This window comes from Aquarana catesbeiana, linkage group LG04, assembly GCF_042186555.1.
Source record: "Aquarana catesbeiana isolate 2022-GZ linkage group LG04, ASM4218655v1, whole genome shotgun sequence".
In the NCBI taxonomy this organism is placed as follows: Eukaryota; Metazoa; Chordata; class Amphibia; order Anura; family Ranidae; genus Aquarana; species Aquarana catesbeiana.
The window spans coordinates 528909562-529053740 of NC_133327.1; the positions used below are offsets into that span (position 1 = coordinate 528909562).

The following is a 144179-nucleotide window of genomic DNA, read 5'->3' on the forward strand; positions in this document are numbered from 1 at the left end:
GTGCGGAGGGTACCTCCACCATTGCACATTCAGCTTTTGCATGTTTGGAGGATAACTCCGTTATGGCTGCCTGTGCACCCTGTAATTCTGGGGTTTCCTGCTCCATGCTAGCAATGTTAAGGGCTTTACAAAATCTATGTCCATGCCTATTCCATTTAGAACATCTGAACTCTCTCTGCCTTCCTGTACCTCTGCTTATTACGGATACACCTGCCTTTGACCCATATTCCCTATCACTGGACTCTTGACAGAAGTCTTGCAGGATATTGACAAAATTTCAGTAGGATCTAGCATTCCTCAGAGCCATTCTAGTGGAATAGCTTACATAACACTTATTGGCCATTGAGTATATGAAACTTGTATCATCCTCCAATAAGTCAGGACAGTTGAACACTTTCGTATACAATGCAAGATACTCACTGCAGAACAAAATTCGGTCATCTCCTCTCCTAAATCTCATTCGTTGTAAATCACTCATACCATTATCACGACTGTCCACAATACGCTGCAACTCTTTCCTCCGCACCTCTGCATCTGCTAAGTTATCATTAACCTGTGCAAATAACTGACCTGCCAAAGGTCCTGGTAGCCATGCTCTCAGAAGAGAACATGCATCCTCATTACTCAAATGAAATTTAAGGACTAGAGCCTCAAATTTATTGGACAGACTCACTGGTGATTCCAGGGCATTAAATTCACCCAGAATCTGGCACAAAGTAAGTCTCTCTTGGATTGTAATCAAACTGTTATTCTGCTTCGAAGCTACGGTGCAATAGCAGAATGTGTTTCATCACAGCCCTTCTCCTCACTGACTGTGCAGATATTGGCCAATTGGCATGTTCCTTTGTGCTCATTGAGCGATACTATACATTGCTCTTTAGTAAGAAGCTGGGAGTGTAAATTTGCTAACTTTCTTTCTAAAGACATAACCAACTCTTCCATCTCTGACACCTTTAGTCGCAATGATTCTAAAAGTTTGCTCTTCATATCACAGTCCATGCTGCACCTCTGAAGCTGTTCTTGTAGCTCACTGTTTCTTTCTGACAAATTGCCGGCTGTAGCCCGCAATTCATCCATCTCACTACTGGAGGCTGTTGCAATCTTTAGAAGGTTTTCACTGATTTTCTCTATGTCCTCCCCGAGACGTCTCCTCTCTGCTTCCCACTTCCCCTCCATTTGCTCAGATATAAATCTAATTCTGAGCAACACTGCAATTTCATTTGCCAACCTTTCCTTTTTAACTTTCTTTTTTAGCTGTTTACCCAATAATCTGCTATTATGTTGCTGACTTTGAGACAATAGTACATTACACTGGCTTTTAAGAGCTTCATCTGCACATGAATGATAATTGGCAGAAGCGTACTTTTTAACATATGTATACACCAGTTCCATTTCACAACCATACAATTCACACAATACACAATTCTATTTGTACTAACGTTCCAACACTGCACTGAGTAATAAACCAAACTCAATTATCATTAGCTCTTACAACTCACGAAAAAAAATGAATCGCTCTTCTAGCATTCAGTAATCTTTATTCATTACCACTTTTACCTGATATCCTTCAAAACCATTAAACTTTTGCGTAGCCATAGAAAAGACCCACCACACTTACTGTGGCATTATCGGCTGCCTTGTATCTGATCACTTCTGTCCTGTAGTTTCTATGTGGCTTTTAGGATTACCACATGCTTACTGGGGAATATCCATTGATATGCTAATTAGCCTACCCCCACTGAAGCTCGTCTGACCTGCTTACACAATGCACACAGCTACACAGATAGGCAGATACAAAACACACAGATATTAGCTGTTTACAAGCTAACTTTTTACCTGTAGTCCCACAACCAAAAAAAAAAAATGTTAAATCTATATTTCTCCCACTTTTTCCTCAAAGATGTGTGGTTCGCCCTGTCAATCTGCAGGCTACATCAGAACCAGGGATGATCACTTCCACTACTCACCAGCACCTTTTACTGGTTACAGGCCTAAAACACATTAACGATACAAACGTTTAACATATATACATATATCAGCCGAAGATCTCACCAGGTTCTACGCGTCCGTCTCCCTGATGAAATATTTCCCAGAATCTTCATGACCATCCAAGCGTGGTTTTAGAATTCGCGAGCCAGCGCCAATCTTGTCCACACTAGAGACAATTTTCAGTTCTGGGTGTATTTGAGGATTTATGCTTACAGGGACTCAAGACAAAAAATACATTAGGTTTTTGTGGATTCTGTGTAAAAATAAAATTCACACTCTCTCTCTGGGGTGCCAAATGAAGTAAACGATATAATAATTAATATCATATCTGTGTATTAATTTGTCTAGTCCCTATAATTAGCTGGTCTATTAAACTCTGAGCACGTTATTGGTAATATCACAATAATACCAGGTTAGCTATGAAACCAAACACACGGTGCTGCTAGTGAAACAATATCTTATTTTATTTCCCAAGGAATTAGGAAACTATCATAAATGTATTAAAAGGGTATTACAATGTTACATATAGCTTACAATCCGAATATAATATACTAAACAGCATATCTCTACAACGTATAACAACAATGAAATATCAAAGATACTTATCACACATGGTTTCATCTGCTGGTTCTGGATGATAAAGAGGGGCTGGGCCACATGGAATTTAGGCCCAAGCCCTCGGTCAGAGCGAGGTCCCAAGATGGCAGAGGGACACCATTACGGCAGGCTTCTCAGCAACCAAGAGAGAGAACAAAAGCCTGTGTGTCCCTTACATTCAAACATACACGCCCACTCGTAGCCACCCCTATTTGCCTTTTATCCAATATACATTGCCGAGAGGTATCCCTTCAGATGTCTGCCCATTCTCCAGGAGGCATGCTATATTGTCCCCCAGGGCCAGCGTCTCTTTTAGCCCTGTGTCAAATCTCAATAGACATCTTGGCAGCAGTGGTCTCTTTGAAGCTTGTACTCGCACATGTCACAGCAGGTGGGCTTGAGCCAAGGCATTGTTCTTCTGATCACAAAGCTTTGATGTGTTTCATTCCTACCTGGTTGTGTCAAACAGGAAGTGAAATACCAGAAGTAAGATATTAAACTATGTCGCTATCCAACAGGGACCATTCTGGACACTGGATGGCCTCATACATGTCTATAAGATCTCAAAATGCAGACATAGCTAATGCTAGAATTGATTATTTGCCCAAGGAGAAATAAACAATGCACAGGACATGGTTCTGCTACAGGGGTATGTAAGAAACTGGGGTGGGAGGTGTTAGTGCAGATAAGTTCAGGAGGGGAGCAAGTCTTAGAGGGATTTAATATATAACCAGGGGGGCCCGTCCATTAGGGGTACCCGGGCGCCGCCCCCTCTCTTTTCGCCGCCCCCCCCTACAGTATCTCACAAAAGTGAGGACACCCCTTACATTTTTGTAAATATTTTAGTACCATATATATACTTGAGCATAAGCCGAGTTTTTCAGCACATTTTTTATGCTGAAAACCCCCCCCCCCGGCTTATACTGAGTGAGTATAAATACTCGAGTGAGAAAAAAAAGTCTCACAAGTGTCATGTGCAGGCTCCCCAGTGCCTGGTAGCGTGATCTCATGCTGTGTGTCAGAGATCTGAATCGCCATGCAGCCACTGTAATGATGTCTCACCTCCTAGACCGCCTCTTGTGATAGACGGCACACTGATCCAATGCTAGGAATCATTGTGCCGTGTGTCATAGGAGGCAGGACATTGTTACAGAGGCTGCACAGTGATTCAGATCCAGCTCTGACACACAGCGTGACATCTCATTACCAGGCTCTGGCAGGCTGTACCTCATGGGCACTGGTAGGCTGTACCTGATTGGCACTGGTAGGCTGTACATGATGGGCGCATTGGCAGGCTGTACCTCATGGGCACTGGTAGCCTGTACCTGATGGGCACTGGTAGGCTGTACATGATGGACACTGGCAGCAGCATGTCATGGGCACTGATAGGCTGTACATGATGGGTACTAGCAGGCTGCATTTCATGGGCACTGGTAGAATGTATATTATGAGCCCTAACACAGGCTGCTCTATGCAAACAGCCATGTCATCACAAAAACATTTAACCTACTGATGCCTCAATTAATGTAATTTTATTGGTATCTATTTTTATTTTTGAAATTTACCAGTAGCTGCTGCATTTCCCACCCTAGGCATATACTCGAGTCAATAACTTTTCCCAGTTTTTTGTGGTAAAATTAGGTGCCTCAGCTTATATTTGGGTTGGCCTACATGGTATGTGACAACACGGAAGAAATTACACTTTGCTACAATGTAAAGTAGTGAATGTACAGCTTGTATAACAGTGTAAATTTGCTGTCCCCTCAAAATAACTCAACACACAGCCATTAATGTCTAAACCACTGGCAACAAAAGTGAGTAAACCCCTAAGTAAAAATGTTCAAATCCCCGGGGGCGTGACCGGATGTGGGAGTGAGAGGGTGTGCGAGATCTCCTCTCCCTCCGCTCTGACCAGCTAAGCCACGGGCTGAGGAGACTATCGGTGTGTGCAGCAGTACAAGCGGCAGTGTAAGCAGCGGTGTCCGGCCAACTACAGCACTACAGCACTACTGAGCAGATCGCTCCCTGGCGCAGACGCGGTGGACGGAGCTGAGGCGGGGTGTGAGAGACCCCTGTGGCGTGCCGGTGGCCGGGTAAAGGGACGCTCCGGTGGCGGCTATAGCAGCACCAGCAGTGGCGGCGTCAGTGAGTGTGGCGGTGGAGAGCCAGGAAGATGGAGCTATAGGGGTGGCGTGAGAGGCCCCCCCCTTGGGTTATCAGCAGCAACCAAATCTGGTCGAACACAGTAGCAGCAGCGGGGCAATGAACAAAGTAAGCTATCAGAATTAACATCGCAACGCTGGGAATCCGGAAAGCTGCTAAGAAGACCCCAGACATAGGTGAAAACTTTCCTACTTTTCTTTTTATATAATATGACTTTTTTTTTCCTGGTTCCTGGTTAAAGAGCTGGCCTGTGAGTTGGCCTTTGATTGATTGGTTCCTGAAGAAACCTAATTGAGTTTGTAATGTGAAACCTGGGTTAACTAGAAACCTGCTGCCTTATTACTTTTTGAGCCTATTTACCCTATTGAAGTAATATCTTACATAGAGGAAATTAGCAACCCCAGTCCGAAGTGGGAGACGGACGGGGGTACTGGCGTACGAGGTTTCACCTTTTTGTTTCTTAAAACAATAAAAGAACCAGTGGAACTGTGTGATGTAAGCTGCTTATCATAAACATCAGCTGCAAGTGAAACGGCGTTGCACAAGTACTTGTTTATTGTCCCAAGAATCACTGATCTGACGCTGGCAGAGTTATATGGAGGACTATCTTTGTGATACCTCTTTTTTCTTTTTTTTTCTATGCAAAACTAGTAGTCCGGGACTGTAACAATTTTATATCGCAATTTGCTAAAAGGAAAAGAAACTTTTTTTTTTTTTTTTTTTTTTTTTTTCTCCTTTTTTACCCCCCCCCCTCCTCCCTTTTTTTTTTTTTTTTTTTTTTTTTTTTTTTTCTCCTCCCCCCTCATGGCATAATAACATGGCTGGGAAGCGGGCAGCAGAGGAAAAATTAAACCAGCACCAGTTACAAAATCAGCCGCACCAAGCAGGAGGTCAGGTTACACGCTCGGCTAGAAACCAGACAAACCAAGCGAAAGTCGCAGCAGCAGCTGCAGTAGCGGCAGCAACAAAACTAGAGCGTTTTTCCAGGACATCCCTATCACCAGTAAAATCCCAACAGCTAACCCAAGCGAGTACCCAGGCGAGTAGGAAAAGTCACAGCCAAAGCAGCGGGCCAATATTGGCCGCAGCAAGCCCACTTGCAGTGCCCTCAATAAGTCACGGAATAGGAAAACTTCCCCCTATAAGCGGTGACACAGATCCTAAAAGGCTACCCAATACAACTGAGCCCGGGATGGAGAGTGGCCAAAGTGGAGGAGCGGAAGAGCCAACAATGAGGGACCTCATGTATGCGATTACTGCATGTAAGGAATCAATTTTTGGTTTGGGTGCTCAGCTAAAAAGCATAAGAGAAGAATTGATAGCGCTGGGTAGTAGATTGAAAGAAATGGGGGGAAGAACAACAGCCCTAGAGGAAAGATTAAGCTTGGTGGAAGATATACTATCCCCGCTCAGACAAGATATGACTGACATGAAGAAACGCATAGAAAATCAATCCGCCAAAATAGATGAACTAGAAAATAGAAATCGAAGAAACAACATAAGAGTAATAGGCATGCCGGAACGGAGCGAGGGACCTGACCCTATTGAATTTTTGGAGGGATGGATCAAGGAGATATTTGGGGCTTCATCTTTTTCTCCTTTTTTTGGCATCGAACGCGCCCATCGAATCCCCTCCAAATCTCGGCAGGGCAAGGAGTACCCAAGACCTATAATTATGAAAATGTTCAACTTTAGAGATAAGGTGTCTTTGCTTCGGAAAGCGAGAGAAATGAGAGAAATCCTGTATAGGGGAGCGCGAATTTCACTATATCAAGACTTCTCCCCAGACCTGCAAAAGCTCAGGGCGGCATACATGCCAATTAAACGTGTGCTTCAGCAAAAAAAGATGGATTATGCACTACTGTACCCCGCCCGCATGAGAATAACCACCAGGAATGGGACATTCTTCTTTGATTCTCCCCGCAAAGTGGAAGACTGGCTGGAGAATGTAGAGAGGACAACACGGAATGAAGGAGAGGAGAGATTAGAGACTGATTAGATTGCGGACTTTTTTTTTTTTTTTTTTTTTTTTTTTTTTTTCCTTTCCGTCCTTATGTGGTATTAGGGAGGGGGGAGAGAAGAGGGTAGGTTGATACAATGAGTAATACACTAAAGAATTAAGTAGGCGATGTGTTGCAGGTAGAAGTTGAGAAAGAAGTATAGGGATAGACCATAAAGTAGTAAAGGTTAGTATACACTTACTTAATTCACTGGATTGACATGACAGATTATCTTTTATCCGAACACAAAAAATTAAAAACACATGAACAGCACTAATAAGGTTGAAGGAATAGGATTATAATTTAGCACTAGTTGGATATTCACTTTTTAGAATACTTTGAGCTGCCACGATAAACGATTTTTTTTACAAGTATAATTATTTAGAACACTTGAATAACACTAACATGGTCAGGGAGGGGGGGAGGGGGTGGGATAGGGACCCCTGGGTCAAAGGGGTATCGTAAATGTGTGGCACTGGCAAGGTATGCCAGTGTAGTATGGGGAATGAGAGCAAGTGGGAGGTTCGGAACATAGCCCCTAGGGTAGGCCCAGCTGGGCGGGGAGGGAAGGAAGGAGGTGGGTGGGTGAGGGGGTGGGGGAGACAGGAGGGAAAGAGCGGGGAGGGGGGGTGGAGCGGGGTGGGGGGCGGGGGAGGATGGGGAGGGGTGGGTGGTAAAGTCACAACTCAAATAATTAATGAAAAACATCACAAACATAAAACCATATACAAATCCCTCCTACGCTCCACCAAGGATGGTAAGGGGATTAGGAGGAATGCTGACTGTTATGTATTACTTACTGAGGGGACCCAAGGGGCAGGTAAAATTCTGAGGGACAATTGTATTCCTATTCCCTGCTCACGTTGTTGTCTCTTGCTATATAGTTATTTGAATTGGTATGATCCCCTATATGAGTAAAGAAATTGGGAAAAGGAAAGACCTACTCTTGATGACATGGAATGTGAGAGGGCTGGGGGATAGCGACAAGAGAAGGGCAATGTTTAGATATTTTGATATAATGAAACCTCAGATAATCTGTTTACAGGAAACACACTTGTGTTCCAACTCTGTCCACCTGCTGCGCTCAAGAAGATACCCGACTCAGTTCCACTCCATGCACACTTCACATTCAAGAGGAGTCAGTATAGTGATCTCCTCGGGTGTCTCCTTTGAGTGCATGGAACAGAGGGTGGACAGGGAGGGAAAATTTGTCTTCCTGCTATGTAAAATTAACGGTTTAACGTGCATAATTGCATCAATATACATTCCACCACCATTCTCACCAGCTTCACTCGGGTGTCTATCACAATTCATAGCCTCATACCCGGAAGTCCCGGTACTAGCATTGGGTGACTACAATAATATCTTAGACAACTCCCAGGATAGAATGTCTCTGACATCTAGAACTATGAAACAGACAACTGGCAGGACTGCTTTTGCAGCCCTGCTTATGGAAATAGGACTCCGGGATGTATGGAGAGAGAGACACAAAGAGGACAGATGTTATTCATGTTATTCTGCAACACATGAGGTCCTCTCCCGTATCGACCTGGGTTTAGGAAATGAGGCACTCCTGCAGTTAGTGGAGGACTCGGCGTATGAGCCACGTTTATTATCTGACCACTCCCCATTCTGGGTGCGGTTAGGCACCACTGGAAAGCTGGGGCGACAATTATGGAAGGTGAACCCCTACTGGTTGTCTCTGTTTCCCCAAACAGATAATATAAGAGAGGCGCTACGGGAGTTCCTGCAATTTAATAGGGGGTCTGCTAGCGCCATGGTAATATGGGATACACTCAAGGCATTCTTGAGGGGATGTCTTATTAAAGAAATTGCGGGAATTAAAACACGCTCCAGGGAATGGGAAAACAAGGTACGGGAAGAACTGATAGAAAGGGAACAGGTTTTGATAAGAGACCCATCAAAATCTAATCAAGAATCCTGGAGAGAGGTACAAGCGATATATAGCTCGGTTTGGTTATCAGCAGCAGAGAAGAGAAGATACTTTCAACAACAGAGTTATTTTGAAGAGGGGGAAAATACTGGCCGCCTTCTAGCCCTTATAGCCAGAGAGCAAAGAGATCCCACTACTATCCTGGCTGTGAGGGCTAAATCCGGGGAGAGGCAGACCCGTAGTTCGGACATCTTGAGCAGCTTCCAGCAGTTCTACGGGGACTTGTATTCTAGCAAAACTAGATACAACCCGCTTGAGCTGATGCAGTTTTTGCAGTCCTGTCCGCTCCCGCAATTGTCGGAGGCGGACAGGGAACTGTTGAACTGCCCAATCACATTAGTGGAATTAAGAGAAGCACTGGAGGGGACAGGTCGCCATAAATCACCAGGCCCAGACGGGATTCCGGCAGAGGTATACTCCCACTATAGAGAGGACCTCTTACCATCACTATTGCAGGCTATAAGGGAGGCTGAGGAACTGGGGTATCTACCGGATAGTATGCGTGAGGCAATAATAACAGTAATTTTAAAGCCTGGGAAGGATAATCTTCTATTAGACTCATATCGTCCAATCTCGCTATTAAACGCGGATGTTAAACTGTTCGCAAGTGTCCTGGCCAATAGGCTATCTCGAGTGATTAGCAGGTTGGTCCATCGTGATCAGTCTGGCTTTATACCTACCCGATCTACATCAGATAATATAAGGAGGCTCTACATGAACCTTCAGATGCCAGTGGACAATCCGGGGAGTAGGGCCATTCTATCTCTCGACGCCTCAAAAGCGTTCGACAGTGTGGAGTGGCCCTACCTCATGGAAACACTGAAAAGATTCGGGTTGGGAAGCAGGTTTGTAGCTTGGGTAGAGATACTCTATTTTAAACCTAGAGCCAGAATACGTATTAATGGTGACCTTTCGCCTCCATTTGAATTGCATAGGGGGACGAGACAGGGTTGCCCATTGTCTCCATTACTGTTTGCCCTGGCAATAGAGCCTCTAGCTATAAAGATCCGGAATTCAATGGAGGTGGTGGGGTTCCGTAGACATCAGAGAGAAGAAAAAATATCTTTATATGCAGACGATGCACTTATATATTTGGGCGACATGACCTCATCCTTGCGGGCAGTAATGGAGATAGTGAGAGAATATGGCACCTTCTCAGGCTTTGTCATTAACTGGTCAAAATCAACGCTAATGCCCATAGACCAGCAGAGGGACCGACTACCAGTGGGAACGGAACAAATAACAATAGTTGACAGTTTTAAGTACCTGGGAGTGATGGTGTCCCCAAACCCGGCCGAGTACCTCCGGCTGAACCTGGAACCACTGCTCTCTAGGCAGAAACAAAAAAGCAACAGCTGGTGTAGGCTCCCCCTATCAGTTATAGGACGAGCAAACCTAATAAAAATGGTATGGGCACCCCAACAATTATACGTTTTCCACAACTCTCCGACATGGATACCAAAAAAATGGTTTAAGCAAATTGACACACTAATGAGGGAATTGATATGGAAAAAAAAGACACCTAGAATTAGCCTAGAAACATTGCAATACGAAAAGGATAGAGGAGGGCTTGCAATACCCAATTCTAGGCTATATTTCTTGGCATCACAATTTCAACAAATGGCAGGATGGGGTCGAAAGGGCAATGAGGACCCTACATACCAATTGGTGACCTTGACGGAACCCACACTAGAAGCGGCCTCTCACCTGGAAATGGACTTGCCAAGTATGAAGGGGGTAGACCCAATAAGTACGCTTTTTAAAAAAGTATGGGGTGAGGTTCGGAAAATCTTAAAGATAACAGGCGTGCTTTCATTTACGCCGATCTGGCACAATAGTAGATACTCTGAGATCCAGGGACTACAGGGGTTCACACAATGGCAAGAAAAGGGGATTCAGTTCTTCCCACAACTATATGAGGGAGAGGTGCTGAAGACATACGAACAATTATGTAGGGAATTCCACTTGAACCCGAGGGGCTTTTTCCAGTACCTCCAATTGCGCCATGCGATACAGGCACAACAAATAACGCACTCCCAGACAACACCAGCAGCTTCACTTTTGAATGAGATCTTTTTGGCAGATACAAGGAAAGGGTTAATATCCAAAATATATAAGGAGTTGCTGAAGTCAACCCAGGCTCATACACTGTTAAAGTGCCGAAATAAATGGGTAGAGGACATAGGAGAAATAGATGAAAAACAATGGGAAATGGCGCTCGAGGCTATTCCAGTGGTGTCACTCTCCGCAACCCAAAGACTGTCTCAATTATTCATTCTTCATAGGGCCTATAGGACATCAGTACAGCTTTATAAATGGGGTCGAGGAGACTCCCCACTGTGCCCCAAGTGTAAGGTACACAGAGGGGACTTTATTCATTTAATTTGGAGATGCCCAAAGCTGCATAGGTACTGGGATGAGGTTTCCCAACATATTTCCAGGGTGGCGCGGGTCCACATTCCCCTTAATCCGACTGTATACCTGCTCGGAGCTATAAATGGAAAGATGTACCCGGGAGGAAAGTACTTCATGTTATCTAGACTGATGTATCTCGCCAGGAAACTTATTGCAAAGTACTGGATGGCTCCAACTGTCCCTACAGTTAAGCAATGGATTGCCTACGTTAACTCGTTTCTCCCTAGAGAACGACTGGCGTACGCCCGTAGAAGCGATCGGAGTAAATTTAACAAGATATGGCACTCATGGCTGGGGGATGTGGACCTGGCCCCACATCAATTGATAGTAGAAAGGCTTCAGATGTAGTGATCGGGGGGGGTGACGTAGAGAGGAAGAACGAGACTGAGATACCCGAGGGGAAGGAAAGCGAGAGTAAGTACATAGGGGGGGGAGAAGAAGGAGGAATAGGAAGTTGGCTTGTAAAATTAATGACAACAAAATCAGATAAATAAGAACATTGGATAGGAGGGAAACCTGCGGTAGTTGTACAGGTGGTGCAAGAACCATCAAAGGTAATATGAAAGGTCTGTTGTGACGGAGGGGAGGTGGGGTGGGGAGGGGTGGAGGGGAGGGTTGGAACAAAGTGAAGGGAAATGGAGGAATGAACTAGCAATAGAGATATGATTTTGTATGGAGGAAGGGCGGGAACACGAGAATAGGATTACATAAACCACACACTTTATACCATGTTTTGCTGTACAATATAATGTGAATGACTGAAACTATGCTCCTCCTTTCTTGCCAGACATAGCCCCTGTGTGGGCCGACCTGGCTTTTGCCTTGCATTGTTATAATGTTATTGGCATATGTGCAATAAAAAGAAATGATTAAAAAAAAAAAAAAAAATGTTCAAATTGGGCCTAGTTAGCCATTTTCCTTCCCTGGTGCCATGTGACTCGTTAGTGTTACAAGGTCTCAGGTGTGAATGGGGAGCAGGAGTGTTAAATTTGGTGTTATCGCTCTCACTCTCTCATACTGATCACTGGAAGTTCAACATGGCACCTCATGGCAAAGAACTCTCTGAGGATCTAATAAAAGAATTGTTACTTTATATAAAGGCCTAGGCTATAAGACTGCGAAGACCCTAAACTGAGCTGCAGCATGGTGCCAAGACCATACAGGGGTTTAACAGGACAGGTTCCACTCAGAACAGGCCTCGCCATGGTCGACCAAAGAAGTTGAGTGCACGTGCTCAGCGTCATATCCAGAGGTTGACTTTGGGAAACAGACGTATCAGTGCTGCCAGCAGTGCTGCAGAGGTTGAAGGGGTGGGGGGGGCAGCCTGTCAGTGCTCAGACCATACGCCGCACACATACGCCGCACACTGCATCGAATTGGTCTTCATGGCTGTCATCCCAGAAGGAAGCCTCTTCTAAAGATGATGCACAAGAAAGCCCGCAAACAGTTTGCTTAAGACAAGCAGACTAAGGACATGGATTACTGGAACCATGTCCTGTGGTCTGATGTGACTAAGATAAACTTATTTGGTTCAGATTGTGTCAAGCGTGTGTGGCGGCAACCAGATGAGGAGTACAAAGACAAGTGTGTCTTGCCTACAGTCAAGCATGGTGGAGGGAGTGTCATGGTCTGGGGCTGCATGAGTGCTGCCAACACTGGGGAGCTATAGTTCATTGAGGGAACCATGAATGCCAACATGTATTGTGACATACTGAAGCAGAGCACGATCCCCTCCCTTTGGAGACTGGGCCACAGGGCAGTATTCCAACATGATAATGACCCCAAACACACCTCTAAGATGACCACTGCCTTGTAAAAGAATCTGAGGGTAAAGGTGATGGACTGACCAAACATGTCTCTAGACCTTAACCCTATTAAGCATCTGTGGGACATCCTCAAACAGATGGTGGAGGAGCTCAAAGTCTCTAATATCCACCAGCTCCATTATGTCATCATGGAGGAGTGGAAGAGGACTCCAGTGGCAACCTGTGAAGCTCTGGTGAACTCCATGCCCAAGAGGGTTAAGGCACTGCTGGAAAATAATGGTGGCCACACAAAAAATTTACACTTTGGGCCAAATTTGGACATTTTCACTTAGGGGTGTACTCACTTCTGTTGCCAGCGGTTTAGACATTAATGGCTGTGTATTGAGTTATTTTGAGGGGACAGTAAATTTACACTGTTATACAAGCTGTACACTCACTACTTTACATTGTAGCAAAGTGTAATTTCTTCAGTGTTGGCGCAGGGAAAGGTTTAAAACATGTAAAAGGGTGTACTCACTTTTATGAGATACTGTATATGCAATGGATAGATTCATGCATAGCATGAATCTATCCATGGGCACCGCGGCCGCCCCCTATTCATGCGTCCAGTCCCTTAGGCTCTAATAGGCTTCAAAATAGGGTGTGCTCAGGATGCTGAGGATGTGTAAGGAGACCACCCAGGTGTGTTGCAACAGCAAATAAATATTCGCTGTTGCAACACTGATCCTCCTCCTGGCCATTTGGGAAGCAGGTCTGATACCCGTCACCCGACTGGCTGAAAGGACAGGTGATTCTATTGGATGCCTAGGAGAAGGGGAGGCATCCCACAGCAGAAGCAAAGCAGAGAAGAGCCGCCAGGTCTCTGCCGATGTCTGGATGCCCGATCCCCGCTGCCGCTCCATGGATGCCCGATCCCCGCCACCGCTTCATGGATGCCCAATCCCGCCACCTAGATGGGGTAAGTGACGATGGAGCGACCGGGGGACAGCAGGAGGAGGGGGGTGTGGGGGGTGGTGTTGGATTTGAGTTGCCGCGGGGGGGGGGGGTTCGGTTGTTTGCCTCTCCCTCCAAACAAAGAAACCACCAGCCGCCCCTGCTGAAAGAGAACCTGTTGCATCCAAAACTTCTGTGCAGACCTGGGGGCCTCCAATGCCAACAGCCAGAAATATTGCTAATTCTTGGGCAAGATGTGTGAGGATGAACTGGTATGCAGATAACTGTAAAGAAAAAAAATTAAATATCTTAAATATTTGTGATATTATTTTTTTTACATATCAATTAGTTGTATTTAAAATTTGAGTACTTGATAATGCATACACCCTGATTTTTAGGATTTTTTGCAGTCACTTTTATAAAAAAAAAGATTTTTTTTTCCTGTTGACCCTGCCAGTAGCGCCAAAGGAAAAAGCTGCTGCACAATTTCACTGTAGGATGCATATCATTGTCACCATAGAAAAATAAGAGTTTTACTGCCAGAATCAACAGAAAATAAAATTATGTTACTTGGAGACGCAAAAAAAAAAAGATTTATTATTGGTAGTTACAAACTGGATCACATAAATTTTTTATTTTGACAATAGTTTTACTTTAATAAAATGGTTTGAAAACAAACAAAAAAATTGATGCTTTAAACCTATACTTTAATCTATAGGAGATTGCTGTAAAAGGTTACAAAGTTGTTCTATCTTATTGCATTCTATGCATTTATTTAAACATTGCAAAGATGCGATCTTTGACTTTTGACCTTTTCAGGGATAAATCACGAAAATAATTTGTTTATCTGCTAGTAATTTGACAGGTATTAATGGAACCAGTCAAGGTTGGTGGTAAAAGACAATACTTCAAATTGTTTGTTTGATGTGCCTGATTAATGAGCTCTACACAATACAATGTATAATGGCTAAATGTAACTGTACTTTTTATTGTGCTTGAAATGCAGTATGACAGTGTTTTGCACAAACTAATCCTATCATTAACTAACTATATTAAAAAAAACACAAAGGAAGAACATATGCTTTGATACTGAATTCAGCAATGATTCAACTCAGTACAAACTGAAAAAGATTTATCAATTAAAGGTATTAAATCTATTAAATAAAGGAAAAACACGAGGACAGTAAACAACTCAAAAACTTTACCTTTTAGGGGCTGTCAGTCCTGCTGCTTTCCAGTAAAAACCGACCACACTAAGCAGAACACACCATGGTCGGTTCTCTAGCTGTGCTGAGAACTCAGCTTGCTCTCCTCCAATAATCAGACCTGATCAACACATCAACCCTGCACAGCCTTTCACTCGGAAATTCAGTGTGCTGCTGTTTCTCCTCCCCCAGCTCTTATGCAGCTGAGAACAGAGGGAATGTGATCACTTATTAAAAAAAAAAGGGGAAAAGTTTTTTAGAAATTTTTTTTTTGTATCTATGTTTTGCCTTTCCCTTTTTTATTCCTTTTTTATACTGAATTGGTTGTTTTACAAGGTGATGTACAAACACTTTAACCTTTTGCCAACCCCTCTAGCCAAATGACGACTATAGTGCAGTCGCACACTTCTGGGAGGGCATCTTTTAACATCCTCCCAGAACCATGCACCCCCAGAGCATGTATTGAGCGCGCTCTGTGATCAGCTGTATCCTTAGGACACAGCTGATCACAGAAGAAGGTAAAGGGCCAATCACAGCTGGCCCTTTACCATGTGATCATTTGTGTACAATCACAGCTCATCACATGTAAACAAATACCAGTTATCAGCATTTCCTTTCCTCAGTGCTGTCACTGTCTGAGGAAAGAAAAGCTGATAACCAGCTTTCCTGTGACAGGGCATATTTACACTGATAATCAGGGCACTGATCATCAGTGCAGCTCCATCAGTGCCAATCAGTGTCCATCAGTGCCGCCTATTAGTGCCTGACAGTGCAGCCTCATCAGTGCCCATCAGTGAAGCTTTTCAGAGCCCATCATGCCGCCTCATCAGTGCCAATCAGCGCTGTCTCATCAGTGCCCATCAGGGCAGCCCTTTATCACTACCCATCAGTGCAGCCTCATTAATATAAGGGCAGCCTCATCAGTGCAGTCTATCAGGGTCCATTAGTGCAGCCTATTAATGTCCATTAGTGAAGCCTCATCACTGCACATCAGCGAAGAAGAAAATTTGCTTATTTGATAAATTTTATAACAGAAACAAATAAAAAAACATTTTCAAGATTTTTGGCCTTTTTTCACTTGTCTAGCAAAAAATTAAAAACCCAGTGGCGATTAAATACCAAAAAATGATAAACATTTCATATATATACAGTGCCTTGAAAAAGTATTCATACCCCTTGAAAATTTCCACATTTTGTCATGTTACAACCAAAAATGTAAATGTATTTTATTGGGATTTTATGTGATAGACCAGCACAAAGTGGCACATAATTGTGAAGTGGAAGGAAAATGATAAATGATTTTTGAAAAGTGTGGCATGCATTTGTATTCAGCCCCCCTGAGTCAATACTTTGTAGAACCACCTTTCACTGCAATTACAGCTGCAAGTCTGTTTGGGGATGTCTCTACCAGCTTTGCGCATTTAGAGAGTGAATTTTTGCCCATTCTTCTTTGCAAAATAGCTCAAGCTCTGTCAGATTGGATGGAGAGCATCTGTGAACAGAAATTTTCAAGTCTGGCCACAGATTCTCAATAGGATTTAGGTCTGGACTTTGAATTGGCCATTCTAACACATGAATATGCTTTGATCTAAACCATTCCATTGTAGCTCTGGCTGTAAATTTAGGGACATTGTCCTGCTGAAAGGTGAACCTCGGCTCCAGTCTCAAGTCTTTTGCAGACTCTGAAAGGTTTTCTTCTAAGATTTCCCTGTATTTGGTATCCTTCCATCTTCCATTTAACTCTGATCAGCTTCCCCATCCCTGCTGAAGAAAAGCATCATCACAACACGATGCTGCTACCACCATGTTTCACGGTGGGGATGGTGTGTTCAGGGTGATGTGCAGTGTTAGTTTTCCACCACACATAGCATTTTGCTTTTAGGCCAAAAAGTTTAATTTTGATCTCATCTAACCAGAGCACCTTCTTCCACATGTTTGCTGTGTCCCCCGCATGGCTTCTTGCAAACCGCAAACAAGACTTCTTATGGCTTGCTTTCAATAATGGCTTTCTTCTTGCCACTCTTCCATAAAGGCCAGCTTTGTGGAGTGCACGACTAATAGTTGTCCTGTGAACAGAGTCTCCCACCTGAGCGGTGGATCTCTGCAGGCTGTGAATCTCTGCAGCTCCTCCAGAGTTACCATGGACCCCTTGGCTGCTTCTCTGATTAATGATCTCCTTGCCCGGCCTGTCAGTTTAGGCGGACAGCCATGTGTTGGTAGGTTTGCGGTTGTGCCATACTCTTTCTATTTTCGGATGATGGATTGAACTGTGCTCTGTGACATGTTCAAACCTTGAGATATTTTTTTATAAAATAAACCTGCTTTAAACTTCTCCACAACTTTAGTCCTGACCTGTCTGGTGTATTTAAACTGAGATTAAATTACACACAGGTGGACTCTATTTACTAATTAGGTGACTTCTGAAGGCAATTGGTTCTACTAAATTTTAGTTAGGGGTATCAGAGTAAAGGGGGCTGAATACAAATGCATGCCACTTTGCATATATTTCGTTGTTAAAAAATTTTGAAAAGCATTTATCATTTTCCTTCCACTTCACAATTATGTGCCACTTTGTGTTGGTCTATCACATAAAATCCAATAAAATACATTACGTTTTTGGTTGCAACATGACAAAATGTGGAAAATGTAAAGGGGTATGAATACTTTTTCAAGGCACCATACAGTGTTGCATCACCGCACAATTGTCATTCAAAGTGCGACAGCACTGAAAACTGGAAATTGGCCTGGTCATGAAGGGGGTGAACGTGTCCAGTAAGCAAATGATTAATTAGAACAAGGTGTTTTAACACTGTTCACATACTGTCATGTTCCTGAACAGTCAGCAGCTACATTGACACATTTTAGGACAAAATGTTGTTTGTATTAGAGTGACTTAGATGCCCAAGTCATTTATCGATGTTGTGGAATAATTCCAATACATATTTGACCTGAGGAAGACCATTGGATGAGTAGTAAAAATGTCTTCAACATTACTAAAAAAGACCCGTTAATTGTGACCTTCTACTAATAGCTAAAACAAGACATAGATACACTGTACATATAGACCTCCTTTTTCAAAACAGAACACAGATGCAAGTATATATTAACCACTTAAGGACCAGCCTCGTTTTGGATTTTAGTTGTTTACATGTTTAAAACAGTTTTTTTTTGCTAGAAAATTACTTAGAACCCCCAAACATTATATATGGTTTTTTTCTAACACCCTAGAGAATAAAATGGCGGTCGTTGCAATACTTTTTTTTGCACCGTATTTGCGTAGCAGTCTTAAAAGCGCACTTTTTTTGGAAAAAAATCACTTTTTTGAATAAAAAAATAAGACAACAGTAAAGTTAGCCCAATTTTTTTTATATTGTGAAATATAATGTTACGCCAAGTAAATTGATATCCAACATGTCACGCTTCAAAATTGTGTACGCTCGTGGAATAGCGTCAAACTTTTACCCTCAAAAATCTCCATAGGCGACATTTAAAAAATTCTACAGGTTGCATGTTTTGCGTTGCAGAGGAGGTCTAGGGCTAGAATTATTGCTCTCGCTCTACCGGTCGTGGCGATACCTCACTTGTGTGGTTTGACTACCGTTTTCATATACGGGTGCTACTCGCGTATGTGTTCGCTTCTGCGCGTAAGCTCGTCGGGACGGGTTTTTTTTTTTTTTTTAATTATTTTTATTATTTATTTTACATTATTTTATTTATTTTTACACTGTTTAAAAAAAAAATTGTGTCACTTTTATTCCTATTACAAGGAATGTAAATATCCCTTGTAATAGAAAAAAGCATGACAAGACCTCTTAAATATGAGATCTGGGGTCAAAAAGACCTCAGATCTCATATTTACACTAAAATGCAATTAAAAAAAAAAAGTCATTAAAAAATGACATTGAAAAAAATATGCCTTTAAGAGGCGTGGGCGGAAGTGACGTTTTGACGTCGCTTCCGCCCAGCAGTGTCATGGAGTCGAGTGGGCGCCGCCTTAGCCTCACTCGTCTCCAGGGACAGCACTGAGCAGGACGCGATCGCCTCCACCGCTACCAACGGCTCCGGTAAGCGGCGGAGGGCACCGGATCGCAGCGGGAGGGGGGGCCCCTCTCCCACCACCGATAAAAGTGATTTTGCGGTGAATCCGCCGCAGGGACCACTTCTATCAGAAAGCCGACCGCTGCACAAAAAAGGGGATACCGGGGTTATGGCAGCTAGCTGCTGCCATAACAACGATATCCGCCACCAAAGTTTGGACGTACATCGGCGTGCGGCGGTCAGCAAGTGGTTAACCACTTCAGCCTCGGAATAATTTACCTCCTTCCTGACCAGAGCACTTTTTGTGATTCGGCACTGCGTCACTTTAACTGACAATTTTGCGATCATGCGATGTTGTCCCCCAAACAAAATTGACGTCCTTTTTTTCCCACAAATAGAGCTTTCTTTTGGCGGTATTTGATCGCCTCTGCGGTTTTTATTTTTTGCGCTATAAACAAAAAAAGAGCGACAATTTTGAGAAAAAAAACATTATTTTTTACTTTTTGCTATAATAAATATCCCCCAAAAATACACGAGCGTCGGCACGCCCGCTGTGCAGCAGGTGCGCACATGCCTGCTATCCGGACCTCGTGAGACCAATGCGGTTTTGGGCAGGGGAGTCAACCTGCCGCAGTAAAACTGCGGTGACTGGTCCGGAAGCAGGTAAAAATTATTTCGCAGTTTTTACATTGGTCCAACTTGGACAAGGTGGAGATCACCACCCCATCTTTCCACCTTGTAAAACCAGTGAGTGCTTTAAATTCACTGAGAAGATGCAAAGTGTTTCCTGAATGCAGGTTTTGTGCGGGACCCGAAAGCTAGCGGAGATTACTGTAGTAGTGGGATCCCACATGTATGACACTTACATACTTAAATTGATCCAAGCTGGACCAATTTAACCCCTTCCTGACCGCCGCACGCCGATGTACGATGGCAGAATAGCACGGGTGTGCAAATGGGCATACCTGTACGTCCCTCCCTCCCTGTGGGCGGGGGCGCAATCGCGCCCCCCCCCCCGTGCCTGCAGTGGTCGGGTTCGTTAGAGGAGCGATCAATCTCCAGGGCGAGACAAACGATTTATGGGCTGGCCCTGGTGATCGCTCCCAATGAATGAAAACCTTCCCCTGCCTGTGTAAGTGTAAACACAGGCAGGAGGAAGTGATGTCACCTCTCCTCGTGGGGTCTTTTGGATTCCAGTGAGAGAGAGGAGACATCTAACCGTAAGTTACACCAACAGCACACTAACACCAGCACACATAGGTACACTTTCCACCCCCTGATCACTCCCAGATCGCCCCCCAGTTAACCCTTTCACTCCCTGTCACTGTGTCATCAATTGTAGTTTTCAGATTTTTCGCTGATCACTGCATTGGTGTAATTTGTAACTTCAATAAGTGTTAGGGCAGTTAGTATTAGCCCCTGTTAGGTCTAGGTTACCCCCTAAACCCCCCAAATAAAGGTTTAACCCCTTGATCGCCCCCAGTTAACCCTTTCACCCCCCTGTCGCCAGTGTCACTAATCGATCGCTGCATTTGTGTCATTGGTGACGCTAGTTAGCCAGTTAGGTGATTAGTTTCACCATCAGGTTTTTATAGCCTCAGGTACCCCCATATATTACCCAATAAAGGTTTTAAACCCCTAATTGCCCCCTAGTTAACCCTTTCACCCCCTGTCACCAGTGATCATCAGGTTTTTATAGCCTCAGGTACCTCCATATATGCTACCTAATAAAGGTTTTAACCCCCTGGTTAACTCTTTCACCCCCTGTCACCAGTGTCACTAATCGATCGCTGTATTTGTGTCACTGGTGATGCTAGTTAGTCAGTTAGGTGATCAATTTCACCATCAGGTTTTTATAGCCTCAGGTACCCCCATATATTACCCAATAAAGGTTTTAAACCCCTAATTGCCCCCTAGTTAACCCTTTCACCCCCTGTCACCAGTGATCACCGTATTAGTGTTACGGGTGATGCTGGTTAGGGATGAGCTTTATGTTCGGGTCGAACATGAGTTCGACTCGAACATTGGCTGTTCGAGCGTTTGTTGAAATACGAACATTATGGGGCATTCGTGCCAAATTCGAGCTGTGCATCACGCCCCATAATGCACTGGCACGAATGCCCCACAATGTTCGTATTTCGATGAACGCTCGAACAGCCAATGCAATGCAATGCTGTCTGATGATTGGCCAAGCATTCACTATGACCCGCATGCTTTGTCCAATCACAGCGCCGTCAGCAAAGAGAGGCATAATTGGCCAAAGGCAGGGTGCCTTTGGCCAATTATGGCTCAGGGGGTTAAGTCCACGCCCATACTATATAAGGCTGCCTGCACGTCGGCCCTGTGTAGTGTGTTGCTGGCATTGACCGAGAGAGTGTCATTTCATTTAGATTGAGCAGGCAGGCAATTCAGTTAGCTGCAGTGTATTTAATATATAATATATATATATATATATATATATATATATATATATATATATATATATATATATATATATCTTTGATTCAGTTCAGGTGATTCAGTGATCTGCAGTGCATTATACATTTGCAATAAAAGTATGTGAACCCTTTTGGAATGATATGGATTTCTGCACAAATTGGTCATAAAATGTGATCTGATCTTCATCTAAATCACAACAATAGACAATCACAGTCTGCTTAAAATAATAACACACAAAGAATTAAATGTTACCATGTTTTTATTGAACACACCATGTAAACATTCACAGTGCAGGTGGAAAAAGTATGTGAACCCCTAGACTAATGAGATCTCCAAGAGCTAATTGGAGTGAGGTGTCAGCCAAATGGATCGGATCACATTTTATGACCAATTTGTGCAGAAATCCATATCATTCCAAAAGGGTTCACATACTTTTTATTGCAAATATATATATATATATATATATATATATATATATATATATATATATATATATATATAGACAGTCTCATATATATATATATATATATATATATATATATATATATATTTATATATATATCCACTGTATTCCAGTCTAGCCAAGCCTATATCTGACTGCAGGCCATTCCTGGTGTACGGTTTCAAATTTCAAATACACTTTCAGGCAGGCGATTCAGTGATCTGCAGTGCATAAAATAAATATACAGTCTCCTACATATATATATCCACTGCATTCCAATCTAGCCAAGCCTATATCTGACTGCAGGTCATTCCTGGTGTACGTTTTCAAATACACTTTCAGGCAGGCAGGTGATTCAGTGATCTGCAGTGCATTACATATATATTATATATGTATACAGTCTCCTACATATATATCCACTGCATTCTAGTCTAGCCAAGCCTATATCTGACTGCAGGCCATTTCTGGTGTACGTTTTCAAATACACTTTCAGGCAGGCAGGCAGATGATTTAGTGATCTGCAGTGCATAAAATATATATAACATCTCCTACATATATATATATCCACTGCATTCCAGTCTAGCCAAGCCTATATCTGACTGCAGTCCATTCCTGGTGTACGTTTTCAAATACACTTTCAGGCAGGCAGGCAGGTGATTTAATGATCTGCAGTGCATAAAATATATATACAGTCTCCTACATATATATCCACTGCCTTTTGGTCTAGCCAAGCCTATATCTGACTGCAGGCCATTCCTGGTGTACGTTTTCAAATACACTTTCAGGCAGGCAGGCAGGTGATTCAGTGATCTGCAGTGCATTAAATATATATGCAGTATCCTACATATATATATCCACTGCATTCCAGTCTAGCCAAGCCTATATCTGACTGCAGGCCATTCCTGGTGTACGTTTTCAAATACACTTTCAGGGAGACAGGCAGGCAGGTGATTCAGTGATATGCGGTGCATTAAATATATATGCAGTCTCCTACATATATATATCCACTGTATTCCAGTCTAGCCAAGCCTATATATGACTGTAGGTCATTCCTGGTGTACTTTTTCTAGTAAACTTCAGGCGGTGTTTTGCTAATAAAATTTTACAGCATGTCTGGAAGGCCACCAAGGAGGGGCAGACACTCACAGGCCATTAAAAGAGAGCAAGCAGGCTCTGTGTCTACAGCCAACAGTGCTGGACGTGGACATGGTGCATCCTCAGCACGTGGCCATGGGGCATGCTTGACCTTTTTTTCGGCAGCTGGCCGTGTTGATCCACAACACGCAGAAGAGTTGGTAGAGAGGATAACTAAGCCGTCCTCATCCTCCTCATCCTCTGTTACCCAGGCTCAGAGTAGTTTGCCTGCCAGGGCAGCTGCCAAAGCGGCCTATTCCATCGGCTCAATGTCATCAGTCACTCCTTCCTTAGCCCCACCATCATGCACGGAGGAGTCCCCCGAACTGTTCGACCACACTGTCGGGTACATCCTGCAGGCGGATGCCCAGAGTTTTGAAGGCTCTGATGATGAACCCAGGTTGAGGAAGGCAGTAACGTGAGCCCCGAGTGAGGGGGTGCCCAAGAAGGACAAGAAACTGGCAGTCATGTTCCCCCAGCTGCAGCATACTGCCAGGTTTGCTCCAGTGACGAGGAGGGAGGGGATGATGAGGTAATTGACTCTACGTGGGTGCCTGATAGAACAGAGGAGGAGGAGGCACATCTCCAACAAGGCAGGATGCCCTCCAGGGGCCAGCTTAAGGGCAGCCACCCAACTGCATCACACCGCAGAGCTCCGCATGTGCAGGGCGCTGCTAACTCCCCGTGTATTTTGAAAAGTTCTTTAGTGGGGGTCTTTTTTGATACGTGTGCAGCAGATCACACCGTTGCTGTTTGCAACATATTTCTGAAGCGTATCAAGCGTGGCCAAAACAGCAGCCGCTTGGGCACCACATGCTTAACCAGACATATGTCGACCTCCCATGCAGTCTGTTGGCAACAGTACTTAAAAGACCCACACTAAAGAACTAGGCGGACCTCTCCTTGCTCCTCATCAGCTAGGGTCTCCAAACCCGCTATACCTTCAGTTCTCTCAGTAACCTGCACTGAGAGGAGTGAAGGTGTAGAATTAGGTGTGGCTGGGTCCCAGTTGAGGCGCTCCTCCGTTTGGTAGGGACTCGTTGGTGTGTTCATATCCTTTTCACAAGTGGAGTTGTGTGACACTTTGCCTGTTTGAATTAGCCATCTGGTAAGCAGCCCGTGCATGCGATGTGCTGTTTGTCAATGGTCTCTTTTTCTTTTCACGTTTTTATTGTTTTTGGGTGATTTACTATAGCTCTTATTGCCTGATTTCTAATTGAGATTGGGTGTTGCACCTATTCCCTAATTCACGTTTTTTGCATGATTGCATGACACTCATTCACCACCCATGGTTGCTGTGACAACCTCGGATGACATATGATATTTATGATTAATTTTTGAGTGTTGCACTTTTCTTCACGTATTGGTTTTTTAATATCAGTATTACGCTATGTTTGTGCTATATTTCTTTTAAATTTAAATTTGGACGGACTGGACATATGAGACGGATGCGATCTTCTTGACTTGGCTGGATCATCATTTAAAGGCCCTGGCTGGGTTTAAGCCATCCGCCAATATTTGGCTTACATCTGGTAAGCGCAGTAGTTTGACGTTTTCACTTCCACTGTTGCTGTTTATTCACCACACTGGATAAATCATATGTTTTTTGTATCTAACAATTCCACCTACCTTATTTTATGTGGACATTCATTTGGGACTGCATGGACTGTATTAAGACTTTTTATTCATTATTTAGCGTGGTTTTTGTTTATTAGTTTGTATTTGGTGTGACCGCACTTATAACCGCAGCTTCTTTTTCTTTTCCTTTGCCAAGCGCAGTTTTTTCTTTTTGATTTAGAATTAGGTGTGCCAAGTACTTGCGGGCAATCTGCTATCGCTACACCAACATCCAATTGTAGCAGGCAAATTTCCCTACCCCAGTTGCTAAACCGTCGAAAGACATTCGGTCCCAGCTATCCACATGCTCAGCAGCTGAATGCTAGCTTGGCTAAATTGCTAGCACTCCAACTGCTGCCTTTTCAGCTGGTAGACACTGCCCCCTTTCGTGAAATTGTGGAATGTGCGGTACCTCAGTGGCAGGTTCCCAAATGCAATTTCTTTTCACGAAAGGCCATTCCAGCTCTCTACCAGCATGTGGAAGGCAATGTCTTGGCCTCGTTGGACAGGGCTGTCAGCGGTAAGGTGCATATTACCACTGACTCATGGTCCAGCAGGCATGGACAGGGATGTTACCTTTCTTTCACGGCGCACTGGGTAACTCTGCTGGCAGCTGGGAAGGATGCAGGACAGGGTGCAGTATTGTTGGAGCTTGTTCCACCACCACACCTCCAAAATGCTAGTAGTGGTGATTCTGCCACACCTCTCTCCTCCACCCCCTCCTCCTCTTCTTCCTCTATGGCCTCTTCCTCTGCAGATTTCTCCTCGGAACCAGCGGTGCTCCATAAGTGTTCAAGGGGCTACGCAAGCAACACAGTTGGTCTGCTTAGAGGACAGGAGCCACACTGGGGCAGAGATTCTGTCAGCTCTGCAGGGGCAGACTCAGAGGTGGTCAACGCCACACCAGCTTCAGCTGGTAGTGGTGGCTTGCGACAATGGCACCAACCTCCTCTCCGCCCTCCGACAGGGACTCTTGACCCATGTTCCCTGTTTGGCTCATGTCCTTAATTTGAGGGACATGAGCCTCATTTTTTGACATGCCCACCAGGTGGAACTCAACATTGGCAATGCTGCAGCGGCTGCACATGCAGCAGAGGGCCATCAATGAGTACCTGTGTGAGTATGGCACTAGGACAGGGTCAAGGGAGCTTGACTTTTTTTCTCCACGCCAGTGGCTATTGATCAAGGATGCATGCACTGTCCTGTCACCATTTGAGGAGGCCACAAGGATGGTGAGCAGTAACAGTGCATGCATCAGTGATACTGTCCCTTTTGTCTTCCTGTTGGAGCACACGCATCGTGGAATAATGGACAGGGCACTTGAGGCAGAACAGAGAGAGGAAGAGGAGGACTTCCTTACCTCTCAAGGCCCCCTTTATCCAGACAGTATTCCTGTGGGCCTGCCGATCACACAGGAAGAGGAGGAGGATGAGGAATGTGTCATCATGGAGGTGGAGCCTGGCACTCAGCATCAGCAGCAGTCTTCAAGGGATCATTTTCAGTCCCAATAAACCCATGGACCTGTATGTGTCTGGGAGGAGGTGGCTGTGGATCATGTCATCCTTAGTGACCCAGAGGACTCTGGATCGAATACCTCAGCAAACCTTCGCTGCATGGCCTCCCTGATCCTGCAAAGCCTGCGAAAGGACCCTCAGATTCGTGGTATCAGGGAGAGGGATCATTACTGGCTGGCAACCCTTCTTGATCCACGTTACAAGGGTAAGGTTGTGGAATTTATCCAGCTTTCGCAGGGGGAGCAGAGGATGAAACATCTCCGGGAGGCCTTGCAGAATGGTTTGTGCAATGCGTTTCCAGAGCCTAGGAGGTTACAATTTCCTGGCCCTCCTGGACAATGTGTTGCTGAGGCTTCAGTCAGTCACAGAAGGAGCGGTGGAAAAGGTGGCCGTCTGACCGATGCGTTCAGACAATTCTTTAGTCCGCGGCCCCAAGGTCTGATCGGTTCCAGCAACCATCGTCAGCATCTGATTTACATGGTGTAGGAATACCTAGGGGCAAGATCAGACTTGGAGACCTTTCCAACCGAAAATCCACTGGGTTACTGGGTCTTAAGGATGGATCACTGGCCAGAGCTTGCACAATATGCAATTGAGCTACTGGCCTGTCCTGCATCCAGTGTTCTTTCTGAACGCACATTCGAGGTGGCAAGCATGAGTAGTATCCCACTGCCACCAAGAAGACAAAGACAGGCCCATCGAGCCCATAGTGCCCTTCCTGCTGCATTCCCCAATCCTAATTGGGAACCCACCACTTGTGCAGCACCCGTACTTCCCCCATTCACTGGCCAACCCGGAAACAGTTGATTTTAGATCTATTGTGGACCAAAGCAATTTGTATGCTGGTCAATTCATCACCGCTAATCCCCAGCTGACCCTTGCCAGAGAATGGAAACCAGTTACGGTTTCCAAATTTAAGACATTTCTGGGCCTATCCCTCCTCAACTAAAAAGAATGAGTTGCAGTCATATTGGTCCACTGACCCAATTCACCATACGCCCATGTTCTTTGCTTCCATGGCCAGCGCACGATACGAGCAGATCTTGCAGTTCATGCACTTCAATGAAAATGAACTCTGTCATCCTCGGGGTGACCCTGGATACGATCGGCTCTACAAAATTCGGCCCCTCGTAAACAGCTTCAGCCAATGTTTTGCAGCCTTATTTACTCCCCATCAAGTTGTCTACGTTGATGAGTCCCTAATTAAGTTTTCTGGCCCCTTGTCTTTCAAACAGTATCTTCCCAGCAAGCGTGCCAGATATGGGGTCAAGATGTATAAGCTCTGTGACAGGGCCACAGGCTATGCATATAGTTTTAAGGTTTACGAGGGAAGTGATAATCATGTAGAGCCAGAGAACTGCCCAGATTACATAGGGAGCACTGGTAAGACTGTGTGGGACTTGGTGTCACCCTTTTTCGGAAAGGGGTACCACTTATATGTGGACAATTATTACACGAGCGTGCCACTTTTTAGTCACTTGTTTGATCAACAAATTGGAGCATGTGGCACCGTGCGATCTAATCACCAGGGCTTTCCCCAGTGGCTCTGTAGAATCTCACTGGGGGAGAGAGCCTGCTTGAAGTGTAATAACTTGCTCGCTGTGAAGTGGAGGGATAATAAGAATGTTTTGGTTCTGTCCTCCCTTCACGCAGACACGATGGTCCAAATTCCTACGGCTACTGGTGTTGTGGAGAAACCCCTCTGTGTCCACGAATATTATTTTTTTTTTTTTAATTCTTTATTTAATATTATATAAAAAAATACAAAGGTTACAAACTTCGATTTTACATATCCTTGTTGACCTTTACGTTTTCCCAAAACAACCCACCGCCCCCCCCCTCCTCCCCAAACCCCCCCCACCTACATTTGCACTCCATCAGAGAAAAAATACATATAAAATTAACTCATAATAACTTTGGCGAAACTCTTGGATTTTTTAAAGGCTTCCCAATCTTCCCAATTGGCCCATTTAGCTCCACTAACCTCTCCTTCCCCAAACGAAGAGTCTGCTAATTCAGTCTTCTCTAGGATATGTTTCATTTACCCTTGCAATCCAATCCCGAATCCTAGGTCCCTCTGTTTCCTGCTATTTTTTTGGTATTAAGCTTTTCTCTGAATTCAAAAGCACAGGGGTTATGGAAAATTTGTACCTTCTGTTCAAGCCCTCTGACCCATGAAACAGGCAGACCCATGGGTCATCCGGAATCGTTTTACCCGTAATCTCAATGAGCTGGGTCACTTCCTGCCAGAATCTTTTAATAATTGGGCAATTCCACCAGAGATGAGCCATCGTTCCCAGGGCCATACATCCTCTCCAACAATTTGAGGATTTGTCAGGTTGGAATTTGCTGATTTTATCTGGTGTCGCATTCCACCTAGCCAGGCACTTGTAACTTGTCTCAATCATTTTCGTATCTATTGCCGAGCTATGTGTTGCCCCTAATATGATCCCCACCATGCTTTTACTACAGACTGATCCCAATTCGTTTTCCCATTTTTTGATGAATGGCGGTACTTCCAGCTCTCCTCCACTCGTCAATATTTTATATAGCGCTGATATATTCTTCCTTGGCATTTCCCTTAAAAAAAGCTTCTCTATTGGTCTGTAGTCTCTTATAAGCCCAGGAAGGCTTCCGACAAAATGAGAGAGCTGGCCATACCGCCACCCATTTACCTTCATTAAATCCCTATGTGCAGATAATTCCTGAAATGTGACAATTTTACCTTTCTTAGTGATATCTTTTAATTGTGCTTCCCTATTTATAATCCAGTTTCCACCCATTGCCTCCATCCCAGGGGGAAAGAACTCGTTATCTTTTAAATAAATAAAAGGTGAATTATACTCCCATTTGTTATTAGAATAAATCTGGTCCCAAATTTTGAGTGTGTGACGTGTTATGTCGTGTGAGTCTGGACCTAGATTCCAATATTGGGGAGGATTCCAAATCAAGTGATTTAAATGTGCATTACTTAAACCCATTTCCAAATTAACCAATCTTTTATTAGACCCCCTTTTGCCCACTCTATCGTCCGTGATATAACTATTGCATTATAGTATTTTTTAAAGTCTGGGATAGCTAACCCCCATGTGCTTTTTCTCTACTCAAAACCGAGTACACTATCCGTGGTTTCTTATTGTTACATATAAATCTACTTATTAATCCCGTTAGTGTTCTAAAGTATTTTTGAGCCAATGGGATTGGGAGCATCTGCATCTTATAAAAAACCTTTGGGGCCAGCACCATTTTGACTGTATTTATTCGACCGATCCAAGAGATTGGGCGATACGGCATTATTTTTATTTCTCGTTTAATTTCATCCAATAATGGTATGAAATTCAACAAATACATCTTCCTAAGAGAATTTGCTAATTTAACCCCTAAATATTTGATGTTTTCCCTCCAGGGGAAATGAAACACCTCCCTAAGTCTAGCTACTTCCTGTCTGTCAGGTGGACCTCAACAACAAGTTGTTGGTGCCGTACCTAATTGCCCGTAAGGCCAGACGCTGGTACAAAAAAGCGTCTATTTATTTATTTCAATTGGCTTTGCTGAATGCTTTTGTGCTATACAAAGCTTCAGTACGAACTGGATCCTTCCTTAAATCCCAGTAAGAGATCATCAGAGCCCTTCTGTTTCCAGACGGTGCTTTGGCCCAACTTCCAAACGCAAATGCAGTAAGTAGACATGTGCGATTCCTTTTGTACGAATTGAAAATTCGTACGAATTTACAAAAATTTGTTCATGCGAAAGCATCCGAAATACGAATTTCTATACTTCCGAATTGTATGCGAAATACAAAATTTCGTTGATGAATTTCGGATCCAAATTTCGTTACAACGGAAACGTGACTGGTATTTTGTTGACTAATCAGAGGTTTTCTTCTGCTGCTGAGTGAGGGTTGGGAAAATTACCTTTTTTAATATGGGAGTGGGAGACTGGAACTGGTAGTCGATGGGAGATTCAGAATAAGAATGTTCGTTAATATCGTTTTATTATTGTCATAATGATTACGGTTATTTGTTATAATAAAGTTAAAAACCCAGGAAGTCAGCACAGCACAGGAATGGTGGGGGCCCCTCATAATGAGCACAGCAGGGGTACAGCCCCAGGAGGAAGTCAGCACAGAACAGGGATGGTGGGAGCCCCTCATAATGAGCACAGCACAGGGATGGTGGGAGCCCCTCATAATGAGCACAGCAGGGGTAGAGACCCAGGAGGAAGTCAGCACAGCACAGGGATGGTGGGAGCCCCTCATAATGAGCACAGCACAGGGATGGTGGGAGCCCCTTATAATGAGCACAGCAGGGGTACAGCCCCAGGAGGAAGTCAGCACAGCACAGGGATGATGGGAGCCCCTCATAATGAGCACAGCACAGGGATGGTGGGAGCCCCTCATAATGAGCACAGCAGTGGTACAGCCCCAGGAGGAAGTCAGCACAGCACAGGGATGGTGGGAGCCCCTCATAATGAGCATAATGAGTTGACGACTGCCATATTGAGAAAGGTATTTTTTGCTTTTTAAATTCATCATAACGAACGTTCGTAATTGTTACGAAAAGTTAACGAAAATTCGTATTTCGTACGAATACAAATTGAATTTCGGACACGAATTACGAAATACGAATTACCGGCTAACACAAAACGGAACAAAACTAAACGAAATGAATTTATTGACAGCGCACATGTCTAGCAGTAAGCCAGCTGCATGAGAGGCATTTTCCATATGTCCTCCCTGGTACCCCTACCCAACGAGTCCCCCAAAGAAAATTTCATGTCTGTAGAAAGCATGGATATAGGTGTGACACCCGCTATTTTTGTCCCTCCTGTCCTGACCATCCTGATCTTTGCATTGGTGAATGTTTCGAACGCTACCACACACTAGTGGAGTTTTAGCGTAGGGTACAGCACTGCACAGACTAGGACACACTTACACAGGGTCTCCAAAGATGCCATCGCATTTTGGGAGACCCGAACCTGGAACCGTTACATTTACAACCACTACAACCGTTACAGTTACTAAAAAAAAGTGTAAAAAATAAATAAATAAATAAAAGGTTTAAAAAAATATATATATATATATAAAATAAAAAAAACAAAATAGTTGTCGTTTTATTGCTCTCTCTCTATTCTCTCGCTATTTTTCTGCTCTTTTTTACTGTATTCTACAATGCAATGTATTATTGTTATGCCCCATACACACTATCAGATTTTCTGCTGATTTTTGTCTTCAGATTTACCAAAACCATGTAGTGCAAGGGCCTGCCTGATTGCATACAAATTGAAACTCCTAAGGTTTGACCTCGTAATATATGGTTTTGGTAAATCTGAAGGAAAAAATCGGCAGAAAATCTGATAGTGTGTATGGGGCTTTACTATGTTTTATCATGTTTGCTTTTCAGGTATGTAATTCTTTTATACTTTACTGTTTACTGTGTTTTATTGTTAACCATTTTTTTGTTTTCAGGTACGCCATTCAGCTGCAGCATGGGTTTATTTATCTTGACAGCAACAGCGTTTGCTCCCACGATATGTAAAGCCGTGACTCCAGCGCTGTCAGAGGTGATTTCACCACCACAGTTAAAAAAAAAGAGCATATATGCTGAAGTATGGGGGCAGGGGTGGAGGAGCGATTTGCTCCTAACATTAGGGGCGGATGCCCCCATGCTTCAGCATATATTTTTTAGGCACAGATTGCATTAAAAAATGTTTTATTTTTACTATGTTTTATTGTTTTTGCTTTGCAGATGTGGTAAGGCTTACTGTTATACTGTAATGTTACTTTGTTTTATTCTGAACCATCATTTGCTTAGCAGGTACGCCATTCAGCTGCAGCATTGATTTATTTATCTTGACAGCAACAGCGTTTGAGGTGCTGTAGGAGGTGATTTCACCACCACAGTTAAAAGAAAATGGTACATATATGCCCATCATTAGAAGTGGGTGGATGAAGGGCGGTATTGTAATGGTGGGCATACCCATCGATCAGTCTCTTTTTTTCGTTCAGCCCACAGGCTGCATGAAAAAAAAGAACATTACAATGTATGCCCAACAAGGACCAGCAATGTACTGGTATGTTGCTGGACTTTGAGTGGTTATACCAGAATGATGCCTGCAGGTTTAGGTATCATCTTGGTATCATTCTTTTCATCCAGTGGTTGGCTTTCATGTAAAAGCAATCCTAGCAGGTAATTCGCCTCTAGACTGCTTTTATAAGCAGTGGGAGGGAATGTCCTCCCCTCCCTCCATCTTCCATGGTTTTCTTGGGCTCTCCTGTCCCAACAGGGAAACCAAGAATGCAGCCGGGGGTTCCGCCAGCTGACCATAGAGCTGATCAGGGACCAGAACGACTCCAATCATCTCTATGGCCTAAGAAACCGGAAACTACGAGCATTTCATGACTTAGGTTTCACCGGATATAAACAGTGCCATTGGGAAATTGGCAAAGCATTTTATCACACCGAGGAGAGAGCTAGGGTCTAATAAACCCCAATATTTACATTACAAAAATGATAAAAAAAATGAAAGGAACAGTTTAAAAATATAATAAAAAAGCAAATTAAATAATTAAAAAAAAAAAAAGCACCCCTGTCCCCTCGTGCTCTCTCGCAAAGGCGAACACAATTCTTGGTCTGGTGTTATATATAAACAGCAGTTGCACCATGCATGTGAGGAATCAACGCGAAGGTCAGATCGAGGGCAGTAATTTTAGCAGTAGACCTCCTCTGTAAATCTAAAATGGTAACCCATAAAGGCTTTTAAAAATGTATGCAGTTTGTCGTCTCTGCACGTTTGTGCGCAATTTGTGTTTGGTATCTATGTTCTTGGCATAAGATCATCTTTTTTATTTTATCAAACATTTGGGCAATATAGTGTGTTTTATTGCATTAAAATTAAAAAAAGTGTGTTTTTTCCCAAAAAATTGCGTTTGAAAAATCGCTGCGCAAATATTGTGTGAAAAAAAAATTGCAACACCCACCATTTTAATCTGTAGGGCCTTTGCTTTGAAAATATATAATATTTGGGGGTTCAAAGTAATTTTCTTGCAAAAAATAAGATTTTTTCGTGTAAACAAAAAGTGTCAGAAAGGGCTTTGTCTTCAAGTGGTTAGAAGAGTCGGTGATGTGTGACATAAGCTTCTAAATGTTGTGCATAAAATTCCAGGACAGTTAAACCCCCCCAAATGACCCCTTTTTGTAAAGTAGACACCCCAAGCTATTTGCTGATAGACATATTGAGTCCATGGATTATTTTATATTTTGCCACAAGTTTCAGGAAAATTACACTTTTTAAAATTTTTTTTTTGCACAAAGTTGACACTAAATGATATATTGTTCAAACATTGCATAGTTATATGTGGAAATACACCCTAAAATAAATTCTTCTACTTCTCCTGAGTACGGGGATACCTCATGTGTGAGACTTTTTGGGAGCCTAGCTGTGTACAGGACCCCCAAACACAATCACCGCCTTCAGGATTTCTAAGGGTGTATAATTTACAAAATGGGGTCATTTGGGGGTGTTTTGTGCTATCTGGTCATTTCATGGCCTCCGAAACTGTTATAGGCAGTGAGGAGTGAAATCACCATTTTACGCCCTTAGAAAGCCTGAAGGCGGTGATTGGTTTTCGAGGTCCTGTACGCAGTTAGACTGCCACAAGTTCCACACATGTGGTATCCCCATACTAAGGAGAAGCAGAATAATGTATTTTGGGGTGTAATTCCACATATAACCATTCCATGTTTGAACAATATATCATTTAGTGACAATGTTGTGTAAAAAAAAAAAATTGTAAATTTCCCGAAACTTTTGGCAAAATATAAAATATTCCATGGACTCAACATCAGAAAATAGCTTGGGGTGTCTACTTTCCAAAATGGGGTAATTTGGGGGAGGGGGTTGTGCTATCTTGGCATTTTATGGCCTTCAAAACTGTGATAGGTAGTGAGGAGTGAAATCAAAAATTGACACCCTTAGAAATCCTGAAGGCGGTGATTGGTTTTCGGGGTCCCGTACACAGCTAGGCTCCCAAAAAGTCTCACACATGAGGTATTTCTGTACTCAGGAGAAGCAGCAGAATGTATTGGGGTGTAATTCCACATATAACTATGGCATGTGTGAGGTGTGAGCAATATATCATTTAGTGACAACTTTGTGTAATTTTTTTTTTTTTTTTTTGTCATTTTTCATTCACTTGTGACAAAAAAAATAAAATATTCAATGGGCTCAACATGCCTCTCAGCAATTTCCTTGGGGTGTCTACTTTCCAAAATGGGGTCATTTGGGGGGGGGGGGTTGTACTGCCCTGCCATTTTAGCACCTCAAGAAATGAGATAGGTAGTCATAAACTAAAAGCTGCGTAAACTCCAGAAAATGTACCCTAGTTTGGAGACGCTATAACTTTTGCGCAAAAACCAATAAATATACGCTTATTGACTTTTTTTTTTTTACCAAAGACATGTGGCTGAATACATTTTGGCCTCAATGTATGGCTAAAAGTTTTATTTAATTTTTTTTTATAACAAAAAGTAGAAAATATCATTTTTTTCAAAATTTTCGGTCTTTTTCCATTTATATCGCAAAAAATAAAAATTGCAGAGGCAATCAAATACCATCAAAAGAAAGCTCTATTTGTAAGGAAAAAAAGGACGCAAATTTCCTTTGGGTACAGCATTGCAATTACCAGCTAAAGCGACACAGTGCCAAATTGTAAAAAGTTCTCTGGTCAGGAAGGGAGTAAATTCTTCCGGGGCTGAAGTGGTTAAAATTGCCATACCTAAACTTCATATTTAAAGCCCAACTCTTGGAAATTGGAAAATGATCACTTGCTTGGGGCTGTGCTTCGGCAGTGGGCTGTCTCTACATGTCAAACAAATAAAGTGGCCATTTTTTATGTCTCTAAACGTCATTACGTCCAATGCAGTACTGTGGATCCTGAGATGGTCTTGGTGACATGAGAACCTTAGACTGCTGGGGCACAGGGAATAAGACACTGTGAGGACTTGTCTAGCAACAGGTATTATTGGAGGATTTGGAAACGAGATTTTCTTTAACAAGCCCCTAGACCTAAACAAACAATTAACCCGTGAAGTGTGGGCTTGGCCCCAACACAAGGAATCATTTTTAAGTTTCCCCAGAGTTGAGCTTTAAGAAAAAAAATGTAAGGTTAAAAACTTGGAAAAGACCATAGACCTGTGATACCATGTTTGCAGCTACTAAAGAGCCATTGGCATAAATCACCACCAGTCTATCCACAGAAACCATGGAGGGTTTTAAAAAATCTTTCCTAAAACTATAATTTCCCATATTCTTTTACAAAATAACAGAATGTTCAGTCATGTGTGACGATATGTCAGAGTGTTCAGTCACGTGAGATGTAATATGTCATTGAAAATACAAACTAGCAATATCTTCTTACATTTTGCACATCATACAATCTTTAAGTTGAAATCTGCAAAGACTTTATTAATTTTGATGAGCAGAAGACAATAAGGACTCATTAATTTGTAATTAACACAGCTAATGAGGGCAAAATAAACATTTATCGTCTACACTTGGGCTTCTAATTGCTAACTAGCAACGGTGGATTGATCTCCTAATAAGCTGACATTATGATGATTATATTCTATCCCAATGTAATAAATGTATATAGGACCATAGAAACTATGGTTCTTTGCTGGTCACATTTTGCAAGCAACATATGCTTTTATAATAACTATGCAAGCACATCCCTCCCTCTTACGTACATGCCATAATTTACCCTACCACAAGCATATAAATTAGATTAAGATGTGAACAGAAAGCCTCTAACATAAAATAATTAGTCCACGTAAGAAAAAAAAAAACAAATTGACATTAAACATGGTGTTTTATGACAGATCTTATATTTGTACTGCATTATGAGTCATGGATTACCACAACAATCCTTAAGGGTTTTTGCTAATATGTTCCCAAGAGATGAGGGAATGGTAAGCAATACTGTGTGGTGTTATTGCACCCTCAAGTGGTAAGTAATAAGAATGTTACCTGATCTAATTCTGTTTTCATTTAGGGATCCACAATAGCCCACACAATTTTTTAGATTCCATTTTTATTTTATTTATTTGGTAAAGTGGTTCAAGGAGCAAAGCCCAGTACTAATCAGAACAGATTTTGATCTGCTCTCATAGCAACAAAGTGGTTGCACTGACGATCAAGCCCTAATGTGTACTGTTAACTGTTTTCTTCACAGATCTCTTTATGACAATAATTTGACATTTGCCTTTGTAGATAAATTGAATCGCAAGCCTCAAATCACATTTATATATGAAATATTTAATTTAAAAAAATCAAATGAATTCAACCCAATGTATTCCCATGCCTACTGATTTACGGTAAGTATTGTATTGTTACGGTAAGAAAAGAATAGCCCTAATAGCTGTGACGTATGCAATCCACACACAGACTTGAGGAGGAATTTTCTGGAGATGCTGGAATATATTACTCATGTACAGTCACAAGTGTCCCCATATAACATTTCTTCAAGGAGATTATATTTTTAGTGTGGTTATATGTTAAGAAAACATGGATAGATTCAAAATTCGGTATTGATTTTTGAAGAAATAACTTTACTGTTAATAAAAAATGCCTTATTATCTAATTAAAACAGAGTTTTCACAAATTTTTCGGGGTGAAAATAATAGCAAGAAATATGGAATATAAAAGTCACAAATGGGTTTATGCAAGACACTCCATTTTTATTCTTATATTACTTTTTACATTATTCATTATAAGCTCCAAAGGGTGTATAGCAGAATCAAATAATGGAGTCCTGTAGATGTTAACATTCCTCTTAAAGCAGAGCCCCAGCCAAAATAATAAAGCAACCTTTGAGGCAATGCTCGCCTTCATCTTGAAGCAGTGGGGGTGCGTCCATAAGGTAGCACGGGCGCCGCCCCCTCTCTCCAGCCACCCCCTCTATGACCAATAGATAGATTCATGAATAGCATGAATCTACCCATGGCCGCTGCTGCCACCCCCTTTTCAAGCGCCCGGCCCCTTTTCGTGCGCCTGAATTCCAGCAGCGGGGAGGGTTTGAAGCATCTGATTAGAGCCATAGGCTCTAATAGGCATCAAAAAAGGTGTGTTAGAACCCAGGTGTGTTAGAACCCAGGTGTGTTAGAACAGCAAATTAATATTCGCTTTCCTAACACTGAACCGCCTCCCCACCAATCAGGTGCTCGGGTCTGTTACCTGTCACCTGATTGGCTGAAACGACAGGCACTGTGATTGGATGCCTATCAGGAGGAGAGGATGGGAGGAAACGCATGGAGGACACTGCTCACCGCCGTCACCCAATGCCCCACTGAGACAGGGTAAGTGCTGGGCAGGCGGCGAGTGGGTGGGGGGGTCACAGTGGTGGCATTCGATGGCACAGTGGCAGCATTTGATGGCAGAGTGGCAGCATTTAATGGGCACAGTGGCAGCATTTGATGGGTACAGTGGCAGCATTAAATGGCACAGTGGCAGCATTTGATGGGTACATTGGCAGCATTTGATGGCACAGTGGCAGAATTTTATGGGCACAGTGGCAGAGTTTGATGGCACAGTGGCAGTGTTTGATGGCACAGTGGCAGCGTTTGATGGGCACAGTGGCTGCGTTTGATGGCACAGTGGTGGCATTTGATGGGCACAGTGGCTGAAATTGATGGGCACAGTGGCTGTGTTTGATGGCACAGTGGCTGCGTTTGATGGGCACAGTGAGTCTGCAATTGCTGGGGTTTTTTTTCAGAATTTTTCAGTTTGTTTGCTCCCCCCAAAAATTTTGAGCATCAGCCGCCACTGTTTTGAAGCTGTCTCCTACATTACCTCTTTTCCACCTTTAGATGTCCTCAATTTTCTGTGATGAGAATGAGTCAACCCATTTCTTTTAAACCCAGACATCCACGGACCCATTCACAGCTCCTTGTCAGCACAAGATCCCCGCTGACGAAGTCCCACCCTGGACGCAACGATTACGGGGGGAGGAGCTTTGAGATGATGTCACCCGCAGCTGTCTCATGTGGAGTTGTTTGATCATATGCCTTTTATATGCACTGGGATCAGCGCCATCTCTTGTGAGTGAATTTTCTATGTTCTTTTAAATAAACTATTGGATACAGAGAACACTATTCTGTCGCCTTCTTTATTGCATATGTAAACCAGAGCCCTGCCTGTGTTTCCAGTTAAATCAAGCCATACCCTGAGGTCTGCCATCAAAGCAGACGTAATACGAACAAAGTGAGACTGAGAAGTAAAACCCACTATCGCCCTATAAAGACGTTTAGTAAAAACTCTACCCATGGGCATAACTCTGGAAGCAAAAGCAAGCAAACCCAACAACGATTGCAAGAATTTTAAGCAAACCTTCTTCCGAGACAGAACAAAAACTAACAATGCTTGAATGCGCAAGACTTTGTCAATGGGAAGCCGAAATTCCATGGCAACCGTATCAATTTGAATGCCCAAAAACTCTAAACACGACATTGGATAAACCGATTTTTCTTCAGCCAAAGGAACACCAAATTCCCTGCAAAGAATACGAAACTCAGAGAACAAAAATAAACAATCATGAGTCCCAGCTCTACCCACAAACAAAAAATCGTCAAGATAATGCAAAATCGAATCCAAGCCAGTTCTTTGACGAAGCACCCAGTCGAGAAAAGAAGAAAACAATTCAAAATAATGACATGACAAAGAACACCCCATAGGGAGACAGCGATCAAAATAAAATTTGTCGGCAAATCGAAAACCTAAAGCATTAAACGCAGAAGGATGTATCGGTAGAAGCCGAAACGCAGATTTGACATCCGCCTTTGCCAACAATGCTGAACCACCAACTCCTCTAATGATATTCAATGCATCGTCAAAAGATGCATAATGAACGGAGCAAAAACTAGGATCTATGTCATCATTCAATGAAAGCCCATACGGATACGACAAGTGGTGTATAAGCCTAAAAGAATTCAATTCCTTCTTTGGAACAATTCCCAAAGGAGACACCCGAAAATTATCAAAAGGAGCAGTCTGAAAAGGTCCAGCAATCCCGTCTTCAGCCAGTTCTTTCAACAATTTCGAACGAACAACATCCAAATGCATATTAATAGACTACAAATTCTCAAAAACAACACAACCATGGCCCTTAAACGCAGGCAACATAAACCCAAATAAAAAACTATCATGTAAGATTTTAGCTTTCCGACGATCTGGGTAACGAAGAAGCCATGGCAACATATCTTTGAGTTTCACTGGTGTGGTTGCTTTTAAGAAATGGCTCCTTAGCAGACGTCACAGTAGCAGAAGACTTCTTAAAACAGCGCGACGCGGGATGAGTACCAGCACAAAAATTACATTCATGTTTGTACTTGCATGTATTGGGCCATTTACATTGCCCATCATTAAAGTGGAAACAAATACCACGACGATAAGTATTTGTAGCAGACAACTGAGCTTTAGAAAATTGCCGTTGTGGAATCAAAAGGTTCAGCCATAGGCCCACATCTTTAACTCCCCATCTCATTGATCGATGCACAGATAACTTCTGTCGAAAAGACTCGTCATATGCGAACCATGACAGCCCTGTAAAATTTTTATAAGCCTCAAGAATTATCTCAACATGCAGAAATAAACCGCAACATAAGTCTGGTCGTTTTTCCCCCAAAACACCAGCATAAATACAAAAGGCTTGCAACCAATTGTTAAATGATCGAGGTGGGGATTTAGGTTTAACATCATCAAATTTATCACCTTCCTTCTTATCGAACTTAAAATCGCTATGCCAAGGGAGCAGAGTCAAAATTTCAATATAATCGCCACGCCAAATCTTCTCCTTAACAGCATTACTCAAATGGAAACCCAAAGGGGACAATTCGCACATCATCACCTCACGTAAGCAAGTATCAGGAATAACTGAAGAACAAGTCACGACAGGAGGCTCAACACAAACAGTCGCAGTAGACTGTAACGGCACCCCTAAATCACCCTCCGAAGAAGAATTGATCCAGACTTGCGCTACATCTGAGTTTAACGCAGAAGTATTATCAATTACATTAGCTTTATCACCAAGTTTATCAATTAAAGCGGGGGTCCACCTATCTATCGTTTTTTTTTTTTTGGAGTTCATTCACAAACTTTTCTTCTCATGATTATCTACTCACATGTTCTGTGTAATAAGTCCGCCTGAGTCCGATTTCGTTGTAAAGAATAACTTATAAAATTCACTGAAGGCGGTTTCCATCTTCATTGTGGGCATTTGAAGCCTACAAGCATGTATTTCCTGGATGCGGTGAATGCTGTGCTCCCAGCATTCACCGAGATGTTGTGATGACGCTGTTGCACAATGCATGCTGGGAAGCCTGAGACTAGCTCCCAGGGGACTGGGAGAGGCTAGAAACACGCCTACTCCCATGGGAGGAAAACCAGGAAGTGCTAAGAAGATTAGAAAAAAAAAGGTAATTACGGCGATTTAAATTTTTTTACACAGCATGTCAGCATCTAGGCAAGGAAGAGAATGCATAGAGATAATGTTCAAAATTTGGGTGGAACCCCGCTTTAAATCTTTGAAGGATGAAAAAATAGCTTTCAATTGAGAAAAATTTTCAGACTCACCACTCGGGGGGATAGCAGCAGGGATGGATGCATTATGAACTTCTGATAACGCAGGACGCAATGCCATCACATCCGAATCCTCAGCAACCTTACCTAGATCAGAAAAAACATTATCAACAGAACAATGTAACTGAACATTTCGTTTTTTAGGTTGAAAACCAGAACGAGAAGAAAATAAATTTCCAGATTGTTTTTTAGCAAATAAATCAGCATTTGAAACCTGATTTAATGAAGCATTACCTTTTTTCTTCTTTTCCCTGTCCCCAGGCACTTGATGGACCGGGGATTCGAACCGATGAGGCCTCTTTAAATTCCTATGTAACCTCCTTCCAGGCCTAACCGCGTCATCGCCTTGTCCATCAGCCAGAGCAGGCGGAGCCATGACGCAGTCAGCAGTCAGGCCCAAAGTGACGAGGTCGGAAGGTGGACCTGAAAAAGAGAAACACGCCTGTTTCACTGACCCGGAATCACAAGTGGAGGGGGAGAACACAGAACAGCTAGGGGATCCAGTTCCAAAAGAAATACCGTCCCCGCGATCCACTATAAGAGCGACGGAAGAACCGGCATCAGCCCCCTGTGCAGCAAACGATGGCACCGACAAAGGAAGAGACAAGCAGCGGCGCATCCAGGCATCCCCATCTTCGGCAGCAGCGCAGTCCATCGTTAGACGCAGTAAGGGCTCCATAACGAAAATAAACAGCAAGTTATAATAACGGTTTCTTCTTTCCTCTGTCCGTTAATGATGCCTTTCTTATCTTTATATAGCCTACCTTGACTTGTGTATGACAACTTTTGATTGGTTGATTTAAAACTACCAATCAGTTAAGTATTAGCAAAATGTTAAACCTATCAAATTATTTATATTGCCTGCCATGATCCCATAAGTGTTGGGATGGGGACATTCTGCCCCACCTTTCACTTTTATTAAGGGCAGGGCGTTCATTTAAATGGGTGTGGTTCTACAAGAGGCATGGGATGTATGACATTATTTTGGCTTAGCCAGCAACCAGGAAGCAACTGAATAAATGTAAGAACAAAAAGTTTAAAACAATTAAATATAATATACTTTACTATCTATTTACTAAGGCTAGCAGCATAAAGCGATACATGATTCTTTTTTTTATTTTCGTGCAACCAGTGGGTTGAAAAAATGAGCCAATTCCCCCATACACACATTTGAGGTGGATGGGGGAATCCTTCCTACTGAGCTATTGCATGCTGACAGTGGGGAAACTTCTGGTAGCACTGATCATTTGGCAAAAACTGTCAGGCTGGATGTACACAAGTCGATTGATACTTCCAGCCTGCCCATACATGAATCAAAATTGGGCTGGTTCCTGCTGGACTGGCCAAATTTCGATCCATGTATGGCCTGCTTTAGGATTAAAAATAGTTCATGTTGAATGAGAGAGTTTAGGTACCTTTCAAGTGCTCATGCTCTCTCATGTTGCTGCACAACTTTTCCCACAACAGGATCTCAGCTGCAAATCTCTAATTTTTATTGCAGGGAAACACCTGCACTGTGTGACCAAATGTATTTTATTCTAGAGTTTCCTATTGGAACTGAGTGGAATAAGGAAAGCAACATCTTAGGGCTCATGCACACTTGAGCTCAAAAACAGGCATTTGAGATTTTTTTTGCCCATTAGCCTGGCTATGGAACATGGGGAACATGAGGCAGAGAAAGCGGGTATGAGGTTGGCGGAGGAGGCAGGCACAGCTGGGGAGACAGAGAAGACGGACACAGCTGGGAGGCAGAGGAGGCAGGCACAGCTGGGGAGGTGGAGGAGGCGGGTATGAGGTTGGCGGAGGAGGCAGGCATAGCTAGTGAGGCGGAGAGGACAGGCACAGCTGGGAGGCGGAGGAGGCAGGCAAAGCTGGGGACACGGAGGAGGTGGGCATAAGGTCAGTGGAGGAGGAAAGGCACAGCTGGGGAGGCGGAGAAGATGGGCACAGCTGGGAGGCAGAGGAGGCAGGCACAGCTGGGGAGGCGGAGGAGGCAGGCATGAGGTCAGTGGAAGAGGCAGGCACAGCTAGTGAGGCAGAGAAGATGGGTACAGCTGGGAGGCAGAGGAGGCAGACACAGCTGGGGAGGTGGAGGAGGGTATGAGGTCGGCAGAGGTGGCAGGCACAGCTGGGGAGATGGAGAAGATGGGCACAGCTGGGAGACGGAGGAGGCAGGCACAGCTGGGGAGGTGGGCATGACATCAGCAGAGGAGGCAGGCACAGCTGGGGAGGTGGAGCATATGCTCACAGCTGGGAGGCGAAAGAGGCAGGCACAGCTGGGAAGGCAGGCATGAGGTCAGCGGAGGAGGCAGGCACAGCTGGTGAGGCGGAGAAGACGGGCACAGCTGGGAGGCGGAGGAGGCAGGCACAGCTGGGGAGGTGGAGGAGGAGGGTGTGAGGTCGGCAGAGGAGGCAGGCACAGCTGGGGAGGTGGAGAAAACGGGCACAGCTGGGAGGTGGAGGAGGCAGGCACAGCTGGGGAGGTGGGCATGAGGTCAGCAGAGGAGGCAGGCACAGCTGGGGAGTCAGAGAAGACGCTCACAGCTGGGGAGGCAGAGGAGGCAGGCACAGCTGGGGAGGCGGAGGAGACGGGCATGAGGTCAGCAGAGGAGGCATGCACAGCTGGGGAGGCGGAGAAGACGTTCACAGCTGGGAGGCGGAGGAGGCAAGCACAGCTGGGAAGGTGGGCATGAGGTCAGCAGAGGAGGCAGGCACAGCTGGTGAGGCAGAGAAGACGCTCACAGCTGAGGAGGTGGAGGAGGCAGGCACAGCTGATGAGGCGGAGAGGATGGGCACAGCTGGGAGGCAGAGGAGGCAGGCACAGCTGGAGAGGAGAAGACGGGCACAGCTTGGAGGCGGAGGAGGCAGGCACAGCTGGGGAGGCGGGCATGAGGTCAGCAGAGGAGGCAGGCACAGCTGGGGAGGCAGAGAAGATGCTCACAGCTGGGAGGCGGAGGAGGCAGGCATAGCTGGGGAGGCAGGCATGAGGTCATCGGAGGAGGCAGGCACAGCTGGTGAGGTAGAGAAGATGAGCACAGCTGGGAGGTGGAGGAGGCAGGCACAGCTAGGGAGGCAGGCATGAGGTCAGTGGCGGAGGCAGGCACAGCTGGTGAGGTGGAGAAGATGAGCACAGCTGGGAGGCGGAGGAGGCAGGCACAGCTGGGGAGGCTGAGGAGGCAGGCATGAGGTCAGCGGAGGAGGCAGGCACAGCTGGGGAGGCGGAGGAGGCGGGCATGAGGTCAGTGGAAGAGGCAGGCACAGCTGGTGAGGCAGAGAAGATGGGCACATCTGAGAGGCGGAGGAGGCAGGCACAGCTGGGAAGGTGGAGGAGGATGAGGGTATGAGGTCGGTGGAGGAGGCAGGCACAGCTGGGGAGATGGAGAAGATGGGCACAGCTGGGAGACGGAGGAGGCAGGCACAGCTGGGGAGGTGGGCATGACATCAGCAGAGGAGGCAGGCACAGCTGGGGAGGCGGAGAAGACGCTCACAGCTGGGAGGCGGAGGAGGCAGGCACAGCTGGGAAGGCGGGCATGAGGTCAGCGGAGGAGGCAGGCACAGCTGGTGAGGCGGAGAAGACGGGCACAGCTGGGGGCGGAGGAGGCAGGCACAGCTGGGGAGGTGGAGGAGGAGGGTGTGAGGTCGGCGGAGGAGGCAGGCACAGCTGGGAAGGCGGAGAAGACGGGCACAGCTGGGAGGCGGAGGAGGCAGGCACAGCTGGGGAGGTGGGCATGAGGTCAGCAGAGGAGGCAGGCACAGCTGGGGAGGCAGAGAAGACGGGCACAGCTGGGAGGCAGAGGAGGCAGGCACAGATGGGGAGGCAGAAGAGACAGGCATGAGGTCAGCGGAGGAGGCATGCACAGCTGGGGAGGCGGAGGAGGCAGGAACAGCTGGGAAGGTGGGCATGAGGTCAGTGGAGGAGGCAGGCACAGCTGGTGAGACAGAGAAGACGGGCACAGCTGGGAGGCAGAGGAAGCAGGCACAGATGGGGAGGTGGGAATGAGGTCAGCAGAGGAGGCAGGCACAGCTGGGGAGGCAGAGAAGACGCTCACAGCTGAGGAGGCGGAGGAGGCAGGCACAGCTGGTGAGGCGGAGAGGATGGGCACAGCTGGGAGGCAGAGGAGGCAGACACAGCTGGGGAGATGGAGGAGGCGGGTATGAGGTCAGCGGAGCAGGCAGGCACAGCTTGGGAGGAAGAGAAGAAGGGCACAGCTGGGAGGCGGAGGAGGCAGGCACAGCTGGGGAGGTGGGCATGACATCAGCAGAGGAGGCAGGCACAGCTGGGGAGGTGGAGCATATGCTCACAGCTGGGAGGCGAAAGAGGCAGGCACAGCTGGGAAGGCGGGCATGAGGTCAGCGGAGGAGGCAGGCACAGCTGGTGAGGCGGAGAAGACGGGCACAGCTGGGAGGCGGAGGAGGCAGGCACAGCTGGGGAGGTGGAGGAGGAGGGTGTGAGGTCGGCAGAGGAGGCAGGCACAGCTGGGGAGGTGGAGAAAACGGGCACAGCTGGGAGGTGGAGGAGGCAGGCACAGCTGGGGAGGTGGGCATGAGGTCAGCAGAGGAGGCAGGCACAGCTGGGGAGTCAGAGAAGACGCTCACAGCTGGGGAGGCAGAGGAGGCAGGCACAGCTGGGGAGGCGGAGGAGACGGGCATGAGGTCAGCAGAGGAGGCATGCACAGCTGGGGAGGCGGAGAAGACGTTCACAGCTGGGAGGCGGAGGAGGCAAGCACAGCTGGGAAGGTGGGCATGAGGTCAGCAGAGGAGGCAGGCACAGCTGGTGAGGCAGAGAAGACGCTCACAGCTGAGGAGGTGGAGGAGGCAGGCACAGCTGATGAGGCGGAGAGGATGGGCACAGCTGGGAGGCAGAGGAGGCAGGCACAGCTGGAGAGGAGAAGACGGGCACAGCTTGGAGGCGGAGGAGGCAGGCACAGCTGGGGAGGCGGGCATGAGGTCAGCAGAGGAGGCAGGCACAGCTGGGGAGGCAGAGAAGATGCTCACAGCTGGGAGGCGGAGGAGGCAGGCATAGCTGGGGAGGCAGGCATGAGGTCATCGGAGGAGGCAGGCACAGCTGGTGAGGTAGAGAAGATGAGCACAGCTGGGAGGTGGAGGAGGCAGGCACAGCTAGGGAGGCAGGCATGAGGTCAGTGGCGGAGGCAGGCACAGCTGGTGAGGTGGAGAAGATGAGCACAGCTGGGAGGCGGAGGAGGCAGGCACAGCTGGGGAGGCTGAGGAGGCAGGCATGAGGTCAGCGGAGGAGGCAGGCACAGCTGGGGAGGCGGAGGAGGCGGGCATGAGGTCAGTGGAAGAGGCAGGCACAGCTGGTGAGGCAGAGAAGATGGGCACATCTGAGAGGCGGAGGAGGCAGGCACAGCTGGGAAGGTGGAGGAGGATGAGGGTATGAGGTCGGTGGAGGAGGCAGGCACAGCTGGGGAGATGGAGAAGATGGGCACAGCTGGGAGACGGAGGAGGCAGGCACAGCTGGGGAGGTGGGCATGACATCAGCAGAGGAGGCAGGCACAGCTGGGGAGGCGGAGAAGACGCTCACAGCTGGGAGGCGGAGGAGGCAGGCACAGCTGGGAAGGTGGGCATGAGGTCAGCGGAGGAGGCAGGCACAGCTGGTGAGGCGGAGAAGACAGGCACAGCTGGGGGCGGAGGAGGCAGGCACAGCTGGGGAGGTGGAGGAGGAGGGTGTGAGGTCGGCGGAGGAGGCAGGCACAGCTGGGAAGGCGGAGAAGACGGGCACAGCTGGGAGGCGGAGGAGGCAGGCACAGCTGGGGAGGTGGGCATGAGGTCAGCAGAGGAGGCAGGCACAGCTGGGGAGGCAGAGAAGACGGGCACAGCTGGGAGGCAGAGGAGGCAGGCACAGATGGGGAGGCAGAAGAGACAGGCATGAGGTCAGCGGAGGAGGCATGCACAGCTGGGGAGGCGGAGGAGGCAGGAACAGCTGGGAAGGTGGGCATGAGGTCAGTGGAGGAGGCAGGCACAGCTGGTGAGACAGAGAAGACGGGCACAGCTGGGAGGCAGAGGAAGCAGGCACAGATGGGGAGGTGGGAATGAGGTCAGCAGAGGAGGCAGGCACAGCTGGGGAGGCAGAGAAGACGCTCACAGCTGAGGAGGCGGAGGAGGCAGGCACAGCTGGTGAGGCGGAGAGGATGGGCACAGCTGGGAGGCAGAGGAGGCAGACACAGCTGGGGAGATGGAGGAGGCGGGTATGAGGTCAGCGGAGCAGGCAGGCACAGCTTGGGAGGAAGAGAAGAAGGGCACAGCTGGGAGGCGGAGGAGGCAGGCAAAGCTGGGGAGGCGGGCATGAGGTCAGCAAAGGAGGCAGACACAGCAGGGGAGGCAGAGAAGATGCTCACAGCTGGGAGGCGGAGGAGGCAGGCACAGCCGGGTGAGGCGGGCATGAGGTCATCAGAGGAGGCAGGCACAGCTGGTGAGGTAGAGCAGATGGGCACAGCTGGGAGGCGGAGGAGGCAGGCATGAGGTCAGCGGCGGAGGCAGGCACAGCTGGTGAGGTGGAGAAGATGGGCACAGCTGGGTGGTGGAGGAGGCAGGCACAGCTGGGGAGGCGGAGGAGGCGGGCATGAGGTCAGCGTAGGAGGCAGGCACAGCTGGGGAGGCGGAGAAGGCAGGCACAGCTGGAAGGCAGAGAAGGCGGGATTCTGAATGTAGCTGCTGAGTCCGCTCTTTGATCCTGTCAGCTGCACGGCCCTAGGCAAGACTAACAGCACCCTGGCCGCAACCAACCCGCACCCCCCCTCCATGGGAGGGGGGGAGTGTTAGTCTTGCATAGGGCATGAGATAGTTAATCACCGGTCTCCATGTTAGCCTATGTGTCCATAAACACTATAGGCCTTTACAGGAGTTCAGAGGCAGAAAAACCCCTCGACCAAAGTCACATTCAGGAGAGGAGCTTTTCTGCATAAAAAACACTCAAAAGCACCCAAACATGTATAAAAGCATGTTAACGCTAGGCGCGTTTTATGCCCATTTGTACATTAATACATTTTAATGGGCAGAATAAATTAACATTCTGGCCAAAAGAATGCTTTACCGTCAGACGTGTGAATGAGCGTTAGCACACATAAACGTGCATGAACGTGCATGCACAAACGTGGCTTTTTTGCCACATTTTTCTGCTGCTAAACTGCTGTAAGAGAACAGGCATCATAAAGAATACAGTATGCATGCGGCCTCATGCCCTTTACACACAACCGGTTTTGCCGTCGGAATAAACTCTGAAGGTTTTTCCGACAGAATTCCGTTCAAGCTGTCTTGCATACACACGGTCAGATCAAATTCCGACCGTCAAGAACGTGGTGATGTACAACATGTACGATGGGACAACATGTACGATGTCTCGTACTTGCTTCAGAACATGTCATTTTTGATACGTCGGAACAGCATACAGACGAGCGGTTTTCCTGATAGGAATTTGTTCCGTCGGAAAAAAATAGACCATGTTCTCTATCTAAGTCTGTCTGAATTTTGGATGTAAAAAGTCCGATGGGGCATACACACAGTCGGAATATACGATGAAAAGCTCCCATCTGACTTTTTCTGTCGGAAATTCCGACCGTGTGTACGGGGCATTACTCTTTTCTACAATATATGCGGTGAAGGAACTGTTGTGGAGGGTGTATTATGTATGCAGCCGTTTATTTGGAATGGAATCTAGTATAGACCAAGTATTTATAGTTTGAGCAAAAGGGGACTGTTAATACACACAGAGATAACTTGGTTGCTCATAGTAACTACCTGGGGACCTTGAGAATGCAGGAAAGTTTTGTGCGAGAGCAGTGCGGACTGAGAGGGGTAGTGGTGTTCTTTTCTATTGGATACATTTTTTTCATTTGTTTGGAATGGTTTAAAATGACAAGGGCGCCATCTTGAGAGAACAGACTGCAAGTGATATTACTAACTTAGCAACATAGAAACATTTGCAATAATATCGTTTTATATTATCCTGTAAAATATTTTTGCTTACAGGAATGAAATATATAACAGTCTATTAAGGAGGAATGCACCTGCAGAGAATATGAGAGTGCTAGCCGCACATCTTGAGTGACAAAGCTTATTTGTAATTGTTCAAAAAGACTCATGTCCAATAAGTAAAAATTATATCGTGTACTAACATAAAAAAATAGGTTTCTGTTTTTGCAAAAGGTATATATCTGAGCTGTGTATGTACTGTCTTGTCACTTGCAATGAGGCGCCAGCTGCTCAGACCTGCGAATATGTCTGTCTGAAAGAAACTCTCTAAGGGGCAGCTCACACCAGATTCCTGTGCATTCCCCTGGATTGCGATTGGATCACACTGAATCACATATAGTGTAGTACATGCACGACTTGAAATGTTTGTCGGGCTTGTCACTATTGGAAATGTGGGCCGGGCTTGTCGCAATTGGAAATGTGGGCCGAGCTTGTCACTATTGGAAATGTGGGCGAGGCCTGTAACTATTGGAAATGTTGACGGGGCTTGTTACTATTGGACATGTGGGTGAGACCTGTCACTGATAGAACTGTGAGCAGGGTTTGTCACTATTGGAAATGGTACCTGCAATATAATAAATGTTTGCTTTTGATTTTAATACTGCTTTAAGGCTTCTTTCACACTAAGGCGCTTTACAGGCGCTATAGCGCTAAAAATAGCACCTGCAAAGCGACTGTAAAGCACCTCTCCTCTCACTCCAATGTGAGAGCCTGAGTGCTTTCACACTGGAGCGGTGCACTGGCGACGCTCAAAAAAGTCCTGCAAGCAACATTTTTGAGGTGCTTTAGGAGTGGTGTGCACTGATGGGTTGCACTCATAGGCACTGATAGGTGGCACAGATAGGCGGCACTGGTGGGCAATGATAGGCGGCACGGATAGGCAGTACAGATGGGCACTGATTGGTGTTACTGATGAGTACTGCTGGGGCTGTACTGTATTAAGGGCTCTGATGATCAGTGCCCTGATTACCTGCACAGGTCTCCCCTTCGAGGAGATACCGCTGATTGGCTCTCCTCGCCACACACTCTGTCAGTGTGAGCCGAGGAGAGCCGATAAACAGCACTTCCTTGTATATATATATATATATATATATATATATATATATATATATATGACTGGCTGTGATTGGACACAGCCGATCACATGGTTTAAGAGCTGCATCATCGGCTCTTTACTGAGATCGGGGTCTCGCCTTGTCCTAGGAACACGGTGCGGCCACGATCGCCATGCTGCGCACCCCCGTGGCCATGCGAGAGCGGGGGTTCTGGGGTGCTCTCACATATGACGTAGTTCCAGAATGAGAGTGCTTCCCGCCCGCCGTCATTTTACTATACGGCGAGTGGAAAGTGGTTAGAGTGTTCTAAAGCTAAAATGTTTTTTACCTCTATTCACTCTCTGCATTAGGGTAAAAAATGTTTTACAGCTTGCTCCCCCACCTTTCTAATTACTTACCTGAGTCCTCAATCAATCCAGCGTTCTGCAAGGCTTCATTCCTTCTCTTCCCTCTACACTCCTGCTACTGTCAATCAAATGCTGTGAGGGGGTGCAGGGAGTGGTAGTTAATAGACACATACAGCCAGGCAAATGCTGTGAGGGGGTGCAGGGAGTGGTAGTCAGTAGACACATACAGCCTGGCATATGCTGTGAGGGAGAAGTGGGGGGGGCGGTGGTCAATAGACACACAGCCCAGTTTGGGATTGAGCCCGCATGTCTTCTCCCATAGTAAGCCACTTGCGATGGGGGCAAACAGAAAAGAGGAGGAGTGAAGAGCGCCAGTGGGGGACCCTAGAAAAATTGCTCTGTGCAATACCAAGTAAAACATGTTTATTATTTTAATTAAAAAATGTATTTTAGAAACGCTTTAATAAAGCAAATGGGGAGATTTTGCAAAGAACAGTTTTTTTAAGAAAAAATGGACACTGATCACATTTGGAATATGCATAATTAATATTAACTGGACTTCTCAACACATTATATTGGAGGCACCTTTTTTACATTTAAAATACAGTTTATTATTTTTTTGTGAGCATAATCACTGTATGCACATGTCATTTTCGCTTGCACATTGGAATTGATGTATTTTTATTTTTTTGTTCATTATAGCTTTATGTGTTTGCATACATAATTGGAGGTTGATTATATTCAATGTTTCTGCACATTAAAGCATGGTAGGAACGCGTGTTTTATTTATTTGGATATTTACCATATTTGATTGTGCTGCACTTTCTGCAGGTTATTATCACTATGAATGCAGGAACTCTGTGTTATTGGGTAGCGCAGAGACAACATTATCTTATGTATCTTTCTCTAAATGGTTTGTCCTTCTGAAAGCAAATCTGGTGCTGGGCACACCCCATGTCAAAATGTCTTTCTTTGATTCTCCTGTCCTATCAGCATTCGGGCCCATAACTTCACTGGAGAGTCGGTAATGTTGCTAGTGCTAATGGGAATTCTTTCATGGTTTTGTCATAAAGCCCTGGTCAACTCTACTTTAAGGTTCCACTTCACCGCAGTGTCCTTTTCCTGTGGGTCAGCTTTAAAGACAACAAAGGACCATGGCTGGTCCCAGCTCAACTTGAATAAAGCGTGTAGACATGCCACTACTGGCTGTAGTATCCTCTTATCCTTGTCCAGCCATCACAACTTTCCCACTCCTTCCGCTGGGGCTTTCTGTTCTTGCATCAAATTCTGATACACCCACTGCAGCATGGGATGTAAACACTCGGTTAGTAGAAACACAGAACACAGGGCACAAAGCAACAATGATAATAAAGAAAATGCTAGAAAAAGCAAGCAATATCCACACACATGAGGGATTTGGCAGTGGTATACAGGTAACAACTTCAAGAGAGTATCATGGGATCGAACAGCACTATGCCAGTCCAGATCTTAAGCTCACCTGTCAGAGAATGCAAAAAAAAGCCGGGGTTGGTTACAGTTGGGCAAACAGTTCGAGCTGAGCAAAAGTTCAGGCCGAACATCTCCTGTTTGTAGAACACCCAAATTTGCGGGGCATTCGCCTACCGAACGCTGCACAGTGCATTCTAGGGCCCTAATTGGATGAAGCAATGCACTTATATGCTGGTCAGGTGCAAGGCTTTGCCAATCAGGGGAAAAGAGCACAGTCAGAGCCATGACTGGACAGTCATGATGACTTTGCCCAACCATGGCTCAGTGCTCTCAATGTTCCACCCCACACTTTAAAAGGTTCCTTCCCGCAGGAACCTTTTGCAGTGTGTTGTTGAAGTAGGGAGATGGATAGAGCAGGGCTCTGTTTGCTACTAGCAAGTTAGTGTGTTATTGTGACTCTGAGTGTAGAGTGTCAGTGTAGTGTTAGAGTAGCATTACATACATTAGAGCAATGCATAACATTTAGTGTTGTATACCCCTTTTTTTTCGGTTGCTACTTTTTTTTTTCTTGTCCCGTGCCTACCCCTTTTTTTTTAAATTGGCAGCCACAGTTTTTCCTACTGCAATGCTGTTGCCCCCCCCCCCCTTTTATTTTATTTTTTTTATAGCTCTTACATTTCTGTCAGCGGCAGTCCTCAAATTTCCAAGTGTTTATTCAATTTGGGTAATAAACCCCCCCCCCTATCATGTATGGGAGGTCAGCAGATGCTCCCATGCCACTATGAGGGGGCCAGCAGCATCTGTGTCCACAGGCAAAGGTGGACGTGGTCCGTCCTAAGGCAGGGCACACTTGCCTCTGTTTAGTGATGTTGCCATAGCATGCAGAGGTGGTGATAGACTGACTTACTGAACGATCCTCATCCTCCTTATTCTCTATCACCCAAGATGAGACTAGTGCATAGACCACCGCAGCTGCCAGAGCGGCTTATTCTGCCTCCTTGTCCACAGCTACTCCTCCCAGAGCCCCAGAATCATGCATGGAGGAATCAGCTGAATTATTTAAACACAGCGTCAGTCACTTGCTTCTTGACGATGCACAGGCATTACTTGATTCTGATGTTGGTTCTGAGGTTGAGGAAGGGAGTAACATAAGCCTACAGAGAGGGGAGAAAACTGATAAACAACAAATTGGCAGTCATGTTCCCCCAGCCACAGTGTATTGCCAAGTTGGCTCCAGTGATGATGAGAATGGAAGAGATGATGATGATGAGGTCACTGACTTTATCTAAAAGAAAATTGTTAATATTGGCCTCAGTATACTATAATTTGGCTTCTTCACATAAGGCTTGCTCACTGTGGTACCAAAATGTGTTATTTCCATCCAAATTCTGCCAAAGAAACACTAGAATTTATCCCAAAAATCTTGTTCCGAGTGCACTAAATTGTGGCCTCATCATACAGACCGGCTCCCCAAGCCAAGCATTTCTTAGTCTTCTCTCCTCCAGGAGTCCTGCACCAGCTAAAAACCCAGGTGTGCCCCCCAACCTGTGACGCTTGCATCTGTAGTGATGGTACTGGTAACCAGCAGGACCCACGAAAGTCCCTGTGGCAGGTTCGCCGCTCTCCTCCACCACCAAAGGAACCTTTTCACCTGCCTCGGCACATGCCCCAGGGAGTCTAAGGACATTTGACCACGGTCCCATACCCCTAGGATGAAAAGCTGGAACAGATGTAAGTGTAGACCCGCCTATGGTACTGTAGGGATCATGGGAGTCAACAAGCCCAGTGCCGACATGGCCTGCTTTACCGAGACCGGGTGGTTGCCCTGCAACAACCTCATTGCTTTATCCACCTTCTGAATATTTTCCCGAGCGAGGAAAATCTTCCGTTGAGTAGAATCCAGCTCGTAGCCTAAAAATGTGACCCTCTGGTCAGGAACCAGGTTAGATTTTTCTAGGTTCAAGAGCCACCCCAGGCTCTCTAAGATACTCCTTGCCAGATTCCAGGACAACTGTTCTGGAGAGGTAGGAAACAGGAGCAGATCATCCAGATATGCGATTACTGAAATGCCACTGAGCCACAGAAAGGCTAAGGCCTCCGCAATGACCTTAGTAAAGATGTGGGGAGATGAGGATAGGCCAAAGGGAAGGGAACATCCCTTCTCAGGTTCTTACCATCAGCCTGAGGAATTTTTGACAGCTCTCTGCAATGGGAATGGGCAGCTAAGAGCTTCTCAGGTCTATAGATGCCATGTAGCAGTTTGGAGGGAGCAGTGTCCTTACTGAGAGCACTGAATTTATTCAGAACCTCCTGTAAGTCACCGAGACCTTTAGGGGTTTCAGGTTCAAAATAAGTCTGAATTTTCCCGAAGGTTTCCGTACTACAAAAATGTGGAAGAACCCTCTACCCATCTCTCCCAATGGAACCCACACCACTATCTCCTGCTCCCTCAGGGAGGATAGTAAATCTGACGCTTTCTCTGCACACTTTGGTAGATCGGTGACGACCAGCCTGTGTAGAGGAGATCTTGAACAACCCAACTGATAATCCCTCCTTTCCAAAATTAATTGATTGTAGGTAACTGCTCCCCACTGTGGGAGGAAAGCCCTCAATCTTCTTTCCACTGTGGTCAACCCATCATTGTGTCTTTTGGGGCTGTTCAGGGGGGTGAAAAATCTCTACCCATGCCCTTCTGATCCCAGGACTTCTTTGGTCCTTTGAGTCCCCAAATTTTTTCTGAGGGCATGACAACTTCTTTGCCTGCTCACTCGCTCTATGCCTGACAGGAAAATACTTTTTCTTGTCGGCCGTCAGATCTAATACGGTCTCCAGTCCAGGGCCAAACAACAGGTCTCCTGTGAGTGGGATGCCACAGAGCTTAACCTTGGACGCACTGTTCCCCTGCCAAGTTTTAAGCCACAAAGCCCTCCTTGCCGAGTTGGCTAGGGCTGAAGATCTGGAGGACATATGCACTGATTCAGCTAAGCATCCGCGATATATACGCCACACCCTGCAGGAGCGTGGGAAAGGAGGGCAAGATTGTTGCCTTCACGGTCCCAGCTTCTATGTGCACTCTAATCTGTGTTAACCAATACTCCAAATTATGGTCCACCACCAATACTGCCATGGTGGGCTTCAAGTTTTCTAGGGTAGAGTCCCCAGGTCTTTTTCAAGAGCGAGTCCATCCTCTTGTCCATGGGGTCTGACAGCACTCCCATATCCTCAAAGGCAAGGTCCATATGCCTGGAAACTTGAGAAAAGGCCGTGTCCTGCCTAGGGGTCTTATTCCAGACTAATGCCTCATGCTCAGTGAAAGGAAACCTACGTTTCAGAGCCCTGGAAAAGAAGGGCTTTCTTTCAGGGTCTTGCCATTTTTTCTTGACGGCATCCACCAGAACCTCATGAACTGGGAAAACCCTCTTCTTCTGTTCCTCCAGGCCATGATACATCTGGTCATGGAGTTATATCGGCTTTTTCTCCTCCAGGATTCCCAGAGTGGTGTGGATATCCCCAAAAGATCCTCCACCTCTTTCAGGGAAAGCTTGTACTAAGACGATCTAGTGGACTCAACATCCAACCCCTCTCCTCTGACTCCACCTAGGAGCCTGAAGCCGCACTATCTGGGCTTTTCCTCAGCTTCCTCTCCCAACTAGTGGAGGGTACAGCTGGCGGAGGATTAGCCTGGGGTTGCGAGAACTGCAAATCGGAAAGTGTCTTAAACGACTGCAAGGTGCAAGAAAGTTCAGAGACTGATGCTGCTAGGTCACTACAGTGTTCCGTGGATTGCTCCCTCCAAGCCCTCAATGCACTCTTTATATAAAACCTTGGACCAAAATTTCCTAATCGTGGACATTTCTTCTTAGAACTGTGCAGAAGCTTGTTTGTGGTTTTGCTCTGTAACAACAACTGGCCTCCTCCCCCTGCCAACGACCCATGCAGAGCAACACCGGAAGTGCCCTCAGGACCAACCACCACCAGGGTCCCAGTACCACCCCCTCCTCCTCTCTGACCACCAAGAGGGGACTACACCATTGGAGCCTACAGGTAAAATAAGGGACCACCACCCCAGGATTCCTCTTGCCTTAGGGTAGCTGGTGCTGGCACCGCCAGGAGCTGCCTGTGTCGCCTCTGCTTCTGGCATCTCCTGAGTATTGTGGTGGTCCTGCCTTCCTGAGCCGCCTGCTATTCCCTACAGCAGGCATATGCATTTAGCAGACCTCCAGCTGTTGCAGAACTACAAATCCCATGAGGCATAGCAAGACTGACTGCCACAAGCATGACACCCAGAGGCAGAGGCATGATGCGACTTGTAGTTTTGCACCAGCTGGAGGTCCACTAATCGCATATCCCTGCCCTACAGCATTCAGCATACGGCCGCCCCCACCAGATGTGCGGTTACCACTTGGCCCAGCATCAAGCTCCACTGCCGGCCGCACCTCCAGCAGCACCACCCTGGGTGATTAAAAGCGGGCCCACGAATCTTCACCGCCCCCTCAAGGAGGAGCTGGAGTGGCATATAATGCAAAGTCCAGGTAACTTCCCCAAGGCTCTGAACCTCCGCTGCATGACAGACTGACAGACCTCAGCCTCCCCGACTGATAAGCCCTGGTTCCCAGCAGTGTCTCCCCACTGGAGGAAACACGAGAACTGAAGGGCCAGTGGGGCAGAGTGTTTTAATTTTGAAGCTGAGGCAGCGTTTCCTGTGAAGGGAGGAGCTGAAGTGGCTGTCCTGAAACACAATTAGTAACACTGATGTGCTTTTGTGCAGCATAAAGTCACTTTCACACTAATGCACGTTTGATGGATTCCCATTAACTTACAAAGGAAAGTGCTTTTGAAAAACTGCACCAAAAGGACTTTTCAAAGCGCAGAGTACCTGCAGTATGAACAGTTCCATATGATTAAATTAGCAATAGTTTTTTTTCTGCTCTTTTGTCACCCTGGCCTTTTTTGGCACTTTGTTTACATGTAAAAGTCAGTATTTTTGCTGGGAAATTACTTAAAAACACCCTAAAAAAAAAAAGTATATATATATATATATATATATATATACACACACACACTTTTTTTTTTTAAGCAGAGGCCCTAGAGAACAAAACTGTGGTTGTTGCAATTTATCTTACAGTATTTGCACAGCGTTTTTTCAAACACAAAATTTGTTTTAAAAAAAAAATACACTTTTTGAACTTTAATGCACAGAAACACAATATCAAAGAATATGGTTTGGTAAAATGATGATGTTACACCAAGTAAATGGATACTGAACATGTCACACTTTAAAATTGCGCATGCCCACGCAACAGCGACAAACAGCATACATTTTTCTATCCATAGGCAACGTTTTAAAAGCCATTACAGGTTACTACTTTAGACTGACACAGGGGGTAATGATGCTAGAATTACTTCCCACGATCTGACATTAGTGGCGATACCTTTTACGCTGAACATTCACCATTTGTGCGCATGCGGGACAGATACGCGCACTCACCTCTGCGTGCCAGCGCGGCGGGGGCGCTTTAAATTTTGGGTTTTTTTTTTTTTTTTTTTTTTTTTTTTTTTTACACACACTTTTCAAATTATTTTTTTTATCACTTGTTTTTACAGGGAATATAAATATCTCCTGTGATCGCAATAGGCAGTGACAGGTACTCTTTATGAAGAGATCCATGGTCTGACCCAGTTCTCTCTTCTGCCCTAAAAGGGGAGTTAGGGGATTATTTTTTTTCTAAAGAATCACTTACCTAGGTGCATGCAGCATCTATCCCCAGCCAGCTTTAAGACTTAGAACCGAACGATCAAACACCGCTGATCCCTTGGTTCTCAGAGTTACCCGAGTTGGTGATTGTCAGTCCCCACTGTCTACTCTGCCCTTCAGCTGTACTTCTTTAAAAGCATTTCACCACACCAAGATTGGTGTGATCAAAAGCTTTTCCCTTAATGGCGCTGTTAACATCATTCGGGGAAACCAGAAGTGGCGTATGCTCATCATTTCTGGTTTCCTATATCATAGAGGCAAGCAGAGCCATTTCGATTGCCTATCAGCTGGCGGAATCACCAGCTGGTTGCTCAGGTCTCCCAGTTAGACAAGAGAGCCCGAGAAAGCTGTGAAAGGCTGAGGGATGTCCCCTCCCCACTGCTTGTAAGAGCAATCACTAATTAGCCACTAGGATTGCTTTTACCAGTAAGGGCTCTTTCACACGGACGATCCGTATGTCCGTTTTTCATCCTTCCGTTTTCGGATGAAAAACGGACACACATGTATCCCTATGGATTAGCGGATGTCATCGGATGAACGTCCGCTGACATCCGACCCGAAAAAGCGTAACGAAGGAAAACCCTACTTTTCCATCCATTTTCAGATCAGATGACGACGGACTCTACGGCCCGTCATCATCCGATCCCCCATAGGGGAGAGCGGCGCTCTGACAGGTCCGTCGCTGCACAGTGTGCAGCGACGGACCTGTCAACTTCCTGCTCAGCGGGGATCGGCGGAGTGATCCCCGCAGAGCAAGCAGGTGTTCACGGGGCGGATCATCACTGATCCGCCCCGTGTGAAAGAGCCCTAAGCCAACGGTCAGGTCTAAAACAATACTGGGATGATGCCTGCAGCTGCAAGCATCATCCCAGAATAACCACTTAAACTCCAGTGATGTGCCAGTTTGTCGCAGGAGCTGAAATACAACACTATAATATAACAAGCGGATAAGCGAATGCCCCCTAATCCCTATACTGGGGAAGGTTATCTAGGAGGTGAGGCAATGGTCCAGCAGTGTTTGTCAAGCCCTTCCCTACTGGTCGGTATGTCAGGGCCCAAATCCAGTGGGAACGCTTAGAATCAAGTCGCTCTGTACCCAGGTGTGTCTGAACAGTGTCCCCAGTAGGCAATACTGTTCCTTTAAGTGGGGTGTTGTAGGGTATGGGCAGCATCCTCTTACCAATTCCTGGGGTGATGACCCCTCTCCTCCCACTCTCCATCCAGGACTGTCAGCTGTAGTGACTTCCTCTCCACCATCAGCAGCCTGCTGCACATTACCAGAGCTCTGGTAATGTTGGGCTATGTAGTCCCAGAGCCATTTGGGCGCAAACTCCCTGGGGACTACATTCCCCACAAGTCAAAGCTTGGTTCTTCCCAGTACCCACAGCAGCCAGGTTTTCTCTTCCTCTTTTCTCTGGATGGCTGCCCCCCCCCCCCCCCCCACTCTGACTGCATACAACCCTGAAATAGCCAGTGCTCCTCTTCTTGCTGGCAGCAAGTGATGGAGAGAGAGAAATCACAGAGGCAGCTGTGAGTGGATGCCGACAGCCCAATCTGCACAACAGGTCCTCGCCTGCCAGTGCTGTGGGCCTGAGCTACACAAGTATTTGTCTAGGATGTGCTGATCGATATTTGTGTAGGTCATCACTTGTTGGGAGCACACAGAACACACAATGCCACTGTAGGTGGAATTGCGTGGACAGCAGAAAAGCATGCAAACCTCTTTCTAAAAACTGATTTTTCATATAACCTTTAGGGCTCATTCACACCATACATACATGAAAACTGATGGGATAACCATACAGATTTCACTTGCAGAGACATCAGTTTTCACATACGTTAGTTATGTGCCCTGTTCACAATGTTAATTTCATGTCAGTTTTTTTCCAATGCAGAAAACTGCATACACATTGCAGATTCATACGCAGAAAAAAAAAAATCTGTATGTTGGTGTGAACAGGGCACTGAGAACCATTGTTTTCTTGAGCCCTTGCAGAACGCGTGCAGAAAAACTAATGTCTCTGCACCATGGTGTGAATGAGGCCTTAGGGGCCTTGGGGGATATCATTGCTGACCACCAAAGTGATAGTTTGCTGTTATGTTAACCTGAACGCCTATTCATATCAGGAAAATTAGAAGACTAACTGCATACTTTCTCCAGGCAACTGACACAAACCATTGAAACCAGAGTCACAGCCAGGTAACTAGCATTTTAAAATAAGATTAGTTGGAACAATTTTAGGAAACTACACACAATACTGTTAAATTTGTAATAATTTATTTCATATAGTGCAAAAATAAATATTGCACACGTAAATACAAACATGACATAAAAAAGGAACACACACTTAAAACATATATACAGTATTTACAGCACCGGATTGTTTTACAAAAAATATATAAGACTTAAAAGGAGCAAACCGAGTTTTTTTTTTTTTTTCATTAACTTTTAAATGTGTTAAATTTGTAAACCGAACATTTAATAAAAATGAAAATTTATGTCTGGGACAGACGTTAGAAACCAATAAAAGTACTTGTTGGAGCGGTAGCTTAACAGATGCTACAATATTTAGCAAAATAAGCCCAATTCCATAGAGGGTGCTGCCAATTAAAGTAAATTCAGGCCCCATTTTAACACGAGTAAAATCACAGCCAAGGTCAGTGCACAAGCTCACAGGTAAAATTAAAGTGTACCTTTAAGAAAAACCTTTTTGTTTTGGATCACACGTGAAAGTGTTAGACCCTTTGTCAATTTTCTTTTAATGCTGTGTCCCCATTGGGAAGACTCAACCCTATTAGTATGGTGGCCATTGTTGCCAAGGGGATATTTTCTAATTGTGACAACTGTCCTAAGTTAGTAAGACGGAAATTTTCCACACAGAGGTTTCCACCAACTTCTTGTTACGTCTGAGACAGCAAGAGGAATTTCCCCAATGGTACACAGATGGGGGTTAACCCTTCCTCACTTTATCCAAATTTCAGAAAAGTTTGGGCTATGCATACACTAAAACTATTACGAATGCAATTTCTAAAAACTTTCAAAATAATTTTCCCTATAAAATAAACTTTATAAAAGTCTTATCAACACTAAAAATCTTATTGAAATCTGCATTGTGCAGTACAGGCGAACAGCCAACACCCTTGGCCCCACATAGAAGATTTTGCAAATTAATAAAATCCATAAAATAAAAACATGGCTTGCTTTTTTAGTGCTTGTACGGTTCAAAGCCTTCTTAAGTTCTGCTTGCTCTTTTTACTTCCAGGTAGAGGTTGTGACAAGTATTTATGATTTCGATTTACACTGCTCATGCAGTCTTTGGAAAAGTGATATTCACAGTTGCAAAGTGTGCAAAAGTCCAACTGACAGCTTTCCCGGGTGCAGATTGCTCTGTGTAGGTAGGAATCAAACTTGGCAGGAGAACCACAGTCTCTACAAACTTTAAGGCTTTTGTCATTAACAAGCGTTTTTCCAACCTGTTAAATTAAAAGAAAGCATCAATATATATCTAATGAAAACACCATTATCTATATAAAAACACAAAAAAGTCAGGTATACCATATGGGGACTGAAAAATTAACTAGCTATTTTTTGGAAAACATACAGCAAATTTCAGTGGCACCCAGGATGTGTATAGGCAGCCCTCAAAATTTCAACTCGCTTGCTCGCATTTGGCGAGTGAAATTATGAGCAGTGCGAGTATGGGAATGTATAGCCATGTATTACATACGCCCCTTTGAGAAAAGCAACCACCCATTATAATAACCAGCCCAGAGCATAGTGTTGATTGTGTTCAATGTATAACCATACATCCGCCCCTTTGAGAAAAGCATCCGCCCCTTGCTGTTTGTATAACCATGCATCCGCCCCTTTTAGAAAAGCATCCGGCCCTTGCTGTATTAAATGAATAACCAGCCCCGAGCATTGGGAGCAAGCGGCGTGTTGATAGCGCATGCGCCATCTACAGCTGATTTTTCTTTTTTAAATTAAACCATTTTAAAAAAAAAATCGGGATTCTCATTTTTCCCAGAATCATGCAGCTCTACCAGATCGGTATTAATCTATAGCAGTGGTTCTCAACCTTCTAGTGCCGTGACCCCTTGATAAAATTTCCCAAGTTGTGAGGACCCCTAACAGTAAAATTATTTTCGTAGTGTGGGTTGTCAGCACCCAAGGCAAGGCAAGTAATTTGCGCCCCTAGCCCACAGATATTTAGCGCTCCCTTAGTCCCTTCTACTTGTACAGTATTAAAACCCCTTATGGTACATTTTAGGATGTACCACTCTCTCTTTGTTCTCCCTTTTATCCCTCCCTATCCTAATTTCTTGTCCATCCCCCCCCCCCCCAATCCCTCTCTCTAGCCGTCTTTTTCTTATTCTTTTCTCTCCCTTTTTCTTTGTTCCCCTCCCTTCCATGTATTCTCTATTTTTATTCCTTCTCTTATGCCTTGGGGGAAGGGGAGAATGGGATGAGTGGCAGTGCTGGGGGGAGTTCTGATCAGCCAACTTAGGTGCTCTTGATTAAGGTCATCTGCTGATCTGAGAATTGTAGTAGGGATTTTTAATGGCAACTATAATCACAGGTATTGTTACTCACTGTGTCTCCAGCTCTGTGGTGTCTCGCAGCAGTGACACCTATGCTGAAATCAGGAGATGGTGTCTCCTCCAGCCCCTCCCACTTCACATTCCTCACTAGTCAGCAGACCTCTAGTCTCTGCCCCCCACCAAGGCCGTGAACTGAATGAGAGGCTGGGAAGAGGCAGAGTGGGCGGCCGCAGGCTCTAGGAAGAGCCCAGCTGGGCTTCCACAGGCTCCAGGGACAGCCCTGCTGGGCGGCCACGAAAAGGCTGGGAGAGTGGTGCGGGCTTCAGGAACAGTCCAGGATTTGGTGACCCTTGCAAATCATCATTCGACCCCCAGGTTGAGGACCACTGGTCTATAGGAAGGTTAGAGTCCACAAACTATGGTATGTATCTGAAAATTGATCAATCCTGATGTACTGACGGCCTATCTCCTTTCTTGAGGCCCAAAATCGGCAGGACAATACAAATAGCCCCAAATCACCCCTTTTTTGGAATGTAGACAGTCCAAGGTATTTAGTGAGAGGCATGGCAAGTTTTTTGAAGTTGTAAATTTGTCATTTTTGGGGGAAAATTAAGAAAAAAAAATTCTCACTTGCTCACTGGGCAGCACAATGGCTAAGTGGCTAGCACTTCCACCTGGCAGCACTAGGGTTGTCAGTTGGGAACCCAACTACAACACTACCTGCCTGGAGTTGGCATGTTCTCCTTGTGCCTGCGGGGGTTTCCTCCCACACTCCAAATTCTGGTAGGTTAATTACCTCCTGTCTAATTTGGCTCTAGTATGCGAGTTATGGTCCTTAGATCATAAACGCCTTGAAGGCAGGGACTGATGTGACGTACAATAGATATATGTATAAAGCGCTGTGTATATTGATGGCGCTATACAAGTACCTGTAATATATATATTTTTACTTGTACACAGAACAGCAGCAGTCTATGAAATGCTACAATAAGAAGAGAAGGGAAACCAAAACAAAGTTCATGCAAGTAGATTTATTCCCCCCACCACACAGGCTTACCTCATTAAACTCAATGTGTCGACTATGTGGGGTTGATGGTTTCTTTTTGTTACACTTTTTCTTCGAAACACAACATGCAGCACTGGCTATTTTCTGAACAGAGGCAAGTGGTAACCGGAACAGAGAAGAATCACGTGTTGCAGCATTTTCAGCATGCCTTGCTTCTTTTTCCTGTTTGACACAAAATGCATGACTGAATATCAATTCTAATGTGAAACAAGACACTCACATTTGCCATCTGTCATCACTTTGTTCACTTCGGCAGGCAGTTGCGTTATGATGTCATCCCATACAATGCAAGACCGGTAGTTCTGTATTGTACATGACAGCAAGAACCCACCAAGGGGAAAAAAAAAAAAAAAAAAACCAAACACTACTGGAGGTTATACTGCTAACCCTAGACTGAGTATTTAATCCCTGCAGTGGGGCTGACCCCCACTGCAAGGGTTTTTTTTTTTTTAATCCCAGAAATTTAGTTTAAAGCAGAACTACACCCAAAAGGGGCAGCTTCTCCCCTGCCACATTTGGCATGTCATTTTTTTTGGGCGGGGGTACCTAGTTCTCTTCCCTCCCTTTTTGGCAGTCTTCATGGACACAGGTCCCAGAAGACTGTGGACCATTCACAAAATGCAGCACTGCTCCCACATGCGCAGTCAGACACCTGTGAAGCCAAAGGCAACAAAGTCAGCCGCCCACACTTAGGATGCCAGTGCCAGGAACCTGAAGGCTAGTAAAGCACTAGCCCGAGTGAGGATAGTGCTGGATCCCTGGTGAGGAAAGTTTCCTTTTAATAAAAGTCAGCAGCTATAGTATTTGTAGCTGCTGACGCCCCCCCCCAGAGAACCTCCTCCTTAAAAAAGGAGAAGTTTAGCCAAAGCTTGTTTGGCTGTACTTCTGCGAAGCACAGAAGTGCAGTTCGTTCTGCACTCCTGTGACCCGTTTTCAGCAGACATCAAGCTAAACCTAGCTGTCGGCTGGCGTCCCAAAGTTGATTTAGGCTTGGGAAAGACAGTCAGCAGCTCTCTGCTCAGGGGATCTAAGAACTGAGCAATTGGCGGTGTTTGATCACTCAGTGCAGTCTTACAGCCGGCAGGGGACCATTGCTGTATCAACCTAGGCAAGTATGAATAGGCAAAACAAACCCATAATTCTCTTCCAAGTATAAAAGTGGAAAAACTTACACATATTTCTTTGTGGCACTTTTGATAAACGCTGTAAGCCCAGCTATCCCTCTGCACAATCTTTCTCCATGTTGAGCTCACACTGATGACACTAAAAAGGCAAGAGCAATAAGGTTAGGGACCCATGATGACACAAATGCAAAATCTATACGTGCCTTAAATGTTATATACAATCATCCTAAAATCACTAGCAGTAGTGAATGACCAAAGCAGTAGCAGTTAATCTCTCACACCAACAAAAAGGGCCCTTTCACATGGGCTGTCTGACCAGGTCCGCCTGTCAGTTTTTCAGGCGAACCTGATCGGAACCTGCAGCCTCCTCTATGGAGCGGTGGTTGTTCGCTGACACCCGCTGCCATCTGATCCTGCCTGCAAAAACCAGACGGATGGTGGTCCTATTTTTCATCTGCCTGGCGGATAGAATGGAAACAAAGGCTGTTAGTTTCCATTCGATTGCCCCAAAGAGGAGAGTGGGACTGTGTCCTTCCTGCATAGTGAGCGAGGGACCTGTCATCCGCCTGCTCAGCAGAGCAATCCCCCGCTGATCAAGCAGAAGCTGCCATGTGAAAGGGGCCCAACATTGAAGCACTGTGATCATAAGAGCCCTTTCACACTGGGGCGGCGTCGGCGGTAAAACGCCGCTATTATTAACAGCGTTTTACCGTCGGTATGCTGCCGCTAGCGGGGCGGTTTTACCCCCCCCAGCGTCCGAGAAAGGGTTAAATACCACCGCAAAGCGCCTCTGCAGAGGCGCTTTGCCGGCGGTATAGCCGCGCTGTCCCATAGATTTCGATGGGCAGGAGCGGTGAAGGAGCGGTATATACTCCGCTCCTTCACCGCTCAGAAGATGCTGCTGGCAGGACTTTTTTTGCCAGCGCATCGCTCCAGTGTGAAAGCCCTCGGGGCTTTCACACTGGAATGAAAGTAGCGGCACTTTAGGGTCGGTTTGCAGGCGCTATTATTAGCGCAATAGCGCCTGCAAACCGCCCCAGTGTGAAAGGGCCCTAAGTACATGACTCTTGTGCAGCTCAAATCACTGAGAGCCCTTTGTCACATCCATGTTAAAGCTCAGTGATAAAATTCCTAGCAAATTTATAGCGTAATTTAGCAATTAAAACAGCTGTGTTCTGTCAGCTGTAATCAGATTACATGTGAATGTATTTTGAAGTACCCCAAGAGCCTCAAAACGTAAAATTTCACCAGGCATTATGGCAGAGCGCTAAACTCTGCCAAGAACCTAGGGAATAGGGCTGCCCCTTGCTGCAAGAGTATACAATTACACGACTGACCTAACAGAATTACAGATCTTTTGGGTGGTAAAATAGTTCACATGATTGAAACGTAACCTATATTTGGCAAGCAAAATCAGAAATACTGAAGTGAAACTACCAGGTTGCACAAGTAGCAATGCTGGACAGTTTGAAACAATGCCATCCAGTCCTAGTAATAGTCTGTCAATTAGATCACTCACATTTCATGGGGGAGAATAGTTGGGGGTTAAGGAGATACTCACTTTATTAAATCCATTGCACTAAGATGCCTTAAAATATTGCTGAGGAGATGCTTGAAATCTCTTTTGAAAAGTTCACCAAGGATATCCAGTCTTCCCAAACCCATTTTTTTGCCAATTAGCTTATCAAGACCATAGGTTTCACTGGAGGCAACTTCTTCAATAGCGTCCCAATCAAACCTGGGACTTCCCTTGCTGCTTTTCTTCAAAGTAGAACAAATAGCTTCCTCAAAACGCAACACCGGCAACATGCTTGTGAAACATACTGACGCAGGTTTCTCACTCTGTGAGCCAAGTTGCTTTGGTGTCTCGAATGATGGAAGACATGATGTGCTAAACTCATCCTCTTCATCTTGGCTTTGAGAGTCATTTTGCAGTATTGAAGCGTAGCCACTGTCTTGTAAAGGACTACAATCTATATCGTTGACTTCGGCCTCTTCAAGTCTGCGTAACAGGTTCTCTTTGTTGTTGACTGGTCTGTCTTGTTTAAAGCTGTCCACCTTTGTTGGAGACAATTGGTCAATATTAGTTTCCAAGCAGTCCAGTTTTTGAGGAGATCCATATTCTTTACAAGGTACTTGGTCATGCTTGGTTGGACTAGAGTCATGCTTGGTTGGACTAGAGTCATGCTTGGATTTTGAAGGTGATAACTTTGTTGGGGATTTAAGTCCACACTTCATTTTCGTAGTTGTGTAAAACACTAGTAACAGCCTGTCAAAGTAAATTAAAACAGTTTAACATTGAGTAAATGCTACACGATATATATAGAGCCACACAATCAACATGGCTTCCTCAGATGTTTAACTACAAAGTGTAAGGACCAGTTCAAACTAGAACACACTCATTCCCATGCATTCCAAATCCAATGCATTTTATATTAGTTAGCAGACACGTTTAGGTAAGTACTCACATACAGTATACTGCACAGGAGTATAGCCAGTCACTTCCACAGGCAGCTGGAATTTATGCTATATGGCCATGTGAAAAAGCCCTAAAACATCTGAGGGTCTGTTTACACCATATAATTGTCATACGTTGCCTCAAGCACCCCCATTTAAAGAGTATCTTCACACTAAATTTGATGTTGCCTCCTTTCCACCCCTCCACTGTGCAAATAGGGAGCATTTTTTTTTTAAATATATAAAAAGGGCTCCCCCCCCAAGTCACATGCCTAGGTGAATGACGTGCGCTTTGCCTGCTGGGATATGAATGTTCAGGGGGAATAGTCCTTCATTGAGAAAGGAGGCTAGGGCCAGACTAATAGCTCGTCATCAGCATGGCTGGCTGAACCCAGAAGATCCAGCAGCTTCCCAATGACGTCACACAAGATGGCAGCACAGGACCAAGCAGGGGACAGAAGAGAATCTCAGCATGACAACTATGTATCCACTGGGCAGGTGAGTATCCTAAAGAGGATCTTCAGGTTAACACACCCCCCACCCACCCCCTTTTTAACCCTTGTTTACCTTGTAGCAGGATCTCCAGTTTGGATAGTTACCTATCCAGCGGAGTCCTGCAGAGATCCTCTTTTCAGCAGCCGCCCCTCGGATCCCACCCCGCCATGTTTGTGCGTGATGTCATCCGGAAACCCTGCAACTCTTCTGGTGGGCATCCTGATGACACACTATTGCCCCCTTAGATGTTTGATATACATATCCTAGGATGCACAACAGGCACAGCACACGCCATTCGCCTAAGCCAGGGGTCTCCAAACTTTTGAAACAAAGGGCAAGTTTAATGCTCCTCAGACTGTAGGGGACAGAACTGTGACCAGTGGGAGTAGAAATTAATGTCAGTGGGAGGAATGGCCCTTGCGTCACTGGGAAGAATGGGCCCTCCCCCCCTCGTCACTGGGAAGAATGGGCCCTCCCCCCCTCGTCACTGGGAAGAATGGGCCCTCCCCCCCTCGTCACTGGGAAGAATGGGCCCTCCCCCCCTCGTCACTGGGAAGAATGGTCCCTCCCCCCCTCGTCACTGGGAAGAATGGTCCCTCCCCCCCTCGTCACTGGGAAGAATGGTCCCTCCCCCCCTCGTCACTGGGAAGAATGGTCCCTCCCCCCCTCGTCACTGGGAAGAATGGTCCCTCCCCCCCTCGTCACTGGGAAGAATGGTCCCTCCCCCCCTCGTCACTGGGAAGAATGGTCCCTCCCCCCCTCGTCACTGGGAAGAATGGTCCCTCCCCCCCTCTTCACTGGGAAGAATGCCCCCCTCTTCACTGGGAAGAATGGCCCCCCCCACCCCCTCTTCACTGGGAAGAATGGCCCCCCCCCACCCCCTCTTCACTGGGAAGAATGGCCCCCCCCACCCCCGTCACTGGGAAGAATGGCCCCCCCCACCCCCGTCACTGGGAAGAATGGCCCCCCCCACCCCCGTCACTGGGAAGAATGCCCCCCCCCTCGTCACTGGGAAGAATGCCCCCCCCCTCGTCACTGGGAAGAATGCCCCCCCCCCTCGTCACTGGGAAGAATGCCCCCCCCCCTCGTCACTGGGAAGAATGCCCCCCCCCTCGTCACTGGGAAGAATGGCCCCCCCCTCGTCACTGGGAAGAAATGCCACTCCCCCCGTCATTGGGAGGAATGGCCCTTGGGTCACTGGGGGCAGTGGAAGGAATGTCACCGCGTCCCTGGGAGGAATGGCCCTCGCGTCCCTGGGAGGAATGGCCCTCGCGTCACTGGTGGCAGTGGGAGGAATGGCATTGCATCACTGGCGGCAGTGGGAGGAATGGCACAGCGTCATTGGGAGGAATGGCACAGCGTCATTGGGAGGAATGGCACAGCGTCATTGGGAGGAATGACTCTTGCGTCACTGGCAGGAATGGCATTGCGTCATTGGGACGAATGGCCCTTGCGTCACTGGCGGCAGTGGGAGGAATGGCCCTCGCGTCACTGGCAGGAATGGCATTGCGTCATTGGGACGAATGGCCCTTGCGTCACTGGCGGCACTGGGAGGAATGGCCCTTGCGGCACTGGGAGGAATGGCCCTTGCGGCACTGGGAGGAATGGCCCTTGCGGCACTGGGAGGAATGGCCCTTGCGGCACTGGGAGGAATGGCCCTTGCGGCACTGGGAGGAATGGCCCTTGCGGCACTGGGAGGAATGGCCCTTGCGGCACTGGGAGGAATGGCCCTTGCGGCACTGGTGGCAGTGGGAGGAATGGCATTGCATCACTGGCGGCAGTGGGAGGAATGGCACAGCGTCATTGGGAGGAATGACTCTTGCGTCACTGGCAGGAATGGCATTGCGTTATTGGGACGAATGGCCCTTGCATCACTGGCGGCAGTGGAAGGAACGGCACTGGGACGAATGGCCCCTGCGGCACTGGCACGAATGGCCCCTGCGGCACTGGCACGAATGGCACTGATGGCACCTGCGGCACTGGCACGAATGGCACCTGCGGCACTGGCGGCAGTGGGAGGAATGGCCCTGCGTCATTGGGAGGAATGGTACCACATCAATGGGGGCAGTGGGAGGAATTGCCCCTCAGTGGGAGGAATGGTGCACCGAGGGCCAGATAAAGGCAAGCAAAGGGCCACATCTTGCCTCTGAGATGCAGTATGTAGACCACTTGCCTAGGTGAATAACCTGCAGACACAGGAGACAGAAAAAAAAAAAAAAGCTGCTATCCAGGTAACAAGGGGACTATCAATTTATGAATGAAGATCCGCTCTAACTGCACAGGACCTGCAATCAGGGGGTTAAAGGAAAAAAATGGAGGGAAGAGGGGTGAAGTTCTTTAACACGAAGGGGCTGAAATGCACATGGCAGTCTTTATATTGCAGTACATCACACAGGACGCAATGCGACACACACGCTTACCTCAGGACAATGGTGTGGATGAATATCTAGCAGACATTTTGTTTATAAACTCAGAGACTTTGTATGAGGAATCCTCAGCACTATCCACAGTGACTGAACTTCTCCTGTCCATGGTCACCACAGGGTAGAATTCAGAAGAAGGACTGAAGACACCATTTGTGAGAATAGAGATGTGTGATAAAAGGAATGTACATAGAAGGGTCAGCCTGTTATCAGGACATGGCAGACTCCCATCCCCCACCAACCTCTCCCCGCCTAAATCCTTATACATCAATATTGAAGTCTAGAAATCTCCAGCCATGTGAAGTGATATCGATATGGGTGACGTGTGGAGGAGCCCGGTACACCCACAGACTGGAGGCCCCCCTCCCCCATCACAAGATGGAGGGAAGGTTTTGGCGGGTGGGGACACTTGATCCATACTGACAATACAAGGTGGATTATAGAGGATGGAGGGGGAGATGATAGATCGGGGGGGTTAGAAGTGATCAGTGATGTGATCAGAGGGGGAGAAGTCTTTGTGATCCATAGAGAACAGCGGGAGCCCGGATGTCACATTTTCCCTCCTTCCCCCCTATGAAGACATCAGAAACCATCCGAATAAAACTCATTAGGGGAGACTTGGGGGGTTCCAAACAGATCTGCACATAGAAAATACAAAATAAATCACTTACAAGACTCCAGATCGTCCCCTTTGGCTCGGATTAAATCCCAGATCGCACGCTGATTGGACGCTGCCCCTTTCATATAAAATTTATATCACTGTTTAAGCTGTGCGGCTGGAATAAAATATAAAAACAATAAGTCTCTAAGCGATTGGTTATGTTCAGCCCTAACCGCGCACTCCCCAGAAGCCCGTCTACTGTCCTCACTGTCTGCCTGTGTCATATAAAAGGCGCCAGCTGCTCAGACGATTTAAAAAACCTTTGAATTTCGTGCCTAAAACTTCCAGCCAATCGCAGCTAAGTTCCGCTTTATCGCTGGCCAATGAGGGGAAGGTTGGCGCTTAGAATCTTCGGCTGCTCACTGGTCGCTCGCGTATTCTCAGGTCCTTGAAGACTCTAAGCCACGTCCCTGCTTCAGTGTGCTAGAAGCGCCATGTTGTGTACTGGCAAAAGCTTCCCTCCTTTAAAAGCTATTCTGAGAGAAATACGATGGCAGCTGATACTGTACAGAGAAGTTGCCGGGATATTATGCTTATTGATAAAAAAAATAAAACGTGACATATGCAATCCGTTGTTGCATTAGTATTACCACAGCAGTGTTCCCGAGCCCCCTCTGCAACATGGTTTTATAACCCATTGAGACTTCCAGGAGATGTATTATTTTTTCACTTCAGTGACAACACTATTTATCTGTGAAATCTGGTGGAACCAGCGTTGCCACAAAGTGCAATAGGGTAGTTGTAAACGGACTTCAAAGTGGTTCTTCAGTCAGTCCTGCAAATATTAAGGCTGGCTTCACATATGTGCGGCTGCGGTTTGCAGTCCGGGGTCCGGAGTTCCTGTTCACCGATGCATTCCTGTTCACCGGTGCAGGTGCAAATTTTTGCCTGAATTCACACCTGAACCAGATCGAAAAACACACCACAGCATCCCCAGACACGTGTGAACCAACTCCACTGAGAGCCAGACACATTCACAAATCATGCGAATTTGAAGCAGTTTAAAACACATCCAATGCGCATATATGTGAGCCCAGCTTCTATAAAAACCATAGCTGCTGACTTTTAGGCTGGGTTCACACTATCTTTGCATGCAGCTCACAGCAGGGGTCCGGTGCGTCTCCACCGCTTCAGGTCCGATTTCAGCCCAAATTCTTGGCTGAATTTGGACCAAAAGACGCACAGGGCTCCTGCGCAAATTTGCAGCGGAGATACGTGAGACGTTCCAAATCTCCTGCTATTGCGAATAGGATGCAAAGAACCGGCGTCCAATAGTGTGAACCCAGCCTCAAGAAACAGACACTCACCTGTCCAGGTACCCAGCTCTGTCCTCACCAGTTCTCAAGTCCTCTTAAACAGCATGTGAACTGTGGGAAGCCGGCAGTGACTTTTTGCGGCTTCACAACCAGCTGCCCACTGCGCATGCACAAGCCACACTGCATTTTGTGAATGGTCCTGCAGCCTTTTGGGACCTGTGATGTGTCCCAGTAGATTGGGGGTAAGGGGGGATGGAGGAGAACTTCTGATGGGATCGTCGAAATTAGGTATCCCCCCCCCCCCCCCAAAAAAAAAAGAAAATAATATGCCAAAAGTTAAAGAGAAGGAGGGGAGGGGGGTGGAACACAAATGTGCAGCTGCTAAAGAGTGGGCTTTAATGTCCATGCGTCTCACATCTGTATTGCTGGGCAGCTTTTGGTTATGTTTTGAGAGTGTGCTCATTGCCAGCTCCCAGGCAAAGACTGACTATACAAGAAAGCTCTTGCTCCAGGCTAAAGACTGGTAGCCAATGTGACAGGCTTCCGATCATGTGACCACTGTCACAGGGGTAATACAATCACCAATCCTTCCCGCCCCCCTGGGCATTCCAAATAGTTTAAAAGTACGCCAGGGCTGGGTGGGAAGGAGTTAAAGTGATATTAAAGTAGAAGTCCACCCTAAATCCCTGCATCCACAGACATCCACGATCTAACACTAACCTATCTAGCCCTGTAAAGAAGAAATCGGTATACATACTTTTTTTTTTTTTAAGCCGACCTGACCCAATCCCACGCTGAGCTATTAGCTGCCGCTTCGCTGTGGAGGTGGGTGCAGAGGACACATCTGACAACGGAAGCCCCATAGTAAGTCTATGGGTGATGTCACTCCCCATTCATTTCACAGCCATTATTAGCTGTGTCCTCTGCAGAGCTTTCACCGCCAGGGACCGGATCAGCTTAAAAAAAAAAAGGTATGTATACTGGTTTCTTCTTTACAGGGCTAGATAGGTTAGTGTTAGATCGTGGATGTCTGTAGATGCAGGGATTTTAGTGTTGTGGTGGACTAATACTTTAAGGCTTCATTCAGACAGACATCGACACCTGTTCTGTGCGCAGGCTACATTTGTTGTTGCGCTTGCATCTGCTCTGAGCAGCCAATAGAGGTGGATGTGGATGCAGCGGCTGCACATTCCCAGCTGCATGGCAAAATTTTACATGGATCCCAACTGCTAGCAGTGTGCGTTCGGATCCATGCACCAGCTCTCAAATTTTGACATAGGGCTGTGCCTGTGGAGCTGCGGCATCTACCGTTTTTGGCTGCTTGCGTGCAGCTCGGGGCAGATGCAAGCGCAATAACAAATACGGTCAGCGCACAGAATGGGTGTCACTGCCCATCTGAATGAAGCCTAAAGCACAATGTTTTGTATAGCAATTTTTACTGCATACATTAGCCAATTGACGGGGGCAGAATGGCACTCCTGTGCGAATCGCCGTAGCTGTAAGGTAGGCGCGCCCACCGTGTGACGTAGGAGCTACCTGCGATTGCTCCTGAGGAGGAGAACGGAAATCTCTCAATGTAAACAGACAGATCTCCGTTCTGTCAAGGGTGAGGAGAGCGATCTGTTGTTCCAACTGCTTAGGAACAACAATCAGTCTTTTCCCCCAGGCAATCCCATCCCCGTTAGAATCACTCTCTAGGACACACATTTAACCTTTTGATTGCCCCCTAGTGTTAACCCCTTCTTTGCCAGTGACATTTATACAGTAATTAATGGCTATTTATAGCTCTAAATCGCTGTATAGATGTCAATGGTCCCAAAATAGTGCGAAAAGTGTCCAAACTGTCCGCCGCAATGTCGCAGTCCCAAAAAAAAAAAAGAAAAAAAAAAAATTGCAGAACGCCGCCATTGCTAGTAAAAAGATTAATAAAAATGCCATAAAACTATCCCCTATTTGTAGACGCTATAACTTTTGCGCAAACCAATCAATTTAAGCTTAGTGATTTTTTTTTTGTTACCAAAAATATGTAGAAGAATACATATTGGCCTAAACTGATGAAGAAATTAGATTTTTTAATATATTTTGTGGGGGTATTTAATATAGCAAAAAGTAAAAAAAAAAATGCTTTTTTTTCCCAAAATAGTCTGTCTTTTTTTGTGTATTGCGCAACAAATAAAAAACAGCAGAGGTGATCAAATATCACCAAAAAAAAGCTCTATTTGTGGGAAAAAGATGTCAATTTTGTTTGGGTACAGTGTCGCACGTCCGCACAATTGTCAGTTAAATCGGCGCAGTGCCGTATCGCAAAAAATGGCCTGGTCAGGAAGGAGGTAAATTCTTCCAGGGCTGAAGTGGTTAAACGAAAAGTCCACCTTTCGTAACATGTTAGACCCATATTCAGGGTTACGAACGGACCAGCCTCCCTTATTTGACAGCTAGCCCCCCTGCCAACAGTCACAATTTGAAAACAAGAAAAAAAAACCCATGGCCAAACGGGGCTCCACTCACCCATCCACATGACTCATTCACAATGTCCTGTGAATGGAAAACTACAAGGTCCAGCAGTCTTTGAGGCTGTTCGGATTGTAGTTTTCCAAGAACCATCACAGCGCTGTGGAGCACCCTGGTAGTTCATTCTCTCTTCCTGTTAGATTGTATCTGCTTGCCCATACGGGATTTAAGGGCACACAGATACACTGGCAGATCTGCAGCATGGTACCAGCAATCTGCTGATCGCTGATGCAATTCTTTACAGGCGCCATAAAAAAAAAAAAAAAATGCATTTTTTTTACCTGCACAGGTGGAAGAAAAGAAAATCACTTGATTCCCCCATCAACTCCTGCAGTGCTTGTGTTCTGCCAGCAGGTGGGCATGGGTAGCCTTCCAAGCTGGCAGAACACAATGATTACTGCTAGAGACTAAAGTTGGCAGTAAACCCATGGGAAAAAAAAAAATAAAATAAGGGACGTGCTGGTAATACCCAAGTTGATTGATCGACTTGGGCACAATCAGCCTGCCCATACACGGATAAAATGTTGACCAGTCCCTGCTGAACCGACCTGAATTTCGATCCATGTATGGCCAGCTTTAAACAAGCCTCCTGGACTTCAGCAGGTATCAGTAACCGCCAGTGTCCGATTTGGTGCAACAAATTTTCATAAAGTTGGTTTCATCTGGATGCAAAAGTGTTATTGCAAAGCCCGCCTCCTGTACACACTGAATCCTAGGACTTGGGAACTACATAAAACCGTGTACTACAAGTCGTTCTCTATCCATGAACGCAGTGTTCTATGTCAGTGAGTAAAACTGACTTGCTGTGTTTCTTATTGTATTAGGGGATATCCATTTATACATAGGCAGGAAGGGACAGCGGAGCTCAGACAGAGCATCTGTTTTTACAGTTCAAATTTAGGCCCCTTGGACAAAGGGCATTAAACTGCTGTGTGTGCAAACCTGACATTTTAGTACGCCCAGAAACACTGGTGCAGTGTCCAGGCCCATTGCCTGCAGCCTGTCAAAGTCTATAGCAGGCGGACATATGCTGGTGTAGGACCAGGCTGAATGCTGTACTGAATGGTACTCACATTTAGGGCCCTATGCATTCAGGAATAAATGCCCAGAATGCATATGGCCCTAAAAACGCAAGTACCACTAGTGTTCAGCCCTTCCCAGCAGCAGCATATTCTAGCCTGTTATAGACTTTGTCAGGCTGAAGGCAGTGGGGCTGGACTCTGCACCTGTGCCTCCTAAACGCACTAAAACGCCTGAATTGCACTAATAGCAGCTAGATGCCCTTTATGTAAAGGGGCCTTAAGAAAACCTGTATTAATTAGTTTAGAAACGCATGATGATAGTCATGCCTCCTAACGCAGGCCAGTGCAGAGCAAGATGCAAATAAACAAGGATGGCCATTTGACCTCATTTCTCTCTAGTGATTTTGATTTTAGCAATTGGGATGAAGTGTCAATTTGGCTTTAAGAGTTTGGATTATCTGAGAAATGCAAGCTACGCAGCAATATCACTTGAGTAAATATCTTTGATAAAGGGTGGGGCCTGCTGCTGCTCTTAAATGGTCTTAGGCTGGATTCACACCTATGCATTTTTAGTGCTTTTTGCATTTTGCAGATTTGCACTACAGAACGTGTTCCATAGGAAACCATGTTAAATGGGCTGTAGTGCAAATCTGCAAAAAGCACTAAAACTGCATAGGTGTGAATCAGGCCTTAGTGTTCTGGGGTTTAACCACTTGACCTCCAGAAGGTTTTACCCCTTTCATGACCAGGGCATTTATTGCTATTCTGCACTACTTTAACTGGCAACTGCATGGTCATGCAACACTGTACACAAATTACATTTTTATCATTTTTTTTTCCACACAAATAGAGATCTTTTTTGGTGGGATTTGATTACCACTGGGTTTTTAATTTTTTTATTATAAAAATAAAAAAGGCCAAAAATTTAAAAAAAAACCCAATATTTTCTACTTTCTGTTATACAACATAACAAAAAAATAGAATTTCCTCATAAATTGAGGCCAAAATGTATTCCGCTATCTGTCTTTGGTAGAAAATAAAAATCCCAAAAAAGTGTATATTAATTGGTTTGTGCAAAAGTTATAGCGTTTACAAACTATGGTATATACTGTATACTGGAATTTGCACAGCTGTAGATGCTATACTGTAATGATGGTAATCAGGAACCTATAGTGGAACTGTGATAGGGTGGCAGGCAATCTGGCGCCAACAGACACCATTTGGGAGGGTCAATGATGTCGCTAGTAACACATTAATACAGTGATAATACTGTACACCGACACTGTACTAATGACACTGGCTGGGAAGGGATTAACATCTAGGAGCAATCAAGGGATTTACCGTTTGCAACAATGTGTGATGTGTGCTGCTTTTACTTTCTGATCTGGCTGTTTTTTCTCTCCATGCTTTTCAGGGGGAAGAAACAGTCAGATTGCTGTTCCTATGCACACATTTGTAAACACAGAACTCTGTTGGCGATTGGAAAAAGTTGATCAGCTGATTTCAGCCAAATCCATTGGCTGAAATCTGCTGCCAAACTCATACTGTGTCCACATCACAGCACGGGTCAGCAGGGGGTGCGTGCATGTCACCTGCCCAACGCACAGGTACGCGATTGTGCCTGTGCCTGCCGCTCGCAGTATATTTACTGTGAGCGGTCAGCAGGTGGTTATCATCACAAAGATTGCAAGAGAAGGGTACCTCCCCAACAGAAAACACAGAACAAGATCTCTTGTCTTTCCGGCCACCAATAGTGACAAAGATAGCAGTAAACCTTACACAGTTTATAAACATTTCCCCCACTTTAGCCAAATAGTTAAAAAATAAATAAAAATAGGAGCTCACCAAATGCAATAAAAAAAAATGTTTATTACTGCATAACAAAAAAATAACATTTTAATTTAATTTGAAATAATTTCCATAAGAGATTCATAGGCCGCAAAATCACTGAGAGCCTGAATGATTTCATCTAAAAGTTCATCACCAAGCATAAATCCTTCTATATTGTGCACAGACTTGCTAATACGGTGGTCTGTAATCCGGTCCTGCGGGAAGTTGTATGTGCGAATTTTTTCTGATCGTCCTTTTGTGCCTACCTGCAGAAAGAAAAAGAAAAAAAAAAAATTTATATATATATATATATATATATATATATATATATATATATATATATATATATATATATATATATATATATATACATACACACACACACACACACACACACACACACACACACACACACACAGTGGGGATGTAAAGTATTCAGACCCCCTTAAATTTTTCACCCTTTGTTATATTGCAGCCATTTGTTAAAATCATTTAAGTTCATTTTTTTCCTCATTAATGTACACACAGCACCCCATATTGACAGAAAAACACAGAATTGTTGACATTTTTGCAGATTTATTAAAAAAGAAAAACTGAAATATCACATGGTCCTAAGTATTCAGACCTTTTGTTGTGGCACTCATATATTTAACTCAGGTGCTGTCCATTTCTTCTGATCATCCTTGAGATGGTTCTACACCTTCATTTGAGTCCAGCTGTGTTTGATTATACTGATTCGACTTGATTAGGAAAGCCACACACCTGTCTATATAAGACCTTACAGCTCACAGTGCATGTCAGAGTAAATGAGAATCATGAGGTCAAAGGAAATGTCTGAAGAGCTCAGAGACAGAATTGTGGCAAGGCACAGATCTGGCCAAGGTTACAAAAAAAATTCTGCTGCACTTAAGGTTCCTAAGAGCACAGTGGCCTCCATAATCCTTAAATGGAAGACGTTTGGGACGATCAGAACCCTTCCTAGAGCTTGCTGTCCAGCCAAAATGAGCTATCGGGGGAGAAGAGCCTTGGTGAGAGAAGTAAAGAAGAACCCAAAGATCACTGTGGCTAAGCTCCAGAGATGCAGTCGGGAGATGAGAGAAAGTTGTAGAAAGTCAACCATCACTGCAGCCCTCCACCAGCTTTATGGCAGAGTGGCTTGACGGAAGCCTCTCCTCAGTGCAAGACACGTGAAAGTCCCCATGGAGTTTGCTAAAAAAAACACCTGAAGGACTCCAAGATGGTGAGAAATAAGATTCTCTGGTCTGATGCGACGAAGATATAACTTTTTGGCCTTAATTCTAAGCGGTATGTGTGGAGAAAACTAGGCACTGCTCATTACCTGTCCAATACAGTCCCAACAGTGAAGCATGGTGGTGGCAGCATCATGCTGTGGGGGTGTTTTTCAGCTGCAGGGACAGGACAACTGGTTGCAATCGAGGGAAAGATAAATGCTGCCAAGTACAGTGATATCCAGGATGAAAACCTTCTCCAGAGTGCATAGGACCTCAGACTGGGCCGAAGGTTTACCTTCCAACAAGACAATGATCCTAAGCACACAGCTAAAATAATGAAGGAGACTTCGTGACTGTTCTTGAATGGCCCAGCCAGAGCCCTGACTTAAACCCAATTGAGCATCTCTGGAGAGACCTAAAAATGGCTGTCCACCAACATTTACCATCCGACCTGACAGAACTGGAGAGGATCTGCAAGGAGGAATGGCAGAGGATCCCCAAATCCAGGTGTGAAAAACTTGTTGCATCTTTCCCAAAAAGACTCATGGCTGTATTAGATCAAAAGGGTGCTTCTACTAAATACTGAGCAAAGGGTCTGAATACTTAGGACCATGTGATATTTCAGTTTTTCTTTTTTAATAAATCTGCAAAAATGTCAACAATTCTGTGTTTTTCTGTCAACATGGGGTGCTGTGTGTACATTAATGAGGAAAAAAATGAACTGAAAAGATTTTAGCAAATGACTGCAATATAACAAAGAGTGAAAAATTTAAGGGGGTCTGAATACTTTCCGTCCTCACTATATATATATATATAGAGCACTTTTTTCCTACTACAGTACTGTGGGGAGGTTCGGAGACTATCATGTTTTTATTTTCTATTGGTGCCCTGTTGGGCACTTCCTGTGTGGTCAGCAGGACAGAGTATGATCTGGGAATTTTTACTCCAATAGAGAAATGGCAATCAAAACAGAAATCCTATCCCTTCTAAGCTCTATGCAAAATTATAGGAGGGAAAAAAAAAAAAAAAAAAAACTATGTTGGTTGCAGTTTGGCATTAATCCCAAACCAGGCACAAGAGAGAATACCACAAGGCCCCTTTACATAAAGGGCATCTAGCTGCTATGAGTGCAATTCTGGCATTTTAGTGCATTTAGGAGGCACAGGCGCAGAGTCCAGCCCCACTGCCTTCAGCCTGACAAAGTCTATAACAGGCTAGAATATGCTGCTGCTGGAAAGGGCTGAACACTAGCGGTACTTGCGTTTTTAGGGTCGTATGCATTCTGGACATCTATTCCTGAATGCATAGGGCCCTAAATGTGAGTACCATTCAGTACAGCATTCAGCCTTGTCCTACACCAGCATATGTCTGCCTGCTATAGACTAGACAGGCTGCAGGCAATGGGCCTGGACACTGCACCAGTGTTTCTGGGCATACTAAAATGTCAGGTTTGCACACACAGCAGTTTAATGCCCTGTGTCCAAGGGGCCTAAATGTGAACTGTAAAAACAGATGCTCTGTCTGAGCTCCGCTGTCCCTTCCTGCCTATGTATAAATGGATATCCCCTAATACAATAAGAAACACAGCAAGTCAGTTTTACTCACTGACATACAACACTGCGTTCATGGATAGAGAGTGATTTGTAGTACACGGTTTTATGTAGTTCCCGAGTCCTAGGATTCAGTGTGTACAGGAGGCGGGCTTTGCAATAACACTTTTGCATCCAGAGTTGAGGCTAAACCTTCCACTGAGAACATCTGTTCTGGTGACAACTAACAGCAAAATTCCAATCACTTTATAGATATTTCCTCTCACTTCCTGTTGCATCTTCAGGGCAGGAAGATCTCCACAGAAGACAAAAAATAAACCAACAAGGGTTTTAAACCTCCCTACTTCAAAATGGAAAAAGTTTAGACAATACATACACTTTAGGAAACGTTTCAGTCCAAATCTGCTACAGCCAAATAGCTGCCCACGTTTCTAACTACTTGGTTATAAAAATCATTCATTTAAAATATCTCCAAAACCAAAAGCAGAAAATACAGTATTCTTTAAACATTTTTACACAGAATTATAGCCATGTGCTATGACATATTTGTTGCCATAGCAAGACGAGGATTAGGGCAATAATGGTTTTAAATCAGAATGGTAAAATTGTGGGATATGTGTTCATACATAACTTGAAGTCCCTGTATTACCCTTCTTTCGTTTTTCTTTTTGAAGAGGTATATTATAATGGAATGCTGACAGAAATGTAATAGTAACCATCTCATTACAGCACATCACACACGGGTCGAATGTCAGGCAGCATTGTCCGGTTCAATAGAAACCGGCCGACATTCGGCTCGTCTGCACGGCAGCTGGTCTGACAGAAGCTGACCGTTTGGGCCAATGGCTGAAAGCGCAGATCGGAGTGTTCTGGGGGGGGGGCATCCCCATGTCAGAACACAACCGCACAGCCAGGGGAGATTGCTGTACTAACACCAAGATTGTTAGTACAGCAGTTCCGACCTGAGCTGTCAGGTTTTTTTTTTTTTTTTTTTTAATTTTGTGTGATTGAGGCTTAAGGCAGCCCAAATATTACGCAAATTTCTTTTCTACCACCAGGGGCGGAAGGAAAGATAATTGCTTGAATCACCCATCAACACAGTCATTGTTAATGGGGGAATCCCTCCCGCAGTGCTATTGTGTTCTTCCGGCAGGGGAGCCTTCCCTGCTGGCAGAACATGATTAGCATTAATACTAATTGTTTGGGAAAAACTTGACAGGCTGGTTAAACACAAGTTGATTCATAGATTGACTTGTGTACAACCAGGGTGCCCATACATGATCAAAAGTTGGCCAGTTCAGCAGAATTTTGATAAATGTATGGCCAGCTTTAGGCTGTCAGTTGTGGTGCGCTATGACACAAGCCTTGTGGTACGGCAGACCAGTCTTTTGCATGAGCTCCCAATGCAACAAGATGGACGGAAAATCAGACAAGCACCTATGCTACACAGCAGAGTCAAGTCCTGCACCCCTTGATTCAACAATGAAAAAGGTGATACAAACTGAGATACAATACTGCTCTCTATTCAAGCCATACACAGCTCAAATTTCAACCGATTTAATTGACTTTTGATGAAGGAGCCAGGTGGAAAAGTTTTGACCAAATGGTGAATGCATCCAAAACAGATGCAGCTGACTGTTAAAGCGGTGTTCCACCTGGGAAAAAAAAAAATTAAAAAAAAAAAAAAAAGAAAAGTCAGCAGCTACAAATACTAATATATATATACACTAACCCGTCAAGGGAGCCCGTGAGGTCGGCACCCCAGCCGATTTTTTGATCGGCTGTCGATGCCATTCGTTGTAAGGGAAACCGGCAGTGAAGTATTTCGGCTTCACATCCAGTACCCTACTGCACTTTCTAATTGGCCTTGCAGTGTCAAAAACAGGTACTGAAAAGGGGGGGCTGGGAGGAAGCATATCAGCAGAAGTTCTACTTTTGGGTGGAACTCCACTTTAAGCTATTCTGGCTAACATAATACAATAGCTGGCAGGGTAGTTTCATGCCTGGACTTTAGATTTTATCTTCTTTCAACAGAACAGAAGGATTAAAGTGGTTGTAAATGATCACCTTGTGATGTGCATAGATTAAAAAAAAAAAAGGTATTTTATAAGTGATTACATTCCATCTGTTCTCAGCTGCACAACAGCCTGTCAGGACAAGACTGATCATTGAAGGAGAGCAGGCCGAGCTCCCAGCCCAGCTAGAGAACTGACCACGTTGTGCTCTTCTGCTTAGTGTGGTCAGGTTTTAATAGAAAAGCAGGGGGACCGACAGGAACGCCAGGGATTTCACATACAGGAAGTATTACAAAGAGAACAGGATACTTTTTCATACAAGTACATGGTACATAAGGCACGTTGGGGTAACAAACGCTTTAAGTCTTTAGTGGTCTTTACCTGAATTTTTCTTGCACTCTGTCTTTTATTTGTCTCTTCTTCTAATTTCATATTGTATAATTTTGCTCGAAGAACTTTCATTGCAGTATCTTTATTTTTGATCTGAGATCGTTCTTGCTGACATTCAGCAACTGTACCTATATGAGAAGGAAGCAAAAGTCTAACATCAATAATTACCAAATAATTTTTGTCTCCTGTACAAAAACTGTAGAAAAGGAAGGGCTGCATTAAGGCTCAAAGTGGCAGCAATGTTTTTATGTAGCAAATGAAGCCAGTATTCAATCGTTCTAGCAATGCACTTTGTGTCTTGTTTCTGAGGCAACACAACAGAAGTTGCCAACAACCACCTTAAAGCAGAGGTCCACCCAAAAATGGAACTTCTGCTTTAAGTGATGGTGACCCCCTGATATGCCACATTTGGCATGTCATTTTTTTGGTGGTGGTGGTGTGGGGGGGGGGGGGGGGGGGGGGCGTATACCCTCTTTTTAGAGGCATCCAGCTCCCACTTCCTCCTGGGGCTCTGGAAGAAAGCTGACCTCTCCCCCCTCCCTCCAATCTTCTGGGACACGTTACAGGTCCCAGAAGATTGCCCGGCCATTCACAGCGTGGCTCGCACATGCGCACTGCGTGCCCAGCTGTGAAGCCACAGCCGGGTGCCCACAGTTACAATGCCGGCGCCGCAGAGAGGAGGGGGAGAGGAGCGGGGCTTCATTCGCCTGCATTGCTGGACCGTGGGACAGGTGAGTGTCTGATTATTTAAAGTCGGCAGCTACACTTTCTGTAGCTGCTGACTTTTAAATGGGTGGAACGCCGCTTAAAGTATGAGCTATAGCAAGCACAATAAGCAATATGGTTCCTGCTCTTACTATACTACCTCAGGACATGGATCAGCCCCCACAAATAACTCAATATTTTTACATAAAGATGTCCACAGCCCCCAAACTCCCACAAATCAGCTCTGGGTGCGTTCAGAAAGCCAAACTTTGCATAGGAATTGTGAGGGTTCTGGTGGACTACAGAATTCCAGTCTTGTTAAGTGCAGGCACCATTTTTTTTAAAAAGCACATATTTTTGCTAGTGCTTGCCCTGTTTCATCATCAAGGAAATGTCCAAATATGCTGTCCTGCAAGATGACTTGGGGACAAACTGTCACAGACTTTGATTCTGTTTAAATTTCGGTTGAAAATAAGGGAATGCATAGTGGTTTTGTACATATTTTATTATAGCCATCATGAAAAGGGTTTTGTTTAAAGCGGTTGTAAAGGCCAATTTCTGGGGCGCACTTGTGAGCTTGAACCTGAGTCAGGCTGTGTGCGCCTATTGACACACGTAGTGCGGTTCAGCCCTGCCCCTTGCCCTATGCTCACAGTATTCGATTGACCACAAGCTCCTGCTACTGCCTCTGTAAGCAGAGAGGAGAGAGCGGCTGCTGATTGGCACAGTGCTGGATCAAGATCAGGCTCAGGTAAGTAAAAGAGGGGCGAGGGGGTGGTACAGTTACTGGGGAAATTGTTTACCTGAATGCAGAGAATGCATTTAGGTAAAAAATGTTAAGACTTTAGAACCATTTTGGAGCCAGCAGGTGATGCTCTAGTCTACTTTTCAAGTTTAGGTTTTCAGAAGCTGTTTACAGAACTCAATGACGGCTGGTTCAAATTCAACATCAAAACAGTGATAGATTTCAAAATACTGTATTTCACTATATAAGACTAGACTTTGGTGGGTGTAAAAAGATGTCCGCTTGCCGCCTTCTGACTGTAGGCTTAGTGTGGCCTAGTGCAGGGTGTACCAAGATGGCCGTGAATGAACGTCACTTCTGTCAACAAATCTGATGGAACACCTGTAAATCCACTGCATTTGCAAACTGTGTTTGGGTTGCTATACTGGCACCGGCAGCAGTTCATCAAGGCAGTGCATTTTGAACTTCGTTCCTGCACTGCGTTCTGATTTGAAATGGCCCTTAGAGCAGCGAGTAATCTCTTAGAAAGTTCAATTTGAGGCTTCAAACAACCAGATCTGCAACGCAAGCAGGGTCTTATGTGCCATTTAATTAGCTAATTAGTAGTGATATAAAAGTTGAAAAACCTCTGTAAACATAAAAAAAAAAATAAATAAATAAATAAATAAATACTATTATAGTTTCCTTTTAAAAAGGGTACACATCATTTAGTACCCTTGCTAATAAACGGTAAGAGAATATGGGGTTGTAAACCCTTTTGTTTTTTCACCTTAATGTATCCTATGCATTAAGGTGGTTGCCTTTACAGCCCCTTTAAGGGTGGCATACAGATACATGTGTGCTCAAAGACTGACTCATTTGTTTAACCACTTGAAGACTGGATCGTTTCACCCTCTTCCTGCCCAGGCTATTTTCAGTTTTAATTTCCATCACACACACCCACCCACAATTCCTCAGTCATGCATCACTGTACCCAGTGCTAAATTTTCATATAATTTTTTTGAGAGTCGACAGTCCAAGGCATTTAGTAAGGCATGGTGCATTTTTTTGCATTTGCAATTTGTCACAATCTTTTGGAAAATTAAGAAATTAAATAGTTTTTTTTTTCCACAGTTGTAATTTTAACCACTTCAGCCCCGGAGGATTTGGCTGCTCAAAGACCGGAGCACTTTTTACAATTTGGCACTGCGCTGATTTAACTGGTAATTGCGCGGTCATGCAATGCTGTACCCAAACGAAATTTGCGTCCTTTTTCTCCCACAAATAGAGCTTTCTTTTGATGGCATTTGATTGCCTCTGCTATTTTTATTTTTTGCGATATAAACTGAAAAAGACAGAGAATTTTGAAAAAAAAAAAAAAATAGATGATATTTTCTACTTTTTGTTATAAAAAAAATTTAATAAACTCAATTTTAGGCATACATTTAGGCCAAAATGTATTCAGCCACATGTCTTTGGTAAAAAAAAAAAAAAAAAAAATGTCAATAAGCGTATATTTATTGGTTTGCGCAAAAGTTATAGCGTCTACAAACTAGGGTACATTTTCTGGAATTTACGCAGCTTTTAGTTTATGACTGCCTCTCTCATTCCTTGAGGTGCTAAAATGGCAGGGCAGTACAAAGCCCCCCCGAAATGACCCCATTTTGGAAAGTAGACACCCCAAGGAAATTGCTGAGAGGTATGTTGAGCCCATTGAATAACCTATTTATTTGCCACAAGCGATTAAAAAAAAAAAAAAAAGACAAAAAAAAAAATTTACACAAAGTTTTCACTAAATGATATATTGCTCGCACATGGCATAGTTATATGTGGAATTACACCCCAAAATACATTCTGCTGCTTCTCCTGAATACAGGGATACCACATGTGTGAGACTTTTTGGGAGCCTAGCCGCGTACAGGACCCCGAAAACTAATCACCGCCTTCAGGATTTCTAAGGGCGTAAATTTTTTATTTCACTTCCTATCACAGTTTCGAAGACCATAAAATGCCCAGATAGCAACCCCCCCCCCCCCCAAAAGACCCCATTTTGGAAAGAAAACACCCCAAGCTATTTGCTGATAGGCATATTGAGTCCATGGAATATTTTATATTTTGCCACAAGTTTCGGGAAAATTATTATTTTTTTCTTTTTTTAACACGACATTGTCACTAAATGCTATATTGTTCAAACATGGCATGGTTATATGTTTAATTACACCCCAAAATACATTCTGCCGCTTCTCCTGTATATGGGGATACCACATGTAAAATGCATTTTGGGGTGTAATTCCACAACTTTGTGTAAAAAAAAAAAAAAAATATAGTAATTTTCCCGAAACTTGTGGAAAATATAAAATATTCCATGGACTCAACATGCCTCTCAGCAAAAAGTTTGAAGTGTCTTCTTTCCAAAATGGGGTAATTTGGGGGATTTTGTGCAATCTTGACATTTCATGGCCTACGAAACAGATAGGTAGTGAGGAAGTGAAATCACCATTTTACGCCCTTAGAAATCCTGAAGGCGGTGATTGTTTTTCGGGGTCCTGTACACAGCTAGGCTCCCAAAAAGTCTCACACATGAGGTATCCCCATACTCAGGAGCAGCAGCAGAATGTATTTTGGGGTGTAATTCCACATATAACCATGCCATGTTTGAACAATATATCATTTAGTGACAACTTTGTGCAAAAAAAAAAAAAGGGTAATTTTCCCGAAACTTGTGACAAAATATAAAATATTCCATGGACTCAACATGCCTATCAGCAAATAGCTTGGGGTGTCTACTTTACAAAAAGGGGTCATCTGGGGGGGGGGGTTTGAACTGTCCTGGCATTTTATGCACAACATTATGTCACACATCACCCACTCTTCTAACCCCTTGAAGACAAAGCCCTTTCTGACTGTTTGTTTACATGAAAAAAAATATATATATATATTTTTTGTTTGCAAAAAAATTTACTTTGAACCCCCAAACATTATATATTTTTTTTAAACGAAGGCCCTACAGATTAAAATGGTGGGTGTTGCAATTTTTTTTTTCACACAGTATTTGCGCAGCGATTTTTCAAACGCAATTTTTTTGGAAAAAACACTTTTTAATTTTAATGCACTAAAACACACTATATTGCCCAAATGTTTGATGAAATAAAGATGATCTTATGCCGAGTACATGAATATCAAACACGACATGCTTTAAAATTGCGCACAAACGTGCAGCGGCATCATACATACATTTTTAAAAGCCTTTAAAAGCCTTTACAGGTTACCATTTTAGATTTACAGAGGAGGTCTACTGCTAAAATTACTACCCTTGATCTGACCTTCGCGGTGATACCTCACATGCACATAAATCATTTTTATTGTTATCTCAGGGAATGTAAATATCCCCTATGATAGCAATAGGTAGTGACAGGTACTCTTTTTTGAAAAAAATGGGGTCTATTAGACCCTAGAACTCTCCTCTGCCCTCAAAGCATCTGACCACACCAAGATCGGTGTGATAAAATGCTTTGCCAATTTCCCAATGGCGCTGTTTATATCCGGCGAAACCTAAGTCATGAAATGCTCATAGCTTCCGGTTTCATAGGCCATAGAGATGATTGGAGCCGTTCTGGTCTCTGATCAGCTCTATGGTCGACATCTTTTTTGGGGTTTCTTTGGGTAGGGGTACCAGAAAGGACATATGGAAAATGCCTCTCATGCAGCCGGCTTACTGCATTTGCATTGTGAAGTTGAGCCACAGCACAGTCTGGAAACAGAAGGGCTCTGATGATCTCTTCCTGGAATTTATGGAAGGATCCAGTTCCTCCTGAAGCTTTGTATAGCACAAAAGCATTCAGCAAAGCCAATTGAAGTAAATAAACAGACACCTTTTGGTACCAGTGTCTGGGCTTACGGGCAATTAGGTACAGCGCCAACAACTGGTCGTTGAAGTCCACCCCTCCCATATTAAGGTTATATTCGTGGACACAGAGGGGTTTCTCCACAACACTAGTCGCCGTAGGAATTTGGACCGTCGTGTCTGCGGGAAGGGAGGACAGAATGAAAACATTCTTATTATCCCTCCACTTCACAGCGAGCAAATTATTACATCTCAAGCAGGCTCTCTCCCCCAGCCTAAGACGGGAATCTACAAGCCGCTGGGGAAAGCCTCGGCGATTAGATCGCACGGTGCCACATGCGCCAATTTGATGATCAAACAAGTGACTAAAAAGTGGCACGCTTGTGTAATAATTGTCCACATACAAATGGTACCCCTTTCCGAATAAGGGTGACACCAAGTCCCACACAAAACTTACCAGCGCTCTCTATGTAGTCAGGGCAGTTCTCCAGCTCTATGTAACTATCTCTTCCCTCGTAAACCATAAAACTATATGTATAGCCTGTGGCCCTGTCACAGCGCTTATACATCTTGACCCCGTATCTGGCACGCTTGCTGGGAAGATACTGTTTGCATGACAAGCGGCCAGAAAACTTAATCAGGGACTCATCAACGCAGACAACTTGATGGGGAGTAAACAAGGCTGCAAACCATTGGTTGAAGTGGTTTACGAGGGGCCAAATTTTGTAGAGCCGATCAAATTCAGGGTCACCCCAAGGACAACAGAGTTCATTATCATTGAAATGCACGAACCGCAAGATCTGCTTGTATCGTGCCCTGGCCATGGAGGCAGAGAACATGGGCATTTGGTGAATTGGGTCAATGGACCAATATGACAGAAACTCACTGTTTTTAGTTATGCCCATGAGGAGGGATAGGCCCAGGAAGGCAAGGGTCAGCTGGGGATTAGCGGCGATGAATTGACCAGCATATAAATTGTTTTGGTCCACAATAGATCTATAGAGATCTTCGGTGAAAAACAGCAAATAAAAATTAGTTGGCGTAAAATCAACTGTTTCCACCTGAATTCCGGGTTGGCCAGTGAATGGGGGAAGTACAGGTGCTGCAGAAGTGGTGGGTTCCCAATTAGGATTGGCGAATGCAGCAGAAAGGGCACTATGGGCTTGACAGGCCTGTCTTTGTCGTCTTCTTGGTGGCAGCGGGACACTACTCGTGCGTGCTACCTCGCCAGCTTGAACTGCACTTATGGGACTCACCACGTCACCAAGTGTTACTACAGTGCTGGATGTATGACCAGGATGTACTAGGCCGCTGGTGCTTGCCAGTTCACCAAAAGGATGAGCGGTGCTAGTACTGGCTCTCTGCTCCATACAAGAGACCTGCAGTTCTTGCACCTCAACGACAGCAGAAGAGCGAGGTCTGGTATGCCTGACCTTGGCAGGGACCACAACTCCGTCGTCAGAGCTATCTGTCAGGGTACCGCTGCTGTCTACAGGTTCGCATTCTGAGCCTGAATCTGACAGAGTGACTTCCTCTTCACTATCTGTCATGCACAGAAACATGTAGGCCTCTTCACTAGTGTACCTTCGATTTGACATTTTGTTCTCTAAATTTACTGGTACAGTAGTGAGACTCGCAGGTAAAAAAAGTTCCTGACTGTTAGCGACTGATTCAGTTGTTACCAAAAAACTGTTAGAGTTCACAGGATCAGGCCTGACTCTGCGAATGCTGCAGTTTAGTTTAGTGTTTTGTAAGTGACAGTGATCGATCGATACTGCACTTGGGTGGGCTGGGCTGGGCGGAGGGGCTAAAACGCAGGTGCTAGCAGGTATCTGGGCTGATCCCGCTAACACTGCGTTTTTGGGAATCCTAAACTGCTGGGGACGCTAGTATAGATCTGATCAGATCATATATCGATCCGTTCAGACACTATACGACTAAGGGAAGTGTATGGTGCGTGCGTGGGTGTTAGCGCTACTGGCACTAATCTGACGCTGCCTGGGGCGACGCAGACCCTATCTGACGCTAAAACCTAACTTTGATCACCTGCCAGGTGATTGGGGGTTAAACCTTTATTGGGTAAAAATACGGCGGGTGCCCTGACGCTATAAAAAATAAAACTAGCTAAACTGCGTCACCCGTGACACTTATACAGTGATCACTGGTGACGGGGTAATCAAGGGTTTAACCTTTATTGGGGGGGGGGGTTAGGGGGGTGCCTAGACCTATCTGGGCCTAAGACTAATTACCCTAACACTGATTTTTGTCACTAATGACACCAGTACAGCGATCAAAAAAAAATATCTTAACGCTGTACTGGGTGACACAGTGACAGGTGGTGAAGGGGTTAACTGGGGGATAATCAGGGGGTGAATTGTGTGCCTACATGACCTGGTGTCAGTGTAGTGTTGGTGCAACTCACTGTTAGATGCTATCTCTCCTCGGTCTGGAACGGAAAAGACTGACACGAGGAGAGATTACATCACTTCCCCTGTCAGTGTTTACAGTTACACGACAGGGGAAGGATCTCATTCGCCAGGACCGATCACCAGGTCCAGGCCAGATTTCATTGGCCTGGGCCTGGAGATTGATCGGTTCTGGTTCGAATCCGATCGCGGCGGCCATCGAGGGGGCCGCGCCCGACGTAGTATGACGGCGATTCGCCTGCCCGTGCCATTCTGCCGCAGTACAACTGCGGCGGCTGGTCAGGAACAGGTTAACAAGGTATGTCTCACACACAGCATAGGTATACTTACAATTATACCACAAAACACATTCTGCTTCACCGCTCAAGTATCAGAATACTACATGTGTAAGGCCCCTTTCACACGGGCGTCTCTGCTAAGCGGAATGCACTTGTTTAGCGGGGGATCTCTCCACTGAGCAGGTGAATGACAGGTCTGTGTCCGCTCCGCTATGCAGAGTGGACACAGTCCTGCTCTCCTCTATGGGGCAATCGGATGTAAAACGGACCGTCTGTCAGTTTCCATCCAATCCGATGGACAGATGGAAAACAGGACCACCATCTGTTTTTGACGGATAGGACCAGATCTGATGGCGGCGATGACATTTGCTGCTCCATAGAAAACAATGAGGGTTCGAGCAGGTCCGCCTGAAAAACTGACAGGGGGACCTAATCAGACAGCCCATGTGAAAGGGGCCTCAGACTTTCTCAGCCTAGAAACAAAAAGCAGCTCCTTTGTGCTTTCAAGGACCATAAATGCCATGTCTAACTTCCTGACTACCCATCTAAATTATTACATTTTGGAAAGTAAACACCCCAAGCTATTGTCTGAAAGGCATAGTTATTCTTTTTAAAATGTCTTTTTTGCCACACGGTTTTGGAAAATGTGGAAATTTTTTTTATTTATGTATTTTTTTACACAACGTTGTCAATTAACGACTTGCCGACTGCTATAGCTGAATGATGGCTACAGCGCGGACGGCTAGTTCTGGGAGGCCGTCCTGATCACGTCTGCTGCGGGGGGGCTGGCGGCACGCTCTGTCGCTGATCACAGATTGAGGTAAAGAGCCAATCAGCGACTCTTTACCACATGATCAGCTGTGTTCAATCACAGCTGATCACGGATGTAAATAGAAGCCGGTTATCTGCACTTCTTTCCTCATGCTCAGAGCATGAGGAGAAGAGAGATACTGTAACTGGCTTTTCTAATGCCCTGTACACACAATCGGACATTGATCGGACATTCCGACAACAAAATCCATCGGGTCTTTTCCGATGGATATTGGCTCAAACTTGTCTTGCATACACACGATCGCACAAACTTGTCGGAAAATCCGATCACTCTGAATGCGGTGACGTAAAACACGTACGTGACGTAAAACATGTAAAACGGGGCAGTAGCCAATAGCTTTCGTCTCTAAATCTTTTCTGAGCATGTGTGGCACTTTGTGCGTCGGATTTGTGTACACACGATCGGAATTTAAACGATCGGATTTTGTTGTCGGAAAATTTTATATCCTGCTCTCAAACTTTGTGTGTCGGAAACTCCAACGGAAAAAGTTCGATGGAGCCCACACACGATCGGAATTTCCGACAACACAATCCGATCGCACTTTTTCCCCATCGGAAAATCCGACCGTGCGTACAGGGCATAAAAGGGACATCTACACTGATAATCAGGGCAACGATTATCAGTGCAGTCCAAACAGTGCCCACCAGTGCCACCCTCATCAGCGCCCATCAAAACTGTGGTGATTAAATAAATACCACAAAAAGAAAGTATTATTTGTGTGAAAAAAAAAAAAATTTGTATGGGTACAGCGTTGCATGACTGGCAATTGTCATTCAATGTGCGATAGCTCTGAAAGATGAAAATTGGCCTGGCCAGGGTAAAAGTGCCCAGTAGGCAAGTGGTTAATAAGATATTTCTAACACACAGCACAGACATACCTAGAATTACATCCCAAAACACATTCTGCTACTCCCGAGTATGGCGATACCACATGCGTGAGACTTTCACAGACCAACTACAAATAGGCTATAAAATCCAAGGAGCACCTGTTTCTAAAAGCCAAGGAAACCTAGCCTACTGGTACATGGCTGACCCCAGGAACACCATGTTCCCTGACCAGGATGTACAGGAGGCTAAAAGGAAGAACAAATAAATGTTCCTGCGGTTCCAGGAACGCAGCTGTCCACAGGGGATGGCTGGAACTGGTTTCTCATAGGAATGTAGTCAGTAGGACGTGCAGTAGGGTCAGTTCTGGTGGCAAGTAGAGACATGGTCAGTTAAGACGTAAAGGATTGGTCCAGACAGCAGACAGAAACATTGTCAATAAACAGGCCAGGGCAGGCAGCCAGAGGCAATACTGCACTGGTGTGGCGGTGATCAGGAAAACTTTTGCAGGCCAAGCTACACTGGCTGGCTCTGGTCTCACTGTACGGATATAGTGGTGATCAGGAACACTGTTGATGGCTTAAACTGGTCTGACCAAACTGGGGACTAGTGTAGCAGCAATCATAAATAACGTTGCTGGCTTACACTGGTATGGTGACGCTGAGACTAGCGTGGCAACAATTAGGGACACCGTCGCCAGCTTACACTTGCTTGGTGACAGTGGGACTTGTGTGGTGACAATCAAACACTGCTGCTGGCATACACTGGTCTGGCGGTGATAAGGAACACTGTTGCAGGCATACACAAGTCTGGTGACACTGAGACTGGAGTGGTGATCAGGAAAACTGTTGCTGGCTGCACTGGTCTGGTGTGGTGGCAAACAAGAACACTGTTTCCAGCTACACTGGTCTGGCAACACCGACACTATTAGGGCTTGTTTACAGGTGAGGTTGGGGGACAGTAAAACCTTGGTTAAGCAGTGGTTTTACCGCCCCCTAGCCGCTGCCCCTTTTAGCTGCAGGGGCAGTAGCCGGGAGTGGACACATACCAAGGCTGCAATGCTTTCCTTCACAGCCGTGGCAGGAATTATATCCTGTTGCTTTTGGCAGGCGTAGCGCCTGCTGATCAGGACCCTTTCAAGTGAATGAGGGCTCATGTGTAGGGTTCAAGTGGTTAAAGCAGGGGGTAAGGCGGTGATACAATATCTCCTTATTGCCTGTCCAATACTTTCTGAAGAGCCAACCCAACACTGATCGTCAAAGTTCAGAGCTCGAGGTTAGAGTGAGACACACACACACACACACGTAAATGAGGCCTTCTGATGACACAGTGACAATGCTTGGCTGCACCAAGATACAGCGATATTAGAGCAACCAGCCACTGTAGACAATCACTGTCACAGCAGTACAATGTCACCATAGTGACTTTGCACTTGCTTTGATGAGAGTATGTATGGTGACAGTGGCTGCTACATTGGCATACGGTGTCAGTTAGTGCCTTTGATCACCAGACAGAGCAGTACAGCTTAAGGGGTGTGATTAATTTGTATTTTTTTTTTTTACTTGCAGAGTGTTGATCACTGTAATAAAACACTCGGTTTCCTCTCACAGATGATCGCTGTGTGAGGAAACTGTTTGAAGGCTGCAGCATGCAGCTTTTTTTTAAACGTGTGATTGCTGAGATGGATCACAGCGATTACAATGTAATCCTGTACCCTGATCTGTAAACCGCCGCTGTATCCTTCACAGGGCGCACCGCTGCATGCCCCAGAGGGCTCACACAAGGCACAGGAGTGGGAAGACGTATGGGTATATCCTCCCAAATCTAGAAAGTTCCCACTCAGCTGTTTATATGCAGTGGCTGGGTGGGAGGTGATTAAACATTAGGCATGCTACAAACAAGTTTTAGGTGTACAAAACTTTTTTCTATCAGTCAGCTGTATATTCATTAACAAGAGTAAAATAAATTTTCCTTAACAGTTTGTTACCTACCTGTCGGAATGTGAACAATTCGTACTGCACTGTCTGTAGTATTAACATGCTGTCCCCCAGCACCGCTGGCCCGTTTTGTTTCTATACGCAAGTCTTTGGGATTAATTGTTAAATTTATCTGCAGACATAGACAAGACAAAAGTAACAGATGATGACAATATATCAAAGAGGAAGGAGCAAAAACAATAACAGGTCTCCAACCTACTATAGATGCCCTGATACTTTATTAAGTAGATGCTATGGCTGCTGTTTCTTCCTTTAAGCTGTCCGTATTACTGGCATGCGTTTGCGGGTGCAGTTTGTGAGTCGGTCCTACACACTAATGTAAAAAGGGAAACTGAAATCAAGGGGAATGCACTGTAACAATTACAATGCACAATAACAATTAGTGCTCCTTTACAGTGAATTCCCCTTTAAATCACAGTGTCCTTTTACATTACAGTGCCCCTAGCAATCACAGCCCCATCACAGTGCAGTCATGCCCCCCCCCCCCTCCTTTTAGCTCTAATCACAGTGCCCCTTTTACTTTCTGTTCACTGTGCAGATCTTCAGCTCCTCCCTCCCCTTGATCTCTTAAATCAGAGTCCACAGAGCCCCCCCAACCACTAGAGTCTGCAGAAACCCCCAACTACCAGAGTCTGAAGAATTTCCACTTATGCTTTAAGGAGGGAGCTCTGCGGACTCCAATGTAAAGATGAACCCCGATTTAAGGGGGGCTTTGATGTAAAGGGAAATGCTGTGGACTCTGGTGTAAAGGGGAACTCTGATGCAAAGGGGTCTCTGCTCACCAAAGCCCCCCCCCCACATCAGAGTCCACAGAGCACCCCTTAAATTGGTTTATATGCTGGGAAGCAGGAGAGGTGGTGAGCTTACTCACCCCAGGTTGGAGGCTTATGCATAGGCTGTCAGCAACTTTCCTCTACTGGTTGGCGGCTGCTGGTTCAAACTTCCTACCAACACATCCCTGGGGAGTGTGGGTGGGGCAAACACAAGGAGAGCGGCAGGAGGAGGAGGAGCAGATGAGCTCTCTCTCCACTCCCATCCATCCGTGTGGTGAGGAGTGGGGGGGGGGGGACTGTCAGCGCTGGCTCTGAGCTGTCAGAGACAAACCCAAAGCAATGCAGCCAGCAACCTCTCTGTTCATTCCACCAGGAGGAGAGGAGACACAGGTATGGCCGCATAGCGGGAGGTGAGTGTCAACCACGGTCATCGCTCATCTCCCGCTGTGTGGCCCAGTTATCAACAGGCCACAAACCGGGCGGCCCCGGTCTACCAGGCACATGTCCAGTCTGCCCTATGGCCAGTCCGGGCCTGGTTGATTGAAGACTTCCTTACAGCAAATAAGTGAGCTCTCCTCCAACCTTCACTCTACAAAATCAGACCGAGTAGGTCTATGGTGTCTAAATGAAAGTTAGTTTAGGTAGTGTGGACGCTCCTACTAATAGCAATAAGGCCAAAGTAAAAACTAGTTTCAATTGAATTGATCCTGCTAGGCCAAAGGAAATACAAGAACTTAAACAGTGCATCTGATTGTACATTATTATAATTGGCAAGCATTGGGCATTCAGTTTCAGGTTGGACAAGACATACTTTCATGTGCTGTGCTAAAAGAGGACTTTGTAAATACATTTTACTCCTATTTTGACAACGTGGTATAATTTATCCTTATTTCCTATTCTGGTAAGAATGCTGTCAATGGGACAGAAGTGAAGGGAAATCTTGCCCATGAGACACAGACAGCAATAAAACATGACCATTGGCAAACTAAATAAATGAAAGGAGACCATGAATAAAAAAATCTATCAACTGTCAACCAGCCTTAGTTTTGATGATCACTAGCCCAACAGAAGTTACAGAACTGAAGTCTGCCTAACCTATAGCATAAGCATTGTGGAGGCTGCTGGCTGTGGCTAGCAAATGAAGAGAAGTCTGCTCCAGGAATTTTCCAGCTTTTGGTGGGCTAGGTTTAAGTAGGAGGAGTGATCTTCAACGCATACCCTGAAAACTACACAGGAGGAAAATTGTAGCTGGTTTTCAAAGCTAGACACAGTAAGTAGATGACCAAAAAGGTAATGAAAACATCCTAAAATACAAAAACTGTGCAATAGGCAAAGGTAAAACTCACCATACATTAGTACATTTTCAAACGAATGTTCTTATTAAAATTCTCAGAAAAAAAATTCACAGTACAAAAATCGACAGCATGACGAATGTCATTCAAAAGTACTCTAAAAACTTTCATTTGCTTTTAATATTTAATTTTGAGACAAATAAACTTTAACAAAAAGGGAAAAAAATAAAAAAAACCCACATCTTTTTGTAGGTAAAAATGTGCAATTAGTCTTAAAGCGGAGTTCCACACAAAAATGGAACTTCCGCTTTTCGGAACCCTCCCCCCTCCGGTGTCACATTTGGCACCTTTCAGGGGGGAGGGGGGTGCAGATACCTGTCTAAGACAGGTATTTGCACCCACTTCCGGCATAGACTCCCATGGGAGTCTACGCCTCTTCCCGTCCCCACCACGCTGTCTGCTGGGAACACACAGCTCCCAGGAGAGAGCGGGGACCATTTGAGACGCGCAGCGCGACTCGCGCATGCGCAGTAGGGAACCGGGAAGTGAAGCCGCAACGCTTCACTTCCTGATTCCCTCACCTAGGATGGCGGCGGCAGCTGCCGAGAACCGAGCGGGTTCTCGGCGTTCCCTGCCGATATCGCTGGACCCTGGGACAGGTAAGTGGCCATGTATTAAAAGTCAGCAGCTGCAGTATTTGTAGCTGCTGGCTTTTAATATTTTTTTTTTTTTTGGCGGTGTGGGTGAACCCCCGCTTTAAAGTGGTAGAAGGAAGACTGGACTGGGAGCTCTGTTCCTGGCTGTTACTTTGGCCCCGTTTCTTCATAAGGGAATGTACTTTACCTAGGGTCTCCAATTCCTTTCTCACTGAAGAAAATAGCTCCTTACACTCCTGTGTGGACTCTTCCCTTACTAAACCAGAGATGCAGAATCTGCAAATCAATTTTGGCCCATGAGTCCCTTAATGGGTTTTTGCATGAAGGGCATTTTCTTCCTGCAGTTCACTGTTTTGGCAGTGGCTTTCTGTAAGACAGAAACAACCCCATACCTCTATTAGCGAGATACCACTGCAATAGAGAGACAAGAAACAGTGCCCAAAGCATACTTCCCACCGTGCCCCAGAGTCTCCCTCCATGCTGAACTGCTAACGGAACGTGTCATCCTAGCAGACAGCTGCAGGCTCTAACCATCATACCAAACAAAACAACCACCCAGTGAAGAAAAAGAAAGAGGTGCCTCTGCACCTCTCCTACCTAGGCCTGGCCGGGAACCTGGGCACCTGCATCCGCCATTGCTGCCGACAACTCTTTCTCCTCCATCACGAGCACCGCAGCAGCCGCCTGTGTGCTCCTTAAATTAAGCTCCTCTGGCGTCCATCGCTCAGGAGTGGAAGGAAGCCCCAGCCAGATGATCCACCCCTTCTTCCTGCATTCCAGTAGCTGGAACCACATGTTGCTACGCCCTGCCGGAAGTCTCCGTCCCCCTCCATCTGGGACTCGGCGCCGACATGCCAAGACCTGGCACGTACGCTCCAACTGAGCACACCTGCGGCCCCCCCGAGTACATGGGGCAGTGGACCCTTACTCCTGTGAGCCAGCAAAGCAACGGGCACCGGAGCAACCCCCCCTCTTGTGCGGGAGGGAGCTGGGCTGGTCTGATGACAGAAAAGAAAAGAAAAAAAAAAAAAAAAAAAAAAAAAAAAGGTACTGCCAAAACCCCCTCCTTGGAGAAAGCGCAGCCTCTCTAGTTCCCCAGCAGTGCTTCCACCATGGCGGAGGAAACACTAAAACTGATGGCATGGTGGAAGCAGCTGATTTTAAAGGGGCTTTGTGACGCAGTGTTTCCTGTTAAGAGGTGGAGCTACGCTCTCTCTCCAAGGTGCTGTCCTGAAAGGTGAAGGGAGAAAATTGCCTTTAGTTATACTTTCAATATAGTTCTATTCTATGACCAAGCTAAACTCAGAATAGTTCACTTCTAGGGCTTTTAACACACATGCTATAAATATTTTAAGCATAGGTTTCTATTTCTTTTTGATGATCAAACTGTTTTTGCCAATGAACAGCTAAAACATCAACATTTTGCCACATTTCAATAGAACAATTACAGCTTCTTTAACTTATTTCAGTTTTTACTTTACCTCACTTGGTTGGGGCAATACTGCTACAGTCATAGTACTTGTGTGTATTCTTCCTTGTTTCTCAGTCTTTGGCACTCGCTGAACTCTGTGCACTCCACCTTCATATTTTAAACATCTATAGGCATCCAAACCTCCTACGCTTGCTGATGCATGTCGCACTCCACCTAATACATAATAAATAGTAATATTAGATGTTATTCCATCACAGCCCTTACAACATACACAGTTCTTCCACAAAGGAGTATGTGACTGCCTCCCGTGATGCAGTGGTTGGGTCTAGCAGTAAATTCCTAACCTCAAACACTGTCATGTGACTGAGGGGGATCAGGTCATCACTACCTGTAAGCTCCAACACCTGGCATATTGTGGCAGCTACTACAGAGAAAGGTGCAGCAGGGGAGCACTGGGAAGACGAGTATAACTGAATCTAGGGCTTTAAAACAATTCTTTCACTAGGTCTTGAATGAACAAGGTAACAGGATTATATAAAAGGTGGCTTTACACAAATGGGGGAAAATCCTTTAATCCCCCATCTCACCAAAGAGACTGAAAGTCTGAAGCAAAAATGTTAGGGTAAAAAAAACATTTTTTCAGCTTGCTGTCACCTCCCTATATACTTACCAGAGTCCTCAATTGATTCAGTGCTATCCATAGCTGGATCTATTCTCTCCCCTCTCTTCTTTACACAGGGCCACTGGCTCCTGCTGCTGTCAATCAAATGTTGTGAGAAGGAAGTGGGGCTAAGTGGCTCTGTGTCTATGGAGCACAGCTGCGTAGACACACACAGCTCAGGAGCAAGCACACACTGTGTATCCCCATAGCAGGCAGCATGCTATGGGGGCACATGAAGAGGAGTAGCCAAGATCGCCGACGGGGGACCCCAGAAGAGGAGGTCCAGAGCTACTTTGTGTAAAACCATTGCACAGTGTAGATGAGTATAACACGTTTATCATTTTAATTTTTTTAAATTACCTTTAGGAACACTTGAAGTGAGCGATGTGTATAGCTTATAAATGGAACCAGATTTCTCACCCTGCCACTCATTTTCATTCAACTGAAGTGATTAGTGGGAAAGGGACTCGCATTCCAAATTCCCTTCATAAAATTCCTTCTTCAATCTTCCTAAGTGCACTGAAAAATAGCCTAAGCTTCATTGTTTGATAAAATTACCCCCCCAAAGTCATGATCAAAATAAAAGTAAAATTTCAGAAAATTCGGTTAACAAGAAATTGCTTTTTCTTCTTGATAAATATTGTCACAGACCTAGCCGGGACAGAGGCTATTGGAGAGGACTGTATGCAAGCCTGTTGCCTTTTGATTATGGGCCCTGGATTTTCAATGGATTCATTCTGTTGGGACACATCCTGTGAGGAGATGCTGGTGTCATCAACCTGTGTTTATGTTAATTGAATGAGCTAATGACATTGTCCTCTATACAATGTAGGAGACGGGACGACTGCTATTGTGTTAATTAACTGTGTGAAGCTCGGGGACCACAAGTTTGGGTGAAAGGTCATGTCTCAGTCACCTAGGCTGTATAAAGGATTAGATAATTAGCTCATGTTAATTAGGTTACATTTGTATTGTTAGAGTAATCTTCTCCTGTGTATATAAGACTGTATTCTGGTTCTGAATAAAGGGAGTTCTTGATAGCAACAAGCAAGTGTCGCCTTGTTTGTGCTCAGAGAGGTTCGGATATCTGTATACAGACTGGGAGGAAGTGGTATATGACGGAAGCACTCAAGCGGAGTGTGGGACGTTCCGTGACATTGGTGGCAAGCAGCGGGAAAGCTTCCTGCAGTCTGGGACATCCAAACTTCCATCTGGATCCAAGGTCCAGATAGCAGGAGAGGAGAGGTACAGATACCAGCCGCCATGGATGAGGAATTCAGAAGGAGGTTGCGAGAGATGCAGATACAGCACAGAGGACTAGTATCGGAGCAGCTCCTGCTGGGATGGTGTGATTCTATTCCCTGCAAACTCTGGAAGGAAGCGCTAGCCCGTGAGCAGCGACACCAGGGAAAAGTTCTCCCCTCCATCGAGGAAAGGTACTGGTCGCAGTACGGACTGCGGGTGCGGTTTTTGGGAGAAAAACCACACAAGAAGCAGACAGCTGAATTAAGCAGGCTGGTCTGGGCAGAGATAAAGCTGGATGAGAGCTACAGAGCCCTCCGGTGGCATGTATCCCAAGCATGTCCCTGGATAGCGGATGACAGCCCAACGGAAGGCTTAAGCTATGGCGGCTTGGGACTGTTGTTTGTGAAGCTGACAGGGGACCCTAACTTTGGGAGTGATTTGGAGCGGCGGGTGGACGAAATCATGGATTTCAGAGAAGGGCTACTGAACATTTCGGAAGTGCACTGGGCACAGGAAGATTTGGAGTTTCTGGCCGTTCAGGAATGGGAGCTAGAGATCGCCTACAGACGGCTGCTAGACATTGCTCAGTGCCAGGGCTGGGCTCCCTTTGCCTGGGACTATCAGGAAATACCAGCTGACAACCCTGAAATCCTGACTGAAGAGTCGGCAATGTGGCAGAGCAATAGTATGCTTTGCCAACCTGCCCCCACATCTATGGAGGCGGAGGTCTTATGGCGGATGCAGCAAGTGCTGACTGACCTTGATGATCCTGTTCTGCATGGGATGATCTTGGATGGAGGAATGTGCCTGTCCAGCAGCATGACAGAGAATCTGCAGTGGAAAATCTGGAGATTGCCATCCCCAAAGCTGAAGTGCTGACAACAGGGCAGAGCTCTGCTAACCTCTGCCCAGCACTGATAACATCTTCTGGGTTCCATGGACAGGAGATGGTGAACCTCCATCCCCAGACATCAGTTGCAGAGACATGGGATTTGATAGACTTTTCTGCTGAGGAAGAACAACCTGATGAGCCTCCAGCAGAAGAGCTGCTATCAGGGCCAAAGTTCACCGTGTTCTGCCCAGCACCAACAGTGGCTTCAGCCTTCCTGAGAGAAGAGGTAGTCGGCCTTTCTCCCACAACACTGACAGGGACATGTGATTTTCTGCCAGCAGCATCTATGGAGTTAAAACAAACTTCTCCAGCTGAAGATCTGGTAACTGAACAGAGGGTCCAAGACCTCTGTCCCACACTTTTACCAACTCCAGAGACTGGGGTTAAAAACTTGTAAAAACTTGTTAATAGACGTTTCTGTAGAGGAGGAACCACCTGGCAAACCCCCAGCAGAAGTGCTGGCAACCGGACAGAGGGTCCAAGACCTCTGCCCCACACCTGCAGCAATTGTGGAGGCTCAGGCTGAGAAGATGGCAATCACTTCCCAGCAGCAGATACAGGGGGAGAAGGGAGAGGAGGTGTGTGTTGTCCCTCCCCAACAGTTGGCCAGGGTGGAGGAAGTGGGCTTTCCTCCCCAGCAAAGATCCGTGTACCTGGGAGACAGTACCATCGACAGGTCGTCCCAGCAGCCAGATGAGGGAATGGAAAAGGAAGCAGCCGGCTCACCTCCCCAATGGCAGCTACACAGTTTGGGAGTGGAGGAAGCCAGCCTCCTGCCCCAACAGTTAGCCGGAACAGAGGATGCGGAGTCCCCAGCAGAAGTGCTGGCAACAGGGCAGAGTGCTACCAACCTCTGCCCAGCACCGGCAACAACTACAGAGTTCCAGGGAGGCGGGGCAGTCGGCCTCCCTCTCCAACAGTTAGCCGGAACAGATGGTGTGGGGTTTCCAGCAGAAGGGCTGGCAACAGGGCTGAGGACTGCTGGACTCTGCCCTCAACTAACAGAGGATGGATTTCCTGTGAAGGTGGATGGGACTTCAGTCTCCACCTGTATACCCCAGGGATGCTGGGCAGTGGGCCCCGATCCCCAACAGCATGACAGAGTGAGCCCAGACACCCTGTCTTCTCTCCAGCGGCAGAAAGGATTCCAGGGAGAAGTGCCAGTCCAGGCCTCTCCCCAGCGGCAGATATGTTCTCTGAGAGAGGCAGAGGTTGGCTGGGTGAGTAATACTCTGTTTGGAACAATTTGTTTGGGGTACTGTGTGGGTACAGGCAGTAGAGGACTGGAACTATGGACTAACTTCGGAGTCAACCCGTCTGGAGTCTCCTCCTGTGTTAGTCTCCTGCCGAAAGGGGAGAAAAGTCACAGACCTAGCCGGGACTGAGGCTGTTGGAGAGGACTGTATGCAAGCCCGTTGCCTTTTGATTATGGGCCCTGGATTTTCAATGGATTCATTCTGTTGGGACACATCCTGTGAGGAGATGCTGGTGTCATCAACCTGTGTTTATGTTAATTGAATGAGCTAATGACATTGTCCTCTATACAATGTAGGAGACGGGACGACTGCTATTGTGTTAATTAACTGTGTGAAGCTCGGGGACCACAAGTCTGGGCGAAAGGTCATGTCTCAGTCACCTAGGCTGTATAAAGGATTAGATAATTAGCTCGTGTTAAGAAAAATAATTTTCCCCATGGGGCTTTAAAACAGCAATGCACATAATGAAAGGAAGTTCTTAATAGATGTATAAAAAGTTTTATCCAATATCATGGTTTGAAGTACAGTATAGAGAATCATCTGGTACAGTAACACACATCTTATTCCCCAGTGCAGTAACAAACACATATACATAATTAGGTTACATAATGTTACATAAATAGCAAGCCCCGACGCGTTTCGACCTGTATATGGTCTCTTCAGGGGGACAGTTGGATCTAAAAAAGAATTACATAAATTCAATTCAAATAGATATATATATTATTGTGCATCACTTGGATTAAACCAAGATAATGAGTCTTTACCGCTAAATGGTGGAATGGGTGTTCTCTAGTCCAGGATATGTGCTGAGGGCCAATGGAAACACCGGAGGGCTCGGGGGGCCACCCTCACTCTCCCAGGAGAGCCAGCCTCAAGGGGCTTACAAGGAGCCACACTTAGCGTGCCCCCCGGGAGGGGGGGGGGAGGGGAGATGAGGGGGAGGAGCCCACACCTGCAACAGAAACCCAAGAATAGCCATGTATTAGTTAGAGGAAGTTTGATAATTAACTTGGTAATGTACTGAGTGTTTCCAATTTGTCTATGTGGAGACTGGCGTTGGATAGGATTTTTACTATGTAAATATATTGAAATGTTAATTCCATTCCATGAATGTAATCAATAAGATTTAATGATCGTGTGATCCAACAATGCAGTGGTATGGTAGGTCTATTATACTGTTGTAATGGATAGGTAAATAAGAAGGATAAAATGGGTGAAAGAGAGGGAAAAAGATGTGTGTGTGAAAAAAAAAAAAAAATAAAAAAATAAACACAGCAACAACGATGGCCTAAATGGAGAGGAGTGCATTGTGTGGTGGAGAATGGTGTGAATGAGGTGGTGCATGGTGTGGTAACATGACATGGTGCTTGCTTGGTGCCTACTGTGTGAAAACAAAAATGAAAAGTGAACTAAAAAAGTGAAAAGCCAATCAAAATGTGAAAGTGTGTATGTAGGATGGTGGAGAGTGCTGTGTGGAATGAAGGTGAAATAACAAAAAGTTTACCTTATCAGTTGTATAAATCGTGTAGGCTGAAGGTAATGTTGGACTTGTTGATAGGTTCAATGTGATAAGCTTGGTGGAGATCATGCAAAAATAAGGGCTCTAGTGTAGAAAGAACCTGGCAGCAGTAGCATTCATCCTGGCCTGTAGGAGATCATGATCTAATTATCAGGCCTCCAGTCTCCCTTTATATCCAAATTCAGGCAAATGGGATAATCATGTGCAGGTGCAAACCCCCCACCCACACCGCCCCCAAGAAAAAAAAAAAAAAAAAAACCCGGAGGGATTGGCGCTGGAACCGCTGATGGAGCGGCCCCTGTGTGGCTCCCTCGGCATCCCGGAAGGCCTACAGGCCCCGACCACTGTCGTCATCTCCGCCGCAATGCGCGTGACGTCATGACGTTGTGCGTTTTTTGTCGCACTCCGTCAAACGTCCGGAGATGAACACGGGACGCCGCCGGCAGGATAGAGCTCACCTTAACTGCAGCGGTGAGCAAAAAAGGGGGCACGCAAAGGAATTTGCATGCCCCCCCCCCCCTTTTCCTGCCGGGAAGCCGCGAGGGGTCAGACTCACCCCAAGAAGGGAGAGGAGGCACCACCAACACCCGCCAGTCCAAAAAATGGCCCTCAAAACAAAAACAAAAATACTGGGGATGGTGTCAGTAGGACATGAATGACTGACTTCATGGGATCACCAACATAGCACACAGCAAATGTTGATGGTCTGGTATGTTTTTTGTTTATTTTGCATTTTTAACATTTTTTAAATTTTTTAAAATTTTTTCATGGGCTGTGTGTTGGTTCCAGGTCCCCACGTTCCTGCATCGAATGTCAGTATGAAAATAGGTAGAATATAAATAAAGTTTGTCAGCAATTGCCATATAAGGCAATTGAATATCATGCAGTGTGGGCGTCTAAGTTAGATTCCCCCTCATGCATGGGATTGTTAAAAGTTGACCGAGTGGGAACAATTGATTAACAATGTGCAGGATACGTGAAGAGAAGGAAACACACAGCCCATGTCTTATCTCTAATGTGTCAAGGTGGGGAGGGGTGTTTAACCACCCAAAATTGAAATATGAAAAAAGGAAGACACACATAAAAGAGATAAGAAAGGCTGCGCACCCCGGAAATTGGATTAAAGAAAAATAATTTTCCCCATGGGGCTTTAAAACAGCAATGCACATAATGAAAGGAAGTTCTTAATAGATGTATAAAAAGTTTTATCCAATATCATGGTTTGAAGTACAGTATAGAGAATCATCTGGTACAGTAACACACATCTTATTCCCCAGTGCAGTTTGTTACTGCACTGGGGAATAAGATGTGTGTTACTGTACCAGATGATTCTCTATACTGTACTTCAAACCATGATATTGGATAAAACTTTTTATACATCTATTAAGAACTTCCTTTCATTATGTGCATTGCTGTTTTAAAGCCCCATGGGGAAAATTATTTTTCTTTAATCCAATTTCCGGGGTGCGCAGCCTTTCTTATCTCTTTTATGTGTGTCTTCCTTTTTTCATAATTAGCTCATGTTAATTAGGTTACATTTGTTTTGTTAGAGTAATCTTCTCCTGTGTATATAAGACTGTATTCTGGTTCTGAATAAAGGGAGTTCTTGGTAGCAACAAGCAAGTGTCGCCTTGTTTGTGCTCAGAGAGGTTGGGATATCTGTATACAGACTGGAAGGAAGTGGTATATGACGGAAGCACTCAAGCGGAGTGTGGGACGTTCCGTGACAAATATGACCGGTCCCCCTTGTGCCTGTGCATACTCCTGCAACTATATCATGCTCAGAGCACACTTCGCATTGAGGAAGTCGAGTATCAGTTGCCCAAAAATATTTATACATATATTTTTTTATTCCCAATACTGACTTCAACGTAGGCTCAAAAAAGGCAGAGCCGAAGAAATTGGGGAAGAATGATGATGTGCTTTTTAAAAATAAAGGAAGAGTAAATGCTGAATCTGGTGTGTGTCCACTGCTCCATTTATCTGTTCGCATTCTTATGTTAACTCTGTTTATCTATGTGTTAAAGTGATTGTAAAGTCTAAATTTATTTTCTACACACAGAAGGTTTTTTATCTTAAAGCTCGGTTCACACTGGTGCACTGCTGTGCGGATCACATGCAATGTCTGTGCGATGCAAACTCAGCCATACAGATCGTATGGCTGAATTTGCATAGCATTCGGACCAAAATCGTGCAGGACTCTTTTTTTTGTCAACACCAGGATCGGATCGCATGGGTGTGAACACCCATGCGATCCAATTCCTGTCCAAATTCACAGTTCACACTACGATCTGATCTGGGGGTGTCATTAACTTCGTATCGACACCCGCAGTGGTTCACAGAGGGCAGTGTGAACTGGCGGCTATTTAGGTACAATGCAGAAACCCTCACTGGATTTGCAGGGTTTCCTGCATCACACCAGTGTGAACCGAGCCGAATGCATAGAATGTATTATGATAAAAAAAAAAAAACACTTCTGCCTTTACAACCACATTAAGCTGGCCATACATGGCTCAGTTGTTTTTTGTTAAGCCAGCAGGATGAGTTAAAAAGATTGACCGGATTCCCCCATCCACACATTCAAGAAGAGTCTTCTCCATTGCGCTATTGTATTCTGACAGCAGGGGGACTCCTCTGCTGTCACAATACACAGATCAGCACTGCAGTCAGCTTTCTTCAAACAGGTTTGTTCAACAGATCGACTTTTGATGAATGCCAGTGGCCACACATGGATCAGAAATCAGCTGGATCCTGCTGAACCATCTGAATTTCGATCCATCTATGGCCACCTTTAGGAGTGGAAATAAATAGGATCACAGCAGTCAGACTTTGCTTCTGTAGTGATACCTGTTCCTAGTTTCCTTCTGAAAGAAGGTATAAAGTCAAATTAGAAACAATGGCAATCTCTATGTTTCTTTCAAGACAGATTTTCTTTACAAAAGGCAGAAAAATAAATATACTATTCTACGTGGTTTTGCCAACATTCATCCATACAAGCATTAAAAGGAAATGCTTGGAGCATAGGGCATATATCCACTGTGGAGATCACTGGAGTAGCAAAGTCTACTCCAGTAATTTCCAGCTTCCAGGAGAATCGGCCAGACATCACTGCCCCACCTCGTCCATTCAGAGTACGTATTAGGTTCATTCAGAATATGAGAAATATTGCTTGAAAGGCGCCCATGCTGAGCAGCCAACCTCCAGTGCTCAATAAGTGGGGATCACTGAAGTAGCAGTGTCTACTTTGATGCCAAGTTAAGTCACTAGTCCGGTATGGTATTATAAAGTTACATTGGCTAGGCCAATGTATAATATAGCCATGCCTGGAATTATTATTTAACTGCTTGCCGCCCGCCTACCGTCAAATGACGGCGGGGTGGTGCGGCTCTCATTCTGGGACAACGTCATATGGCAGCATGCAAGAACGGCCGCTCTCGCGCGCCTGGCAGCATGGCGAACGCGGCCTTAGCCGTGTTGCTAGGACACGGCGCGACCCCGATCTCTGGATAGAGCCGCGTCAAAAGTAAACAAGGAAATGCCAGTAATCGGCGCTACTTGCCTCACACTGACAGAGTGTGAGGAGAGGTGAGCTGATCAGCGGCATCTCCTCACAGGAGACAGCTAGGAATGTAATCAGGGCACTGATCATCAGTGCCTCGATTACAATAATGTAAAATAGTGTCACAAATCAGTGCCCACCAATGCCAGCTATCAGTGTCTATCAGTAGCAGCAATCAGTGCCCACAAGTGCCACCAATCAGTGCCCATTAGCGATGCCAGTCAGTACTGGTAATCAGTACTATCTGTGCCTATCTGTGCTGCCCATCAATGTCGCCCATCAATAACGCCTATCTGTGCCGCCTATCAGTGCCCACCAGTGCTGCCTATCAGTGCCGCCTATCAGTGCGGCATATTAGTGCCTCCACATCAGTGCCCATAAGTGCCACCTCATCAATGTCCACAAATTCAGCCTATCAGTGCTGCCTCATCAGCGCACATCAGTGAAGGCGAAAAATTACTTAGTTACAAAATTTACTGACAGAAAAAAAGTAAAAAACATTTTTTTTTCAAAATTTGTGGTTTCTTTTTTGTAAAAAATAAAAAAAACCCAGCAGTGATTAAATACCACCAAAAGAAAGCTCTATTTGTGTGAAGAAAATGATAAAAAATGTGTTTTGGTACAGAGTAGCATGACCGCGCATTTGTCATTCTAAGTGCGACAGCGCTGAAAGCTGCAAAATGGCTTGGGCAGGAAAGGGGTGTAAGTGCCCGGTAGGCAAGTGGTTAACAAAAGGTTTACATTAAAAAATAGACTATATTGCTAAGCTGAGCTGTTGCTACAGCCTTTCTTATCATGGCTCTTCAGGAACTAATTTTTGTATCTACACATGTATAAAAACATTAAAAAAAAAAAAACAAAAAGGTATGATAGTCTCTATTGGACTGAGTTGTATGTTCAGATTTCATTATCAACTGTGCAGGAAAAAAAATATTTTAGTATATTGCATAATGTACCCAGATCACTGTGGGAGTATTCCAATATGTCAAAGCTCCAATTTTTATAAATAGCATAATGCTGATACATGTCAAATATTTCAGCAGTAAAAAGCATTGCCTCCTGTCCTCCAACACCAGCTGTAAGCTCCAGAATAAGATTACAGTCGTCCACTTCATCTCTTGGAATTAAAAGCCAAGCTATCTAAAAAGAAAAAGAAAAAAAAGTTTTCATCTTTCAGCTTCTAGTAGTGTCATAGAATGTAATGAGAATATAAGTACATAGAAAGGTTTCACAAAGCTTAAGAAAGAAAACCTTTAAAATGTTGCTTCTGCCTTTATTAATGATGCCGTTTGTAATAGGCGGTATAAACAGGATTTTGTTACTCACCGTAAAATCCCTTTCTCTGACTTCAATGATGGACACAGCCTCTTCATATTCCTGACCATAGGGTTTACAGACCTACCTACAAGAGTAGGACACAAGGCAGAAAGAAGATAGCACCACCAAAGCACAGGACAGCACAAATTGAGGGGCGGGTGCGGTGTCCATCGATTAACTCAGAGAAAAGGATTTTACAGTGAGTAACAAACCCAGTTGTTTTCTCTTACGTTCAAAGAGCTGCACGATTCTGGCTAAAATGAGAATCTTGATTTTTTTGCTTAGGCTTTAATGCCGATTCTCTCGGCATTATATCATCTTTCACATTATTCAGAAAAAATTAAGCTAACTTTACTGGGTTTTTTTTTTTTCTTATTCATTAAAGTGCATTTTTCCCCAAAAAATTTCATTTGAAAGGCCGTGTGACATAAAATATTGCGACCTCCATTTTATTCTCTAGGGTCTCTGCTAAAATAAATAATCTAAAAAATATATATATATATATTTTTGTGGGTTCCAAGTAATTTTTTTTTAGCAAAAAATACTGGATTTTAACTTTGTAAGAAACAAGAGTTAGAAAAAGGTTTAGTCTTTAAGTGGTTAAACTTCCCTCATTTACAGACTGAAGTTCATTCCTTTGATCTATGAAAAGTTACAATGTTTATAGTTATCTACCAGCACAGACAATGTTGTGAAAAACTTGGCAAGCTGCCGTTTTTTTTCTTTTGACAGCTGAGTGAGCAGAGAACTCTCCACACTTTGAATCAAGATCACGATTTTTTAATGATTAATCATGCAGCCCTAATTCACAGACACAGACTTTTCACATTCTTGACCATAAGGAGGTCCCAAAGCAGTGCCTCAATGAAGAGTGGGAAACCAGAAAGCAAACCTGCAACCACCGGAGAACACCCTAGAAGGGGAACAAGAACCTAAAACATCTGCCTGCAAAACCTTGAGGCCAAAACACACATTTAAAGATGGCAATACATCAGCATGGTAAAACTTAGTAAAGATATGTACAGGAGAACAGGTAGCCACCTTGCAAACTTGAGACACAGACACCTGATGTCGGAACGCCCAGGAGGCACTAATCGCCCTGGTAAAACATTGACGGGAGGAGCTGGACCCCTAATGGCATAAGCCTGCTATGACTAAGGCCAGGGGCCAAAGCGCGTAACTTTTCTACTCTGTACTTATCCTGTGGCAAATAAATATTTTTTATCTGTGGATGACTTGTTGCCAGCTGCTCATTCCAGTTATTACTACAGATCCAGTGAGAGGAAGACACTCTCAGCCTGAGCACCAATACCTCACCTCCCTGTGTAAATCCCAGTGATAATTTTCTGTGGATAATCTTAAACAACCGCTGATCCAAAGAGAAATAGATGCAGAAGAGGCTGTCAGGCTCTTATGTGGGCCATCCACAATATCAAAAAGTGAGTCTGACCTCCAAAGAGAAGCTGTAGCAGACAGGTACACACAACTGTGTGGACCACATCCAAAAAGTGCAACACAATATCCTTAGGGCATGGGCACAGGGAAGGCAGGAATGTCCTCATTCAGGTGAAAAGCAGAAACCACCTTTGAAGGGAAAGAAGGACACGGGTGTAAAACCAATAAGGAGACGTAAGAGACTAGGCCACAAGCTCTGACACGTGGCATGTGGAAGTGATAGCAAACAAAAGAGAAACCTTCTGGACCAAAGGAACCAGGTTCAGGTCCCACAGTCAAACTTTTGTGAGCCTGTGCAAATTGTAACATCAGTTTCCTGTTCTTAGCTGACAGGATGGGCACCCCGGTGTGGTCTTCTGCTATTGTAGCCCATCTTCTTCAAGGTTGGATGTGTTGTGCATTCAGAGATGATATTCTGCATACCTTGGTTGTAAAGAGTAGTAGAGGAGGGAGGAGGGAGGAGGAGAAGAAGACGGTATCATTTGGTTCTTTTAGATCAAAGGAATTAACTTCGGTCTGTAAATGAGGGCAGTTTAACCACTTAAAGACTAAGCAATTTTTTGGGAAAAAATGCACTTTAATGAATTAATAAAAAAAAAACAAAAAAAAAAAAAAACCAAACAGTAGAGGTAGTCCAATTTTTTTGTATTATGTAAGGGATGTTACGCTGAGAAACGTGATCTAAAAATAATAAATAATCACGCAGCTCTAACGAGTGGTTATTTGAGTTACTGTTACCTTTCTATCATCTCAAACCAGTCTGCCCATTCTCCTATGACATCAACAAGGCATTTTCGTCCACATAACTGCCGCTCACTGGATAGTTTCTCTTTTTCAAACCATTCTCTGTAAACCCTAGAGATGGTTGTGCATGTAAATCCCAGTAGATCTTCAGTTTTTGCAATACTCAGGCCAGCCTGTCTGGCACTAACAACCATGGCACATTCAAAGTCAAATAAATCCCCTTTCTTCCCAATTTTGAACTTCAGCAAGTCGTCATATATAATACACACATATACAGTGGGGATGGAAAGTATTCAGACCCCCTTAAATTTTTCACTCTTTGTTATATTGCAGCCATTTGCTAAAATCATTTAAGTTCATTTTTTTTCCTCAATGTACACACAGCACCCCATGTTGAGAGAAAAACACAGAATTGTTGCCATTTCTGCAGATTTATTAAAAAAGAAAAACTGAAATATCACATGGTTCTAAGTATTCAGACCCTTTGCTGTGACACTCATATTTAACTCAGGTGCTGTCCATTTCTTCTGATCATCCTTGAGATGGTTCTACGCCTTCATTTGAGTCCAGCTGTGTTTGATTATACTGATTGGACTTGATTAGGAAAGCCACACACCTGTCTATATAAGACCTTACAGCTCACGGTGCATGTCAGAGCAAATGAGAATCATGAGGTCAAAGGAACTGCCTTAAGAGCTCAGAGACAGAATTGTGGCAAGGCACAGATCTGGCCAAGGTTACCAAAAAATTTCTGCTGCACTTAAGGTTCCTAAGAGCACAGTGGCCTCCATAATCCTTAAATGGAAGACGTTTGGGATGACCAGAACCCTTCCTAGAGCTGGCCGTCTGGCCAAACTGAGCTATTGAGGGAGCCTTGGTGAGAGAGGTAAAGAAGAACCCAAAGATCACTGTGGCTGAGCTCCAGAGATGCGGTCGGGAGATGGGAGAAAGTCAACCATCACTGCAGTCCTCCACCAGTCAGGGCTTTATGGCAGAGTGGCCCGATGGAAGCCTCTCCTCAGTGCAAGACACATGAAAGCACGCATGGAGTTTGCTAAAAAAAAAAAAAAAAAAAAAAAAAAAAAAAAACACCTGAAGGACTCCAAGATGGTGAGAAATAAGATTCTCTGGTCTGATGAAACCAAGATAGAACTTTTTGGCCTTAATTCTAAGTGGTATGTGTGGAGAAAACCAGGCACTGCTCATCACTTGTCCAATACAGTCCCAACAGTGAAGCATGGTAGTGGCAGCATCATGCTGTGGGGGTGTTTTTCAGCTGCAGGGAAAGGACGACTGGTTGCAATCAAGAGAAAGATGAATGCGGCCAAGTACAGGGATATCCTGGACGAAAACCTTCTCCAGAGTGCTCAGGACCTCAGACTGGGCCGAAGGTTTACCTTCCAACAAGACAATGACCCTAAGCACACAGCTAAAATAACGAAGGAGTGGCTTCACTACAACTCCGTGACTGGTCTTGAAATCCAGCCAGAGCCCTGACCTAAACCCAATTGAGTATCTCTGGATCTCTGGAGAGACTTAAAAATGGCTGTCCACCAACGTTTACCATCCAACCTGACAGAACTGGAGAGGAGCTGCAAGGAGGAATGGCAGAGGATCCCCAAATCCAGGTGTGAAAAACTTGTTGCATCTTTCCCAAAAAGACTCATGGCTGTATTAGATCAAAAGGGTGCTTCTACTAAATACTGAGCAAAGGGTCTGAATACTTAGGACCATGTGATATTTCAGTTTTTCTTTTTTAATAAATCTGCAAAAATGTCAACAATTCTGTGTTTTTCTGTCAATATGGGGTGCTGTGTGTACATTATTGAGGGAAAAAAATGAACTTAACACTAACACACATTAAATTTATATATATATATATATATATATATATATATATATATATATATATATATATATATATATATATATATATATATATATATATATACACACACACATACACACAAATTACCAAAAAGTATTAGGGCGCCTGTCTTTACACGCACATAAACTTGAATGGCAACCCAATCTTAGTCCGTAGGGCTCAATATTGAGTTGGCCCACCCTTTGCAGCTATAACTCTTCTGGGAAGGCTGTCCACAAGGTTTAGGAGTGTGTCTATGGGAATGTTTGACCATTCTTCCAGAAGCGCATTTGTGAGGTCAGGCACCGATGTGGACGACAAGGCCTGGCTCGCAGTCTCCGCTCTAATTCATCCCAAAAGTGTTCTATTGGGTTGAGGTCAGGACTCTGTGCAGGCCATTCGAGCTCCTCCACCCCAAACTCACTCATCCGTGTCTTTGCGCGCCAGTGCACAAAGCAAGGTCCATAGTCTTGTTGGAACAGGAAGAGGCCATCCCCAAATGGTTCCCACAAAGTTGGGAGCATGAAATTGTCCAAAATGTCTTGTTATGCTGACGCCCTAAGAGTTCCCTTTACTGGAAGGGCCAAGCCCAACATAATCCCCCCTCCAATAAATGATTTGGACCAGTGCACAAAGCAAGGTCCATAAAGACATGAACAAGGGAGTTTGGGGTGGAGGAACTTGACTGGCCTGCACAGAGTCCTGACCTCCACCCGCTAGAACACCTTTGGGATGAATTAGGAGTGGAGACTGTGAGCCAGGCCTTCTCGTTCAACATCAGTGCCTGACCTCACAAATGCACTTCTGGGAAAATGGTCAAACATTCCCATAGACATACTCTTAAGCCTCGCAGACAGCTTTCCCAGAAGAGTTGAAGCTGCTATAGCTGCAAAGGGTGGGCCAACTCAATATTGAACCCTACGGACTAAAACTGGGATGCCATTCAGGCTGGGCTCACACCTATGGGAATAGGATGCGGTGAAATTCGCATAGCAGAACAATGTGACCGACTCTCTATGGAGCCAGTTCACATATCTCTGGGGCGGCTGCGGAGAGCACTGCACAGCATCATGCATCTTTGGCTCTATTTCAGGGCCGAATTCAAGCACGGAGAACAGGGACACACAGCGCTCCTGTGCAATCCGCAGTCGGTTCCAGTGTGAACCCGAGCCTAAAGTTAATTTGCATGTAAAGGCAGGCGTCCGAATACTTTTGCTAATATAGTGTATATATAAACACCTACACACACACACACAAACTGAATTGTGTCTTGAGATTTTATTGCCTGCACAGTTTGCATGAGAGTGGGCTCTGCACCTGATGGGGTGGAGCTCCTTCAGGTGGAGGTAGCACAACATCCACACGGGAGGCTGACACTGTCGCCACTAGGCACTGGCATGTACACAAAAAAAAAAAAAATTTCTGACTTCACTTGTTGCATACAATGTCCAAGCCAACCACCCGGAATGTTTTAAAACCTGCTTTCCCTCACTTTAAAATAGTTCCTTTGGACCTCCACTAACAGATGTGCCTGCCTACTGTAAACACTGTATAAACTGTATGTAGCATCAGCTACACAGTATACAGTGCTGTGTTCTGGCAGCAGGATGGGACTTCTGTCCCTTTCCCAGAACAAATCTGAGTTGGGATGTGCTCTATTCAGCCATTCACAAGAATCTTTGTATTTTCTGGAGTACAAGGCTTCCTCCAATAGGCTGAATTAAAGAGGTGGGTTGATGAAGTTGTGATCTCCAACTCAGCCAGAGGAATCCTACTCATTCAGAAGATACAAAGCTTCCTCCAAATGGCTGAGCAGCGCTCAGCCCAACTCAATTTTGTTCTAGGAATGGGCCAAATGTCCCCATACTACTGCCAGAACACAGCGTGTATACAGTGTGTAGCTGATGCTACATAAAGTTTATTTAGCACTCACATCAGGCGCATCTGTTAATGAAGGTTATAGTTCATTTGTTGAACCAGCTTGGCCTAAACAAACTATTTTATTTTATATAAGTGACAGAAGAAAAAAATAAATAACAAAGACAGCCTACAAATTCCTCAGAGTGAAGGTTTCCTTTATTAATCCAGAATCCAAGCACCAGTATTTGAACGCCAACCGTTTATTTTTTTTTATTTTTTATTTTTTTTACACGTGTGGAAATAATAATAGGTGTACATTACCTGGTATTTTAGGTTCATTATTTCTTCTACACAAGATGCTACTTCTGTGTTTGCAAGTGCCTTTAAATCTTCATTTTCATCTGTAAAGCAGCAAAAGAACAAAAATAATAAAGACAGACAAAACTCATTTTTATCTTGCAAAGGTTCTGCCCTGTGAACCCTACATACGTGAGCTACTACTGATTCTTTCCAGAAAACGCTGCAACTGTGCTAAAGCCAAAGTTCAATTTACCTTAAAGCAAAACTCTTGATTAAAAAATATTTTGGTATATGACAGCCCAGTAACCACTTCAGCCCCAGAAGATTTGGCTGCTGAATGACTGGGCCATTTTTTGCGATTCGGCACTGCGTCGCTTTAACTGACAATTTATGTATGTCCTTTTTTTCCCCACAAATAGAGCTTTCTTTTGGTGGTATTTGATCACCTCTGTGGTTTTTATTTTTTGCGCTATAAACAGAAAAAAAAAAAAAAGCGACAATTTTGTAAAAAAAAAAAAAAAAAAAAAAAAAAAACAATCATTTTTACTTTTTGCTATAATAAATATCCCCATTTTTTTTAAAAAAAGCTATTTTTTTCTCAGTTTAGGCCAATATGTACTGTATTCTTCTAAAAAAAAAAAAAAAAAAAAAAAGAAATATTGCAACCAGCGTATATTGGATTACTTTGCGCAAACGTTATAGCGTCTACAAGATAGGATAAGATTTAGCATTTTCATTATTTTTAATTTTTTTTTTTAACTAGTAACGGCGGGGATTTTTATCGGGACTGAGATATTATGGCGGACACATCGGACATTTTTTTGGGACCATTGGCATTTACACAACGATCAGTGCTATAAAAATGCACTACTTACTGTAAAAATATCACTGGCAGGGAAGGGGTTAACACTAGCGGGCAATCAAGGGGTTAACTGTGTTCCCTGCTATGTGTTTCTAAGGGTCGGTTCACACTGAGGCAGCACGACTTACAGCGCGACTGCCTCAGGTGACCCAGGACACGACTCAGCGGCGACTTGCAAAACGACTTCTGTACATAAGTCAATGCAAGTCGCCCCCAAAGCCGTGCAAGAACCTTTTTCTAAGACGGAGCGACGCGGTTCCATTGCACAGAACGGGACGCTACTTGTCAGGCGACTAGGGAACTTAGCCTTTAAGAGAAAATAGAAAAAGCTGCTCTTGCTGCAAAAGTCAACTTCACACTGGCACTGTCCCCCACAGTAATTCTTTTCAGCCACTAGATGGAGCTTTTCACCCGAGTTGAACGATGGCTGGGGTCATTATAGACTTATACTTATCTAGGTGGATGCAGTATCAGTCTGATGCTGCATCTGTCCCCCGCCGGCTCTAATACGGGGAGTTTTGAGAACCGAGCGATTTGCGGTGTTTGATTGCTCAGTTCTCAAAACTCCCCGAGCAGAGAGTTGTAGACTGTCAGTCACCAGCTCTCTGCTCTGCCCCCTCCTCGCTCACTGGATCAATGGGCTGTGGAGGGGACAGGAGCGGCCGGCTCAGCCTCTCAGCAGCTCTCTAAGAGGCTGAGCCGGGTGCTGGTTCAGGCATGCGGGCGGATCCCGACTCCGGTGTTGTGATTTTTCCCAAGCCTGGACCAACTCTGTAACGTCAGCGGACTTCAGCTCGCTGTCTGCTGAAAACAGGTCCCAGGAGTGCAGAACGAACTGCACTCCTGTGATCCACAGTAGAAGTATAGCTAAACAAGCTTGGGCAGTATCTGGAAGCTCTCTTGTTAAAAGGGGCTTCCAGAATCTGAAAAAGCCCCCCACACCCACCTCTGGGTCAGGGTTGGAGGGGAAGAAGCCGTGGGCTCATCAAAGTGATTGTAAAGGCTTGTTTTTTTTCCTATAACAAAAATGTTATACTTACCTGCTCTGTTGCAGCGGATTTGCACAGAGCAGCCCCGATCCTCCTCTGTGATCATGGCCCCTCCCTCCTGTTGAGTGCCCCCACATCAAGCTATGGGGGCACCCGAACAGAGTCACAGCTCCCTGTGTCTATTCATACATGGAGCCCTGACCCGGCTCCACCCCCACGCTCCGATGATTATATAATTGACTTTGATTGGTGCCCGCTACTGTGTCTCAGCCAATCAGGAAGGGGAATCTCAGATGGCTGAGACACTCGTGGACATCACTGGACAGAAAGGACCTCAGATAAGTGTTAAGGGGGATGCTGCACACAGAAGACTTTTTATCTTAATGCATAGAACGCATTAAGATAAAAAAATACTTCTGCCTTTACAACTCCTTTAATGTGGTTGTTAAGCCACTTCTATAAAATGCTCCTCTCCCCTCTGTATTATAAAATAAAGTTCCCCTTTGTCTGTGTTATATCATAAATATGCTTATCTGTACTGATAACACACCGTCTTCCTGTGATCAGTTGCCTCCTCTCCTCTGCCTAGCTGACAGTTCAAGTGGGCGGGGCTGAGCACTGCAGCTGATGTCAGCCGGGGAAGAGAAAGAGAGAGCCGAGAAGTCACATGATCGCAGGAAGGTGTGTTATCAGTACAGATAAGCATAGTCATGATATAATGCAGACAAGGGGAACTTTTTGTTCTAATACAGAGGCGATGGAGGCTTTTAATGGTGAGCAGCAGGAGCAGGGCGATGACATGAGCAAATGCTTGGGCGGGGGGGATGGGGTGTGTATGACGGAGGCACGTACTGAGTCCAGTGTCAGAGCTCAGCAGCCCTGATATATCAGAGTCAGCCTACAGGGGGGAGGGTATAGCCAGGCAAGTTCAGCCAGATATTACAGGGGTCCAAATGACACAGCACAAGCACTGTGCTTTATAACATGCTTTAAGAGAATGGGATCTGTTTTTTTTTTTGGGGGGGTAAACAAACATGGGGACAAGGTGTTTTGCGGTGGAGGAAATAGGGCTTGGTATGGATCGCAGTGGGAACCCCTGACAGCTAAATGTCAGGCAGGGATGAGTCACAGGTAGGCGTGAGCTCAGGCGGGAACCTGCCAGGAAGCTGTCAAAGTCGACAACCAATCATAGGAGGCGGAGACCATTCCCAGTCCCGTAGCCACGCGTATGCAAGGGGCGTGTTTGTTTTATATATATATATATATATATATATATATATATACATATACATATACATACATACATACATACATACACACACACACACACACACACACACACACACATACAGCTGAGCTGCGGGGTGTAAAATGCCTTTGCCGCCTGTGATTATCGGTTGACTTTGGCACCTTCCCGGTTTGGACTTCACTGGTTGTTAGGATGCCTGCGTGCACCTCTTCCCTGACAACCAATAGCCCATATCAGGAGCCGTCACATTTAGCAGTGGTAGGAATAACACTGCTAATTGTTTTACTTCCCCTTTGCTGCCTGAGGTTCATTCTGCAAAAGGGGGAAATTTAAAAAAAAAAAAGGGGGGGGGGGATTTATCTGTAATTGAGAGGACTATGAGGAGTGTGTAGAGTAATGAGAGGGGAGAAGTCTACTCTCACCTGCCAGGAGCTGTTGGAGATCACTCAGCTCTCTTTCCTTGGCTCTCAGCTCCCTGATCACAGGTAGGATATGCTGATTCCTCCAGCCCACCTTCCCTCCTCCACCTTCCCAGGGTGCTGCCCTCTGCTGGTCGGCTCCTGTGTCTGCAGTGTGAGCTGTCTCCGCTTCCCATCGTTGTATGTATCCACTCCACACTTCGCTCCTTATCAGTTCTTCCAAGCCTGGATGGCGCCGACTATCAGCTGCCACACTCCGCTTCCACTGCACTCCGGATACCAGTCCGGGGAGGACATTACAGCGTCTGCCCCACAGTCTTTGGGGAACCGTGCGAATACCGCACAAAACACAGCGACTGACACCGAGCAACATGGCCCGGCCACACACACTTATGTGACCCGCACGTCATTCACCTACCGCCATCTTGGGATTGGCAACACGCAAAGCACGGTCTGATTAGTTTCCCATAGTCCTATGCTTTAGTTGGATCATTTCGCCATCTTGTGGCTATTTTAGGAGTTACAATCAATAAAAGTAGAGCTAGAGTCCAAACTTTTTCTTTTTATTTTGCATAGAGGAGGTTGTGCACTAGGGATGCAACAATACCATTTTTTTTTTTTTTACAAGTACCAGTCCTTTTTTAGTACTCGCCGATACCTACCACAACTGTTTTGTTTACACTTCAGCTGTCGGCAATGGTACAAAGCATTAAAAAGTTATTTACAAATTAAATAAATATATATATATATATATAATTTTAAATTGTGCGCTTTTTTTCAATGTGAAACGTGTAAATATATGTTAAAGGTGTAAAAATGCACTTTGAGGCTGGGTTCACACTGGTGCGATGTTAGACATCGCATGTGATTCGCAAAGCACTACTGTGCAGATCACATGCGATGTCTGTGCGATGCGAATTCAGCCATACAGATTGTATGGCAGAATTTGCATCGTATTCGCACTAAAATGGCGCAGAACCCTTTTTTTTTTTGGTCCGCACTGGAGTCGGATCGCAGGGGTGTACACACCGATTCCTGCACCATTTGACAGTTCGCACTGCGATATGCGAACCGATCTGGGGGGTGTCATTAACTTTCTATTGACACCTGCAGGGGTTCGCATAGGGCAGTGTGAACTGTCTGCAAATCCTATGCGATGCGGGAACCGACACTGGAATCCCACATTGCGCTAGTAAAAACCGGCATTTAATGCAAAAAAAGCACACCACATAAAAAGTTTTAATTATTAATAATTTATAGAAGTAAACAGAAAATAAATAAAAAAATCAGCAGGAAAATAATAATTAAATGGAGAAGGAGAATAAGGAGTAGGGGTTAGAGTAAGTCAAGGGTTAAAGTGGAGTTCCACCCACTTTCACAACTCTTCAGCATCCCTCACTAAACTGTGCACTGTAAACGAATTAGATATTTTTTAATTTTTTTTCTCAGCACTTACTGTATATCTGCTGTATTCATTTTTCACTTCCTCCTCCCTGGCCGCAGCCCATCGCATCATTTCCTGTTTGCAATGCCTTCTGGGAAGGGGCGGCAATTTCCTCTGACACTGCCGTTGCTATGGAAACCTGACCTGAAACCTATTGCACCGCTTGTGCTGCACTGAGCATGTGCGAGATCTGCAAGAATAAGATCCAGGAAGAAATACAGTCTGGCTTCAGATGCCCACACTTAAGATGGCCACGGCCTGCTGTAAGTTTATAAAATAACAAACTACTGCTATAAACTAACAAAACAGACCTTAGTTTACAGACTAACTTTACTAGAATACATTAAGCTTGTGTAGTATATGGGTATTTTTATTTAAAAAGTATAATTTCGGCCGGAACAGCACTTTAATAAGGGGTTAAACAGGGGAACAGTTAACATTTTTTACTTGACAGTTGCTTTAAACTGACCTCATTTGCACATAGAAGTTCAATACTTTGACCTGTAGATGAATAAACAGAAAGATACAAAAAAAAAAACAAGCTTTATTCTTATCTTTCTGTTTCAGCAGCTGAGCAATGTTGCAATGTTGCATGGAACATTGCACGGCTGTTTTTTTTTTCTACAGTTCCAATTGCCGGGACTTCGTTTACACTTCAGCTGTCAACAGGGGAACCCTACTGACAGCTGAATGAGTCATCGGTTGTTAACCCCTTGATGACCAGCGCACGATGATGTACGTCGGCACAATGGCACGGCTGGGCAAATGGGTGTACAGGTACGTCCCCTTTAAATTGCACATAGTGGGCAGGCACCTGCCGCGTACTCCGTGAACGTGCACCCGCCGTGTACTCCGTGAACGTGCACGCGGGTCCCATGTGATCGTGTCACGGAACGGGGAGATGTAAACAAGGCATTTCCCTGTTCTGCCTAGTGACATGACAGAGATCCACTGCTCCCTGTCATCGGGAGCAGTTATCGCTGTCATGTTCTAGTGAGATAATCCCCCCTACAGTTAGAATCACTCCCTAGGACACACTTAACCCCTTGATCGCCCCCTAGTGTCTAACCCCTTTGCTGCCAGTGTCATTTACACAGTAATCAGTGCATTTTTATAGCACTGATCGCTGTATAAATGACAATGGTCCCAAAATAGTGAAAAAAGTGTCCGATGTGTCCGTCATTATGTTGCAGTCACGATAAAAATCGCAGATCGTCGCCATTGTTAATAAAAAAAAATAATAATAAAAATGCCATAAATCTATCCCCTATTTTGTAGACGCTATAACTTTTGCTCAAACCAATAAATATACGCTTATTGCGATTTTTTTTTTATCACAAATATGTAGAAGAATACATATCGGCCTAAACTGAGAAAGAAATTCGTTTTTTTATATATTTTTGGGGGATATTTATTATAGCAAAAAGTAAAAAATATTGCGTTTTTTTCAAAATTGTCACTCTTTTGTTGTTTATAACGCAAAAAATAAAAACCGCAGAAGTGATCAAATACCAGCAAAACAAAGCTCTATTTGTGGGAAAAAAAGGACGTCAATTTTGTTTGGGTGCAATGTCACACGTCCGCGCATTTGTCAGTTAAAGCGACGCAGTGCCGTATCGCAAAAAGTGCTCTGGTCAGGAAGGGGGTAAATCCTTCCGGGGCTGAAGTGGTTAAGGACCCTGCTCCTTAACACCCAATAATTGCTGGCTTTTTATATATTTTTTTACATTTCAGCTTCCGTGTTTACAAGTGAAAGTGGTGAGCGGGGAGGGGAAGGTGGGAGCTGAAGGCGGCAAAAAAGTGTTTTGCCACATTCCAGCTGAAAAAAAGCCCTGGGTGGGAGAGCCACATGAAATGGCCTGGGGGGCCAGATTAAGCCCCTGGGAGCATGGAGAGTTTTTTGAAGTTGTAGTTTTTTTCCACAATGTTTTTTGAAAATGAAGAAAATAAATACAATTTGATTTTATTTAACAAAATGGTAATTTTAACAAGTTATTTCTCATTCATGGCCTAGGCATACTTCCAACTATTCCCTAAGACACAATTTTCTACTACTCTTGAATATGACAATAGCACATGTGTGAAACCTTTTCACTGCCTAGATACATTACATCTAAGGAGCACCTTCAGGCTTTCAAAGGGCATACATAATACATCTGATTTGGTGGCTACCTATCACACTTCTTGAGGCCCTGAAGTGCCAGAACAGGAGAAACACCCACAAAATGACCACATTTTGCAAAGTAGATCCTACAATTTATTATAATTAAAGGCACTGTGAGTTTTTGAAGATCACATTTTTTTGCCACAAGTTTTTGGAAAATGAAGAAAGAGAAAATGTATTTCTTCTAGCCTAGCTGCATAGAGATGCATGTTTGGACGTCCTGGAGTAACAGGACAATAGAAACATTTTGGAGAGTAAACACTCTAAGGTATTTTTAAGAGGCATGGTGAGTCTTTTAAAGAATTTGTTTTTGCCACAAGATGCAGAAAGAAATTAATTTTTTGTTAAAGTTGTAAGTTTAACCACTTGCAGACTGCTGCATGCCGATATACGTCAGCACAATGTCAGCGGTGGGCAAATGGGCGTACCTGTACATCGCCTTTAACCACTTCAGTACCCGCGTATAGTCGTAGATGGGATCTCCCATCCTGGGCGGCCGTCATGTGACGTTCTGGGCTTCCTGGCCATCTAGGGGGCACGCGCGCACCGCCGGGGGCGAGCGCCCGCCACATTGCTCGGCACCCGGTGCGTGTGCCTGGCGGCCGCGATGTCTGCCGGGCACCCGCGATTGCCCATTAACGGAGCAGGACCGTGGATCTGTGTGTGTAAACACAGGTGAGAGGAGACCGATCTGTGTTCCCAGTACAGAGGAACACTGATCGGTCTCCTCCCCTTGTATGTCCCTGCCCCCTACAGTTAGAAGCATTCCCTAGGACACACATTTAACCCCTCGTCTCCCCCTAGTGGTTAACCCCTTCCCTGGCTGTCACATTTATACAGTAATCAATGCAATTTTATAGCATTGATCACTGTATAAATGTGAATGGTCCCAAAAATGTGTCAAAAGTGTCCGATGTGTCCACCATAATGTCGTAGTCACGAAAAAAAAAAAAAATCGCAGATCGCTGCTATTATTAGTAAAAAAAATAAATAAATAATTTTTTTTTAAAAATGCCATAAATCTATCCCCTATTTTGTAGACTCTATATAGACTCTTTTGCGCAAACCAATCAATATACGCTTATTGCGATTTTTTTTTTTACCAAATATATGTAGAAGAATACATATCGGCCTAAACTGAGGAAAAAAATTTTTTTTTTTTTTTTTAAATGAGATATTTATTATAGCAAAAAGTAAAAAATATTGTGTTTTTTTTCAAAATTGTCGCTCTTCTTTTGTTTATAGCGCAAAAAATAAAAAAACGCAGAGGCGATCAAATACCACCAAAAGAAAGCTCTATTTGTGGGGAAAAGAGGACATCAATTTTGTTTGGGTACAGGGTCGCACGACCGCGCAATTGTCGTTTAAAGTGCGACAGCGCTGAAGACTAAAAATTGGTCTGGGAAGGAAGGGGGTGAAAATGCCCTGTATTGAACCGGTTAAGAGGCGTGGATAGCAGGCGTGCGCGCGCCCGCCGCATACAGCGTGCCCGTGAGACCGGCGGACCCAATGTCTGCCGGTCTCATGGCGATCGTGTCACAGAGCCGCAGAACGGGGAAGTGCCTATGTAAACAGGGCATTTCCCCATTCTGGCTTGTGTCATGACAAAGATTACTGCTCTCTGTCATCGGGAGCAGTGATCGCTGTCATGTGACTAGTAGCCCCTCCCCCCACAGTTAGAATCACTCCCTAGGACACACTTAACCCCTTCATCGCCCCCTAGTGGTTAACCCCTTCACTGCCAGTGTCATTTACACAGTAATCAGTGCATTTTTATAGCACTGATCGCTGTATAAATGACAATGGTCCCAAATTAGTGTCAAAAGTGTCCGATGTGTCCACCATAATGTCGCAGTCCTGATAAAAATTGCAGATCACCGCCATTACTAATAAAAAAAAAAAATTAATAAAAATGCCATAAAACTATCCCCTATTTTGTAGATGCTATAACTTTTGTGCAAACCAATCAATAAATGCTTATTGCGATATTTTTTACCACAAATATGTAGAATACATATCAGCCTAAACTGAGGAAAAATTGTTGTGTTATATATTTTTGGGGGATATTTATTATAGCAAAAAGTAAAAAATATTGTGTTTTTTTTTCAAAATTGTCGCTCTTTTTATGTTTATAGCACAAAAAATAAAAACCACAGAGGTGATAAAATAGCACCAAAAGAAAGCTCTATTTGTGGGGAAAAAATGACGTCAATTTTGCTTGGGTACAACATCGCACGACCGTGCAATTGTCAGTTAAAGCGACGCAGTGCCGAATCACAAAAAGCGCTCTGGTCAGGAAGGGGGTAAAATCTTCCGGGGCTGAAGCGGTTAATAAGATATTTCTCATACACAGCATAAGCATACTTAGAAATACTGCTGTGGCAGTGGTCAGATACACATTTGCTGGCTGCACTGGCTCTGGTGACACTGGGACTGGTGTGGCTAGCGATCAGGAACATTGTTGCTGGCTGCTCTGGTATGACAACATTGGCACAGATGTGGCAGTGATCGGGAACAATATTGCTGACTTACACTGGTCTGATGACACTGGGAATGGTGTGGTTCGTGATCAGGAACACTGTTGGTGGCTTACTTTGGTCTGGTGATATTGTGACTGATATGGCAGTGATCAGAAACACTGTTTCTGGATTACACTGGTCTGGGGACAGTGGAACTGAATTTGATGACAATCAGGAACACTGCTGCTGGCTTACACTGATCTTGTGACACTGTGACTCGTGGCAGTGATCAGGAGCAATTCTGCTGGCTGCAATGGCTCTGGTGACACTAGAACCTGCTGTGGCAGCAATCAGGAACACTGTTGCTGAGTAACACTGGTCTGGTGACTCTGGGAAGGGTGTAGCAGCAATCAGAAACACTATTGCTGACTGTCCTGATCTGGCAACACTGGAACTGATGTTGTGGCGATCAGAAGCACTTTTACTGCCTTACACTGGTCTGAAGCCACTGGGACTAGTGTTTCAGCAATCCGGATTACTATTGCTGGCTTCCATTGGTCTAGGTATACTGGGACTGGTGTGGCAAAAATCAGGAACATTGTTGATGCCTTACACTAGTCTAGTGAAACTGGGACTGATGTGACAGTGATCAGGAATGCTATGGCTGGTCTACACTCTTCTCGTGACACTGAGACTGATGTAGTAGTGATTAAAAAAGTGACTGGCTAGCTGCACTGGTCTGGGGTGGCCGTGATTAGGGATACTTTTGCCGGCTGCACTAGTCTGGCGACACTGTGTAGCGTTACAAGAAACACAGCACCGGAATCTAGCAATGTTAACGCGTTTCACACAACTTAGTGCTTAATCATAACTGATTAAGCACTATGTTGTGTGAAACGCGTTAACATCCCCTTATTCCTGTGCTGTGCTACTTGTCATTTTTGGAATCAAAAAGCTATTTTTGATGTCCTGTTTCGGTGTGCGACTATCTTCTCCTATTTCCTTGGTTTATTGTGATGGTGAGCCAAGCCAGCACCAGTTAGGAGTGACCATATGTCGGATCAGCTTCCTTTTCTCACCTGAAGCAGTGTCTCCTTCACGTTGTATAGGGATTAGAAACACTGTTGCTGGCTGCACTGGTCTGGCGGTGATCAGGAACATTAATGCTGACTTACACTGGTCTGATGACCACAGGACTGGTGTGGTTAGTGATCAAAAACACTATTGATGGCTTACATTGATCTGGTGACATTGGGACTGGTGTGGCAGCGATCAGAAACACGATTTCTGGGGTTATACTGGTCTGGGGACACTGGGACAGGTATGGCGATGATCAAGAACACTGCTAATGGCTTACACTGAACTTGTGACACTGTGACTTAAATGGCGGCAATCAGGGGCAATTTATCTGATTGCACTGGCACCGGTGACACTGGGACTGCCGTGGCAGGAATCAGGAACATTGTTGCTGGGTTACACTGTTCTGGTGACTCTGAGACTAGTATGGCAGTGATCAGGAATACAGTTGATTTCTGCACTGGTCTGGTGACACTGGAGATGGTGTGGTGGAAATCAGGAACACTGGCTGCCCTAATCTGGCAACATGAACTGGCGTTGTGGCAATCAGAAAAAGTGTTGCTTGCTTACACTGATCTGGGTACACTGTGACTGGTGTGGCAGCTATCAGGAACACTGTTGCTGCTGTACACTGGTCTGAAGACACTGGGACTGGTGTTGCAGCAATCAGAACACTGTTGCTGGCTTACACTGGGCTGGGTACACTGGGACCGCAACAATTAGGAACACTGTTGCTTCCTGGTCTGGGGACACTGGAACTTGTGTGGTGGCGATTAGAAACTCTTGTGCTGCCTGCACTGGTCTGCCGTATCGCTGATCAGGAATACGGTTACTGGCAGCACTAGTCTGGCAACACTGTGACTGATCAGGGACACTGTGGCTGGCTGCACTGATATGGTGACACTGTATTATTGTGGCGGCTAACATGAACCATGTTGTCGACTGCACTGGCCTGGTGACACTGTATTGGATGGCAACAATCAGGAACACTGTGACTGACTGCACTGGTCTGGTGATACTGTACAGGTGTGGCAGCGATTAGGGACACTGTTGATGGCTGCACTGTATCTCGGTATCGGTGCCATTACCAAAAATTTTCATGAGTACTCATACTTGTGAAAAATGCTCCAATACCCGAAACTGATACCTTTGCAGTGCATTTTGAGCCCATACAACATGAATGGGCTCAAATCACACTGCAAATAATTAAATGCGATTTGAACAGGAATGCAGTGCGATTCCCCTACGAGTCGCATGCAGTTTCCTGCACCGCTCCTGTGTGAACCCAGTCATAGTGATTTCAGCCTGGGTTCACACAGGAGCTTGAAACCACATACAATTTAGACTGCACTCCTGTTTAAATCGTATGCGATTTTTGCAGTGTGATTTAAGCCCATTCATTTAGTAGGGGCTTAAATCGCACTGCAAAGGTACCAGTACTCGGTATCTGCAAGTACTTGACCAAACGTATCGGTACTCGTACTCTCTGGTAAAAAAGTTACCTGTGCAACCCTAGTAGTGGGCAGTGTCATCATTTTAATATTCAGCAGTAACCAGCAAAGGTATAGGCAAGGGAGAAAGTAGAAACAATGGAAATTAAATAAGAGATAGTATAGGAGATACCTTTTGAAATAGAGACAGAGTACATCAATAGGCAGGTTGCTGAATAAAGAGGTGATAGATCAAACAGTGAGAGAAGATACAGAAACATTTTATAGCATAAAAAATAAAGAGATACATATTTCAAGTGTTTTTATTACAATAGAAACTACGCGAGAAAGTAAATCTCCAGTAACATCAGAAATAAAAGAGATGTTAGCGTATCTTCCTTGATAGGCGTGTAAGATTTTTGCAAGTCCTTTTTTTAAGTGTGTGTAAACAATCGGGGACAACATACCTGTATAAGGTATTATTACTATTTTGGAAAAAAAAAAAAAAAAAGATAAACACATCCTGTTGAATTACCTCTACAGAAGTTTATTGGCATATAAATGCAAAAATGATCAGCATCAGAGCCCAAAGATCCTACCAAGAACCCCCCACACATAACCTACTACACAAAGCAAACTTAACCAGCAATTTTCCTCCCTATATAAACCTTACCTGAAAGGTCCTTGTCTCTAGTGCTTCCTTCTACCCTGTCAGCTGTAGCCTCTGAGCTCAGCACCTTCTAGTGTGCAGATTATACAGAGGGTCCATAAACCCCAAACGTTCGTAATAGTCCCATTTGTGAGAAGGGCATTCTGGTGCCGAGTCAGAAAGGCACAGGGATGCTCTGGTATGAGTCAGTATGGAGGCACAGGGAGATTCGTGTACTGAGTCAGGGATGGAGGCACATGGACCTTCTTGTACTGAGTCAAGGATATAGGCAAAGGAATGCTCTGATACTAAGTCAAGGATTGAGGCACTGTGCCATTCTGGTACTGAATCAGGGATGGATGCATAGGAATGCTCTGGAACTGGTTAAAGGAAGCAGACATTCCAGGTATGGTATGATGATGAACATTAAAAAGGCTAAAGAGAAAAAAATGCTATTTAAAATTAGTTTTTAAGATACGGGCCATTTTTTTTTCCTTCCTCCAAGCACTTATCTGCTAGTGTAATTGAGATAATTAAGACAGGATGGAAAATACCCTGCACTTAAATGTTTAAAACATAAATGATAATTCTTAACCCTTTGACATGTTCCATAAGTCATAGCTGTACCCACTCCCAGATGGACAGAGGTATGGGATATGTCATGGCCATCAAAGTGCTAAAACAAGATCTTGGCTGCCAATGCAATGCTTGCAATAGTCTCTGAAACAATACTCTTGTTACAGGCAATTTCACAGGAAATAACCTTCAAAATTTCTGTAAAATTGCTTACAAAACACAGTGAAACATTTTGAAAATGCTTCTCAATGCCACATAATTTCCAGACATTTTCAGGTATTGATGAAAAAGCCTGAGGCATATAAACAGAAGGCAGCATAACAGCTCAAATGAATAATAAACCGTCTTTTACTGTACAGCTTTTGTATCATTACATTTATAGCTCCGAGTTGAAAATCTTATACTGTGTTTCCTATCCAAGTCATAGAAGAGAAAGGTACTGTACTTGGACAAAATCCACATACTCACAACACCATGTTGATTTGTTTTGTCCAGAGACCACAAGCAAGTAAAGGCGCAAAAACCGGAAGCCTTATATCACCATCATGCTACTGACAAACTAAAGTTGTAAATATAACTAATAACTGATATAGTCCATAAAAGTCTATGTAAAGGGGCAGGCTGATATTAAAAAGTCCACACAAAGGGCTGCCTTCCAAGAAGAGCTGAAACCAAGCTCCAAGATCTGCAGGAAAAAACACAAGGGGGGAGGCGCCTCTAGGTGTAGTATGTAAGCCAATTTATTTAAAAACACTGTGCAAACAACTCACATTTTGAAGGATAAAAAACAGCATGTAGTGCGATTATGATCCATCATGAAAAACGGGGGGAGTCCATCAGATCGATCACAGGTATCTCTGCTGCCTGCCGTGCATAGGGCTTTGCTGGACACCGCTCGAGCCGGCCGTGGTGGTGGTGTAATTCAGAGCGAGGCTGGTGGAAGGCAGACGCGGAGCTGTGACGTCACTGGAAAGCGACGCGTTTCCTGAGGGTACGGGCTACGATGTCACGGTAGCCGCGCTCCTTCATCAAGCTACGGATGGATCGTAGTGGCGACTGGTTGTGACTCTTTTTTTCCTTTCAAGGTTATTTTGAGATGGTGGAAAATCTCTCTCCGAAATGAATTTCGTGAAGCAAGACCTGGAGAACTAAAAGAGTCGAATGTATTTGACCCTCAATGTCATAGGACAAGAGAGGTCAAAAAGGGCTTAAGCGGTCTCCGTGACCAAATTATCCACGAACTAGCTCCAATCGTTGTCTCCTTACTGCATTCCGTACATCCCAGGATAGACCTCAACCTCAGTGTCCTGGCCACCAGGACACTGAGGTTGAGGTCTATCCTGGGATGTACGGAATGCAGTAAGGAGACAACGATTGGAGCTAGTTCGTGGATAATTTGGTCACGGAGACCGCTTAAGCCTTTTTTGACCTCTCTTATCGTATGACATTGAGGGTCAGAATAGGCCACGCCCTACGCGTTTCATCATAGGGACGTCAACTGGAGCATTCCACGCTCCAGTTGACGTCCCTATGACGAAATGCGTAGGACGTGGCCTATTCTGACGCTTTTGCATTATCTCCCAGAGGATCACCAACTTAAATCTGACGCTCTCCTGTTTTGATGACATTTGGTTGCCTATTATAAACTGCTTAAATGTGAGTACCATTCTGTCATCTGCATTCAATAAAGAGTGTTTTATGGTTTTACGCTATGGAATCTCCTCTTTCTTCCCTTATGTATAAAACGTCACCGTGACCCAGAAACAGCCAGTGGATTGCCGCACAGTGGCATACACTGTGACTGCGCATTACCCCCGCAGGGGTTAAAGAAGCTGCCTAAAACGTCACCGTGACCCAGAAACAGCCTGTGGATTGCCGCACAGTGGCATACACTGTGACTGCGCATTACCCCCGCAGGGGTTAAAGAAGCTGAGCACATTAGAAAAGGGGCCGACTACTTGTCAAAACAATTAGGAATAGGAATATACAGAGCAGCTCAAACACAAGGATCACTGCCACAGTGCCCCACCCTCGTTAATGATTTAGGTTATGTCCGAGGACGCCTAAGCTTCCATATGGAGAAGATGCCCCTGGGAAAGAACCGCTAGGATTTCACCTTCTGTCTGCCCTTGGTGTCCTACCTCCACTGCCAGCGAGCAATTTAAGCCTGTTTGACCCATACAGCATATGCTCTGTGGGTCCCAACTTTCTGGTAAGCCTCCAGTCATCCGGGTGGTGGTTTTGCACAAGTGTATATCAACACATATCGGATTGTATTCAAAGGTTTCCACGATCATATATTTTGGTGTTCATCATTATCGCAACAATTTTGTTTATTGCACGCTTTTATTCAGTTTTGGGACAGTTTTGTCATTATTTATTTTTCGATACACATGGTGACCTTAAGGGTTTATACTATGATGGACTTTTTATGTATGAACATTCATTAACATGCAACACTAATTTTTGACCTTTTTTTTCTTTATTGCATGTGTCATTGCATCATTCATTCTTTTTTATATATTTTTGCATCACATATTAGCGCTACACTTGGATGTATAAGATTTATAGCAAAATTTCTATTTGTTGTGTCAGCTGCTTATTTTTATTTTTATTTTGAGTAAGCGCATGGTTTATGGGTTTTTTTGTACACAATTGCTGCAGAGGTTAAACGGGTCAGCCTATCAGTGTTCAGACCATACGCCGCACACTGCATCAAATTGGTCTGCATGGCTGTCGTCCCAGAAAGAAGCCTCTTCTAAAGATGATGCACAAGAAAGCCCACAGTTTGCTGAAGACAAGCAGACTAAGGACATGGATTATTGGAACCATGTCCTGTGGTCTGATGAGACCAAGATAAACTTATTTGGTTCAGATGGTGTCAAGCGTGTGTGGCGGCAACCAGGTGAGGAGTACAAAGACAAGTGTGTCTTGCCTACAGTCAAGTATGGTGGTGGGAGTGTCATGGTCTGGGGCTGAATGAGTGCTGCCAGCACTGGGGAGCTACAGTTCATTGAGGGAACCATGAATGCCAACATGTACTGTGATATACTGAAGCAGAGCATGATCCTCTCCCTTCGGAGACTGGGCCGCAGGGCAGTATTCCAACATGATAACGACCCCAAACACACCTCCAAGACGACCACTACCTTGCTAAAGAAGCTGAGGGTCAAGGTGATGGACTGGCCAAGCATGTCTCCAGACCTAAACCCTATTAAACCCTAACATCCACCAGCTCCGTGATGTCGTCATGGAGGAGTGGAAGAGGACTCCAGTGTCAACCTTTGAAGCTCTGGTGAACTTCATGCCCAAAAGGGTTAAGGCAGTAATGGAAAATAAAGGTGGCCACACAAAATATTGACACTTTGGGCCCAATTTGGACATTTTCACTTAGGGGTGTACTCACTTTTGTTGCCAGTGGTTTAGACATTAATGGCTGTGTGTTGAGTTATTTTGAGGGGACAGCAAATTTACACTGTTATACAAGCTGTACACTCACTACTTTACATTGTAGCAAAGTGTCATTTCTTCAGTGTTGTCACATGAAAAGATATAATAAAATATTTACAAAAATGTGATGGGGGAACTCACTTGTGAGATACTGTATATTCTTTTACATATTTTTGGTAAAAAAATTGCAATAAGCGTATTAATTGGTTTGCGCAAAAGTTATAGCATCTACAAAATAGGGGATAGATTTATAAGATTTTTATTATTTATTTATTTTTTGTTGGTAATGGTGGCGATCTGCGATTTTTATCAGAACTGGGACATTGCGGCAGACAGATCGGACACCTTTGACACAGTTTTGGGACCATTGACATTTACACAGCGATCAGTGCTATAAATAGCCACCGATTACTGTGTAAATGTCACTGGCAGGGAAGGGGTTAACACCAAGGGGTGATCAAGGGGTTAAATGTGTTCCCTCAGCTTGTTCTAACTGTGGGGGGGATGGAACTGCCTGGGGGGAGGAGACCGATCGGTGTTCCTACATACTAGGAACACAGGATCTGTCTCCTGTCCCCTGGCAGAATGTGAATTTGTGTGTTAACACACACAGATCCTCATTCTGGCTTTGTCAGGAGCGATCGCGGGTGCCCGGCGGACATCAGAACTGCAGTCTGCTCACATAATTTGTAATAAAAACATCTTTGCCATTCTGAAGCTTCCCTCCAACCACTTTGCATATTATTTTATATATACTGTGATTCTGTACTTGCCAAATATGCTGCAGAAATCTCCCTCCACTAAGTCTAGCTGCAGCCATTTTAACTGTGGGCAGCTGAAGCTGCTGCCCGTTCACTTTTTGGATTTACACAGAGGCACACCTCCAGCTCTGCAGCCCTGAAAGCTTTTATTGGCCCTCTTATTACTCATGATTGTTAGAGAGAGAACTGTACGTGAGCTCATTAGCTTTGCCCTTTTACCAGACAAGAAACAGAAAGTGGGCTGCATAAGGTATTTACTGGCAGAAAAAAAAAAAAAGTTTTACTATCCAAAGTTAAAACAACAAGGGCAGAAGATTTATTAGATGGAAGGTTAAAAAAAATGACTGAAGGTCCGCTTTATGTGGCACCTGTATGAGTGTGCTCCTGAGCCGAACTGTGCACGCCCATAGACACACACAGCGCAGGATTGACATGTCCCCCTGCTCCCTCCTCACAGAATTTGACTGACAGCAACATGAGCCAATGGCATCCACTGCTCTCAGAGTCTCCTATGAGGCCAGGAAGAGGGGGGAGTGGGTCTGCAAAACTGGATTGGTGGAGAAGTCAGGCAAGTGTTTAAAGAGGTGTGTCGGGGGGGGGGGGGGGGGGGGGACAGTAAGCTGGGTGTTTTCTTTTTTTTTTACCTTAATGCAGGAAATTTGGACTTTAGAAGCACTTTTATTGGTCTTGTGATCTATTTTTCATGAAATTGTGTTTTGTTTTGCTTTGTTGTAACTTCCTCTGTGATCTCCCGGACCTCTCTTTTTCTCCCTCACTTCTGTTTGTTTGGAATGAGCAGTGCACTTCAGTTGCAGTCGTGTGCACTGCTCTATGCTTATTACACCTCTCATAGTTCATAGACCCTAGTACATTTTGGGAATGAACAAGAGAAGGTGGCTATATTTCTGCATACAGTGGGACCGGGACCATGGAGAAAAAAACATAGCCACACTCTAATGCCCTGTACACACGATAGGATTTTCCAACAACAAAATCCATGTTTTTTTCCGACGGATGTTGGCTCAAACTTGTCTTACATACACACGGTCACACAAATCTTGTCGATAATTCCAAACGTCAAGAACGCGGTGATGTACAACACGTACGACGAGCCGAGAAAAATGAAGTTCAATAGCCAGTGCGGCTCTTCTGCTTGATTCCGAGCATGCATGGAACTTTGTGCGTTGGAATTGTGTACACACAATCTGAATTAACGACAACGGATTTTGTTGTCGGAAAATTTGAGATCCAGATCTCAAATTTTGTGTGACGGAAATTCCGATGGAAAATGTCCGATGGAGCCTACACACAGTCGGAATTTCCACCAAGCTCCCATCAAACATTTTCCGTCGGAAAATCCTATCGTGTGTACGGGTGTATCAAGAAGTCAGATCACAGCAGCACATAAAAGGAATTTAGAGATTTGGAGGATTCTGAGAGCAACAAAAGGTATTTTTTTTTTTAATTAAGAATACATACTTGAATAGACTTTTTATTTAAACCAGGGTTTAGTGTCAATTTAAGTGCAGCACAGTATATGTAAAATACCTGCACAAAATTTGTTGTGTAGAAACCATGCATTTGTGTGCAGTTATTGTGCTGCTAGTTTGCACTCACTTTGTATTTACATGAAACACATAGTAAATGCACATAAATATTATTTCCACAATACCCTATTTTGTTACTTAATAAGAATAACACCCCTCAAAGCCTCCTGTGAAATGTCCTGTTGGCTTCCTCATTCACTCCAGGTGCCAGTCCCCTGAGGAGCAGATCCCGCTCCACTTTTCCACAAATGTACTAAACTTGGGCTACACTCTGTAATCTCAACCACATTACATGGTGAAGATTCTGGCTGCAGCTACAGTCTCCGCCCATCAGTCACGCCGGCTGACATGTTTCACCCGGATTGGGCTTACTGTACAATCAAGCCCAATCTGGGTCAAATGCATCAGAGCGGCGTGGTTGATGGGCAGGGACTGTAGTCAAAGCTGTAATCTTTTTGTTAAGTGATTGTAATTTTTAAAAACGTACAACCTTTACAAACGAGTTATACAGTGTACTTACCTGCTGTATGCAATGATTTTGGCTCTTCCCCCCTACTGAGTGCCCCCAATAGCAAGCCTCTTGCTCCGGAGCTGCACTCCTGTAAATGGACATTGTCAATTCACACACTAAGTGTGGCTTGGCCCCTCCCCCCACTCTCTCCTCATTGGCTGTGATTGATAGCAGCAGGAGCCAATGGCTTATACTGCTATTTGAGCCAATAAGGAAAGAGACCTGGGAGAGCCACTGCTCTCATGCACATAGCTGGTTTAAGATGGGGCTCTGGTAAGTATAAGAGGGGGCTGGAATGGGGAGCTCCGCGCAGAAGGTTTTTTTACCTTAATGCAAAGAATGCATTCAAGAAGAACTCCAGCTTTTCCTGCTCAAAACAGCAGATGCATTGTGCATGTAAATGAATCACAACCTTGCTGTCAGTTTGTGTGTAACTTATCTCCTTTAGCTGTATACAGCAGGTTTCTGTGTCTGTGATGTCACTTCTCCTCCTGGCTGAATTTCATAGTTCTGACTTCCTGTTTCCTTCCTTTTCCAGTCCTGATGCTACATCTCCCATGATCATTTGAGTCTCTGTAGCTTCGGAGTGGGCTATGGGAGTCACTGCTATCAATTCTGGGAGTTGATTTGGTTGGTCCTAGGGTTACTGTGGATGTTTTTGGGCCTTCATGTGGGTAGTGAAAGGTATAAATGTGTCATACCTCCTCCTGTGTCATTCTTGTCTTGTAGCATGCCAAATAATAATGACTTAATGCAAGACTCTAGGGGAAGGGCTATGGGAGGTTATTATGAAGATGTTACCTTCATATGTAAATGAATCACTTCGCAAAGAGCAGGGCTCTGGGAGGGTGGGATCTGAGGGGTGGGACTGCCCCGTTCACACTGGTTGGTATATTTAACTGGGCAGGATTGAATTCTAATTGTGATCCATTCAATCCTGCCTAGCAGCAGCACAGCTAGCTTTTAGAACAGGCTATTAAGGTGTTTCCTTCTTAAATAATGTTGTGATCTGTGAGATGGGGCTTGGGAGGTTTGGACTCTTTCTTAAGGTGTGACTGGGTTGGATTGAATGCTAATTAGGATGCTGATTAGAACCATCAGAGCTGTGAAGGAAGTTACCTCATTTGCCGAGTCTAAAATACTACAAAGGGGAGTGTTACAGACTCTAGCTGCTGCAGGAAAGGACTTTAGAAGGGACAGAGTCTATCAGCAGGATATACAGAGTGCCACATGATACAAAGCCACAATTAAACCCAGAATATCAGTTGATCTGCAGACAACAGAACAACATGGTACAGAGATATGATCTATGCTGGTATTGACCATTTCATTCAGTTCTAGTAAAAATAAATTTGAATTCAGCTTTAAGGTAAATAAACCTTCTTCCTTTAGAACCACTTTAATTCTTTATGTATGTATTTTAAACAACAATGCCATATCTCTAGGTTAGAGAGTCACAAATGTTAGCACACAGCGGTATACAACGTGGTTAAAAAAAAAAAAAAAAAACTAACTGAAAGATGTGAACATACTGCATACATAGATTGATATAACACAAGTGTAGAAATCTGGCATACAGTGAACCATTAGGTTACACTCTTGTGTCCCCATTTAAAGTTTTAAGCCTTTGACCAATGGCTCCGGGGAGGCAGAAAAGGTCACTAGCTCAAAAGTCCTCAAAACAGATGCAACAACGATTTAAACACAAAGAGGTCAAGGAGAAAGGTGTTTAAAGGGCCACTTCCTGTTTTGATTACGTCACTTCTGGTTTGATGACATCGCTTTGATCTCACTTCCTGTTTCAGGAAATGGAATTTCCCAGGAAATTTATTGGCTGTAAAGGGTTGAAATCAACTCGAATTTTATCCCTCTAGTCTTGGTAAAAGGAAGCCACAATGAGTAAAAAGGCGCAAAAAAAAAAAATTCAGCAGTTTTTGGGGTTGTGTCCCTTTGAAATTTCATGCCATTAACCAACTGCGCAGGGAGGAAGAAAGGGTGCCAAAAGAGCCACTTCCTGTTTTGGGGATGTCACATTGATGACATCCCCTATATGTGCCCCTATTGTCAAACATTTGACTAACTGCTCAGGGAGGCAGAAATAGCATCAAAATGGGCTCAAAAGACCCCAAAACGAGAGCAACAAGGCTTAAACACAAAAAGGTCTAGGAGAAAGGTGTTTAAGGGCTAGTTTACACTTGCTTCAAAACAGGGCTTCAGACAGGCTTTGTTAAAGCTCTCTTAATGCCAGTCAAAGCTCATGTTACCAAATAAATTGGTTAGCTTACAGTCCTGTTTACACCTTGCGTTTGCTTTGCTTTGCTTCAGCTTCACTTCAAAAATTATACCCCATGTAGCTTTAGTGGTGCTTCAAAGCGTCTTCAAAGCCTCCATAGAAGTCTATGACAAAGCTCGCTTGAAGCACCTGCAGTTTTTGAGAGGCCTTAATTCAGCTTTAGCTTTGCTTTGTTTTGGAGAAATTGCAGGTGTGAGATATCAACACACACACACAGGGCATCTGTTACGCTTCAACAAAGCTTCAAAAGAGCATCACTGAAGCACCACCAAAGCTTCATCGAAGAATCACTGAAGCTTCACCAAAGCACCACCGAAGCTTCACCAAAGCACCACCGAAGCCTCATCAAAGCACAACCAAAGCATCAAAAACACATAATAAAAGCTTGTTGAAGCCGAAGGAGCTTTAATGTGCGTTGAACCCGAATCAAGTGTAAATGAGCCCTAAGGGCCTGTTTTGGTGATGTCACATTGATTATGTCACTTCCCATTTCAGGAATTTGCAGTTTCCCTGCCAATTTCTTCTCTGTTTAAAGAAGAAGTAAACTTCCATGGATTATTTGTACCTATAGGTAAGCCTATCTTAAAGTGGAGGTCCACCCTGGAAAAAAAAAATTGCATAAAAAAATACCTAAAAAAAATGGAGGAAAAAAAAAATGTTTAACTTACGTGAAATGTCTGTTGCTAGGCAGTCTTCCTAATCTGCCTCTTCCTACGCCACGGTGATCTTCAGTCTTCTCCTCCCCACGTTGTCTTCTGGGGAATGGGGCGCGGTGTGTAATGGGAACTGTGTGTTCCCACAACACATCGCGTCCCATTCACAAAGCGCTGCGCGACTCTCGCATGCGCAGTAGGAAACGGGCAATGAAGCCGTAAGGCTCCACTGCCTGTTTCCCTTAGTTAGGATGGCAGAGCCGAGGGACGGGTCGGCCTCGGGCGGCCGACATCGCGGAGATATTAGGAGATATTTACCGCGTATGCAGCTGATGAGGTAATCGGTGCATGCACTCTGAAGGAACGACAATCCGGCGGCTCCCATGTAACCAGTCACATAGCCGGAGTCCGCGGACTCAGAAGGAAGATGGGCGAAGATGGACGCAGCCTCCAGTGACAACGAGGGCTTCGTTTGTAGGTAAGATTCACATAATGTGCTAGTATGCAATGCATACTAGCACATTATGCCTTTACTTTGCAGGTAAGCGAAGAAAACAACAAAAAAGCTGTACTTCACTTCCTCTTTAGGGCTGAAATCACCTGGTCATTCCATAAAAGGAAGCAGCAACAAGGAAAAAGGTGCAGAAAATTATATTCATAAAAATTTGTGTCCCTTTTTAAATTTTCATGCCTTTAAACAACAGCTCATGGAGGCAGAAAAGGTGTCAAAACAAGCTCAAGCTCAGTGTAAATATGAGATCTGAGGTCTTTTTGACCCCAGATCTCATATTTAAGAGGTCTTGTCATGCTTTTTTTTCTATTACAAGGGATGTTTACATTCCTTGTAATAGGAATAAAAGTGTCACAATTTTTTTTAAAAAGGAACAGTGTAAAAAATAAAAATAAATGGTAAAATAAATTAGAAAAAAATTAGAGCTCGCGCGCAGAAGTGAACGCATACGTGAGCCGCGGCCGCATATGAAAACGGTGTTCAAACCACACATGTGTATCACCGCAATCGTTAGAGCAAGAGCAATAATTCTAGCCCTAGACCTCCTCTGTAACTCAAAACATGCAACCTGTAGAATTTTTTAAATGTCGCATATGGAGATTTTTAAGGGTAAAAGTTAAACGTTTGTTGCCATTCCATGAGCGGGCACAACTTTGAAGCGTGATATGTTGGGCATCAATTTACTCGACGTAACATCATCTTTCACAATATAAAAAAAATTGGGCTAACTTTACTGTTGTTTTATCTTTTAATTCAAAAGGGTGTATTTTTTCCAAAAAAAGTGCGCTTGTAAATACGGTGTGACAAAAAGTATTGCAACGACCGCCATTTTATTCTCTAGGGTGTTATAAACAAATATATATAATCTTTGGGGGTTCCAAATAATTTTCTAGCAAAAAAAAATGATTTTAACTTGTAAACAACAAGTTTGAAAAATAGGCTTGTGAAGTGGTTAAAATTACCTCAAAAGTCCCCAAAACAGATGTAACAAGGCTTAAAATGCAAAAAGGTCAAGAACAAAAGGTATTAAGGGCAAAACTGTTTTTTTTTTGTCAGTTTATTGAAGTGTTCCCCTTTACATTTTTACGCCTTTGACCAACTGCTCAGGGAGGCAGATAAAATGTCAAAATAGGCTCAAAAGAGAGAGAGAGAGCCCAGAAGCAATGAAGGATAGCCCTGGATGGCTGTGGCTTGGAGATGATCGGGTGAGGATATGCATCTGTGAAGCTCCTGCCTCCCCCCAGACCGCTACCACTTGCAAGCCGACTGTCTGACATGGGAAGACAGCATGACAATACACAGAAAGTATAGAACCAGATCAGCCACCAGGGGGAGCAGACCTGCGACGCCACAGAGCGGAATCCGAAGGTTCCTCCGTGAACTACAGCATCCGACGCAATGGCGGCTCCACGAGTAACTGTTATGGGCGACTGAGCAGTTTTAGCAGCACCAGGGCTATGCGCCCCCTCTCAGGCTTCTGCTCCGCTCCCGGGGATGGCGGCAGCCTCCCAGGCGGATGTAGTAAATCCCGCACGACAACAGAGCAGACTGGACAAAGAACTTAGGTCTCTACTGCAAGCCCTCCCTACGAGAACGGACATAGTAGCCCTGATTACCTGCATAGAGGAAGCTCACAGCAGGGACATCCAGGAGGTAAGAGCGGAGATACAATCCCTTACCGGGAAGCTGGGGAGGCCTCTGTTTCTTCCCTGGAGACCAGAGTGTTAGCCTTAGAACTCTCTCAGTCATCACAGGAGGCTACAGCTAGCAATATGCAACTCCATTTGGAAGAATTGGAAGACCGTAGTCGTCGCAATAATTTGCGCCTGCGGGGTATCCCGGAGACTATAGGACCAGAGGGATTGGAAGCAACGGTGATAGCTCTCTTTCATAAGGTACTGAAGACCCCACCGCCCTCCCTGGAACTGGATAGGGTGCATAGAATCCCCGGACCCAGGTCTTCTGACCTGGACAGGCCCCGAGATGTCCTCTGCAGGTTACATCGCTACCAACAGAAGGAGATTATTCTCCGTAAAGCATGGGAACATGGAAAGAGGGAAGGTCGGTGAAGATCCTCCCAGACATTTCAAGAGCCACTTTGCAAAGGCGAGCCATACTACGACCAATATTGGATCTAGCAAAAGCGCCATGATTGTACGTACAGATGGGGTTACCCACTAACTGTCACATTCCGGAAAGCACAGGAGTCTTTTATTCTACGTTCCCCGGCGGACCTTACAGCCTTCTACACTTTTTTGGGAGCAGAACCAGTACAAGTGCGCAATTGGTTTCAAAATATCCCTAGATCGACAGGCTGGTCGGGCCAGGCCCCTATTCTGAACAACCAGCCAGTTCAAGTACAAAGACCCAGAGGGAGATCTTGAACATCATAGGCAGACGGGTCACGTGAGTTATGATTAATGTCTAAGAAACTGTCAAAATTTCACTATACTCAAGATGAATATCATCAGTTGCGGAACGGTTACATTAACGGGTAACAACAGATTTTATCATGCACCCTATGGTAGTGTCCCCACCCCCCTTGTTGCCCGCCCCCCCCCTCCCCCTTTCCTTTTTTTTTTGTAAAAAACTCCTTAATCATGGGACTTCAGAAATACTGGTAGTTTTTTGATACTCCTGGACTGGGGTTCTTACTGAGATATGGGACCTATGGACAGAAAGTTTTGTTCTCATGTGCCTGTATTATATGAACAATTAGCAATAAGTGCATATGGATGGAAGGAAACCGGAACGAACCCGAATCGAACGAACACATGAGACTCCCCTCGGCTTTAGATTAGGGATGGGAGTTCACCATGATTAGGCTGTCGGTTGGAACATATCATGAAGTGCATTTTGTATAAATTGTGTCCTTTTAAATATGTAACGAGAGAGAACCCATGTATTGATGGGATAGGGGAGGGGGGATATATAAATAGGTTAAAAACTTTTTTCCCTTTTTTTTTTTGGGGGGGGGGGCACTGAGGGTACATGGGTATCCTTTAATATATGAATTTGGTGGGCCACGGGAGGTGGGGTGAAGGGAAGGTGGGGTGGGGGAACCATAACACCTGCTGGAAATAGGGTGTTATGGCTTAATAAGAATTTGGGGGGGGGGTGTTGTGTGTTTTTTTTTTTTTTTTTTCTTTTGCTTTAACACAAGACACCTGTGATCACTATTGTTAAATAGGGGAAAGGTAGGTGTAACTAGTATTGTCTGACACTAAATAGAGACACTTTATATTGGAATATAACACTAATTTTGTGTATTTTATTTTTGGGAACATTGTCAGCCCAATATACCGGGAAATTCAAGTTGGGGTGTATTAATCGGAGTATATATATCCACTGGGGGGGGGTCCTCACGATTATCATCTATTTTGTCACTATTAAGAGACGTTTGGGGGTGATGGGGGGCTTTTCTTTTTTTGTGGGGTTTTTTTTTTGCACTAATATTTATTGTATGACCTTATACGTCATGCATCTTATTATCACATATTTCTAATGCCCCGTACACACGGTCGGACTTGTCTTGCATACACACGGTCACACAAAGTTGTTGGAAAATCCGATCGTTCTAAACACGGTGACGTAAAACACGTACGTCGGGACTATAAACGGGGCAGTGGCCAATAGCTTTCATCTCTTTATTTATTCTGAGCATGCGTGGCACTTTGTCCGTCGGATTTGTGTACACACGATCGGAATTTCCAACATCGGATTTTGTTGTCGGAAAATTTTATATCCTGCTCTCAAACTTTGTGTGTCAGAAAATTTGATGGAAAATGTGTGATGGAGCCTACACACGGTCAGAATTTCCGACAACAAGGTCCTATCACACATTTTCCATCGGAAAATCCGACCGTGTGTACAGGGCATTAGGGTGCAAGGGGTGTGTTTGGTCTTTAGTTACACATTTTTAAATTTAGCACTTTAGCACTCCCCCCCCCCTTTTTTTTCTCCCCCCTCTTGCCCCCCAGATATATCATTTGCTAATTACAATAACTCTATAGGTAGAATTTGATCTTGGGTTCGGAAGAGGTAGGCAGCAGTGCTGCTGTTTTGTCCATAGGGTTGATCTCAGCACCTGTGAGAGTATGGGAGGGGGGTTGGTTGGGGTGTCTTGGGGGGGGGGGGGGGGAGTGGAATTTGATAGAATACCCCTAGTATAGAAGGGAGAAGATTGTTTAAAAGGGGGTTAGGAAGAAGATGAATCAAAGGTAATTTTTCTTACTTCCCGAATTTAGGTAGGAGTAGGTGATAAAACTTGCGCTATATGTGTATGGTTTTGTACAACTGTATGTTTCTTGATAATATTATGTATTGTTTAAAATAAGTAGAATTGCGAACTCAATGTGTAAAATAATTAGACTTCTTTATGATCTTAGAAAGTCGCATAGCCAAGTAGTGTTCTTGCAGGAGAGACACACTTTAAGCAGCAAGCGATTCCAAGGCTGTATAATCACGACTTTCCCACGGTATATCACGCACCCTCACCCTTGTCAAAATCTAAAGGAGTAAATATTTTAATTGCCAAGTCAGTCCCATGGACCTTTGAGGAGGAACGGGTAGATCCGCTAGGTCGATATCTGCTTTTGAAAGGGAAAATTGGAAATATTATTGTGACCCTGGTGAACGTGTATTTCCCGAATTCAGATCATCTGGCCTTTTTAAGGTCTTTAGTACCTACCATATTAGAATTCCGGGAGGGTGTTTTTTTCCTAGGGGGGGATTTCAATTTTGCACAAGAGCCCTTATTCAATGTTTCAAGAGGGGCATCACATCTCTCTTTTTCCTACCTTAAAAAACTTAAAATAGAGCTGTTGAACATGTGTTTGGTCGACCCATGGAGAATTATGCATCCTGATGATAGGGATTACACCTACTTCTCACTTGTACATCAGACATACTCCAGGATTGACTGCTTTATGATTCAGCATAAAGATCTACCTCTTGTTTCCTCCTCCCAGATTGACTATATATCCCTCTCTGACCATGCACCGATTCATATGACTTTAAGCTTAGACACGGAACATCGCTGTCCTCCGACGTGGAAATTGAACGAATCTCTGTTGCAAATTCCTGAAGTACGCAGTGAGGTGGGAAGGACCCTCACAAACTACTTCTTAGAAAATGTTGATCCATTGATGAGCCCAATGATTGTGTGGGAAGCATATAAATGTGTGTTAAGGGGAGAGTTGATTAGGATCAGGGCCTTAAAGAAACGGGAAAGAACTAAGCAGATTGATCTGCTGATTTCTAAGGTGCATTCTCTCGAATTATTGCACAAACGTTCCTTAGCATAAGACCACCTTAAGGCCCTTCTGAAGGTCAGAGGAGACTTGAAAGACTTGCTTTTTCAAAAGACGGCTCAAAAGCTGGCATGGGCAAGACGCTTGTTATTTGAATTCTCAAATAAACCGGCTTGATGTTAGCTAGAGCTTTACGTGGCCCGAGAAAGCGCACCTTTATCCCGTACATTACAACCAGCCAGGTGACTAAAGTACACACCTCCAAGAGTATATCAGATGAATTTTATAAGTACTACCGACAATTGTAAAATCTACACCCTAAGGACTCTACTGAGGCCATGACGGACAAGACGGACAAAGTCAGATATCGAATATATCAGGGCCTCAGGCATGCCCATATTATCGGATGAAGTAAGGGACTCTTTGGAATCTGAGATTACAGCTGAAGAATTTCATGAGGCCTTGGCCCAAACGAAACCACGGAAGGCCCTGGGGCCTGATGACTTCACACTGACTTACTACCAATCTTTTGTGACTTCCCTGACTCCACACTTGTTGGCGGCCTACAGTGAGCTGAAAGGAGATAGTTCCATGCCAATAGACTCGTTGAGGGCTTATATATCCCTGATACCTAAAGAGGGGAAAGATCTATCCCAATGTGGGAACTATCGCACTTCTCAACATAGACTTAAAACTCTTTGCCAAAATACTCTCTAATCGACTCATACTGCATAGTCCAAAATTAATACATTTAGACCAAGTAGGTTTTGTCCTGAGGCAAGAAGCAAGAGATAATACCATCAGGGTTCTGAATCTTATCCACAAGGCGCATCAGACGGGAAATCATTTCTCTTGCTTTTGACAGATGCGGAAAAGGCCTTTGACAGGGTGTCCTGGCATTTTATGCGGGCCACCCTGGAATACATCGTCCTTGGCCCTAATATGTTTAATTGGATTTTATCCCTTTATTCTAAATCAATGGCGGCGGTTCGGGTGAATGAATGGTGCTCAGAGTTTTTTATGATAGCGAATGGGACGAGACAGGGTTGCCCCCTGTCCCCCCTTATTTTCATATTGACATTAGAGCCATTTTTGTGCCATATAAGAGAAGACCAAAATATTACAGGGGTGCGGAAACCCTCAGGACACCACAAAATAGCGGCTTATGCCGATGACTTGATCTTTTTTGTCTCTAACCCACGAGTCTCACTCCCCAATATTTTGGCAGCGGTTGGGAGATATGGAGAATTGTCAAACTTTAAGGTCAGCTGCGCCAAGTCCACTTTGCTTAATATTACGATCCCAGATTTGGAGGCTTGTAGTATGCGTACGTCCTTTGCGTTCCATTGGGCGGATAAATCAATAAGATATCTGGGTATTGATATTATCGGACTTGGCGCATTTGTACGCTGCTAATT

General features: G+C 44.8%; 2 protein-coding genes across 2 annotated transcripts; both read right to left on the reverse strand.

Annotated features, from left to right (window-relative positions):
- Positions 1 to 59693: 59693 nt before the first annotated feature.
- Positions 59694 to 70315, reverse strand: FBXO5 (F-box protein 5). Its single transcript, XM_073627836.1, has 5 exons — positions 70211 to 70315; positions 65726 to 66433; positions 64213 to 64303; positions 63032 to 63202; positions 59694 to 60906 (listed from the first exon to the last, which is right to left on the reverse strand). Exons 2-5 carry the CDS (start codon positions 66400 to 66402, stop codon positions 60655 to 60657), a joined length of 1191 nt encoding a protein of 396 aa, XP_073483937.1. The 5' UTR covers positions 66403 to 66433; positions 70211 to 70315; the 3' UTR covers positions 59694 to 60654.
- Positions 70316 to 76838: 6523 nt separating this feature from the next.
- MTRF1L (mitochondrial translation release factor 1 like) lies at positions 76839 to 118463 on the reverse strand. The gene is made up of 7 exons (XM_073627835.1): positions 117988 to 118463; positions 114487 to 114566; positions 107879 to 108062; positions 97840 to 98003; positions 93632 to 93749; positions 81998 to 82134; positions 76839 to 77085 (listed from the first exon to the last, which is right to left on the reverse strand). Exons 1-7 carry the CDS (start codon positions 118355 to 118357, stop codon positions 76891 to 76893), a joined length of 1248 nt encoding a protein of 415 aa, XP_073483936.1. The 5' UTR covers positions 118358 to 118463; the 3' UTR covers positions 76839 to 76890.
- Between the last annotated feature and the right edge of the window lie 25716 nt (positions 118464 to 144179).

Bases quoted from the DNA above. Each gene is read 5' to 3' on its own strand.
- MTRF1L (XM_073627835.1), bottom strand. From the start codon at position 118,357: ATGTTGCTCGGTGTCAGTCGCTGTGTTTTGTGCGGTATTCGCACGGTT. The intron at 114,567-117,987 runs GTGAGAGTAGAC...GCTGCTTTACAG, and splicing joins TCTCCAACAGCTCCTGGCAG to ATGAAAATGAAGATTTAAAG. The intron at 108,063-114,486 runs GTAATGTACACC...TTTTCTTTTTAG, and splicing joins TAATGAACCTAAAATACCAG to ATAGCTTGGCTTTTAATTCC.
- FBXO5 (XM_073627836.1), bottom strand. From the start codon at position 66,402: ATGAAGTGTGGACTTAAATCCCCAACAAAGTTATCACCTTCAAAATCC. The intron at 63,203-64,212 runs GTAAGTTTTTCC...TGTGTCAAACAG, and splicing joins AGTGCCACAAAGAAATATGT to GAAAAAGAAGCAAGGCATGC. The intron at 60,907-63,031 runs GTAAGCCTGTGT...TTAATTTAACAG, and splicing joins GACACATTGAGTTTAATGAG to GTTGGAAAAACGCTTGTTAA.